The sequence below is a fragment of the Vipera ursinii genome (assembly GCF_947247035.1).
Source record: "Vipera ursinii genome assembly, chromosome: 1".
Classification (NCBI taxonomy): domain Eukaryota; kingdom Metazoa; phylum Chordata; class Lepidosauria; order Squamata; family Viperidae; genus Vipera; species Vipera ursinii.
Window position 1 is genome coordinate 358,411,213 of NC_139512.1, and position 130,417 is coordinate 358,541,629.

The window sequence follows — 130,417 nt, forward strand, 5'->3', positions numbered from 1 at the left end:
TAGATTGCAAGATACCATTGTGGGCAATTCCAAAACACGCAATAGAAAATATACATGCTGGCTTCAAACATGATGTGACTACGTACAAGGAGATCCTAAGCTTGGAAAGAAATGTTTGGTGTTTGAAATCATATAGCCTCTTGCGAGAAGAGAAGGTTGTTCAAAATTGGTTTCAATATACTCAGTTACGGGCCAGGTGGAAAGAAGACCAGAAAAATGGTTTTACAATGACTGATGAAAATTTGATAAAGCAAATCAGAAATCAGGGACCAGCACATATTAAACAGATATATCTTGCGTTGATAGAGATTGACTCAGAAACAGAACTTGTTAAGGATTGTATGATAAAATGGGCCCAAAACATTCAGGAAGTTATTACAATGGACATGTGGGAAAAGATTTGGGTGAGGAATGTAAAATTTACACAAGCTCAAAATTTAAGAGAGAATTTTTACAAAATGTTTTATAGATGGCATTTAGATCCTAAAAAGCTTGCAAGTATGTATCCGAATTATCAGCCTAGATGTTGGAGGTGTGGTGATGAAGACGCAACATATTTTCACATATGGTGGACTTGTAAAAAGGTTAAGGCTTTTTGGATAAAAGTCTGGTGGAATATGCAGAAGATTTTTAAACAGAGGATAAAGTTTTGTCCGCAACTTTTTTTGTTGGGAATAATTACAGATGCTACAGTTGTGGACACTAAGTTGATGTTGAATTTAATTACAGCAGCGAGACTTTTGATAGGCCAGTACTGGAAGAAAGAGGAACTGCCGACTATAGAAGAGTGGACTTTAAAGGTTTCCGACCTGGCTGAGATGGCGAAGATTTCGGCCTATTTGAAAGATCACTCGCAAGAACGCTATATTATGGAATGGAGAAAATGGATTGAGTTTATCCAGAACAAGTATAGGGTTAAGAAGTTTCATGTAGCATTTGAATAAGTCTTCTTTCTTTTCTTCTTTTTCTATTTTTTTTTGTTTTTCTATATATATTTAATATATATATATATGTATCCTATATAAGCTAGAGAGTGATGGATTTTAGAGTTTATGGTTGTTAGTATATGGTTGTTTATGATTGTTTTTTTTATATATACCTTGTATTTAGCTCTGGGAAGTCAGGGGGGGAGGGGGGAGGGGGGAGTGGTAGGGGGGGAGGGAGAAGGGAGGGGGAGGGGGGGTTTTAAAGAAAAAATTGTATGTTAAAACTTTTTAATAAAAAAAAATAAATAAAAATAAAAAATAATTTCTTGGGAAAAAGGGCTAGGGTGACACGATAGCCACACTTGGAATAAGGCATCAAGTTTTGGTCACCACGATGTAAAAAACGTGTTCACACTCTGGTTGCCGGAATTGGGTATGTCTAATTTCATGGGAAAAAGGACTAGGGTGACACAATAGCAGTGTTGCAATATTTAAGGGGGTCCTACAAAGACGAGGGGGCAAACTATTTTCCAGAGCACCAAAGGCAAGATAAGAAACAATGGATGGAAACTAACTAAGGAGAGAAGCAACCTAGAACTAAGGAAAAATTTCCTGACGGTGAAAGCAATCAACCAGAAGGCGTGGGTGCTCCATCACTGGCGGCTTTCAGAAAGACACTGGACAACCATTTCTCTGAAATGATACGGAATCTCCTGCTTGGACAGGGGGTTGGACTAGAAAACCTCCAAGATTCCTTCCAACTCTGTTATTGTGTTATAGACTCTTGGTGATTCTACGGGCCACGTCTCTCCATGTCCTCCAATCTTGCACTACTTCTTTGAGTTGTTCTCTGCTCGGGCCGGTGTCAGCTTTGATGGTGTCCAGTCACCGTGTTCTTTCACGGCCGGGGTTCCTTTTACCACTGACTCTCCAAGGCATAATTGTTTCTCCACTGAATTCCCCCGTGGGACACGGCCACAATCAGTGAGACACGGTTTGGGGGATTTTGCCTTCCAGTGACATGTCTGGTGTCATGTGCTCCAGCACGTGCTTAGTGGTCACCTTTCCTGTCCAAAGGATACGCAGGAGCTGCTCTCATTTAGAGAAGCACGTCTCTTGATCAGCTGAATAACAACGTAAAGCTTGAAGGCAACTTCTGGTTTCCTCTATTTTTTACCAGCAAAAGCTCAGAACCTGCATGTCATTTTTTTGCAGGAATTCCACCCACTCATTGAAATAGTTATGTGGATTATAGGCGAGTCACGATTACAACACAGAATATGAAAGTCTTCACCAAATCTTTCAACCCAGGTACATTATGTTGTGCCTAACCTGACCTAAAGTGACAACACACAACGAAGGAAGATCATGCCAAACCAATATTGCCTCATTCTTCGATAAAGTGACTAAACTGGTAGAGTGTTGTGATTCAGGGTCAGCCTGTGGGTTCGGCAGTTGGGTCGGACGACTCAGAGGAGGAGGGGGGTGTTGAAGACCTTGCTGAGGGGGTTGAAGATCTTGCTGATGAGAGCCCTCAGCCAGGCCCCTCCCACCTGGTCACTACGGAGACCCAGCTGTGTGAGCCTGACAGTGTGGATGAAGATGACCCACAGCTGGCCCTGTGCAAGGACGCCCCACGCAGGAGGCAGTCAATTAGGAGTAAACAGAGGAAAGCAATGGGGCACCTCGGAAGGAGGCAGAGAGAAGCCACGCCCTGAACTCTATATAAGGGGAATGTCTGGGAGGGCTGGTTTGCTGAAGGCAACCACTCGAATGGTTCATGTTTCTTAAAGCTCCTGTTTCTTGGTTCGTGTCTTGTTTGTTTTTGTAGCTATAAATTTGGCAGGCGTAATTCCAGCCTCTTGCCGGTTGTAAAGGGGCTGTCCCTGCCTTTTCTGCAGGGCCGGTAGCAGGCTGGTACAGAACATAGACCAGCAAAATGCAGTCGACATAGTATACTTATATTTCAGTAAGGCATTTGACAAAATGGACCACAACCTACTCCTTGGTAAAGTAGGAAAAGGTGGAATAGACAAAATCACCACCGGATGGATCTGTAGCCAGCTGACAAACCGTACTCAACAAATAGTCCTCAAAGGCACTACATCCACACGGAGAGAAGTAAGCAGTGGGGTACCACAAGGTTCTGACTTAAGCCGAGGAGTCTTCAACATCTCCATCAATGACTTAGATGAGGGAATTGAAGGGGAACTCATCAAGAGCCTTCGTGGAGCAGTGGACTAATGTCTCCTTAAGTAACACCAGCTGCCTGCAGTTAGTGCAGGTTCGCATCCCACCAGGCTCAAGGTTGACTCAGCCTTCCATCCTTCCGAGGTAGGTAAAATGAGGACCCAGATTGTTGGGGGCAATTAAGCTGATTTTGTAATAATGCCACTTGGGGGGGGTGAAAGCCCTAATAAGCAGGCATATACATAGAATGAAGGCTACTGTTAAGCTTGTAAGCCGCCTTGAGTCTTCGGAGAAGGGCGGGATATAAATGGAATTAAAATAAAAAAATTTTTTTGCAGATGACACCAAACTGGCAGGAGTCCTAGTGGACAACCACTTGACCATGAGCAGCAGCAGCCCAAAAGGCCAACACACTGCTAGGCTGCATTAACAGAAGGAGAGGATCAAGATCAGGTGAAGTGTTAACACCGCTTTACAATGGCTTTGAAAGGCCACACTTGGAGTAAGGCATCCAGTTTTGGTCACCACGATGTAAAAAATGTGTTCACACTCTGGTTGCAGGAATTGGGTATGTCTAATTTCATGGGAAAAAGGACTAGGGTGACACGATAGCAGTGTTCCAATATTTAAGGGGGTCCTACAAAGACGAGGGGGCAAACTATTTTCCAGAGCACCAAAGGCAAGATAAGAAACAATGGATGGAAACTAACTAAGGAGAGAAGCAACCTAGAACTAAGGAAAAATTTCCTGACGGTGAGAGCAATCAACCAGTGGATTGACTTACCTTCAGAAGGGGTGGGTGCTCCATCACTGGCGGCTTTCAGAAAGACACTGGACAAACATTTCTCTGAAATGATACGGAATCTCCTGCTTGGACAGGGGGTTGGACTAGAAGACCTCCAAGATCCCTTCCAACTCTGTTATTGTGTTATAGACTCTTCGAGATTCTACGGGCCACGTCTCTCCATGTCCTCCAATCTTGCACTACTTCTTTGAGTTGTTCTCTGCTCGGGCCGGTGTCAGCTTTGATGGTGTCCAGTCACCGTGTTCTTTCACGGCCAGGGTTCCTTTTACCACTGACTCTCCAAGGCATAATTGTTTCTCCACTGAATTCCCCCGTGGGACACGGCCACAATCAGTGAGACACGGTTTGGGGGATTTTGCCTTCCAGTGACATGTCTGGTGTCATGTGCCCCAGCACTTGCTTAGTGGTCACCTTTGCTGTCCAAGGGATACGCAGGAGCCTTATAAGACTGAGAATTTTAATTGTAATTTTATTTAATTGGGTTTTAATTGGAGTTTAATAGGGGTTTTATTTTATTCAAGGACTAAATTTAATTATTTTAATTGTTCTTAACTTTTGTAATGTGTATTGTTATTTTAAATTTCTTGTGAACCGCCCTGAGTCCTACGGGAGAAGGGTGGTATATAAGTCCAATAAACATAAACATAAACATAATAATAAAGTTGGAAGGGAACTAGGAGGTCATCTAGTCCAACCCCCTGCTCAGGCAGGAAACCCTATACCATTTCAGACAGCACAGCTCAGAGGAGTCAGTTTCCTACCTATCTTGCTTTCTTTAAGGTCCAACTTTCACAATCATAGGGAGCTACGGTTTGTATTTGAAATAGCTCACCTGACCAACTACCTCCTTATACAACAAAGGTTTCGACAGACAAAAACGTGGCTGCACTGTGGAAAATAGGGACCAATACGTTCCTTTGCAGGAATTCCACCCACTCATTGAAATAGATGTGTGGATTATAGGCAAGTCAAGATTACAAGACAGGATATGAAAGTCTTCACCAAACCCATCAACACAGATCCATTATGTTCCCTCAGGAGGATGAGAAGAAAAACCTAGCCTGACCTAAAGTGACAGTACGCAACGAGGGCAGGTCATGCCAACCCAATCTTATTTCATTATTTGATAAAGTGACTAAACTAGTAGACCAGGGAAACACAGTCAACATAGTATACTAATATTTCAGTAAGGCATTTGACAAAATGGACCACAACCTACTCCTTGGAATAGAACTAGGAAAAGGTGGAATAGACAAAATCACCACCAGATGGATCTGTCACTGGCTGGCAAACCGTACTCAACGAGTAGTCCTCAAAGGCACTACACCCACACGGAGAGAAGTAAGCAGTGGGGTACCACAAGGTTCTGACTTAAGCCGAGGAGTCTTCAACATCTCCATCAATGACTTAGATGAGGGAATTGAAGGGGAACTCATCAAATTTGCAGATGACACCAAACTGGCAGGGGTCCTAGTGGACAATCAGTTGACCATGAGCAGCAGCAGCCCAAAAGGAGGCTGCATGAACAGAGGGAGAGAATCAAGATCAGGTGAAGTGTTAACACCGCCTTACAATGCCTTGGAAAGGCCACACTTGGAATAAGGCATCCAGTTTTGGTCACCACGATGTAAAAAAGGTGTTCGCACTCTGGAAAGAGTAGAAAGAAGAGCAAGAAAGATGATTAGGGGCCTGGAGGCTAAAAAAAAATAAACGATTGCAGGACTAGATATATTGGGTGTGTCTCTGGTCCAACAAAAGAAGGACTAGACATGATATTCCAATATTTGAGGGGCTGCCTCAAAGGAGAGAAGGGGGTCAATTTATTCTCAAAAGCAGAATAAGGCAGAACATAGAAACTAATCAAGGAGAGAAGAAACCTGGAACTGAGGAGAAATTTCCTGACAGTGAGAAAAACTAACCAGTGGAACTCCTTGCCTCCAGAAGGTGTGGGTGCTCCATCACTGGAGGCTTTTAAGAGGAGATAGGAATGAAAGGATACAGGGTCTCCTGCTTAAGCAGCAGATTGGACTAGAAGACCTCCAGGGTCCCTTCCATCTCCGTTATACTGTTATTCTTACTAGTATTGACCATCTGTACAGACAATGCTGCCCTCAGAGGGGTAGTTATTGACCCCTGCCCTTGCCCGGGAAAGCCCCGTAACACCATCCTATGTCAACAGCCATCTTTTGCATCTTAGGATGAGGCAAGCATCTACGTGCCATTATTTATAAGATGTTTATTGACTGTTAAGCATTATAAAGCTGCCCGTGTTGCAACAGTGACTCTGGGCAAACTGCAAAGCAGAATTTTCAACCCTGGCAACTTTAAGATGTGTGGACCAACTCCCAAATTCCGCAGACAGCCTTTCTTTCTTTCTTTCTTTCTTTCTTTCTTTCTTTCTTTCTTTCTTTCTTTCTTTCTTTCTTTTCTTTCTTTTTTCTTCTTTCTTTCTTTCTTTCTTTCTTTCTTTCTTTCTTTCTTTCTTTCTTTCTTTCTTTCTTTCTTTCTTCCATCCTTCCTTCCTTCCTTCCTTCCTTCCTTCCTTCCTTCCTTCCTTCCTTCCTTCTTCTCATTCTCATCTCCTCCCTCCCTCCCCTCTTTCTTTCTTTCTTTCTTTCTTTCTTTCTTTCTTTCTTTCTTTCTTTCTTTCTTTCTTTCTTTCTTTCTTTCTTTCTTTCTTTCTTTCTTTCTTTCTTTCTTTCTTTCTTTCTTTCTTTCTTTCTTTCTTTCCTCTCTCCCTCCCTCCCTCCCTCCCTCCCTAACGGAAGAGGGGAAGAAGTGGGGGCGAGAGATTGGCAGCGCTGCCCGGGGCCGTGGCTTTCCCACGGGGGAGGAGCGGGAGGCGGGCCAGGGCGGGGACCGTCCCGGTAAAGGCCAAGCGCTCCCGGGCTGCGGGGCAAGGGAGCGGGGCCGGGCGGGCGAGCGGGCCATGGAGGCGGCGGCGGGGCTGGCGGCGGGCGCGGCGGGGCTGCTGGGGCTCTGCGCGCTGCTCTACTACAACTTGGCTTTGGCCACCCGGTGCCGGAACGCGGTCAGCCTGCGGGGCAAGACGGTTCTCCTCACAGGTAGCTCCGGGGGCTGCGTCGCTCCCATCCCAGGCGGGGGGGCGTCGAGGTTGGGGTGGGGGGGTTGACATTAAGGAAAGCGAGAAAGTCCGGCCAAAAAAGCCCCTTTGGAATAAAGCAGGTGAGACCCCAAAGGGGGGAGGGGAACCGGGAGGGTCCGCAGAGACCAGCCGTCCCCGGGGGCTGCCTCGCCCCTTGAGACCCCCCCCTTCCCGAGGCCGAGAGGAGGGGACGGGAAGAGCCGGGCAGTCGCCGGAGGGGCGCAGGGGAGAAAGTCCAGGGGTGGCCAGACTTCGGGAGGGCGAACAGATTAACGGAGTCGGAAGGGACCTTGGAGGTCTTCTAGTCCAACCCCCTGTTCAAGCAGGAGTCTCTTGACTGTCTTCCGTCTTCCTGAAAAGCTCCAGCGATGGAGCAGCCACAACATCTGGAGGCAAGGAGTTCCCCTGGTTAATTGTTCTCACTGTCAGGAAATTCCTCCTTAGTTCTACGGTTGCTTCTTGTCCAGCCTTCCCGCTCTTTGGAGAAGAGGTGGACCCCCCCCCCACTTTCTCTATGGCAGCCCCCCAGTGATTGGAGAGTTCTCTTCTGTCAGTCCACGGCTGCTCTTTGCCTGGCTAGACAGATGTTGTTGCTGGCTGGCAGGGACAGGAGGCAGCTGGAAACTGGATTTTCAGACTCTGCCGGACTCACTTGGTGTGGAGACAGGAGTCCCTTTTCTTAATCTCTGCTTCCGCTCTGCCCCCCCCATCTCCAGCCCCCCCCCCCCCCCCCCGCAGGATGGAGAGAAGCCGGGAGCAATGCAGAGAAGAAAGCAGGAGGCTTTGGGGGCAGTTCAGCCCTGCGGGAGAGACGGGGGAGCTGGGAAGCTTAGCAAGAAGGACTCCAAGACAATGAGATGTTTGAAACAATTCCTGGCGCTAAGAGCGATTGCACCAGAAGCAGGAAAGTCTGGTCTCGTGCTGAAAGCACCAGGACAGAGTTCGGGTCCTGCCTTAGGTGTCAAAGCCGGGCTAGCCGGGGGACCAGAACTCACCGACTCCTGGTGATGGGCCCAAAGTCGCCCATTGTGATCCTTCTTGTACTAAAGAAAATCAAGGTGAGGTTGGACTAGATGACCCACAAAGTCCCTTCCAAGTCTGTTATTCTAGTTCTAAAGCTTTATAAAGCGGTACTAATACTTCATGTGATCGCGATTCTATGCCTCTGTTTATACAGCCCAGGATTGTGTTAGCTTTTTTGGCTGCTGCTGCACACGGCTGGCTCACGGTCAAGTGATCGTCCACCGGGACTCCGAGGTCCCTCTCACAGTGGCTGTTTTTGAGCCCAATCTGTCCTTGTGCCTTTGGTTTTCCCTACCTAGGTGTAAAACCTTGCTTTTCTCCACATGAAATTTCGTTTTGTTGGTAGGGCCCAAACGATTGCCTCTCCCTCTCCTGCGCCATCAAACCTGGCAGCGTAAAAATACCCTAGTTTATACTAAACGTTTGCTTTCAGAGAACAAAAGCAGCCCTCAAAGCATAAAACAGGAGGAAAATTGCCATAACAGTTACAGAAGTGGCTTCCCAAAGCCTCCCTCCTAGGGCTGAGGAGGAAAATGACCAGCCCCAAACCATTCAGTGGAAGTAATCAAAAGTAATCAATCGATTTATTAACCAGTGGAACAACCTGCCTCCAGAAGTTGTGAATGCTCCAGCACTGGATGGTTTTAAGAGGAGACTGGACAGCCACTTGTCTGAAATGGTATAGGGTGTCCTGCCTGAGCAGGGGGTTGGACTAGATGACCTTCAAGGTCCCCCCCAACTCTAATCATCATCACCACCACCACCACCACCACCACTCAGCTGGTCCTTATGGCCAAAAGCAGGATTTGAACTCACAGTTGTCCATTCTTGTAACGTGTGGCTGTAACCATGAAACCAAATCGGTTCTCCATAAAGGTTTCCGTTGACTCCAAGGAAAAGGAAAAGAAATTGAGCAGACACAATAATCAGCAACTAATCACCACTTTTGCAGTAGCAAGGTGTGCCAAGGTCACATACTTTAACAGATGTTAAATAAAACTTCATGGGATTGTTCCTTTGACTAGAATGCCCTCAAATGCATTGGATAAATCCAGGCTAAAATAAAAGGAAAATCACTGAACCATGACACACATACAAAAACAGAATATCAGGGTTGGATGGGACCTTAGAGGTCCTCTAGTCCAACCCCCTCCCTGAAGCAGGAAACTCTTCATTTTAGACAAATGGTTGTCCAGTTTCCTCTTAAAAACCTCCAATAATGACTCACCCACAACTTCTGGAGACAGTCATTCCACTGATTAATTATTCTCACAATCAGGAAATTTGACACCCCTGCATTAATGCATGATTGGCCTTCAAATTGTTTTGCAACTTGTGTGGGTAAAGTGACATCCTGCAGAGCCAGTGTTGGGAGACCTGCGCCATCTTCTGGTCTGACAGGAACATTGCATCCCATTTTTTGAAATGCCTTTCTTTTTTTATTATTATTGCTAAACTGATTTGCCACCATCTCACTACAAAGAGAGACGGTCAACACAGAAATCAGATTGACTATATGCTCTGCAGCCAAAGATGGAGAAGCTCTATACAGTCAGTAAAAACAAGACCAGGAGCTGACTGTGGCTCAGACCATGAGCTTCTCGTTGCAAAGTTTAGGCTTAAACTGAAGAAAGTAGGGAAAAGCACTAGGCCACTCAGGTATGAATTAAATCATATCCCAGTTGAATATACAGTAGAAGTGACAAATAGATTTAAGGAATTAGATCTGATAGACAGAGTGCCTGAAGAACTATGGACAGAGGTTCGCAACATTGTACAACAGGTAGCAACCAAAACCATCCCAAAGGAAAAAAAATGCAAGAAAGCAAAATGGCTGTCTGAGGAAGCTTTGCAAATAGTTGAGGAAAGGAGGGAAGCGAAAGGCAAGGGAGAAAAAGAAAGATATGCCCAATTAAATGCAGAATTCCAAAGAATAGCCAGAAGAGATAAGAATGCCTTCTTAAATGAACAATGCAAAGAAATAGAAGAAAACAATAGAATAGGGAGGACCAGAGATCTTTTCAAGAAAATTGGAGAAATGAAGGGAACGTTTAATACAAAAATGGGCATGATAAAGGACTAAAATGGCAGGGACCTAACAGGGGCAGAAAAGATTAAGAAGAGGTGGCAAAATTACACAGAAGAACTATACAAGAATGAGCTTAACGTCCCTGATAATCACAATGAGGTGGTCACTGACCTCGAGCCAGACATTCTAGAATGTGAAGTGAAGTGGGCCTTAGAAAAGCTGAGCAACAACAAAGCTAGTGGAGGTGACAGTATTCCAGCTGAGCTATTCAAAATCTTAAAAGACGATGCAGTAAAAGTGCTACACTCAATTTGCCAGCAAATTTGGAAAACTCAACAGTGGCCACAGGATTGGAAAAGATCAGTTTACATTCCAATTCCAAAGAAAGGCAGTGCCAAAGAATGTTCAAACTATCACACCATTGCACTATTTTCTCATGCTAGTAAAGTTATGCTTAAAATTCTACAAGCTAGACTCCAGCAGTATGCGGATCGAGAACTACCAGAAGTACAGGCAAGATTTTGAAGAGGCAGAGGAACTAGAAATCAAATTGCTAACATACACTGGATCATGGAGAAAGCTAGAGAGTTCCAGAAAAACATCTACTTCTGCTTCATTGACTATGCTAAAGCATTTGATTGTGTGGATCATAACTGTGGCAAGTCCTTAAAGAGATGGGCATACCAGACCATCTTATTTGTCTCTTGAGAAACCTGTATGCGGGCCAAGAAGCAACAGTGAGAACTGGACACGGAACCACTGATTGGTTCAAAATTGGGAAAGGAGTCCGGCAAGGCTGTATACTGTCGCCTTGCCTATTTAACTTATATGCAGAGCACATCATGAGAAAGGCAGGGCTAGATGAATCAAAAGTTGGAATTAAGATTGCCGGAAGAAACATCAACAACCTAAGATATGCAGATGATACCACTCTAATAGCAGAAAGTGAAGAGGAACTAAAGAGCCTCTTGTTGCGAGTGAAGAAGGAGAGTGCAAAACTTGGGTTGAAACTAAACATCTGGCCCTCTCAATTCCTGGCAAATAGATGGGGAAGAAATGGAGGTAGTGACAGATTTTATTTTCCTGGGCTCCAAGATTACTGCAGATGGGGACTGTAGCCAAGAAATTAAAAGACGCTTGCTCCTTGAGAGGAAAGCCATGGCAAATCTAGACAGCATACTAAAAAGCAGAGAGATCACCCTGTCAACAAAAATCCGTATAGTCAAGGCTATGGTCTTCCCAGTTGCAATGTATGGCAGTGAAAGCTGGACCATAAGAAAGGCTGAGCGCCAAAGAATTGAAGCCTTTGAACTATGGTGCTGGAGAAGACTCCTGTGAGTCCCTTGGACTGCAAGGCGATCAAACCTGTCAGTCCTAGAGGAGATCAACCCTGACTGCTCTTTAGAAGGCCAGATCCTGAAGCTAAAACTCAAATACTTTGGCCATTTATGAGAAGGAAGGACTCACTAGAGAAGAGCCTAATGCTGGGAAAGATTGAGGGCAATAGAAGAAGGGGATGACAGAGAATGAGGTGGCTGGATGGAGTCACTGAAGCAGTAGGCGTGAGCTTAAATGGACTCCAGAAGATGGTAGAGGACAGGAAGGCCTGGAGGAACATTGTCCATAGGGTCGCGATGGGTCGGACACGACTTCGCAACTAACAACAACAACAACACTACAAAGTGGTCCTTTCAGAGACCTACTGGTGTGTGGTGATTGGATTAGTGTGTGTATGGATGAGTGTGCACAGTGTAGTGCCAGGGGCTAAATTAGCCTACACACGTATAGAGCTGCTAGACATCGGGTTTGCAAGGCAATCTGGAATTACCAGCGATTTTCAGCAGTCCCATAACATACTGAACTGCATAGCGAGGCCTCCAGGATCTCCATGGATTGTCTTCGGGCGGGGGAGGAGACGACGTAAGAGAAAGAGAAAGGAGCGAAAGCAAAAATGTGGCTGCAGGGCTGGGATACTGATTCGACTCAGAAAGCAGCCTCATAGACCAGCATTACCGAGTCTTCTTCTGAGCAATGCCAGATCCCTCATCCATAAAACTGACGAATTACAGCTGCAGTTGGCAGCAAGCAGGCTTCTCCATGAATGTTGTGTGATGGTTGTCACGGAGACCTGGCTACATCCAGATGTACCGAATGCAGCAGTGGAGCTGACAAGCCGAGTCATTCACCGCTCTGACAGAGATAAAGGCTCCGGTAAGAGCAAAGGAGGAGGACTCTGTGTGTATATACATTGTGACTGGTGTGCCAACAGCAGATTAGTGTACAAGTATTGCTCCCCAGATGTGGAACTGATGACTGTTATATGTAGGCTTTTTTATCTGCCTAGAGAAATTACTGTGGTAATTATTACAGCTGTTTATATTCCACCTGATGCCAATGGCAGCACAGCACTTTCCAAGCTGTATGACGTCATCACCAGGCAGCAGCAAACTCACCCAGAGGGCGCTCTTGTTGTGGCTGGGGATTTCAGTCAAGCTTGTCTGAAAACGAGGTGAAAAGACCAGATTCTGTAGTCTCTGCTGGCCGGCCTTCTGATTTTCAGCAACTCACCCTATGTGAAGACCAAGTGAGAACTGTATTGAAGGCTGTGAATCCCAGCAAAGCCGCAGGCCAAGATGGAGTGCTTGGGATAGTGGTTAAAAATTGTGCCGACCAATTAGCAGGGGTCCTGACAAGGATTTTTAATATCTCCTTGCAAACGGCATGTGTACCATCATGCTTGAAAGCAGCTACCTTTGTCCCAGTCCCCAAGAAAACTGCAGTTGAGTGCCTGCATGACTACAGACCTGTTGCATTAATGTCTGTAGTCATGAAATGCTTCGAAAAGACTGGTTCTCCAACATCTCATGACATGCCTCCCACTGTTTTTCGATAAACATCAATTTGCCTACAGGGGGAACAGGTCGACAGACGATGCCATAGCTACTGCTTTACACTCTGTACCAAATCATCTTGAGAAACCTGGAAGTTATGTCAGCATGCTTTTTGTTGATTATAGCTCGGCTTTCAACACCATTTTGCTGAGCATTCTCATCAAGAAGCTGACTGACTTGAAATTTTCCCCCTCCATCTGCGATTGGATTCAAGACTTTCTTAGGGACTGGTTACAAACAGTGAGGGTCGGGTCTGCTTTGTCCACCCCCCTTGAATCTTTGCACTGGCTCGCCACAGGGCTGCGTGCTTAGCCCCTACCTGTACTCTTTGTATACATATGACTGCGTATCATCCAACCCATCTACTGCGATAATTAAGTTCGCAGATGATACTACCATGGTGGGTCTTATTACAGGTGGGGATGAGACAACATACAGGGCGGAGGTACAAAAACTATCCATATAGTGTTGTAACAACAACTTGCACCTGAACATCGGCAAGATGAAAGAGATGGTGCTAGACTTCCGGAGGAAAAAGGAGGAACCTGCCCCACTTTACATCGGAGAGGACTGTGTGGAGAGAGTTTCCTCCTTTAAATTTCTGGGAGTCTACCTCTGCGAAGATCTGACCTGGAAAGTTAACACAACCCAGGTGGCCAGAAAGGCCCAACAGAGGCTTCACTTTCTCAGGGTCTTGCGGAAGAAGAGGGTAGAACAACGGCTTATGACCCTCTTTTACCGGTCTACTACAGAGAGCGTCCTCTCATATGGTATTGTGGTTTGGTATGCTGGTCTGACAGCCACCAATAAGAAGACATTACAGAGGGTGGTGAGCACAGCACAAGACATTGTGGGCTATCCCCTGACACCACTGGATGACCTCGCCAGGGCTCACTGCCTTGGAAGAGTGAGGAAAATTCTCAGGGATGACTCACACCCTGGACGGTATCTCTTTACTCTCCTACCATCCGGTAGGAGATATAGGAATATAGCCAGCCGTACCAACAGGCTGAAGAACAGCTTTTATCCGTGGGCTGTTAGGCTTTTGAACGGGAAATAACTTTATAAACTTTATGCATGATTGACTTGCGAGGGCGGTGCGTTGTGTAATTAGCTCACATGGTGTAACAAGATGGAGGGTTTGTGTCACTGTAAGTTGGGGGTGGGGGCACGAAGGGAGGCTCAGCCAATCTCAATGTATACATGGTTGTACTTTGACAATAAAGGTTCATTCATTCATTCATTTTAAAGGGACTCCAGGCATCTCAGTCAGCAATGCTGAACTGTACTTCAACCATCCCATGGATTGTTGGATGTCGGAATTGGGTAAAAACCACACAACAGGAAAAAAAATCAGTGTTCGATTTTCATGTTTGAAATATTAGAACCCTGTGAAAAAAATTTCAGTGCTGCTGTACCTTCAGACGATGACTAAAATAATGGTTGTAAGTCGAGGACTATTTGTATTACCCCTGAATAATTTTAAGCTATTCTTTTTTGTTAATGTAAAACAAATGTAATGTTAAAGAGTTGTGGAAATCACGCCCTGAGCCAGGGTTTCTCAACTTTAAGATGCTTTTAATTCCGGGAGTTGCCAAGGTTGACAAACGCTGGCACACAAATGCTTCCATGTGTGACACACCACAAAAACTGCAGGCACACAAATGCAGGCCCGGCTCCTGGGTCCCCATCAAAGGCTGGGCGATCTCAGCGAATCCTTTCTCTGGCCTTTCCTAGGTGGAAATTCAGGGATCGGGAAGGCCACAGCGGTGGATCTGGCCCGGAGAGGCGCCCGTGTCATTCTGGCCTGCCGCGACAAAGCAAGAGGAGAATCGGCTGTGTGCGACATCAGACGGGTAAGCGCCTGCCGTGCGGGTCTCTCCTTCCTTCCGTTCTTCAGCACTCAGGTCTTTTCCTGATGGTTTTTATTTACTTATTTAGCGCATGGCATCTACCGAGATCATGCAATTCCTTATATGCAGTGCAGATAAAATGCAGTACACTGGCAGATGCAAATGTAAGTTTAAAGTAGGAACAAATATGTGTATATCAAATAAGTGGTCAGTACAATGTTGTTGTTAGTTGCAAAGTCGTGTCCGACCCATCACTACCCCATGGACAATGTGCCTCCAGGCCTTCCTGTCCTCTACCATCTTCTGGAGTCCATTTAAGCTCACGCCTATTGCTTCAGTGACTCCATCCAGCCACCTCTTTCTCTGTCGTCCCCTTCTTCTCTTGCCCTCGATCTTTCCCAGCATGAGGCTCTTCTCCAGTGAGTCCTTCCTTCTCATTAGGTGGCCAAAGGATTTGAGTTTTAGCTTCAGGATCTGGCCTTCTAAAGAGCAGTCAGGGTTGATCTCCTCTAGGACTGACCGGTTTGATCGCCTTGCAGTCCAAGGGACTCGCAGGAGTCTTCTCCAGCACCATAGTTCAAAGGCCTCCATTCTTTGGCGCTCAGCCTTTCTTACGGTCCAACTTTCACTGCCATACATTGCAACTGGGAAGACCATAGCCTTGACTATAGGCACTTTTGTTGACAGAGTGATGTCTCTGCTTTTTAATGTGCTGTCTAGATTTGGCATGGCTTTGCTCCCCAAGAGCAAGCGTCTTTTAATTTCTTGGCTACAGTCCCCATCTGCAGTGATCTTGGAGCCCAGGAAAATAAAATCTGTCACTACCTCCATTTCTTCCCCATCTATTTGCCAGGAATTGAGAGGGCCAGATGCCATGATCTTGGTTTTCTTAATGTTTAGTTTCAACCCAAGTTTTGCACTCTCCTTCTTCACTCGCAACAAGAGGCTCTTTAGTTCCTCTTCACTTTCTGCTATTAGAGTGGTATCATCTGCATATCTTAGGTTGTTGATGTTTCTTCCGGCAATCTTAATTCCAACTTTTGATTCATCTAGCCCTGCCTTTCTCATGATGTGCTCTGCATATAAGTTAAATAGGCAAGGCGACAGTATACAGCCTTGCCGGACTCCTTTCCCAATTTTGAACCAATCAGTGGTTCCGTGTCCAGTTCTCACTGTTGCTTCTTGGCCCGCATACAGGTTTCTCAAGAGACAAATAAGATGGTCTGGTATGCCCATCTCTTTAAGGACTTGCCACAGTTATGATCCACACAATCAAAGGCTTTAGCATAGTCAATGAAGCAGAAGTAGATGTTTTTCTGGAACTCTCTAGCTTTCTCCATGATCCAGTGTATGTTAGCAATTTGATTTCTAGTTCCTCTGCCTCTTCAAAATCTTGCCTGTACTTCTGGTAGTTCTCGATCCGCATACTGCTGGAGTCTAGCTTGTAGAATTTTAAGCATAACTTTACTAGCATGAGAAATTAGTGCAATGGTGTGATAGTTTGAACATTCTTTGGCACTGCCTTTCTTTGGAATTGGAATGTAAACTGATCTTTTCCAATCCTGTGGCCACTGTTGAGTTTTCCAAATTTGCTGGCAAATTGAGTGTAGCACTTTTACTGCATCGTCTTTTAAGATTTTGAATAGCTCAGCTGGAATACTGTCACCTCCACTAGCTTTGTTGTTGCTCAGCTTTTCTAAGGCCCACTTCACTTCACATTCTAGGATGTCTGGCTCGAGGTCAGTGACCACCTCATCGTGGTTATCAGGGACGTTAAACTTGTTCTTGTGTAGTTCTTCTGTGTAATTTTGCCACCTCTTCTTAATCTCTTCTGCCTCTGTTAGGTTCCTGCCATTTTGGTCCTTTATCATGCCCATTTTTGCATGAAACTTTCCCTTCATCTCTCCAATTTTCTTGAAGAGATCTCCAGTCCTCCCTATTCTATTGTTTTCTTCTATTTCTTTGCACTGTTCATTTAAGAAGGCATTCTTATCTCTTCTAGCTATTCTCTGGAATTCAGCATTCAATTGGGCGTATCTTTCTTTTTCTCCCTTGCCTTTCGCTTCCCTCCTGTCCTCAGCTATTTGCAACGCTTCCTCAGATAGCCATTTTGCTTTCTTGCATTTCTTTTTCTTTGGGATGGTTTTAGTTGCTACTTCTTGTACAATGTTGTGAACCTCCGTAAAAAGTTCCTCAGGCACTCTGTCTATCAGATATGATTCCTTAAATCTATTTGTCACCTCTACTGTATATTCAGCAGGGATATGATTTAATTCATACCTGAGTGGCCTAGTGCTTTTCCCTACTTTCTTCAGTTTAAGGCTAAATTTGGCAACGAGAAGCTCATGGTCTGAGCCACAGTCAGCTCCTGGTCTTGTTTTTACTGACTGGTCAGTACAAAAATATAAAATATTAAGTTAGGGTAAAACCATAATAAAATTGGCATAATATGGTGCTATAAAGTCAAAATGGGAGAGCTCTTATACAGGTAGTCCTTGATTTACAATAGTTAATTTAGTGACTGTTCAATGTTTGAAGGCACTTATGACCATTTTTCACACTTAACAACCATTGCAGCATGGTCACATGATCAAAATTCTGATGTTTGGCAACTCACATTTATGACGGTCGCAGTATCCCGGTGTCATGCAATCTTCTTTTGAGACGTTCTGTCAAGCAAAAACAATGAGAAAGCCATTTTACCAATTAGCAACCATGTTACCAATTTAACAACCGCAGTGATTCATTTAACAACTGTGGCAAGAAAGGACATAAAATAGGGCGAAATTCACCTAAAAACTGTGTCACTTAGCGACAGAAATGTTGGACTCAATTGCAGTCATACTTAATAGGTGGACAATACAAAAAATGAGATAAAATATTAAAATAGGGTAAAACCATGTTAAACGTACCATAATATGGCACCATAGAGTCAGAGTGGGAGAGATGTTATTCCGACAGTTCATTTAGTAACTGTTCAAAGGTACAGTGGCGCTGAAAAAAGTGATTTATGACCCTTTTTCACACTTATGACCATTGCATCACACCTGGGGTCATGTGATTAAAATTCAGACACTTGGCAACTGACTCATATTTATGACGGTTGCACCATCCTGGGGTCATGCAATCATCTTTTGCGACCTCTGACAAACAAAGTCAAGGGGGAAGCCAGATTCACTTAACAACTGTGTTATTAATTTAACAACTGTGGTGAGTCACTTAACAACTGTGGCAAGAAATTGACCTAACAACTGTCTCCCTTAGCAACAGAAATGTTGGACTCAATTGTAGGTATAAGTCATGGACTACCTGTATATTTAATAGGTGGACAATACAAAAAATGACTTAAAATATTAAAACAGGGTAAAACCATGTTAAAATCACCATAATATGGTGCCATAGAGTTGCAGTGGGATGTTATAATTCATGATCTAAGGAAGCTAAAATCCTTTAACTGCTTCTGGTGTGAATTAAAGTTTCTTAATGAGCCTTTCTTGGGCTATATGTGTTATTGTTTGTTCCTGTCAAGAAATTGTGCAGTGTGCACAACTGTAACTCTAACTATATAAATATAAATTATAACTATACATATAAATATAAGTACAAATATAAATATACCTGTCAGGAACACAGGAACATTGTGAGGTAAATCTTAACAGCACACAGAGGACACAGAAGAAAAAGGCGGGAAAGAAGGGAACCTCCCCCTCCGCACCCATGGCAACCAATCAGAGGGCAGATTGCCTCATGCAGGAGCCAGCACTCTCCAACCAATCAATTACACTGAATTCGAGATCCCAACTCTTCCGATGAACCCCGGTTGCCCTGCGGACCCTGAGCCATTCCCCACTTGAAGAGCTTTGCCTTCAATTCTGGCCTGGCCTGTCCGGGTTCTGTCTGGGGGGGGGATGTCCATATTTTGGGGGGCAGCTGCATTCCTGAAAGTGCTTTTCTTGGATCTGCGTGATCGATTTGGTTCTGGTTAATAAAACTCATCCATTTTATCTGCCCTTCTTCATTCTAGACTGTAAGACTGTGGTATGTTATTATAGAATAACAGAGCTGGAAGGGACCTCGGAGGTTTTGTAGTCCAACCCCATGGCTAAGCAGGAGACCCCTAACCATTTCAGACAAGTGGTTGTCCAGCCTCTTCTTAAAAGCCTCCAGTGTTGGATCATTCACAACTTCTGGTGGCCAGCTGTTCCACTGGTCAATTGTTCCCACTGTCAGGAAATTCCTCCTTAGTTCCAGGTTGCTTCTCTCCTTGATTAGTTTCCATCCATTGCTTCTTGTCCTGCCCTCAGGTCCTTTGGAGAATAGCTTGACCCCCTCCTCTTCTTTGGGTAAGGCCCTTTGCGGCTACATAACACCCTTTATTAAGCAAATCACCGCACTTGTTTTATGAATCCAGGTTCACCATTGATTTTGCTTGTGGGAATCCTCTTGGGACAATCACAAAGAGGATGCAGCCACTGTGAGAAATAACGCTGGTTGCCAAGCACACGAATTCTGATCACATGGCCCCTGGGGATGCTGCGATGGTCGAAATTGTGAGGATTGGTCGTAAATCACTTTTCTCGGGCAGTATTGTAATTTCAAATGGTTGCAAGTCAAGGACTGCCTGTATTGTTTTATGACACACCACCTGGAGTGATTGTCAGGAGGTGAACAAAGATATTTAGAAGGAGAGTAAACTGGGATCAGCCTTTGAAGCCACACCCGATCCCGATTCTTCTCAGGATTCCTTTTGCTCCTTTTCCAGGAAAGCGGGAACTCGGAGGTGATCCTGATGATCCTGGATCTGGCCAACCTCAACTCCGTGCGAGCTTTTGCACAGACCTTCTTAAAATCGGAGCCCCGTCTGGACATCCTCATCAACAATGCCGGTGGGTGCCGAGCAGACCCCCCCCCGGGGTATCTGGGCGAGGAAGTGGGAATATTGTGGGGGTCTCCAGGATTTCTCTTCCTTCGGGGGTTTGGCCGTAACTTCAGAAGCAGCTCTCTCCTCTTTGTGGTCATTTGCTTTTGGTATCCCACCTTTATTATTATTTTTACAAGTAACTCGAGGCGGTGAACAGATCCAGCATGCCTTCCTCCTCCTATTTTCTTCAAAACAACAACCTTGTGAGGTCGATTGGGCTGAGAGAGAATGATCGACTTTGCTTTCACAGCTAAGGCGGGACTAGAACCCTTAGACTCCTGGTGATTGGCCCAAAGTCTCCCCGCTGTCTTTCATGCCTAAGGCAGGATTTGAATTCATAACCTCCTGCTTTCTAGGTTTAACCACTAGGGCAAACTGGGTGCTTTAGAGATAATCTACAACTTATGACCATTATGGTTGTAAAGTGTGATAGTTATAAAGTGGGTCACCCCTGTGACTACTATGATTTCATGACCTTTGTTGAGCCAGTCGTGAAGCGAACCATTTGTTCACTATGGGGAGTTTTTGCTAAAAAGTGGGTGTAAACTCCGTTCTTCGACAAAAATGTTGTAAATCCTCCATCACACGACAGTGGGCCAGGTTGTAAAGTGAACACCAATTCCCAAGTGCCTATAATGTGATCATGTAACACTGGAGTGGGGGGGAGGGAGCCGTTGCAACTTTGGAACTGGGTTATAAATACATTTTGGGCATCTGTTGTATCTTCGAATGATCACAAAGTGACACGTTGCAAATTGAAGACTACCTGGAATTCGCTTACTTATTTTGGCAGGGGTCTTTAAGGACGGTCAAACCGCTGATGGCTTTGACCTAGGTTTCCAGGTCAACCACCTGGCTCACTTCCTGCTGACCCACCTGCTCCTGGACCGGCTGAAGCGCTGCACCCCCAGCCGGATTATAATTGTGACCTCGATTATGCATTACTTTGGGGAGATTGACTTTCGGACTATCCACCAGTCGGCCAAGAGTCTTTGGCAGGCCGTACAATCGTACTCCAACAGCAAACTAGCCAACATTCTCCACGCACGAGAATTGGCCAACCGGCTGGAAGGAACCAATGTCACCAGCTACGCAGTTCATCCAGGTGAGTGGAAGTCCATCTCCAAGAAGCCCAAGATGGAGCCCCCCAGGTCCGTCTGGGGCTCTGCCAAGCATTTCTCTCCCACTGGGGGCTCCCTCAACCCCCCCCTGCAGACCCATCCCAGGAGTTTCCTCCATTGGGTTCCACTGGGGAGGGAGACGTCTCCCACCCTCCCAGGTACCAGAGCTAATAGAATCCTAAAGTTTTAGAGTGGGACGGGCTTTTGGAGGTCTTCTAGACCAACCCACTGCCTAAAGCAAGGCTGAGGCTTTTCCCTTCCATTTCCACATCCTCTTCACTTTCCCTTCTCTTCCACCCCCTCCTCCCTCCCTGTTTCTCCTCGTCCTTTGCTCTTCCTCCTCCTCCTCCTCCTCCTGCCATTCTCTTTCTGTTCCTCCGCCTCCCTCCCTCTCCTCCTATTCCTTCTCCCCTATGCTTCCTTCTGCTCCTTTGCCTACATTTACCTTTCCTCCTGCTCTTCCTCCTCCTCCTCCTCCCCCCTTCTTCTTCCTCCTCCTCCCTCTCCTCTTCTTCCCCATCCACCTCATTCTCCTCCTCCTCCCTTCTCCTCCTCTTCCTCCTCTCCACAAGCCCCCCTCCCTTCTAGCACTGATGACGTTCCCGGGTTGAGTCATGAAATGTCTGTGTCACGGTTCCGATAGGTGAAACCAATTAAAAGAACTTCAAGGCAAAGATTTCTTCCTTAAAGCACATTTTATTTAGGAAAAAAGTATTGGCACTTACATAGTTGAACCCAAGACTGAAGTTCCCTCCCCCTCATACAATGCAACAAGTTGCAATTCCCACCACAGAAAGGCTGTCATAAATCACATTCACCAATTATTCTAAAACGTGGGCTCTCCTCCCAACTTCTCAACCCACCAAAACTTTATCTAACCTTGACCTTGTGTTCACACACAGCTGCAATTGTTGTGGTAGCATTCCCCTCCTCCCCCCTTCTACATCTAAATGTCTCCAACATCAGGAAAAGCACAGTCAAAGCAAAAGGTAAAATGGTTGCAGTTTCTTAATTGTCACATTGTTGACATCCTGCAAGAAAACAGCCAAACTCAGAGTGGACCAAGGACCTCACACTTCAACTCTGAGCTGCAAATATTTTATCAGAACATTGTTATTTAGCATTATTTATTTGAATTTATTAGTTGCCCCACTGCAATGACTTCATGCCTGCAAAGCACGCATGATCACAAACACACACGCACACACACACACACACACACACATACACACAGAAAGCCGCTGGCATCCTCACCCACTCAGCTTGAGCTCTTGGTCTTCTGAGACATTTCCTATGTTGCCCAAAGGGTGCCAAGCGGCCCATGGTTCCCGGTGGGAAACGGGTACTGTGCGAAGGGATCATTCAGGATCTCCCTCCCTCCCCCCCCCTTGGGTAATCTTCAATCCACTGCCTGTTCTCTCTTCCTTTGGTTTCAGGACTTGTTAAAACCGAAGTTTTACGCTCGTATCCCCGTTGGCTCTTCTGGTGTGTTTGGTTCGTGAAGCTGTTCTGCCGAAATTGTGATTCTGGTGCCCAGACCACCATCTACTGCGCCACCGAGGAGGGCATCGAGCGGCTGAGCGGGCAGTATTTTGTGGACTGCCATCCGAAGGTGCCCAGTCGACAGGCCCGCGATGACCAGCTGGCCAAGAAGCTCTGGGAATTCAGCGAGAGGCTGCTGGGACTGACCAGCTAAATTTGTCCACTTTAAATTTCTCCCCTTAATTTTTTCCTGAGGTGAAGGTAGGAAAACACAGTTACAAAGAATTTAAACCAGTGGGAACAGGTGGAAGCCTGGCACGCAGGGAGTGGGGAGGTGGGATTAGGTTTTAATTAATCAACCCCCCTCCAGTCGGAAGCTCCTCCATTGGGTCCCCAAGACATCAGGCTGAGGGTGGGAGCCAATATCTCCTTGGCGTGAAGTGGTCTGGAGAGCAGGAGCCTGGGCAGACAAGCCCCTTCTCCTGGATCCCACCATCTGGAATTCCTTGGCCAATGGGCCCTGCAGCATTTCTCCTCTGCTGACACAGGTGGTGTGGGCCCATCAGGGTGAGACGGTTCCTCAAGTAGCCTGGACCCAAACCATGTTTTAAACTTTCATTTTCAACTGCACCTAGAAGCTGACTAGCAACCAGGGCAGTCTGCAAAGCAGTGGCATAACACGGGCCACTCTAGCCCCTCCCAAAAGACTACCCACGCTGCTGTACTCTGCCCCACCTCTAGCTTCTGAATGTTCTTCAAGGGTAGCCCCATGTAGAGCACATTGCGGTGAGAAGACTAGGGCTTGAGTACTGAGAATAATAATAATGATAATGATAATGATAATGATAAGGATAAGGATAAGGATAAGGATAAGGATAAGGAGAAGGATAAGGAGAAGGAGAAGAAGAAGAAGAAGAAGAAGAAGAAGAAGAAGAAGAAGAAGAAGAAGAAGAAGAAGAAGAAGAAGAAGAAGAAGAAGAAGAAGAAGAAGAAGAAAGAAGAAGAAGAAGAAGTAGTAGTAGTTGGAAGGGACTTTGGAGGTCATCTAGTCCAACCCCCTGCTCAGGCAGGAAACACTATACCATTTCAGACAAATGGCTGTCCAGTCTCTTCTTAAAAACTTCCAGTGTTGGAGCATTCACAACTTCTGGAGGCAAGGAGTTCCACTGGTTAATTGTTCTCACTGTCAGGAAGTTTCTCCTTAGTTCCAGGTTGCTTCTTTCCTTGACTAGTTTCCATCCGTTGCTTCTTATCCTGCTTTCAGGTCCTTTGGAGAACAGCTTGACTCCCTCTTCTTTGTGGCAGCCCCTGAGATACTGGAACACTGCTATCATGTCACCCTTCGCTCTTCTCTTCATTAAACTACACATACCCAATTCCAGCAACCGTTCCCTATATGTTTTAGCCTCCAGTCCCCCAATTATCTTTGTTGCTCTTCTCTGTACCCTTTCTAGAGTCTTGACATCTTTTTTACATCGTGATGACCAAAACTGGATGCAGTATTCCAGGTGTGGCCTTACCAAAGCATTGTAAAGTGGTATTAGTACTTCACTTGATCTTGATTCTCTCCCTCTGTTAATGCAGCCTAGCACTGTGTTGGCTTTTTTGGCAGCTGCAGCACACGGCTGGCTCATATTGAAGTGATTGTCCACTAGGACTCTGAGATCCCTCTCACAGTTACTGCTATTGAGCAAGGTACCACCTATAGAAAGTCCTGATCCAGGAAAAGCAACTGGCACACAACACGGAACTGTCCAAAGGCTCTCCTAGTCACCACTGTCACCTGCTCCTCAAGTCCAGAACCCCCAAGTTACAGCCTGGATCTGTCTGGAGCAGTGCTACCCCATCCATAACAGAAGATGCTAAAATCCTGGATCTTGGGTCTCCATGCACCCAGAGCCAACTCGGTCTTGCCAGGGTTCAGCCGAAGACTTGTCAGAATTGCCATGTATGCTTCACTAGATGCCAGTCTGCCATAAGTCACGAGGGGGGAGGGAGTTGTGAGAAGACAAAGAAAGCAAATGTGATCTTCATGTCATCCCAAGACATCCCGAGTCCGCAGACCTGGGAACGGAATGCAACACCTATCCTTCTACCCATCCGTTGCAGGGACGGTGTCAATAGTCTGACTTAGGAATCCAACAAAAGGATCCCGCAAGGCAATTAAGAAGCCAAGAGAAGCACCCACCAACGCGTAGAGCACCTCCTCCTTCGACCACCAGAGAAGGTCCATGCCACCACCAGCTGCGTTCCAGAGTCTGTTTCCAGGCTCTCACGGTCCGTGAATGGCTTCTTGGTATTCCATTTCCTCCCTTCGCTTTCTACCCCTCCCCCCATCCCTATGGCAAGTTGATTAGTGATAGAAGCTAGCAGGCATCATAATGATTCAACATTAACAGACTGTTACCAAAACATCTTTGAATATGAGTAACCTAACTCATGTTCTGAATGTCTAACCTCTCTTTTCTCTTCCCCTTCAGGAGTAACTCATTTTCCAAGGGGGGGCAGAATGTCAGAGCTTCCATTCTTTGCTCACACATATGCTTTGCTAGATCCCAGTCTGCCATAAGCCGGGGGGTGGGGGGGGAGGAGCTGTGGGAAGACACTGGGGAAAGCAAAAGTGATCTCTTCATGCTCTCCCTGGCCATGGAATGCAATGCCTATCCATCTAACCAACTGTTGCAGGGACAGTTACCAAGACTTCTTCCTTGAAGTGACTGTGTTGACCCGGAATTAGGGGACAGTATAGGAAATATCAATTGTGAATGTGCAGATGGCCCTACTGTCTTTCAGCTCTTGCAAAGTCCTGGATGCAGGGTCATAAAAGGCCAGCAAGGAAAATACTCAATGTCCCAACCCTCCCAAGAACATACGGTATCTTTAAGGAAACACCCCAAAGGGAACATGTTTGTTACTTTTGCTCTCTTATCTATAGTATGCCAGACTTACTGGGTGAAATCTTTATCCTATGTGTATCAGCTTTGCCTGCTTATGTAACCAGAAAGAATAAATACAAGGATTTCTTGTCTTTAGGGGCTGCTCTCATTTAGAGAAGCACGTCTCTTGATCAGCTGAATAAAAACATAAAGCTTGAAGGCAACTTCTGGTTTCCTGTATTTTTTACCAGCAAAAGCTCAGAACCTGCATATCAACTTGGTTGGGTTCATCAGTTGAAACATGGGCACGGATGATAAGTCGATTTTTCCAAGGGCGTTGTAACTTTGAAAGGTCACTAAAGGGATGGTTGTAAGTCAAGGGCTACCTGCAATCAGAAGCCCACTTTTGGTTACCCCAAACTCTGTCTCTGTCCCTTCCCATATGAAGTGGTCAGTCCCAGCAACATCTCGCTGAATTCCCAGAATATCTCAGCCATCTGGTCATTGCGGGCTTGGGGCCAGGGCACTTTCGGCTGGCAGTCCACAAAATACCACCCACTCAGGCTCTCAATGCTCTCTTCGGTGGCGCAGTAGAGGGTGGTCTGGGCACCAGTGTCGCTGTCTCGGAGGAATGGCTTGACAGGCCAAATCAGCCAGGTGGGAGAGGAGTGAGTCATTTCAGTTTGAACAAATACTAAAAGCAAAGGCTGTGAGAGCAGGGTGGGGATAGAAGGTTGCCTGGATTTTTGGGGGGTGGGGGGAGGTCCCATATTAACCCTTTGCACAGCACCTGTTTCTCCCAGGAATCACGGGCCATTTGGGCAACAGTGATAGTAGTGAGTGGCATTTATGGAGACGAGGAGGAGGAGGAGGAGGAGGACAAAGAGGAGCAAGACACGGGGGAAAGCCTCATCCCTGCCTTAGGCAGGAGGTCGGACTAGAAGACCTCCAAGGGCCCTTCCCACCCTAAGCTTCTTGGATTCCATCAGCTCCTGGACCCAGAAGGGGGGAGACATCTCCCTCCACAAATGAGCCCGATGGAGGAAACTCGCAGGGTGGCTCTACAGAGTGGGTCGAGGGAGCCCCCAGTGGGAGAGAAATGCTTGGCGGAGCCCCAGCCAGACCTGGGGGGGGTCTCCATCTGGGGCTTCTTGGAGCCAGACTTCCACTCACCTGGATCAACCGCGTAGCAGGTGACGTTGGTTCCTTCCAGCCGGTTGGCCAGCTCTCGCGCATGGAGAACGTTGGCTAGTTTGCTGTTGGAGTACGATTTTATGACTTGCCACATCCCCTCCGCCGGCTTGTAGATTTTCCGAAAGTCAATCTTCCCAAAGGAATGCATACTCGAGGCCAAGATTACGACCCGGCTCGGGGCGCAGCGCTTCAGCCGGTCCAGGAGCAGGTGGGTCAGGAGGAAGTGGGCCAGGTGGTTGACCTGGAAGTTCTCATCAAAGCCATCAGTGGTTTGACCAGCCTTAAAGACCCCTGAAAGAAAAATAAGCCAATTACAGGTTGTCTTTGTGAGATGGCCTCACGAGAGATCGATGGATCGTTAAGGTGCTTCCAAGTAAAAGAGGCAGGATGCAGAGATGCAATCATTATGAAGCTTTATTCATCGATAGATTATATAGAAAGAGCTATATGGCATGGAGGCATCCATGCCTGTATGATAGAGAGAGAAAGCATGCAAGAGAGAAAGAAAGAACGAACAAAGAGCAGCCCCTGAGCAGAGGTATTTATGGGGGGTCTCAGCCCCTCCCTAACCATAAAATACTCTCGCCAATGGGGCTGCAGGGGCCGGGGACCCCTGACCCACCAGTGGGAGCAAAGAAGCCTCTTTGCTCCCATCTGATGACCTATTTGGGGAACTGCCATGGCTGGCACTAAAACATCTAACAATTCCCCTTCTTGCCAGCCAATGACAGGGACCAGTAAGTGTATGTGAGGGGGCGAGCAGGTGTCATAGATGTGCATATACGCATTCAGAAGACCAAACACAAACGCTTACACAGAAGGTTGTGCCGGTCAATGGGAACAGGTTTGGTGAACAGATCAGCTATCTGGTCAGTTGTGTTACAATGCTCAACACGTATAAAACCCTCTTTGGCAAGCTGCCTGACATTTTTATAGCGTATGTCTATGTGGCAGGACCTAGAGCCCACAGCATATGCCCCCGAGATTGCAATTGCGGTTGTGTTATCCTCTTGAATTTGGATGGGCAGAGGAGGAGATGCCCAGATGCTCGTTATCAGATCATTGAACCAAATCAAATCATTGGCTGTGTCTGACAGGCTGGCATATTCAGCCTTGGCCGTGGAGCAAGAAACAAATTTTTGCTGCCTAACATGCCAATGGACAGGGCAGCCATTTAGCAATATGAGGAAACCAGAGGTGCTCCGTCTACTTTTGGTGTCGCCAGCCCAGTCTGCATCTGAGTAAGCGGAGAGCTAGGCCGTCTTCCCCTTCTCTGGTTCCAGCACAAGGAGAGCATCAGTCGTGCCCCTGAGGTACCTAAGTACCCTCTTAACAGCAGTCCAGTGGAATTCCTTTGGGTGTTCCACATGCCTGGACAATAGATTCACAGCTAAAGCTATGTCAGGCCTGCTCCAATTGCTGATATATAGCAAGGAGCCAATCACAGATCTGTAAAGCGTATTATCTGTGAACTCAGGACTGTCCTTGTGAGTGTGATTGTAGTAGTCACTTTGCATCGGGCTATGCGTTGGGTTAGATTCTGCCATTTTGCATTTGGCCAATAACTCCTCTATCTTTTCTTTCTGAGATAGAGCGAACCCCCCCTTAGTGGCCAAGATGTGCACACCCAAGTACTTGTCAACCCGCCCCAAAGACTTCAGAGTAAACTTTTCTTCCAGGGCCTTGGCAAATTCATCACACCCTTCCTTGTCAGGCCCTACATATAGTAGGTCGTCCACATAAACTAACACCCGTTCTGTGGTACCCTTGGAGTTGCGTGTGAAAACACATTCATCTGCATGGGATGCAGTGAAACCAACTCATTCTAAACTTTTTCTAAGGCACTCATACCATAGTTTCCCCGACTGCTTGAGGCCATATAACCCTTTGTGGAGCAACCATGTATTTCCCCCTTCTTGCTGGTAGCCAGGAGGGGCCCTCACGTAGATCTGCCGGTCCAAGTTGGCGTGGAGGTAAGCCGTCTGGATGTCGAATTGGAAGACTTCCTCCCCCAGAGTGGATGCAGTCACGAGGGCAGTCTTGACGCTCTCTGCCCGGAGAGTTGGAGAGTAGGTCTCCCCATAGTCCTCCATGTAGCGTTGGGCGAATCCCTGAGCTACCAAACGGGCCTTATACAGGTAGAGGCCATTGGCAAGTGGTTTTGCCTTGTAAACCCACCTTGTGCCAATGACTTTCCTCTCCCTTGGAGGTTGCTGGTGGGTGAAGACCTTGAGTTGTTTCAGGCTCTGCATTTCCTTCTCCATCGCGAGCTGCCATTTCTCCTGTTCTTCGATGGGCAGCTCCTGGATGTCAGAGAAGGATTTTGGGGTGACCACAACGCTGTTGACAGACGCGATGTGCCCAATGTCAATTCTCTTTGGCGGGATCCCTTTGTTGGACCGCTTTGATCTCCTGACCTTCTGCCACTCACCACCCTTTTCTTCCGCGGGTTTCTGAGGTGTCGCTGGGGGACTGGACGGCTCATCCTCCCCATCTGAACCAGGTGGGATGACAACTTCGTCTTGTTCCACACTTTCATCGGTGGCAGGGTATGTGGACGTCTCAGGTGATGTCGTAGTCGGTGTGCCCTTGCTGGGACGGTTGATATACGGGCTGAGATCATTGGAGTGAATCTGGGTCCAATTGGAGTCCTCTTCAAAGGAGGCAGATTGGGAAGTCACAATCCTGCCCCCTTCTTCCAGGAAACGGTAGGCCTTGGAGCCAGGAGCATAGCCCAAGAGCCTCAGTCTCTGGGAGACAGATCTCCCCTTCTTCCGCAGCTGCTTGGGGATGTGGACCCATGCGTAGGACCCAAACACACGTAAATGTCCCAGATTTGGTTTCCTACCGTGAACTAGGAAATATGGGGTCTGGTTCACAACACTGCTCCAGGTGCGGTTTAAGGTGTAATTGGCGTATTTCACCGCCTCTGCCCAGTATGATTCTGCGACCCCAGCGTCCGCAATTAGACTATGCATCATAGTTTGTAGGATTCCATTTCTTTTCTCTGCCACGCCATTTTGAGCTGGAGTGAAAGGTGCGGTAAGAAAATGGCGGATACCCTTACGCCTTACCCAGTCCTGGAATTTTCGGGACATGAACTCAGCCCTGCGGTCGCTCTGCAGTTGTGCAATCTTGGTCTTATACTGGGTCTCTACAAAGTTGTAGAGTGATTTTATGGCGTCAAAGGCTTCGGATTTTTCTGTGAGGATATACACGTGGCCGTACCATGAAAAATCATCAACGGCAGTGAGAAAATACTGACTTTTCCCTAGGGATGGTGTGAAAGGCCCAACCAAATCAACATGTACTAGTTGGTACGGGTATTGGGCCTTACGCAGTGACACCTTAGGGATGGGCGCAGCCTTCCTCTTTGACCTCTTACAGATGGCACAGTCCAGGAACACCTCACAATCTTTGAGCTGGACTCCCTCAGCAAACTCTCCCATCTTTTTAACCACAGGGAAGCTCGCATGACCTAATCTTCGGTGTAAGAGATGGGCACACTTATCGTGGAGCAGCTTCCCCACTGACACCCTCTTGGCATTGGTTGCCTTGAACGGTGCTTCAGGTGACAGCTGAGGTTCAGATTTCTTATCCACACCGCCTTTGGAAATCCCTGGGGCTGGCTGAGGGGGCTTTCTATCATTCCGTGTGCAGGCCCCTTCTGAAGTGGTTGGGTTCTCAGGGGAGAAGTATGGCAAACCATTTATGATGGCAATACTTCCAATGACCCTCTGGTTTCGGGTGACATGACCTCCCCCTTTGCGAAATAAAACTTCCACCCTGTCATCGTCACACAATTTGATAATGCTTAATAGGTTGTTGGCAATGGAGGGAGCATGCAATACCCCTTCAACCTTTCCCAGCCCGGGTACAGAAACAGTGCCCTCCCCAACAACCAAAGCCTTATCTCCATTGGCCACCTTGACAGATGAGTTAATTTTCTTTAACCTTTTAAAACCTTGTTTCATGTTGGTAATGTGAGATGAAGCTTCAGAGTCCAATAACCATAAGTCAGTGGGGCTATCAGCCTTTGTGGTGGGGGTGAGAGTACAAGTAGACAAAATTGCCTTTGGCAGTACTTTTGCCCCTGCCACGCCCCCTTCCTTGTCCCTTGCCCCTTCCTTGATTGGGACCATGCTTGGGGCCTTGTTGATAATAGGGGCAGTCATTCTTGAGGTGCCCCTCAGAGCCACAGATGAAACACTTGAGTAGAGCATTAACCTGCTCTGAGTTGTGGTGTCGTCTGCTGGCTGGGTGGGTGGTGACTCTGGTGTATTCTCCTGCATCTCTTCGTCTCCTATCTTCCTCAATGAGTCTGCCTGCGAGGTAGGACGGAGTCATGGCTTCATTCCTGGCCCCCTCCAGTGAAATAATGAAATTGCTCCAATTTTTTTCCAGGGAAGCCAGAATGACAGCGACCATGTTCTCCTCAGGTACACGGTAGTTTCTGGACATCAGTTCTGCCCTGAGCGATTTTAATTTTCCGAGATGTTCTGCCATGCTGGCCCCAAACCTGAGTCTTGTGTTGTAAAACTCAGTTATGAGTCTGGTGAGGGAACCAATGCTGTTGCTGTTGAATAAATTGTATAATAACCGCCAAACTGCGCCAGCTGTGAGCCCATCTGGAATGCTAGGGAACAAGTTGTCATCCAGTGAGCTCAACAGAGTGGTGTATGCTTGTCTATGACGCCACTCTTCTCAGGATCCCCAAGGGAGAGGTGGGGGGTTCAGAACCATCTCAAGAGTCCCATCCTTTAATAGACATACCTGCACATTTCTGTTCCAACTGTGGTAGTTCTCCCCCCCCAAGTTTCAGTTTTTCAAAATCATGTGGTAGGGGAGACGCAGGTACAAAAGAATTCTTGTTTGTTCTATCTTGGTTTGCAAACATCTGAGAGCTGTCCATTGAGATGAAAGGTAGAGGGATCCCTCTTGTGGTCGTTGGTGGTATTTTCCTCTGATTTTTGGATGGCCCCTGCTCAGGGTTGAATGGCCCAGACTGGGCATGCTCAGAAATCATGTGATTCGGGGGAGGGCGGTGCCCAAGATTGCCAGCCGGCATTTGGGTTTGAAAAAAGGCTGAAGGCTGTAAAAGCTCTGGAGATTCTTCCTGAAGCCCCCCCGGTACTGGATTGCAAGATGGGGCAGGGATGCCCCAGAGATGCTGTGGATTGCCTTGAGAAGCCCATCGCTGGTCCTGAAAACCTTGGGGATGGCTAAAGCCGATGCTGGAGGAGGGGGCCAACCCCCCCGAAGGCCATCTGGTAAGGAGAGCATCTGGGCGGCGGTGAAAGGAAAGTTAGGGGCCCCGGGGAGAGGGTCGGGGGCCTTGGAGGGTAACGAGGGAGGCTGGCTACCCCCGATGTTGGAGCTGCTGTCTTTTTGGCTTCCAGGGCCACAACCAGGACCTGGATGGCTGCTTCAAGCCCTGCTGTAGCAGCCTCGGCTGGACAGGCTTTACTGCCATCATAGGTCTTGAGGCTTTCTGGTGGGGAGGACCCAGGGGTTCGCATGTTGCTACGGCTGGATGCCACCGATTGCTGGGCCTCCAGGCTTAGTTGAGGCCTATCTTTATTACAACATGTGGGTGTTCTGGGGGCCGCCATCTTGTTTCCGGTATCGGGCCATGTGGTCATCCTGGGGGCCGCCATCTTCCTTCCGGTTGCCCCAGGAAGCTGTAGGTCACAGTTTGGCGGGAATTTTCACGCCGAAAGCTCTGGGGTCCCGGGGTCACTCAGGGTGGCGGGCGCCATGTTGGGGGGCCTCGTGGGTGGAGGACTTACCTGGCATCCAGAGTCCCTCTGCGCTGGTGTCCCTCGTGGAGAGGCTTGTGGCGTCTTTTGTACTGCAAGGAATTTTAGGAGCAGCTCCTTGCATTCCTGTGTAGTCATTTGGTCCACGCGGTGCCTGTGTTGGGCCCGGACCACTTCTGCTGCATCTGGACAGTCTTGGGCGGACTGTAAGCCTTCCATGCTTCCCTCTGTGGCGTGCAGTTGTAGGGAGGCTTGTAAAGGTGTTCCTGGCGCTGAGCTTGCGTCAGGGGCTGGAAGCAGGGCTGCTGATCTTGATTGAAGACTTCTGGTCACAATCGGAGATCTCCTGCCATCCGTTTCAGTTTCAAATCTAGGCATCTTACTGCTATCTGCAAGCTTGGAAGCGTTGCCTTAAGCCATCCTCTCTGCTACCAACTTGTGAGATGACCTCACGAGAGATCGATGGATCGTTAAGGTGCTTCCAAGTAAAAGAGGCAGGATGCAGAGATGCAATCATTATGAAGCTTTATTCATCGATAGATTATATAGAAAGAGCTATATGGCATGGAGACATCCATGCCTGTATGATAAAGAATGCAGCTGCACGGGTTGTGATGGGAGCTCCCCGATACTCCCATATTACACCCCTCCTGCGTGAGCTGCATTGGCTACCAGTTGCCCTCCGGGTGAGATTTAAGGTGCTGGTACTTACCTTTAAAGCCCTACATGGCTTAGGTCCGGGATACTTGCAGGACCATCTGCTGCCAGGAACAAATTCCCATCGTCCAGTACGCTCACACAGAGAAGGCCTCCTCAGGGTACCATCAGCTAGGCAATGTCAGCTGGCGACCCCCAGGGGGAGGGCCTTCTCTGTGGGAGCACCAACCCTATGGAATCAGCTCCCCCCTGAGCTTCGGATAGCCCAAAACCTCCAATCCTTTCGCCGCGGCCTCAAAACACACCTGTTCCACCAAGCTGACCTAGACTGACAGGCATTTTAATTAATTTATATTTAGTATTTTTAATTCATTTTTAAATTCTCTAATTTTTTATTGCACTGATGTTCTCAATTTCATTTTATCTTGATTTATGTACTTATTATATGTTTTATTGTTAGCCGCCCTGAGTCCTTTGGGAGATAGGGCGGGATATAAATCCCATCAATAAATAAATAAATAAATAAATAAAGAGAGAAAGCATGCAAGAGAGAAAGAAAGAAAGAACAAAGAGCAGCCCCTGAGCAGAGGTATTTATGGGGGGTCTCAGCCCCTCCCTAACCATAAAATACTCTCGCCAATGGGGCTGCAGGGGCCGGGGACCCCTGACCCACCAGTGGGAGCAAAGAGGCTTCCCATCTGATGACCTATTTGGGGAACTGCCATGGCTGTCACAAAAACATCTAACAGTCTTCGCCTTATAACGGGTAACTTTGTGATCATTCAATTGTCAACGCTGCAAACATGGATGTTTTTGCTCTGACAATATAAGAGGCAGCCTTTTGCTTTAACTGTTTTACTTTGAATCACTGAATTCTCCTTCCCTGAGCACATCATATAATAGACAATTCCCTCTCTTAATTACACATCATGAATCACATTATCCAATTAGTTTAACATACGAAGTTTCACTTCCCTTCTAAAGCGTGCCATCCTTATCTTCTCAAAACATCCAGTTAACATTCCCACCCCCTTCAGGATGTCAATGCTGCAAACATTAGATATTTTTGCTCTGACAGTATAAGAGGCAACCTTTTGCTTTAACTGTTTTGCTTTGAATCACTGAAGGGGGGGCGGAATGTTTATTTATTTATTATTATTTAAATTTATATACCGCCCTATTCCTGTAGGACTCAGGGCGGTTTACAGGGAAAATTAAAATACATAGCATACAAATTAAAATCAGTTAAAACTATGATTAAATTACAGTCCCTGAAGTTAAACTAAAACCCAATTAAATTAAATTAATTAAAACCCCTCAGTCTGGGGCAAACTGCTCGAAGAACCAGGTTTACAAGTCCCGGCGAAATGAGCGAAGGTCGGGGGCAGTCCTGAGTTCCGTGGGAAGGTGGTTCCATAGGGCCGGCGTGCCCACAGAGAACACCCTTCCCCTGGGAATAACCCACCGGCATTCCTTAACTGGCGGTACCCTGAGAAGGCCCTCCCTGTGGGAGCGCACAGGATGATGGGTGTTCTCTTAGATAATCCGGACCCAAGCCATGTTAACTGGATGTTTTGATAAGATAAAGGATGGCGCGCTTCAGAAGGGAAGTGAAACTTCGTATGTTAAACTAATTGGAGAATGTGATACATGACGTATAATTAAAGGAGGAAATTGGTTGTGATATGATGTGCTCAGGGAAGGAGAATTCAGATTCTGGCATCCATACATGAGTCCTGATGCTTCGTTTCATTATTATGGACTTTTTAGAATAAAGAAGCATGGAATGTTCTTTGATCTGTCTCGTTACTCGGAACCATGACATCAAGATTACGATGGATGTAATTACCAAATGGCAATGATGACCCGGTTCCAAAGTTCCAGTGGCTCCCCCTTGTGGCCACATGATCGCCTTCTGGGTGCTTGGCAGCCAGCCTGCCATTCACAACATGTCAAGCAACCATGATTTATGACATTTTTGCCCCCCAAAAACATTTACTTGCAGTTCTCTCTGTCTGTCTGTCTGTCTGTCTGTTTGTCTGTCTGTCTGTCTGTCTGTCTGTCTGTCTGTCTGTCTGTCTGTCTGTCTCTCTCTCTCTCTCTCTCTCTCTCTCTCTCTCTCTCTCCCCCCCCCCCCATGGTTGCTGTTTTAAGGAAAATAGGAGGAGGAGGAAAGTGTGCTGGATCTGTTCGCTGCCTTGAGTTACTTGTAACAAGAATAATAAAGGCAGTATACAAAAAATAAACAACTAAAAATAGGAGAGCGCTGCTTCTGAAGTTACAGCCAAACCCCCGAAGGAAGAGAAATCCTGGAGACCCCCACAATATTCCCACTTTCTTGCCCAGATACCCCGGGGGGGATCTGCTCAGCACCCACCGGCATTGTTGATGAGGATGTCCAAACGGGGCTCCGATTTTAAGAAGGTCTGTGCAAAAGCTCGCACGGAGTTGAGGTTGGCCAGATCCAGGATCATCAGGATCACCTCCGAGTTCCCGCTTTCCTGGAAAAGGAGCAGAAGGAATCCTGAGAAGAATCGGGATCGGGTGCGGCTTCAAAGGCTGATCCCAGTTTACTCATCTTCTACATATGTCTACTCACCTCCTGACAATCAGTCTGGATCAGACATGTCAAATACAAGGCCTGCAGGCTGGATCTGGTGCATTATGGGCCCAGATTTGGCCTGTGAGGCTGCCCTGGAGACAGTAAGTGACCAGCCCCCAGTGTTGTGATTCTGTGCCAGCCGGCGCACCCAGCAGCTGAGTCCGGGGAATCAAAGGAGGATGAGGAGGGGCCTTCCAGTCAGAGGAAGGCTCTGATGAGCTCCAGGACTTACAATCTGCTGAACAGCCTGGGCCCTCCACTCATGCTCAGGCTGAGACCTAGCTGTGCTAGGAAGCTGAGTCAGACTCTAAGGACTCACAGCAGGAAGATATCATAGATGCTCACAAAGGCAGACAGGCAACAACAGCAGGACAGAGGGAGGCAATGGGGCATCTCCAAAGGAAGAGGAGAAGGCATTGAGAAGCCACGCCTGGGGCTGCATAATAAAAAGGGAAGGTGTGGGCGGTGCTGGTTGCTGAAGGCAACCGTTTGCAAACGACTCAAGTTTCATGGGATCATGTTGTGATCGCCTAGCCTGTGAACAATTCTCTGTTTGAATTGTGTTTTGTTTCACTGCTTTTGGACATTTTGCAGGTGTGTGAATACTATTAAAAGGGGTTTGTTTTTCCTGCATTTCCAGCCTACTTGTTGGAAGTGGGGTTTGTCCTTGTGAGTTAACAAGGACTTACAAAGGCTGGGACAGAACACCCACTGGCCTATCCTGGCTGGGCGCCTCCCCGGAACGCATACAATAGGTGGCGAGAGTGCAGGGGCTGATGTCAGGCAACAGCCACACCTGCCAGCCCCTTAGCCGGTGCATTCTGGGGCTCAACATCCTGCTGTGACCACTGGGCCAGCAATCCAAGCAGCATGGGGGGCGGCATCGACAGCAGGTGGAGGCAGAAGCATATGGGGTGGGAAGCACATGGTCCAGCCTGCCAGATGCGCCTGCTCCATCCCACCTTCTGTCTTTGTGACCAAGGGGGTTGGGATGGAGCAGTTCGCTGTGCAAGTGCCCAATACCTCTGGTGGGCCAGATCGCGTGGCTCACCCCTGCGCCTCTGCCTCCGCCCCTCCAAGCCACAGGCGAGGTGGTGGCACTCGCAGCAGGCAGAGGCAGAGGCCACAAAGACAGAAAGTAGGAGGGAGTAGGCATCTCCGATGGGCCGGAGCACATGCCTCCCACTCCCCCTTACTTCTGCCTCCACCTGTTGTGAGTGTCACCTGCTGTGAGTGTCACTGTGAGTGTCACTGTGCCAGCTGCTTGAAGGGCTGAGGCAGCGCAGCACAGATGGGTCCAAGCGCAACCTTTGGGCTGGCCCTCCAAGCAGCAAGTGGAGGAAGAGGCGGGGGGAGGCATGCGATCTGGCCTGCTGGACGTACCAGGCGGCTGCACAGCCACCTGCTCTGGCCCAGCTGCAGCGACTGTGGGCAAGTAAAGACAGATGGTGGTGACACGGTGAGGCAGGCCAGTCAGTCGCCGACACCACCATGCTGTGGCCCCTGCGTGCTTGGCCCCCACCATCCAACTTTATTTTCCAATGAGCACCCTGGGAGCTCAAGGGCCAGGCCACCCAGGGTCTCGGGCAGCCTGCACTGCCATCTGGGGCCCCCCACACTGCCCGAGAGGGTCAGAGAGACTCCTCCAGTGGATCAGGCCCCACCCTGGTCCTGACCCCTTCCTCCGGAGACCCCTGGATCCCCCAGCCGTGTGCACAGCTCAACATTGCTGTGCTCTCGACGCAAGCAATGTTGAGCTGCCCACACCCACCCCAGCCATGCCCAACCAGTCAGCTGCAACAATCCGGGCCACCCCCACCCCCCGCGGTCAACCACAATGATGATGCAGTACTCAGTGAAATCGACTTTGACACCCCTGCTCTGGGTGGTGCATAATTAAACAATCCAGGTGATCCTCGGCTTTCAATGATGCAAAATTACAATGCCACTGAGAAAAGCTATTTGCAACCGCTCCTCACACTTTCGACTAGCAAAGCTTCCCCAGAGGTCATGTAATCAGAATTAAGACACTTGGCAACCAGCATTATTTCCAATGGTGGCTGTCATGGTTCTGATAGATGAGACCAGTAGACATAAGAACTCCGAGGCCATTGCTTTCCTCAAGGAATACATTTAATGGCTACATAGTATCGGCACGAACAAAGGTGAAACCAAGCCTGAAAACCCCCCCAAGGTAACAAAGTAACAAGTTGAACACCCCACCCCTGCAGTATGTCATAAATCACAATCCCCAATTAACTACTTTGGTGGGCTTTCTAATGGAAGCTTCACCCTGCCAAAACTTAGGTAGCTTGACCTTGGTTCCCACAGAACAGTTATTGTTATGTCTAAGCCAGGTGAATACATCTCCCTGTTTCCATTGCTGTGGCAACTGAAAACGAAGTGGAGATGGCTGCAGCCAAGTTCATTGAAAGTTGACAGTGGTGGCATCCCAGGGTCATGTGATTCCTGTTTGTGATAGTCCCAAGAGGATTCCAACAAGGAAAGTCAATGGGGGAAGCTGGATTCACTTAACTGTCATGCGATTCGCTTAATAACTGCAGTGGTTTGTTTAATAACCATGGCAAAAATGGTCGTAAACCTGGGTCCCCTTACTTATTTAGCAAGGGGAATTCTGGCTTCAACTGTGTTTGTAAGTCAAGGACTACCTGTATACAGCCACCAATCTTGTAACTAACTCTGGGCAGCTTTCAATCAAAAGCGCTCAATCCATAAAAGAGAAAAGAATGCTCAAATAGAGGTTGGTGACCATAAGGCAGGGGTCCCAAACCTATGGTCTGCAGACCGGTACCAGGCTGTGCCCTGTTGGCCACCGGGCCCTGGGAATAGCTGGTGAGCCTCCCCCACTCATGGTAGCACCACCATGCAGGCACTAGCAGCCCCATTTGCACATGCGCAGCGACACTAGGACCACCACCAGCATCTCACGGGTGCCAATGGCCTGTTTCCGCATGTGTGCGGGTCCCAGGGGCTCATTTGAGCCTGTGTGCAGGCACCACTGTGGGTGCCACGGGCGCACATGGCCTGTTTGTGTATGTGTATGCATGCTAGTGCCACTGTCATGTGTGCAGCCATTTGCGCATGTGCATGTGGGGCCACACATGTGCCCATTTCCCTGTTGCTCCCTTTCTTTTGGGCCACCAAGCCAGAAAGGTTGCGAAGCTCTGCCTTAAGGCCATCACTGGAGTGGACCTGCAATGAGAGAACAGGACAGTGATGGACCTCTCTGTACGTGCATTGTGAAGACATTACAGGTTGTCCTCGATTTACGACCACAACCGAGCCCAGAATTTCTGTTGCTGAGTGACACAGTTGTTAAGTGAATCTTGCACCATTTAACAATCGTTCTTGTCACAGTTGTTAAGTGAATCCCTGTGGCTAAGTTAGTAATATGGTTGTTAAGTGAATCTGGCTTCCCCATTGACTTTACTTGTCAGAAGGTCACAAAATGGGATCACATGACCCCAGGACACTGCAACTGTCGTAAATACGAGTCAGTTGGCAAGCATCTAAATTTTGATTGCATGAGCATAGAGATATTGCAACGGTTGTAACTGTGAAAAAGAGGCCGTGAGCACCGTGTTGGCCTTTTGGGCTGCTGCTGCTCATGGTCAAGTGATGGTCGACTAGGACTCCAAGGTCCCTCACACAGTTCCTGTTTTTAAGCCAAGTCTCTCCCAATCTGTCTTTGTTGCCTTTGGTTTTTCCTGCCTAAGTGTAAGACTTTCCTTTTCTCCATGTTTAAACTCATTTTGTTGGATAGGGCCCATTGTTCAAGTTGGCCAAGATCTTTTTGGATCCTGAGCTTGTCTTCTGGGGTGTTGGCTACTCCTGCCAGTTTGGTGTCTTCTGCAAATTTGATGAGCTCCCCTTCAATTCCCTGATCTAAGTCATTGATGGAGATGTTGAAGACTCCTGGGCCTAAGTCGGAACCTTGTGGTACCCCACTGCTTACTTCTCTCCATGTGGATGTAGTGCCCTTGACTACTCATTGAGTATGGTTTGTCAGCCAGTTACAGATCCATCCGGTGGTGATTTTGTCTATTCCACCTTTTCCTAGTTTACCAAGGAGTAGGTTGTGGTCCATTTTGTCAAATGCCTTACTGAAATATAAGTATACTATGTTGACTGTGTTTCGCTGGTCTACTAGTTTAGTCACTTTATCAAAGAATGAAATAAGATTGGGTTGGCATGACCTGCCCTCGTTGTGTACTGTCACTTTAGGTCAGGCTAGGTTTTTCTTCTTATCCTCCTGAGGGAACATAATGGATCTGTGTTAATGGGTTTGGCAAAGACTTTTATATCCTGTCTTGTAATCTTGACTCGCCTATAATCCACATATCTATTTCAATGAGTGGGTGGAATTCCTGCAAAGGCCTTAGGGCTTTGGTGTCTGTTTTCCACAGTGCAGCCATGTTTTTGTCTGTCGAAACCTTTGTTGTATAAGGAGGTAGTTGGTCAGGTGAGCTATTTCAAATACAAACCGTAGCTCCCTATGATTGTGAAAGTTGGACCTTAAAGAAAGCAAGATAGGTAGGAAACCGACTCGTCTGAGCTGTGCTGTCTGAAATGGTATAGGGTTTCCTGCCTGAGCAGGGGGTTGGATTAGATGACCTCCTAGGTCCCTTCCAACTTTATTATTATGTTTATGTTTATTTAATTTTTTAATTTTATTAAATTTATATACCGCCCTTTCCCGAAGGACTCAGGGCGGTTTACAGGGTATTTAAAATCAAACAGTACAAAATACAAAAGTTAAAAAACAATTTAAAAAACATTAAATTATCCCTTAACTAAAAACCTCAGTTAAAAATTCTCAGCCTGGGCCGGAGAGCTCAAAGAGCCAGGTCTTCAGGTCCCGACGGAATGAACGAAGGTCAGGGGCGGTCCTAAGCTCCACGGGTTCCAGAGGGCAGGTGCACCCACAGAGAAGGCCCTCCCCCTGGGTGTTATCCGCCGGCAATCTTTTACCGGCGGCACCCTGAGAAGACCCTCCCTGTGTGAGCGCACTGGACGAAGGGAGTTTGATGCTGGCAGGAGATGTTCCCTCACGTATCCCGGACCCAGGCCATTTAGGGCTTTATAGGTCATCACCAGCACCTTGAATCTCACCCGAAGGGCAAACGGAAGCCAATGCAGCTCACGGAGTAGAGGTGTTACATGGGAGTATCGGGAGGCCCCCATCACAACTCGCGCGGCCGCATTCTGCACCAGTTGAAGCCTCCGGGTGGTCCTCAAGGGCAGCCCCATGTAGAGAGCGTTGCAGTAGTCTAAATGGGAGGTCATGAGCGCATGAGTGACTGTGCGTAAGGCATCTCGGTCCAGGTAGGGTCACAACTGGCGCACCAGGCGAACCTGGGCAAAAGCCCCCCTGGTCACGGCTCCTATGTGGTCTTCAAAATTGAGCTGTGAATCCAGGAGGACGCCCAAGTTGCGAACCCTATCAATGGGGGGCAACACCTCACCCCTCATCATTAAAGGTGGAATGAACTGGTTAGTCCGAGATGCCAATATGCACAGCCACTCAGTCTTGGCAGGATTGAGACGAAGCCTGTTTCTCCCCATCCAGACCTGGACTGCCTCCAGGCAACGGGATATCACGGCGAGGGCATCGCTGGGTTGGTTCGGGGTGAAAAGAAAGAGTTGGGTATCATCAGCGTACTGATGATACCCCACCCCGAAACCACGAATGACCTCACCCAGTGGATTCATATAGATGTTGAACAGGAGGGGAGAGAGAACCGACCCCTGAGGAACTCCACAAACGAGAGGCCTCGAGGTCGACCTCTGCCCTCCTGCCAACACTGACTGTGAACAACCCAGGAGATAGGAGGAGAACCACCGTAAAACGGTGCCTCCCACTCCCAGCCCCCTGAGGCGTCACAGTAGGATACCATGGTCGATGGTATCGAAAGCCGCTGAGAGATCTAATAGGACTAGGACAGAGGAGCAACCCCTGTCCCAAGCCCGCCAGAGATCATTCACCAGCGCAACCAATGCCGTCTCCATGCTGTGCCCGGGCCTGAAACCTGATTGGTACGGGTCCAGATAATCTGTTTCCTCCAGGAAAAGAGGGAGTTGATGCGCCACCACGCTCTCGACAACCTTCGCCAGAAAGCGAAGGTTGGAGACTGGACGATAATTATTTAAAACAGCCAGGTCCAGGACACGCTTTTTGAAGAGGGGGTCTCACCACCGCCTCCTTCAAGGTGGCGGGGAAGACACCCTCCTTCAAAGAAGCAGTTATTACTGCCTGTAACCAGCCTCGTGTCCCCTCCCGGGCCGCATAAACCAGCCAGGAGGGGCACGGATCCAACAAACAAGTGGTGGAGCTCAGCCTCCCCATGATCCTGTCCACATCATCAGGGGAAACAGGGTCGAACTCAGTCCAGATAACATGCTCAAGACCGTCCGATTCCTCCACATCAGACTCCGCCCATTCAGAGTCCAAACCGGCCCAGATCTGAGCGATTTTGTCCATCAGATGATGACTAAACTCCTCGGCCCGTCCCTGCAAGGGATCCTCCCTCACCTCCTGGTTAAGAAGGGAGCGGGTCACCCTAAACAGGGCGGCCGGGCAATTATCTGCGGACGTGATGAGGGCAGCTAAGTAATTAGCCCTCGCTGTCCTCATCGCAGCAAGATAAGACCTTATAAAGGTTCTTAACTGCAATCGGTCATATTCGGAACGGCTGGACCTCCAACCGCTCTCTAGACCCCGTCTCCGATGCTTCATCTCCCGGAGCTCCGCAGAGAACCATGGAGCCCAGCGGGATCTGCGCCAGGTCAGAGGTCGCAAGGGTACAACACAGTTGAGTGCCTCAGTGGCTGCCCTTTCCCAGGCATCCACCAAGGCATCAGCTGGGCTGTGAGTGAGGGTGATAGGTATAGACCCAAGCGCCATCTGGAACCGTTCAGGGTCCATTAGGCACCTAGGGCGGAACCATCTAGTTGGTTCCACCGCCCAGCAGCGGGGGGTGGCATAACGGAAGACCAGCTGCAGGAGATGATGATCGGACCATGACAGGGGAGTAACAACAGGTAAACCCCCTCCCAAATCATCCAACCACTGTTCAGACAGGAACACCAGGTCGAGAGTGTGACCCCCCACACGGGTCGGGCCTTGAATTACCTGGGTCAGGTCCATGGCCATCATGGAGGCCATGAACTCCTGGGCTAGCTCCGATGACCCTCCCAGGGAAGGCAGGTTGAAGTCTCCCAGCACTATAAGCCTGGGGAACTCCACCGCCAACCCTGAGAGGGTGTCGAGCAGCTCAGGCAGAGCTGTTGCCACACAGCTGGGTGCCAGGTATGTAAGCAACAAGCTCATCTGAACCCGAGAACCACATCTTAGGAGGAGGGACTCACTCCCGCCAATCTGGACAATGGTGGTCTCCCACGGACATAACGTCTCCCTGATAACCACCACCACCCCACCGCCCCTACTCTGAGCCTGTGGCTGGTGTAGTACACGGAAACCTGGGGGGCATAACTCAATCAGAGGGACCCCTCCCTCCGAGCCCAACCAGGTTTCCGTAATGCATGCCAGATCCGCGCATTCCTCCTCGATCAAATCTCGAACGAGGGGAGCCTTATTAACAACGGATCTGGCATTAAGGTAAGCCAGCCTGAGATCAGGGGCCTGATCATCCTCACCCCCTGGCAAAAGGGTGCTAACCGGAGGGTCGGAGCGCGTCACCGCTCGCAAGCAGCGGGGGCGCGATCCCGGATGTCGATACGGCCCTCCGTGCATACACCTACTGCCATTCCCTATCGTCGTGGGGATTTGAAGCCCCACCCCAACACATCCAGAACCAGCCACCTCTAACCCAAGCCCCCACCCGCCGGGACCCCAAACCGGCCCGGACTGAGTGCCAGTTAGTAATCCCCTCCCCTCCCTCACCCTCCCTAACCTTTTAAAATAACCGGCTAAAAAGTAGATCAGAGGCCTCTTGATACGTCTCCGCTCGAGGCCCCTATTTAAGCCCAGCCACCTCTCGGGGTCCCAATAGTTGGGCCCGTCATTAAGGGGAATGCAGGAAAGGGCGGCAGGTCGAATCCAGGAGGAAGAAACCCCCTTGAGGGCATACAGGTCAGCTCCAGAATAATGTAAGAAGACCATACAATAGTCACAAGTGTCCGCATAGGGCTGATGTTAATAATGGTTAATAATGGGTGGATCGATGGTATTAAAACACAAAATCCGGTAGATGTAACACAGTCCATTAGTCCAGATCACCTCTCACCTGAGGTGGAACTCAAGAAAGGAAACCCCAGCCGTCCTCTCACTACGGCTGAGGAATCCAGTCTATAATGGATAGGGTAAAGGATCCCGGGGTAAACCTACCCCAACTGGTCTCTCACACCAGTGGGGCGGTTGATGATCAATCCAAGAACATCCTCCCACTACGGTCCAGTCCCAGGTCCAGTCTGGAATATTAATGGGAAGCACTAATCGCCAACCGGGCATTGAAGCGTAGTCCTGGCCGATCTTCAGGCCATAGTAGTGCCTGCCAGCCAGCATAAGGAGCAAATCCAACAAATCTAGCAAATCCATGGCAGTAGGATGAAACCACGGCCAGTTTCCAGGCCGGAAAACTACCACCACCATTCAAGGAGAGGGAGGGCTCCACGTCGCCAAAAACAGCGACAGCCAGCTGATCTAAATCCCAACTCCAAACCAAGTCTCCGGATCGCTCAATCATCGCCGCTGCTCCTCCAACAGGCAAGGGATGTCCACGGCAAGATAACGAAAGAGCCTGCAAGCAAGCCCTGGCCGATTTCCAAACAAGGGAGCCATCACTGCAACTCGGGAGGAGAGGGAGGGCTCCGCGCCGCCGAGGGCAGCGCCCGCCAAACTGACACGAGCCTCAGCTCCAAACCGAGTCTTCAGGTCACCCGATCGTCGCCGTCGCTCCTCCAACAAGCAGGGAGTGCTCACGGCGAAAGAGCAACAGGAAAGCCGCAGGAACCGGAGAAAGCCCTCAGCAAACTCGACGAGTCCCAGATGACAGGCCCGACCACAGCAAACAAACAAGCAGACAAACTCCGAGCCGGTAGGCAGACGCCACTATTCAAGGGGGGAGGGAGAGTCCAGCGCCACCAAAAGCGGCACCTATCTCCATATCCAACTCCCCCAAAGCTGTCCACCGCCTCATGCCTCGGTTGGGTCTCCCTACCAACCCATATAAAGCCCGCTGCGGAGCGCAGGAGACTCAGACCGCAGCCGCCGCCATCTTGGGCAAAAAAAAATCTTTATAATGTTTATTGGACTTATATACCGCCCTTCTCCCATAGGACTCAGGGCGGTTCACAAGGAATTTAAAATAACAATACGCATTACAAAAGTTAAGAACAATTAAAATAATTAAATTTAGTCCTTGAATAAAATAAAGCCCCTATTAAACTCCAATTAAAACCCAATTAAATAAAATTACAATTAAAATTCTCAGTCTTATAAGGCTCCTGCGCATCCCTTGGACAGCAAAGGTGACTACTAAGCACGTGCTGGAGCACATGACACCAGACATGTCACTGGAAGGCAAAATCCCCCAAACCGTGTCTCACTGATTGTGGCCGTGTCACATGGGGGAAATCAGTGGAGAAACAATTATGCCTTGGAGAGTCAGTGGTAAAAGGAAGCTAGGCCGTGAAAGAACACGGTGACTGGACACCATCAAAGCTGACACCAGCCCGAGCAGAGAACAACTCAAAGAAGTAGTGCAAGATTGGAGGACGTGGAGAGACGTGGCCCGTAGAATCACCAACACAATAACAGAGTTGGAAGGGATCTTGGAGGTCTTCTAGTCCAACCCCCTGTCCAAGCAGGAGATTCCGTATCATTTCAGAGAAATGGTTGTCCAGTGTCTTTCTGAAAGCCGCCAGTGATGGAGCACCCACCTCTTCTGAAGGTAAGCCAATCCACTGGTTGATTGCTCTCGCCATCAGGAAATTTTTCCTTAGTTCTAGGTTGCTTCTCTCCTTAGTTTCCATCCATTGTTTCTTATCTTGCCTTTGGTGCTCTGGAAAATAGTTTACCCTCTCATCTTTGTAAAAAGGTAAAGGTTCCCCCGCACATGCGTGCTAGTCGTTTCTGACTCTAGGGGCCAGTGCTCATCTCTGTTTCAAAGCTGAAGTGCCAGTGCTTGTCTGAGGATGTCTCCGCGGTCATATGGCCGGCATGACTAGACGCCAAAGGCACACGGAACGCTGTTACCTTCCCACTGTAGTGGTCCCTATTTTTTTACTTGCATTTTTACGTGCTTTCGAACTGCTAGGTTGGCAGAAGCTAGGACGAGTAACAAGCGCTCACTCTGCTACGCGGCACTCGGGATTTGACCCACCAAACTGCCGACCTTCTGATCGACAAGCTCAGTGTCCTAACCCACTGAGCCACCGCGCCCCTACATTATCAATATATAAAACATCTTATAAATAATGGTATATAGATGCTTGCCTCATCCTAAGATGCAAAAGATGGCTGTTGACTTAGGATGGTGTTCCGGGTCTTCCCGGACAAGGGTTGGGATCAATAACCCCACTCTGAGGGCAGCATTGTCTGTACAGATGGTAATAATAGTAAGAATAACAGTATAATAGAGTTGGAAGGGACCCTGGAGGTCTTCTAGTCCAATCTGCTGCTTAAGCAGGAGACCCTGTATCATTTCTGTGAGGTGTTCTCACAATGAATCGTTAAAGGTGCTTCCAAGCAAAGGCATCACGCAGAGATGCAATCATATTAGCTTTATTCATGATAGATCAAAAAGAAAGAAATACTTGGCATGAAAGCATTCATGCCTGCATGTGAGAGAGAAATAAAATAAAAGAAAACAAGCTAGCATTACATGGCTAAACTAGAGGTTAGGAGTAGAGATAGAACTAAGAACTGGAGAATAGAAACTAGAAGTAGAGACTAGAACAAAGAGCAGCCCCTCGTGCAGAGGTATTTATGGGGGGTCTTGGTCCCTCCCTGACCATAAAACTCTCTCACCAATGGGGCTGTCGGGGTCTGAGACCCCTGGCTCATCAGTGGAAGCAAAGAAGCCTCTTTGCCTCCATCTGATGACCCTTTTGGGAAACTGCCATGGCTGGCACAAAACATCTAACAATTCCCCTTCTTGCCAGCCAATGACAGGGACCAGTGAATGTATGTAAGGGGCGAGCAGGTGTCATTGACATGTATAAAAACATTCAGAAGGCCAAACACAAACGCTTACACAGAAGGTTGTGCCGGTCAATGGGAACAGGCTTGGTAAACAGATCAGCTATCTGGTCAGCTGTATTACAGTGCTCAACATGTATAAAACCCTCTTTCGCAAGCTGCCTGACATTTTTATAGCGTATGTCTATATGGCGAGATCTGGAGCCTACTGCATAAGCCTCCGAGATTGCAATTGCGGCAGTGTTGTCCTCTAGAATTTGGATGGGCAGAGGGGGAGATGCCCAGATGCTTGTTATCAGCTCATTGAACCAAGTCAAATCATTGGCCATGTCTGACAGGCTGGCATATTCAGCCTCGGCCGTGGAGCAAGAAATAAATTTTTGCTGCCTAACATGCCAATGTATTGGGCAGTCATTTAGCAATATGAGGAAACAGGAAATGCTCCGTCTATTTTTAGTGTCGCCAGCCCAGTCTGCGTCTGAGTAAGCGGAGAGCTGGGCCGTCTTCCCCTTCTCTGGTTCTAGCATAAGGAGGGCATCAGCTGTGCCCTTAAGGTATCTAAGCACCCTTTTAACAGCAGTCCAGTGGAATTCCTTTGGGTGTTCCACGTGCCTGGACAATAGATTCACAGCTAAAGCTATGTCAGGTCTGCTCCAATTGCTGATGTATAGCAAGGAGCCAATCACAGATCTGTAAAGCGTGTTATCTGTGAACTCAGGACCGTCCTTATGGGTGTGGTTGTAAAAGTCGCTTTGCATTGGGCTATGCGTAGGATTAGATTCTGTCATTTTGCATTTGGCCAGTAATTCCTCTATCTTTTCTTTTTGAGATAGAGCGAACCCCCCTTTAGTGGCCAAAATATGCACACCCAAGTACTTGTCAATCCGCCCCAAAGACTTCAGAGTAAATTTTTCTTCCAGGGCCTTGGCAAATTCATCACACCCTTTCTTGTTAGGCCCTACATATAATAGGTCGTCCACATACAAGGGTACCTCTATGGATATGGTTTGGGATGCTAGCAAGGCCTATATGAGAGGGGTGTTGATACATATGAATAATAGACATAGACGTGTAGTGGAGAATAGAAGGAAAGAACTGGAGAATGAAATAAAGGAAAAAGAAAAGGCCTTGATTTTGAACCCAGAGGATGTGAAGATCAAGGAGGCTATTAGATTGTTAAGAGGACAATTTGATAAATTAATGGCTGATCAAGTGGCGACCAATCTGCGGTTTGCTAGGCATAATACTTTTTGCAATGCCAATAAACCAGGCAGATGGTTAGCTTATAGACTGAGGAAAAAACAAAGGGCATCTAATATAGATAAGATTGAGTATAAAGGAAGGGTCGTGTTTCAACAGAATCTTATTAAGGATGCTTTTGTGGATTTTTATTCGAAATTATATACTAAAGAGGACATTAATGCAAAAGATATTGATATGTACTTGGAGAATGCTAGCATCCCGGTTCTTACGCAAGTACAAAAAGAGGGGATTAATCAGCTGATTACAGAAGAAGAAATTTTTACAGCTATTAAGGAACTGAAGGTGGATAAAGCACCAGGCACTGATGGCTTGACTGCGGCCTATTATAAAAACTTACAATTAGAGATGATAAAACCGTTAAAGGAACTGTTCCAGACAATCCAGAGGGGGGGAAAGGTGCCCCCGTCTTGGAGAACAGCTTTTATCTCTTTGATTGCGAAGGAAGACCAGGATGCTACTTTAGTTAAAAATTATAGACCGATATCGCTTTTAAATACAGATTATAAGATATTTGCTAAGGTTTTGGCTAATAGATTGATGAGGGTTCTACAACAGGTGGTTCATGGGGATCAAACGGGGTTTATTAGTGGTAGACAAATGAAAAATAACGTGAGACATATAGTTAATGTGTTAGAGTTTTTGGAAAGGCACAACCAGATCTCTGCAGCGCTAATCTTTTTAGATGCTGAAAAGGCTTTTGATCAATTGAATTGGCAATTTTTGTTGAAAGTTTTAGACAAAATGGATTTTGGGGAAAAATTTCTACAACCGATTAGGGCATTATATCAAAAACAAACTGCCCGAATTATAGTTAACAATAGTCTGACAACAGCATGTAATATTGAGAAGGGCACAAGGCAAGGGTGTCCGCTATCGCCCTTGTTATTTGTGTTAACATTAGAGATATTATTGGTTAAGATTCGGAATTCGGATAAAATTAAGGGGATACAAGTCGGAGATCAGGACTATAGATTGAGAGCATTTGCAGATGATCTGGTTGTTACAGTGACCCAGCCAGAGAACTCTGTTGTGGACCTGATGGAGATAATAACACAATATGGGAAGGTTTCTGGATTTAAAGTAAACATACAGAAAACTAAAATTTTGGCTAGAAATATGACAGTTTCACAGAAGGCTCTCTTAGAAGGATTAACTGGATTCGAGATTGTTAAAAGGGTTAAATATTTGGGGGTGACTTTGTCGCCCTCTAATACAAAGCTATATAAAAATAATTATGAAAAACTATGGGGGAAAATTCAAAAAGAATTGGAGAGTTGGGAAAAATTGCAATTGTCTTTGTTGGGACGGATTGCAGCAGTGAAAATGAATGTCCTGCCCAAATTTTTATTCTTATTTCAAATGATACCGATTCTTAAGAAAGATTCTAATTTGGAGGAATGGCAGCGTGGTATCAATAAATTTGTCTGGGCAGGGAAAAAGCCACGAGTTAAACTTAAGATTATGCAGGATACTCGTGAGAGAGGTGGCCTTAAATTGCCTAATCTTAAATTATATTATGAAGCTGCTGTATTAGTAGGAATAAGCGATTGGATTAATTTGACGCAACCAAGGTTATTAAATCTTGAGGGCCATGATTTGTTGTTTGGCTGGCATGCATATTTGTTGTATGATAAGAAGGTAGATTCTGTGTTTAGGATGCATATTTTAAGACAGGCACTGCTGAGAGTTTGGAAGAAGTACAGATACAAGTTAAGCAGCAAGATACCATTGTGGGCAATTCCAAAACACGCAATAGAAAATATACATGCTGGTTTCAAACACGATCAGACTACTTACAAGGAAATTTTAAGTTTGGAAAGGAATGTTTGGTGCCTGAAATCATATAATTTCTTGCGAGAAGAGAAGGTTGTTCAAACTTGGTTTCAATATATTCAGTTACGGGCCAGGTGGAAAGAAGACCAGAAAAATGGATTTGTAATGACTGATGAAAATTTGATAAAGCAAATTAGAAATCAGGGACCAGCACATATTAAACGGATATATCTTGCATTGATAGAGATCGATTCAGAAACAGAGCTTGTTAAGGATTGTATGATAAAATGGGCCCAAAACATTCAGGAAGTTATTACAATGGACACCTGGGAAAAGATTTGGGTGAGGAATGTAAAATTTACACAAGCTCAAAATTTAAGAGAGAATTTTTACAAAATGTTTTATAGATGGCATTTAGATCCTAAAAAGCTTGCAAGTATGTATCCGAATTATCAGCCTAAATGTTGGAGATGCGGTGATGAAGATGCAACATATTTTCACATATGGTGGACTTGTAAAAAGGTTAAGGCTTTTTGGATAAAAGTCTGGTGGAATATGCAGAAGGTTTTTAAACGGAGGATAAAGTTTTGCCCACAATTTTTTTTGTTGGGAATAATTGTCGACGCTACAGTTGTGGACTCCAAGTTGATGTTGAACTTAGTTACGGCAGCAAGACTTTTGATAGGTCAATATTGGAAGAAAGAGGAACTGCCGACTATACAAGAGTGGATTTTAAAGGTTTCCGACCTGGCAGAGATGGCGAAGATTTCGGCCTATTTGAAAGATCATTTGCAAGAACATTATATTATGGAATGGAGAAAATGGATTGAGTTTATCCAGAACAAGTATAGGGTTAAGAAGTTTTACGTAGCATTCAAATAAGTCTTCCTTCGCTTTGTTTTTTTCTTTTCTCTATTTTAGTTTCTTATATATATTTAATATTGCTAAGGCTTGTTTTATCCTATACAAGCTAGAGGGTAATGGATTTTAGAACTTGTAATTGCTAGTATATGGTTGTTTATGATTGCTTTTTTATATATATATACCTTGTATTTAGCTCTGGGAAGTCGGGGGGGAGGGGGGGAGGTGGGGAGGTAGGGGGGCCAGGAGGGAGGGGGGGAGGGGGGGAGGTAGGGGGGAGGTAGGGGGGGGAGGAGGGTGGGGGAAGGGGGGGTTTTTTAAAGGAAAACTGTATTGTAAAACTTTTCAATAAAAAAAAATAGGTCGTCCACATAAACTAACACCCGTTCTGTGGTGCCCTTGGAATTGCGTGTGAAAATACATTGATCTGCATGAGATGTGGTGAAACCAACTTGTTCTAAACTCTTTCTAAGACAGTCATACCATAATTTCCCTGACTGCTTGAGTCCATATAACCCTTTGTGGAGCAACCATGTATTTCCCCCTTCTTGCTGGTAGCCAGGTGGGGCCCTCACGTAGATCTGCCAGTCCAAGTTGGCGTGGAGGTAAGCCGTCTGGATGTCGAATTGGAAGACTTCCTCCCCCAGAGCGGCTGCAGTCACGAGGGCGGCCTTGACGCTCTCTGCCCGGACGGTTGGAGAGTAAGTCTCCGAGTAGTCTTCCATATAACGCTGAGCGAAGCCCTGGGCTACCAAACGGGCCTTATACAGGTAGAGGCCATTGGCAAGTGGTTTGGCTTTGTAAACCCACCTTGTGCCAATGACTTTCCTCTCCTTTGGAGGTTGCTGGGGGGTGAAGACCTTAAGTTGTTTTAAGCTCTGCATTTCCTTCTCCATCGCGAGCTGCCATTTCTCTTGCTCTTCGATGGGCAGCTCCTGGATGTCAGAGAAGGATTTTGGGGTGACCACAACGCTGTTGACAGACGCGATGTGGCCAATGTCAATTCTCTTTGGCGGGACCCCTTTGTTGGACCGCTTTGACCTCCTTACCTTCTGCCACTCACCGCTCTTTTCTTCCGCGCGTTTCTGAGGTGTCGCAGGGGGTGAAGACGGCGTGTCTTCCTCCATGGGACTGGACGCATCTTCGTCTTGTTCCTCACTTTCGTCGGTGGCAGGGTACGAGGTCGCCTCTGGTGATGTCGCGGTCGGTGTGTCTTTGCTGGGTCGGTTGGCATATGGGCTCAGATCATTTGAGTGGATCTGGGTCCAATTGGAATCCTCTTAGAAAGAGGCAGATTGGGAAGTCACAGGCCTGCCCCCTTCTCCCAGGAAACGATAGGCCTTGGAGCCAGGAGCATAGCCCAAGAACCTTGGTCTCTGAGAAACAGATTTCCCCTTCTTCCGCAGCTGCTTGGGGATGTGTACCCATGCATAGGAACCAAACATGCGCAAATGTCCCAGGTTTTGTTTCCTACCGTGAACCAGGAAATATGGGGTCTGGTTCACAACACTGCTCCAGGTGCGGTTTAAGGTGTAATTGGCGTAATGGACCACCTCTCCCCAGTATGATTCTGCGACACCCGCGTCTGCAATCAGACTACGCATCATGGTTTGCAGGATTCCATTCCTTTTCTCAGCTACACCATTCTGCGAAGGGGTGAACGGTGCAGTTAGAAAATGGCAGATGCCCTTATGCCTTACCCAGTCCTGGAACTTCTGAGACATGAACTCAGCCCCGCGATCGCTCTGCAATTGTGCGATCTTGGTCTTGTACTGGGTCTCTATGAAGTTGTACAGTGACTTTATGGCGTCAAAGGCTTCAGATTTTTCTGCGAGAGTATACACGTGACCGTAACGTGAAAAATCATCAACGGCAGTGAGAAAATACCTTTTCTTTCCTAAGGATGGTGTAAAAGGCCCAACCAAATCAACATGCACTAGTTGGTATGGGTACTGAGCCTTACGGGATGACACCTTTGGTATAGGGGCAGCCTTCCTCTTTGTTTTCTTGCAAATGGCACAGTCCAGAAACACGTCACAGTCCTTGAGCTGGACTCCCTCAGCAAACTCTCCCATCTTTTTAACTACAGGGAAGCTTGCATGTCCTAGCCTTCTGTGCATGAGGTGGACGCACTTATTGTGAATTGGCTTCCCCATTGAGACCCTCTTGGCTCTGGTTGCTTTGGGTGGTGCTGTAGGTGCCTGCTGAGATTCAGGCTCCTTGCCCACACTGCCCTTGGAAAGTCTTGGGGCAGGCTGTGGTGGCTTGGGAGAAAAATATGGTAAGCCATTTATTATGGTAATATTTCCAATGACCCTCTGGTCCCGGGTGACATGACCTCCCCCCTTGCGAAATAAAACTTCCACTTTGTCATCGTCACACAATTTGGTAATGCTTAAAAGGTTGTTGGCTATGGAAGGAGCAGTAGCGTAGCGTGGGGGTGCAGGGGGGGGCCGGCCGCACCGGGCGCAACATCTGGGGGGGCGCGCTCGGCGACGAATTCCTAATTTGCATTTAGAGGTGCAGATTGGCACACACAACTTTCCTTTTCAATCTGGATCCTAGTTTTTGGTCTTGGGGCTTTGCATGAAGGGTGACGGTCCTTTGCTGTTCCCGCTTGGAGCACTTTAGCATTGCTCGGCGGCGCCCCAGTCGCCCCCTCCCCGCAGCACTTCAGTGGAGGAGTTAAGCGCAGAGTTTTTGCGCCTAGAGAGGAGAAAGGGGGGCTGGGAATCCAGCTTCCTGCCCCTCCATCTCCCCTTCCTGGTCTCTCGACGCCTCTTACGCCAGGGCTGCGGAGGTTCCCCTGGTGGGGGAGGGGCGCCAGGTGGGCAAGGAGGCTCCGAGAGGGGGAGGGCAATCAGGAGGGGGAATCCCTGGGGGGGAAGGGGAGGAGGGATTCCTGTGGCGGGGGAGGGGCGCCAGGTGGGCAAGGACGCCGTGAGAGGGGGAGGGAATAGGAGGGGCGGGAAGGGGAGGAGGGATTCCTGGGAGAGCCAGGTGGGTTTCCCCCAATTGCGCCCCCTCCCCTTCCGAGTCTCCGCCTTTCCTCGCGAGTTTTTCTGCTCCGTGGGAAGCGCTGCGCCTTCGCTTCTCCTCCTCCTGGGTTGCGGCTTCCACGAACGGCTCTCCGATCCCCTTCAGATCCTTCCCCCAAGACCGCCTCCTGCCCCGCAGCCCCACCTCTTGGCGCAGCCCAGCTCCCCGCCTGGGAGATCCTGGTGTTTCCTAGAAGGTTGGGCACCCCCGTTCCCATGTTCGGAGGAAATAAAATAATTTTAGGTCAAGTGACAGGTCTGGGAGCTCTAATTGCCTCCACTTCTCTGAGATCGTTCTCAAAACAACTCAAATGCAACTGATTGATGTTGAAAGGACAGTGGGAGATCCAGGGAAGAAAGGAGGAATTTGTTTTATGACTTTTACAAGCAAAATGTTAGAACTGGATTTCCCACTTCTGTACCCACATGGCTTTTCAGTACCGTATTCTCTTGGAGGAAAAAATAAACCCAGGAGTTTCTCTTGTTGACTATCAGAGTGGGGCAGTTGACAGATACAGAAATGAGCAGGCACTGTGTAACTTACTGTAAATAAGAAGCTGTTTGAGGCTTTATAGAAGTAAAATAGAATATAGATTATTAACAAAGTGCTTTGACATTTTAACTTTGCTGTTGGTTCACCTGTTAACTACTTTGCCTCTCTATCTACCAAGTAGATTAAGGTCAAATTGGTTGTAAATAGAAGTAGAACTTCATAAATTTTGGGCCTACTTCGTAAGGGAAGGAAGGTAATATTGCTCCAATATATTTATGAATATTCAAGTGGAGGGGAATAATATATGTAAATCTGGTTTTGTCTTATTGATGCACATATTTTCCTTCTATTTGAATGTTCTGTATATCCTCCGCTGCGCCGCCCGCCTCCTGGCACAGCCTCGGGTCCCGGCGCTTCTGCCGCACGTGAGGGAGGGGATGCCGGACCTTCCCCCTTTTCCCGGGGGAGGCGTGGGTGGGGGGGTGCGGCGGACGCCCAGGATGCGGGGCTCCCTGCGGCAGACTCGAGTGCTAAAATCCACGGGTTAGGGGGCGCAAATTACTTGCCTTGCCCCGGGTGCTGACCACCCACGCTACGCCACTGGGAAGGAGCATGCAAAACACCTTCCACCTTTCCAAGGCCAGGTACAGAAACAAACCCCTCACCAACAACTTAAGCAGTATCTCCATTTGCCACTTTGACAGATGAGTTAATTTTCTTTAACCTTTTAAAACCTTGACTCATGTTAGTAATGTGAGAAGAAGCTCCAGAGTCCAGTATCCATAAGTCAGTGGAGCTATCAGCCTTTGTTCTGGGGGTGAGGGAACAAGTAGGCAGAAAATTTCCTTTGCCCCTGCCATGCCCCCTTCCTTGCCCCTTGCCCCTTACTTGATTGGGACCACGTTTAGGGGCTTGATGTTGATGGGGGCAGTCTTTCTTGAGGTGCTCCTCAGAGCCACAGATGAAACCCTTTTCAGTTCCTTTATCATTTAAAGGGAAAGGTATCCCTCTAGTGGTCGAGGAGGGAATCCTTTCTTGACTATTTATTAACTCCAGATGGGCGTGCCCGGGAACCATGTGATCCGGGGGAGGGCGTTGTTCAGGATTTCTCCCTTCTTCCCATGAGGCATTGGGGGGGCGGAGCCCAGATTTGCAAGCTCGGAGTTGCCGCAATGGATTCTCCCGAGAATTAAAGGCACATGGATTTTCATCATTGCCTGGCTGGTCCTGAAGACCTGAAGAGAAGGTGGGAGGCCACGGGGGTTGATTGTTGGGAGGCTGCAGGCTGGATTCCCCCCGGCAGTTGGGCCCTGGGGAGAGGATGGGAGGCCTTGGGGGAGGTGTGGGCACCCCCAACGCTGGGACCGCTGTCTTTCTGGCCTCTAAGGCAGTGGCCAGGGCTTGCATGGCTGTCTGGAGAGCCGTTGTAACAGTTTTGGTTGGAAAGACATCATTGTCATCATAGCACTTTAGGCTTTGTGGTGGGGAGAAGTCAGGTTGCATGCTGCTGTGGCCGGAAGCCAGGGATTGCATGTCATTTCTGCTGTATGCCAGGGACTGCTGGCTATTTTGGTTGGATGCCAGGGACTGCTTGCTTTCCAGACTTAAAAAAATCAAGTCTTTGTTAGATTTAGTGGGGGCCGCCATCTTGTTTCCTGTGCCAGACCACGTGGGCGGAGCCATCTTGTTTCCGCTTGCCCCAGGAAGCTGTAGCTCACGGCTGGGCGGGGGGGTTCGCGCCAAAGGCCCTGGGGTCCCGGGGTCACTAAGGATGGCGGGCACCATATTTGGAGGCCTCGTGGTCTCTAGACTCACCAGGGTTTCTGAGGCTTCCTGCGGGGTTTCCTGGGCTGCCTTCCCCCTCCCTTGCATTGCAAAGATCTCTTTAAGCAGCTCTTCACGTTCCTGTGCAGTCAGCTTACTCACGCGGCGTTTGGTTTCAGCCAGGTCCGTCTCTGCAGCATCTGAGCAGTCTTGGACAGTCTGCAAACCTTATATGCTCTCCTCTGTGGCGTTCAGTTGTAGAGAGGCATGTGAAGGAGTCCTAGACGCTCTGCTGGATCCTCTGACGGGATGAAGGCCATCCGCGCTTTCATCTGCAGCTGAGGTTGCTTCAGGGACTGAAGTCTTGGATGTAGGCAGGGAGGCTGTCTTTGATCGATGACTCCTAGTCACGATGGGAGAAATCCTGCCATCTGTTATAAATGGATTTGAGCCTGGTCTCCCAGACATCTTGTTGGAGAGATCCTGGCTGGCTTGGAAGCTTTCCTTCAAACCATCCTCTGCTACCAACTTGTGAGGTGTTCTCACAATGAATCGTTAAAGGTGCTTCCAAGCAAAGGCATCACGCAGAGATGCAATCATATTAGCTTTATTCATGATAGATCAAAAAGAAAGAAATACTTGGCATGAAAGCATTCATGCCTGCATGTGAGAGAGAAATAAAATAAAAGAAAACAAGCTAGCATTACATGGCTAAACTAGAGGTTAGGAGTAGAGGTAGAACTAAGAACTGGAGAATAGAAACTAGAAGTAGAGACTAGAACAAAGAGCAGCCCCTCGTGCAGAGGTATTTATGGGGGGTCTTGGTCCCTCCCTGACCATAAAACTCTCTCACCAATGGGGCTGTCGGGGTCTGAGACCCCTGGCTCATCAGTGGAAGCAAAGAAGCCTCTTTGCCTCCATCTGATGACCCTTTTGGGAAACTGCCATGGCTGGCACAAAACATCTAACAATTTCATTCCTATCTCTTCTTAAAAGCCTCAAGTGATGCATTTACAGCTTCTGGAGGCAAGGAGTTCCACTGGTTAATTTTTCTCACTGTCAGGAAATTTTTCCTTAGTTCCAGGCTGCTTCTCTCCTTGATTAGTCTCCATCTGTTGCTTCTTGTTCTGTCTTCAGGCTCTTTTTGAAAATAAAGTGACCCCCTCCTCTTCTTTGAGGCAGCCCCTGAAATATTGGAAGACTACTATCCTGTCTAGTCCTTCCTTTGTTAGACTAGACATACCCAATTCCTGCAATCGTTCTTCATTTTTAGCCTTCTTTTTTACATGATGGTGACCAGAATTGGATACCTTATTCCAATTGTGGCCTTACCAAGGTGTTGTAAAGCAGTGTTAACACTTCATGTTGTTGACCCGGAATAAGGGGACATTATAGGAAATATCCATTGTGAATGTGCAGATGGCCCTACTGTCTTTGGGCTCTTGCAAAGTTCTGGATGCAGGGTCATGAAAGGCCAGCAAGGAAAATACTCAATGTCCTAACCCTCCCAACAACATACAGTATCTTTAGGGAAACACCCCAAAGGGAACATGTTTGTTATTTCTGCTCTCTTATCCAGGGCTTTTTTTCTTAAAAAAAAAAAAGGTGCCAGAACTCTCAACTTGGCAGGTGCAGGAGGAGGAGGGTGGGGGGGCAGCACTGCTGCAGTCAAGGGTGCGAGGGGTGTTGGCAGCTGGCTGCCCCCCCCCGGGGCTGGAGCCAGCGTGGCTGGTGCTGTGGGAACAGCGGGGCCCACTCTATATGGCGGGGCCGTGAGGGGCGTGCGGCAGAGGCGATGCAGGCCAGACAATGCAGGGCAGCCAGTGAGGCGCACAGGGCGAGGTGACGGTGGCGCAGGTCCAGCACCGGGTAGGCCACTAGCCTGGATGACAAGGGTGAGCACAAGGAAGGAGTGTGCATAGACTCCACAGAACCCACCTCTCACTCCTTGTCCTCTCTTACTTACCTAGTTTGGATGGTGTAGTTGGGCAGCAGGGAAGGATGCAAAGTTCCTGCCAACTCTCCTTCGCTGCAGACAACTTGCCAGTGCAACGTTTGCCGGCCAGGTCTTTTCGTGTGCTCAGCAACAATTCCTATTGGCTTTTGAAAGCCAATAGGCTTTCAAAATCCAATAGAGGGAGTAGCATAGCTTGTGCAAAAGCTTTTGTGTGTGTGTGCAAAAAAAGGTGCCGGAACGCCATTCTGGGCATTCTATGAGGAAAAAAAGGCCTGCTTTTATGTTTTAATCTTCTGATTTTAAATATATATATATATATTTCTATTGTAAGTTGCCCCAAACCTCACAATGTGGATTGCATACAAATATTATATAATCGGTAAATAAAGGTAGAACATATGTTAAATATACATCAAATGATCCCCTTCATGGATTACTGCCTTGTCGTGGCGAAGGGGCTTGCGTAATTCAATGAAGCTATGAGCTATGCCGTGCAGGGCCACCCAAGACGGACAGGTCATAGCTGAGAGTTCTGACAAAACGTGATCCACTGGAGAAGGAAATGGCAACCCACTCCAGTATCTTTGCCATGAAAACCCTATGGACAGTACCAAAAGGCAAAACGATATGACGCTGGAAGATGAGCCCCTCAGGTCGGAAGGCGTCCAATATGCTACTGGGGAAGAGCAGAGGGCTAGTACTAGTAGCGCCAGAAAGAATGAAGCGACTGGGCCAAAGCTGAAAGGACGCTCAGCTGTGGATATGTCTGGTGGTGAAAGGAAAGTCCGATGCTGTAAAGAGTTTTTCTCCATAGGAACCTGGAATGTAAGATCCATGAATCAAGGAAAGCTGGACGTGGTCAAACAAGAGATGACAAGACTGAACATCGACATCTTAGGTATCAGCGAACTAAAATGGACAGGAATGGGTGAATTTAATTCAGATGACCATCAGGTATACTACTGCGGGCAAGAATCCCTCAGAAGAAATGGAGTAGCCTTCATAGTCAATAAAAGAGTAGGAAAATCAATACTGGGATACAATCCTCAAAATGACAGAATGATCTCAGTTCGAATCCAAGGCAAACCATTCAATATCACAGTCATCCAGGTCTATGCCCCAACCACCAGTGCTGAAGAGGATGAAATTGACCGGTTCTATGAAGCCCTACAGCACCTTATAGAAGTAACACCAAAAAATGATGTCCTTATCATCATGGGGGATTGGAATGCTAAAGTAGGAAGCCAAAAGATAACTGGAATAACAGGCAAGTTTGGCCTTGGAGTACAAAATGAAGCAGGGCACAGGCTGATAGAATTTTGTCAAGAGAATACGATGGTCATAGCAAACACTCTTTTCCAACAACCCAAGAGACGGCTCTACACATGGACATCACCAGACGGTCAACACAGAAATCAGATTGACTATATGCTCTGCAGCCAAAGATGGAGAAGCTCTATACAGTCGGTAAAAACAAGACCAGGAGCTGACTGTGGCTCAGACCATGAGCTTCTCCTTGCAAAGTTTAGGCTTAAACTGAAGAAAGTAGGGAAAAGCACTAGGCCACTCAGGTATGAATTAAATCATATCCCTGTTGAATATACAGTAGAGGTGACAAATAGATTTAAGGAATTAGATCTGATAGACAGAGTGCCTGAAGAACTATGGACAGAGGTTCGCGACATTGTACAACAGGTAGCAACCAAAACCATCCCAAAGAAAAAGAAATGCAAGAAAGCAAAATGGCTGTCTGAGGAAGCTTTGCAAATAGCTGAGGAAAGGAGGGAAGCGAAAGGCAAGGGAGAAAAACATAGATATGCCCAATTGAATGCAGAATTCCAGAGAATAGCTAGAAGAGATAAGAATGCCTTCTTAAATGAACAGTGCAAAGAAATAGAAGAAAACAATAGAATAGGGAGGACCAGAGATCTTTTCAAGAAAATTGGAGAGATGAAGGGAACGTTTCATGCAAAAATGGGCATGATAAAGGACCAAAATGGCAGGGACCTAACAGAGGCAGAAGAGATTAAGAAGAGGTGGCAAAATTACACAGAAGAACTATACAAGAATGAGCTTAATGTCCCAGATAATCACAATGAGGTGGTCACTGACCTCGAGCCAGACATCCTAGAATGTGAGGTGAAGTGGGCCTTAGAAAAGCTGAGCAACAACAAAGCTAGTGGAGGTGACAGTATTCCAGCTGAGCTATTCAAAATCTTAAAAGACAGTGCAGTAAAAGTGCTACACTCAATTTGCCAGCAAATTTGGAAAACTCAACAGTGGCCACAGGATTGGAAAAGATCAGTTTACATTCCAATTCCAAAGAAAGGCAGTGCCAAAGAATGTTCAAACTATCGCACCATTGCACTCATTTCTCACGCTAGTAAAGTCATGCTTAAAATCCTACAAGCTAGACTTCAGCAGTATGTGGATCAAGAACTACCAGAAATACAGGCAGGATTTCGAAGAGGCAGAGGAACTAGAGATCAAATTGCCAACATACGCTGGATCATGGAGAAAGCTAGGGAGTTCCAGAAAAACATCTACTTCTGCTTCATTGACTATGCTAAAGCCTTTGATTGTGTGGATCATAACAAACTGTGGCAAGTTCTTAAAGAGATGGGAGTACCAGACCATCTTATTTGTCTCTTGAGAAACCTATATGCGGGTCAAGAAGCAACAGTGAGAACTGGACACGGAACCACTGATTGGTTCAAAATTGGGAAAGGAGTCCGGCAAGGCTGTATACTGTCGCCCTGCCTATTTAACTTATATGCAGAGCACATCATGAGAAAGGCAGGGCTAGATGAATCAAAAGTTGGAATTAAGATTGCCGGAAGAAATATCAACAACCTAAGATACGCAGATGATACCAGTCTAATGGCAGAAAGTGAAGAAGAACTAAAGAGCCTCTTGTTGCGGGTGAAGAAGGAGAGTGCAAAACTTGGGTTGAAACTTAACATTAAGAAAACCAAGATCATGGCATCTGGCCCTCTCAATTCTTGGCAAATAGATGGGGAAGAAATGGAGGTAGTGACAGATTTTATTTTCCTGGGCTCCAAGATCACTGCAGATGGGGACTGTAGCCAAGAAATTAAAAGACGCTTGCTCCTGGGGAGGAAAGCCATGGCAAATCTAGACAGCACACTAAAAAGCAGAGACATCACCCTGTCAACAAAAGTGCGTATAGTCAAGGCTATGGTCTTCCCAGTTGCAATGTATGGCAGTGAAAGTTGGACCATAAGAAAGGCTGAGCGCCAAAGAATTGAGGCCTTTGAACTATGGTGCTGGAGAAGACTCCTGCGAGTCCCTTGGACTGCAAGGCGATCAAACCGGTCAGTCCTAGAGGAGATCAATCTTAACTGCTCTTTAGAAGGCCAGATCCTGAAGCTAAAACTCAAATACTTTGGCCACCTAATGAGAAGGAAGGACTCACTGGAGAAGAGCCTAATGCTGGGAAAGATCGAGGGCAATAGAAGAAGGGGACGACAGAGAATGAGGTGGCTGGATGGAGTCACTGAAGCAGTAGGTGTGAGCTTAAATGGACTCCAGAAGATGGTAGAAGACAGGAAGGCCTGGAGGAATGTTGTCCATAGGGTCGCGATGGGTCGGACACGACTTCGCAGCTAACAACAACACATCAAATGATAATATACTTCCCTACAAAGTCAATTCTTGCTCAATGACAGACCAAGGAGTTAACTCGGAAAGGAAAGAGGAAAATCTAGAAGAGATCTGTGCAACTTGTAGAAGGGAAAGGCCCACACTGAAAAATTAAAAATCTTTGTGGTCTGCAAAAGAATGCTGGTGGGCTAATCAATGATTTGGTGACTAGAGGAGCATCTACAGTGTTGGAGTTAGTGGTCATGGTAAGCTACGGAGGCACTAGTCAACATGACTTTCAGGGCAGTGGTGGTGATTTTATTATTATTATTATTTTTAAAAGTCTGTGCTCTGTCAAAGGGTGCTTGGTAGGCTGCATGTACAGGCCTGGTCTAGAATTTATAAGTAACCTTGTAAATAATTTTAATGTCCTCCTCTAGTGCAGGGTAGGCAACCTTGCCTCTTTTATGACTCAAGGACTTCAACTTGCCTTGGTGGAGCAGTGGGCTAATGCCTCCTTAAGTAACACCAGCTGCCTGCCATGAGTGCAGGTTCGAGTCCCACCAGGCTCAAGGTTGACTCAGCCTTCCATCCTTCTGAGGTAGGTAAAATGAGGACCCAGATTGTTGGGGGCAATTAAGCTGACTTTGTAATAATGCCGCTTGGGGGAGGTGTGAAAGCCCTAATAAGCAGGCATATACATAGAATGAAGGCTACTGCTAAGCTTGTAAGCCGCCCTGAGTCTTCGGAGAAGGGCGGGATATAAATGGAATTAAAATAAAAATAAAAATAAAACTCCTAGAATTCCTGAGCCAGCATGGCTCAGCTTGGAAACCTCTCTCTTTCCCCTCAGCGTGGCTGGCTCAGGATTTCTGGGAGTTGAAGTCCACGAGTCATAAAAAAGAGCCAAGATTGCAATAGGCTTTCCAAAGCCAATAGAGGCAGCTTTTTTTAAAAAAGGTGCTGGAACGCCGTTCTGAGCATTCTATGAGAAAAAAAGCCCTGCTCTTATCTACAGTATGCCAGACTTACTGGGTGAAATCTGTATCGTATGCGTGTCAGCTTTGCTGGATGGCTTGCTTATGTAACCAGAAAGAATAAATACAAGGATTTCTTGTCTTTCGGAGCTGCTCTCATTTAGAGGAGCCCGTCTTTTTTTTCAGCTGAATAAAAACGTAAAGCTTGAAGGCAACTTCTGGTTTCCTGTATTTTTTACCAGCAAAACCTCAGAACCTGCATATCATTTTTGGCGAGCCAGGCAGGAGAGGCGCTTGGTTGGTCCTAGGGAGGCTCAGGAAAGGGGAAGCATGCTCCGCAATTTCCTGGAGGTGCCCCCCTTCTTGACTCTTCATTGTGGTTTTAATAGGAACCAGGATTTTTCTTCTTTTTGGTTGCCTTTTACTTGGTTCCTGCATACTCAGGAGGGCTGAAGATAAGGTAGAGCACACAGATATACATTACTTTGTTGCACCAGCTTGCTTGGGAGAGTGTGTGTATGTGTAAACACGTGTCTGTTTCCTTGAATTATTTCCCACCATTGACCAGAGCTGGGCGGAAGGGTTTACGCCAGCCGCACCTAGGCCCCCCTTTTTTGGGGTGCTGGGGGCACCTAGAAAGCAAGGGGCATTAATCTTGTACTCTCGAGCTCCAACGGGTTGTGAGTGGTGTGTGGTTTGAGGTTTGTGGTTGCTCCTTTTATATATATATACATTTCCCGCTGTTGACCAGGCCTAGGCATGATACTGATCTTAGCTGAAGGTCAGTGGATCTCTTGTGGCCCAACAGGCTGTGCAAGTGGTGTGAGTGACTTGAACACATGGGCTCAGCCCAGAAAGACCAGTTAGAATGAGTAAAAGGAAAGTTAGAATGAATAAAAGGAAGGGATGTGTTCTCAGCCCCCTTGACTGTGTCATAAGGAACTTTGGTAAGCTTAAAATTTGTTGGGATACGAAATTGAAACTCTGACAATGCCCTCTGTCACCAGGACATACCCACTGTTTGGCCCACAGGGGAATACATGAATTTGGGAGTTTTTGAAACCATGGAGATTGTGCTTAAAGAGGCATGGATCATGCTCAGCATGCTTCATATGCTCTTTTGTTTTTCTGGGCCTTACGTGTGAATAAGCAGGTGCTTAGAGACTGTGGACCGTGGTGACCTTCCACGGCACCGCCTTTTCCTGCTTTAGCTTCTGCTCCTCCACCCCATGAGGGGATCTACTCCTTCACAGGGCAGGTAGCTGTTAGGAGGGGGGACACTGATGTGGTCCTCTTTCATACTTCCTTCTCCACATCTGATCTTTCTGCATGGGAGGACCGATTGGGTTCTTACACTGACACCCCACAAAAATATTCTGAATTGGTTCTGTCCACGAACTGGGCAGACCTCCAAGCCATGCTCGATGTCTTCTTAACAACAGAGGAGGGGCATCAGGTAGGCAATGCTACTAAAGGAAGGAGGGTCCTTGGTCTGCAACTTAAAGGTTTCCAAGATATTATTGTCACTGCATTGCAGATTGCCCTCCCTAAACAGGAAATGTGGGCATAATTTATGATGTTCGTCAGTTGCCAGCTGGAAGTCCCAGTGACTTCCTGGAGCGCTCCAGATGTTGAGTGTGAATTACAGAAGGTGGAGGGGACTTCAGGTGATGATAGACAAATTGTTGGAAGGAGCGTATGAAGCCTACATGACATGGCCAGAAGTGACAACCAGGGGGCTGAGGAGGGTGAAAAAAGCACAGCATTGTTTTTCTGATTTAAGCTCTGTAACAGGTGCCCTAGTGCGCGGCTTTTCAACCTTTCCCCCCATTGTACTGCTTTTCGGATACAATATCAGTTACAATATTTGAGAATACACCCCAAACCTCTTCTGCATCATGTCAGTTGTAGGACAAATAACATGGGCAAGAAAAAAGAGAATGTGCATTTCATTGATGTAGAACAAAGAGACAGTGAGTAACTTGGACTCAAGAGGAAAAAATAGCTTCAGGATAAAGAAGAATGAAAACGGTTGACACTAAGCCAAGCAAGCTGCCAGAAAGTGGATTTTATTCAAGAAGCCGGACAGAGAACTGATTTGGCAATGACTTCTGGACTAGCTGGTCAGAATCAACTACATGCGTGGTACACTTTATACCAGACATGTCAAACACAAGGCCCGGGGGCCGGATCCGGCCCGCGAAGTGGTTTCATGCGGCCCGCGAAGCCATCCTGGAAACAGTGAGGGAACGGCCCCCGCTGCCTTGGCCCCGACCCAGAGACCCTCAGATCTGTCCCACTCCTGCCCAGGCCCCCCCATAAGCACCCTTGATGCCAACGATGTAGAGCTGGCCACGCCCACCCAGTAGGCCATGCCCTCCCTGGCCATACCCACCCGGCACCTTGAGGGCAACCGCAATGCTGATGCGGCCCTCCATGAAATTGAGTTTGACACCCTTGCTTTATACTCTTCCCTGTTTCATGTTTTGATGAGATTTGTGAGGGGTTTGTTCTTCTTAATTTCCTAGCTTGACTTCCCCCCCCCCTTCCGTAGGATTGATTCCTCCTATCACCCAGGATGGGAATAACTTGTTGATGCAGTTTTTGTCGTCTTTGTTTGTGTCTTGTCATGAGCCCTGGTGTGTTTGGGGTTAACGCTGTTGTTGGTTTTTATGTAAGCTTTCTGTTGATTTGTTCCTGGTTCGTATTTCTTGGCTGTCTGCCCGAGGCTGTTAACTGCCCTGGGCGGGGGAGGAAGAGAGAGGGGAGAGAGAAAAAAAAATCTTCCCTGGTGCTTTTTATTTTTCGGCTTGACTTTCCTGAGACAAGGGTGAAGGGATTCGCAGTGGCCTTTCGTACTGTAATAGTTGGTTTCTGGGGCTACGTTCTCTTTATAAGATGTCGTTTATTGACTTATAGGAGTTTTAAAGCTGCCCGTGTTAAGCAAGAGGATGGTTAAGTGAATTTTGTCACTAAATGAATGGTTGCAAGTCGAGGACTACTTGTGATCAGAAGCCTGCTTTCGTTTACCCCAAACTCCACCACCGTCTCTTTTCGTCTTAAGAAGATGGACCACTTTATTTGGCCAAGCGTGATGAGACACAGCAGGAAAACGTGTCCCTGGTGCAGAAGAAGCTCTCAGCGTACGTGCAAAACAACAGAGTGATAATAATCATAATGCCACCAATAAGAAGGATAATAGTACAGTTGTACAACATGGGTAAGTACACACAAACCTTAGACAGTATTGTGAGGATTAGCTGTTCAACAGAGTGAGGGCAGGAGGGAAAAGACTCTCCCTGTGTCTGGTTGTTTTGGCACGCAACATCCTCTGGCGTCATCCGGAGGGGAGGATTTGCAACAGTTTGTGTCCAGGATGTGACAGGTGTGTAGAGATTTACTCAGCCCTCCTTCTGACCCGCTCAATACGCAGGTCTTCAACGGAAGGCACGGTGATTGCAACCTTTTTTTTCTGCATTCCTAAGTATCCGTCCCGTTTGGTCGCTGTACCAAAGCAGACAACTATTGAAGTACGAATGATGGACCCCATTATTCCTCTGTAGAACCCCAGAAGTTGTGGGTGCTCCAACACTGGAGGATTTTAAGAAGAGATTGGACAGCCTTTCGTCTGATATGGTGCAGGCCAGGGTCTCCTGCTTGAGCAGGGGGTTGGACTAGATGACCTCCGAGGCCCCTTCCAGCTCTGTCATTCTGCTACCTGTAACCAGGGCGGCTTACTGCTAAGCTTGTAAGCCGCCCTGAGTCTTTGGAGAAGGGCAGAATATAAATAGAATTAAAATTAAAAAAATAAAAATAAAACCAGAGCTCCTAGGGCAGTCTGAACTTCCTGAGCTGACATGGAAAAACATTCTTTGTGCTGCCTTTTTAGTGGAGGCTCTAATGTCAGGTGCCCATTTCAGGTCCTGGGAGTTCCTAGAACCCCGAAGCTTGAAGGTATCGGCTGTTGATCCCGCCTTGTCTAACGTTGCCAGAGGTGGTGGAACAGGAAGGCTCTGCCTAAAATCTACCATCATCTCTTCGGTTTTCAGCGGGTTCTAGTCCATATTGTTCTGGCTGCACCAAAGGGCCCGTTCCTCAACCTCCTGTCTGTATGCAGACTCATCACCGTCTCGAATGAGACCCCCGACTCTTTTTTATATAATATTTTATTAGTTTTCCAACATTTACAATAATATCTTTAAGAAGCAACGTGGTATCCGAGTTACAATATTTCCATCTCAGACAAGTACATATTATTACAGATCTCCACGTTATTATAACCAATACTTCCTCTCTCTTTTTTTCTTCGATATATACTATTTCTTATCTAGATTAACATATTTCTTATTGCTATTCATCAAATATTTAACTGTTGCGATGAGCGACCGGTCAGGGTTCTGGCTTCAACTCTTAGAGCCCCGTGACAGGGGTGAGAATTTGGAGGGACCCTCGCAAGGGTGGGCACCTTGAATAAGGGAGGATCTTTGCCCTTTACCACCGACCCAGTATGCCGGAAGTTCCGACGGTCACACTTGGGAACTGCGATGATTAGGCAGAGTTAGAGACAGAGTAAGACAAACTGAGGCACCAATACAAGAAGGTGAGGGAGCATGGAGTGCTCGGGGTGGATGGTGTGCCCCCCCTCCCAGCTCCACAAACCCTCCTTTTTTTATTAGGCTGTTTCATTTGGGAGGGGTGAAGTACACATGAGGAATTAACATAAAGGAAAAACATAACTCATTGCATACATCTGCTAATGAACATATGTGAGGTCAAAGGAAACAATAAAGCATAGTTTATGCTAACAGAGAACTGATAATGAAGAGGGTAAAGGTCATTACAGGAAACAATAAAGCATAGCTTATTATATTACAGAGAATACAAGGGTCGTCATAACTTGAAACATAACTTGAAACATAAACAATTATAAAAGACAAGTCTTTGTTATAAATGAAGCAAGGAGCAAAGGTTTATCACAGGAAGGCAGAGGCCCTATCTTGAAGCAAGGACAACTTCAGGAGACAGGAAAACTATATACTGGGCAATTTAAATGAAACAAGTCTTTGTTGTATACACATGTGAATCAGAGACAGGAATGTGGTTGTAAATAAGAAAAGAGTTTTATCACCAGAGGCAGAGATGGAATGTAGGAATGTGGCCTTACAATTGCAGATTTGGAGAAAAGGCAGAAGTGTTAAACTGAGTGCAGGAATGTAACTTTGCAAATGGGGGGGGGAAGGCAGAAGTGTTAAACTCTTTTAATATGGGAATCAAAAAAGGTCTTTTGCAGGCAGAGGAAAGCAGATTTTACACTTGCAGAAATATTATCACTGGAGACAGGAAGGGAGAACCTTGTAATTTTTAATATAGGAATAAAAAAGGTCTTTTGTAGGTCTGGGTTCTCTACAACTCCTCTTTTTCTGTTTTTTAAAGCCAATTACTGAGAAGGCCCCTCAAAATCCAAAACTTTCTCTTCTAGGATACTTACGCTGGAAAAAGAGAAATCCTCCGACAACTCCTGTGCCGGCGCCAGTATTCCTTTCAAAGAGTGCTGGTGTGAGGGTGCATCAGTCTCTGGGTCAGAAGTGAATTCTAAAAGAGGGTGTTTGTATTCACTGTCAATAGTGTGTTTCATCAACAGAATGTCATCGCTAATGCTGCTCAGCCTTCGTTGTAGAAAATTTAAAAGTTTACCCATAACACATGGGCCAATTGCACATGCAAGTAATAGTAAAATTAAAGGACCAGCTATAGCTGAGAGAAGGGTGGTCAGCCAGGGAGAAAAGTTAAACATTCCTTGATACCAAGTATGATGCTGGGAGCGTTCCCTTTCTCTGTCTTTCAATCGTTTGTTTAATTCTGCCATGGAGTCAAGCACAATCAAAGAAATACTGTTAGTAATACTTCTGATAAAAATAGGCAAGACACAAGGTAAAATAATACATCCTAATACAATCATACTAATAAAAGCTACAATAGCGTGTAAACCAGGTACTTTGGGAAACCAGGAGCCAAGTAATTCCTGAAAGTTGAAACCATTTCAAGTTTGGACAGGAACATGAGCTACAGAGTTCACATAGATGATGATGGTAGACTCGTTGTTAACAACAGGTTGTTCCTTCTGGGTCCATGCGATGGGCAAAAACAGTGTGAAAAGAGTCATTTTTGACTGGAACCAATGTCAAAGGTGTAAAGAACAGGATGGGATAGCTGGTGAACTGGAGTTGACGTCTGGGGTTAGCTTTCAGATGGAATTGTGTTTTAGTGGCATCAGTCAGTGGTGTAAGAACAAAGCTGAAAAAAGTCACAAACCATGCTGTCATCTTTAATGGGTTCTGCAGTTGTGTTTGTGGAGGCATGATATGGACGAACGTGGTGACCTGGGATCCACAGCACTTTGTCTGGCAGTTGAGCAACTGCGTAGCCTCTTCCCCAAGTGAGAAGGTCTGCAGGGCCTTTCCAAGTTAGGTCTGGAAGTTGACGATACCAAACCTGTGGTTTAGGGAGATCTGAAGAAGAAGAAGAAGAAAAATGCTGCTCTGCAGCTGTGGTTAAGGGATAGCCAGTCAAGTTGGAAAAGTTTAGAGTGTAGAGGCAAAGATTAAGAGTGTCTTGCACTGCTGGGAGGTTGGAGTTTCGTTTTCCCCTGTTCTGATTTTTATAGTGATCTAAAGCATGTTTCAAGGTTTGGTTAACCCATTCCACCAAGGCTTGGCCTTGGCTATAATATGGAATTCCAAATTTGTGTGTGATTTGCCAATGATGACAAAATTTTGCCATGGCTTGACTGCTGTAGGTAGGGCCATTATCTGTTTTGAGTTCTTTTGGACATCCCAGCACTGCAAAGGTCCGAATACAATGATTAATTACATGTTTAGTGGCTTCACCCCTTAGGGGGGTGGCCATGATGAATCCTGAAAAGGTATCAATTGAAACATGCAAATAAACTGCTTCTGCAAAGCTTTGGAATTTTGATGAAAATATGAATGACTTTCCCAGGGGGTGAGGGGTTGCAAGGAACAGGCTGAAGGTCCGGAGGCAGCCTGATCTGCAACATTGTTTCCCACTTGCAAAAAACCTGGAAAAGGCTGATGACTACGAATGTGAGCAATAAAAATAGGATGTTGGTGTTCAAAAAGCAAATTTTGCAAGGTTAAAAAAAAGTTGTAACAAATCTGGTTGAATGAAGGGAGATAAATAAGATCCATAAATCACTTGAATTGTGTGATAAACATAGGTTGAAAGGAAAAAAATTTGACAAGCAAAAATTGAAGCAGCCAGTTCAGCTTTTTGAGCTGACCGCTGGGGTGTTGTTTGCTTGGTTAGTGCGAACAATTTGCATTGCAAACGATAATAGGGCGGTGGGTGGCAAGAAACCTTGCCATGCCAATCAGCTAAGGAAAATTGCAATTCACTTGAGGTTTGAAAAAATGAGTCCCAAATTTGCAAAGACATAGGCACAAAAAGAGTGTCTATCTCCAGCCCAATCAAGGCTTTCGTTCGGTGACAAATTTTAAAAATCAATTGAGCTAATTGTGCTTCTCTGATTAAAACAGAAACTTTGGGCGTATGGGATAAATGAATCCACTCCAAAATTTTCAATTGGTTAGCACGTTGAACAATAACAGCAGTAAATAGTCCAGGCGTGTTTAAAATAATTGCAGCAAAAGGAACAGACTCACATCATGCAACATCCACCTTTCTCTTTCTTCTACTTCTCATGTTTCTCCCTATCCATATTTCTATAGTACATTCTTGTTCCTTCAGCATTCTAAGGCTTGTGTTAAGGCATACAATTCATGCATGCAGTTCACAAATCTGTGCAAACCAACTTAAAAACCACTTTTCTGTTTCTCCCTTCTATTATCTATTCATTCACTGCCCTTCTGCCATTCTGGCCTAACTTCTGACTTTTCTGCTTCCAGCTTCTATCAACTTTTGCATGAGCCAACTGTTTCTCTTAGCTATTAATCAATCCTCTACATTAATCATATTTGGAGTCAGTGTATCTTTATTAACAATCTCAGAGCCTGTTGTAAGGCATAAAATAGTGCAGATTAAGGGAGGAAAATTCTCCCAGATATCACCTTCTATCAATGTGTACTGCACACAGACACAAAAACATCAAAAACAAGAAAACAAAAACAAAAAACAACTCCACAAAAAGATCAGAGTAATTTCTTTTAGGTGAAGTTTAACTAAAACTCAAAGAATTCCAAAAACTTCTCCAGCAAAGAATCTCTCCTCTTTCGAGTAAAAAAAAATTGCAAGCTGAAACTGCAAGAGTGGGCATCAAGCTTCACATCCACCCCCCCCTTTCTCAGACTGGAATTCTAAGCAGAGAAAAAAAAATGGTTAAAAGAACCAGCCACCCCCCCTTCTTCTGGCTGTCTCTCCCTTTCTCACTCTTAAAGTAACACAGCAGGGTTGGGGGGGGGGGTTAAAAGAAACTTTACAAAAATCTCACCACCAAAAAAAATAAATAAAAATAGTTTGCTCTCCTATACATGCATTTACTCTCACACATCATCCATGGCTTTTACAACAATAAAATCTGCAGTTTACTGTTCCTTTCACACACACTCACATTTACATGTCAGCAAATTAACTCATTCACTTCTATTCTGACTGCTTGCATAAACAATTTCACATACAAAAATTTCATTTCATACTTTCTCCAGACAAACCATACATTATTAAATAAGGCCTTTTTGTTTGGTGTTATCAGAGAGGATTTTGACCCTCTTCCAAGTCTTGGAAATAACACAGAACAACACAGACAGACATATATACACAGATACTATTAAAACAACATTTATTTAGACATATGGCTTGTCCTACGAGAGGTGAGAAAAATCATGTGTTGATTCCAACCGAACATGGTTTCTATAGGGCCCTTTAACCATCTCCCATTTTTCTCACCATTCCAAGTCCAAGCTTAATGTTCCAAATGTCCATATATATACATATATATATATACATACACATAAAACAAAACAAAACACACATATCAATTTGGGGTTTTAGGCCAAAACAATAATCCAAAGAGCTAGATTAAAAGAAAAAGATAGAAAAAAAACTTGATTTTATTTCTTTGATTTTTCTTTTTACAACAACAACTACTTCCTATTCTTTGATTTGATAGACCAGAATGGTCAATTTAGTTTGGCTGGGAGCCTGCAATGGGAAGCTAGATCCCAGAAAACTCCAGGCAGTTGAAATCAACAGGCATGCCCCTGGATTTTACTGAGAACAGCTCGCCCCAAGAGGCTCTTTCAAGCCCCACATAAGCCAATTTTAACAGGAGTTCATTTCGGGCATATTCATTGTCTATTTGCCTTGTTATTTCTTCCTGCAGTCTATCCACAAAGTCTGAATAAGCCTGATTGGGACCTTGATAAACCTTTGCAAAACCTTCCTGTATCAAATTAAAAGCCTCCCTTGGGCTTTGAGCCTGTTGGTCATTAGTAATGAATTGTCCCGTGCCAAATAATTGATCCCTATTTACTCCTTGAGGTAATACAGCAAGAATTTTTTCTCTATTTCTTTTTTATTTATATTCAGATTCCCAAACAAGATATTGTGATAGAGTCAAAATCATGTTAGCTTACCTATACTTATTAAAAATCCTTACACATAGTTGATGAAGTCATGATGCAAGGGTGGATTGGTTAACCTCTGGCTGCTGGTGGCGGCAAAAAATTAACAGGATAACAAGATGACAAATCTTCCTCATAAGGAGGGGGAGGTGGAGAAACTGAAAAGGCTTAATGAAAAAGAGAATCATTAAGAGGAAAAAAAATGTCCAAGGCATGAGCTGTAAGCATAAAGGAACAAAAGGTGCCTCTTGAGTGAGGAGAGAGATTTGGAGAAGGAGGAGGAGGGAAGGGGGAGGGGGGGTTTTGAAATAGCAACAAGCTCAGAGGCTTTTTCCTCTTTGCCGAGAGCAGAAAGAGAGACAGGCACAGCAGGGCAAAAATAAAAGGCAGAAGGAAGATTCTCTGGAGGCAGAGCAGAGGGGGGGACATGCACAGCAATAGGAGGAAGTTTCTCTGATTTTTCATAGGGTGGGGGTGGCACGGATGAAGGCAGAAGATCAGAAGAGTGATCAAGAGGTTTAGAGATAGAAGATGTTAGATCTAAAGGAGATGGCAAGAGTTTTAATGCTGCCATCACTGCTTGCCATGCAGACAGAATGTCAGCAGGCGCCCTGGGATGATTGTGAAGATATTTACGTAGCTTTTCCCAGGTTATAACAGACAAAGTGCCTGATTCTGGATAAGCCAGACAATTTTTGTTAATATATTGTAAAAGTTTTGTTAAAAGTCTCCTTCCTACAAGATGGACCATGGTGCCATTGTGTTTTTGAACAAAATTAGCCTTCTGCATTATATTAAAAAGTTCGTCCCTATGACCTGACAAAACTTTGAAAGGTGATGAGCCCGTTTACTCACGATTTGAAGCCTTCTCCGAGGTGCGTGAGAACAGGAATGCAGGTAGCACACCCCTAGACAGGAGTCGTACTATGGAGTTGAAGCTGAGCGATCCAACGGACGAGCCCCCAGTTGTTCCGATGAGCGACCGGTCAGGGTTCTGGCTTCAACTCTTAGAGCCCCGTGACAGGGGTGAGAATTTGGAGGGACCCTCGCAAGGGTGGGCACCTTGAATAAGGGAGGATCTTTGCCCTTTACCACCGACCCAGTATGCCGGAAGTTCCGACGGTCACACTTGGGAACTGCGATGATTAGGCAGAGTTAGAGACAGAGTAAGACAAACTGAGGCACCAATACAAGAAGGTGAGGGAGCATGGAGTGCTCGGGGTGGATGGTGTGCCCCCCCTCCCAGCTCCACAAACCCTCCTTTTTTTATTAGGCTGTTTCATTTGGGAGGGGTGAAGTACACATGAGGAATTAACATAAAGGAAAAACATAACTCATTGCATACATCTGCTAATGAACATATGTGAGGTCAAAGGAAACAATAAAGCATAGTTTATGCTAACAGAGAACTGATAATGAAGAGGGTAAAGGTCATTACAGGAAACAATAAAGCATAGCTTATTATATTACAGAGAATACAAGGGTTGTCATAACTTGAAACATAACTTGAAACATAAACAATTATAAAAGACAAGTCTTTGTTATAAATGAAGCAAGGAGCAAAGGTTTATCACAGGAAGGCAGAGGCCCTATCTTGAAGCAAGGACAACTTCAGGAGACAGGAAAACTATATACTGGGCAATTTAAATGAAACAAGTCTTTGTTGTATACACATGTGAATCAGAGACAGGAATGTGGTTGTAAATAAGAAAAGAGTTTTATCACCAGAGGCAGAGATGGAATGTAGGAATGTGGCCTTACAATTGCAGATTTGGAGAAAAGGCAGAAGTGTTAAACTGAGTGCAGGAATGTAACTTTGCAAATGGGGGGGGGAAGGCAGAAGTGTTAAACTCTTTTAATATGGGAATCAAAAAAGGTCTTTTGCAGGCAGAGGAAAGCAGATTTTACACTTGCAGAAATATTATCACTGGAGACAGGAAGGGAGAACCTTGTAATTTTTAATATAGGAATAAAAAAGGTCTTTTGTAGGTCTGGGTTCTCTACATTTAACAGTTTATTTTATTCTACTTTTTGAATATATATCCATCAATCTTTTAGTATATTTCATATTTTAACATTCCATCTTAAAAACATCGAACACCTTATCTATTTTTTTCTAGCTTAATTTTACATTGGTATTAAAATTAAAACGTTTGAGGTTTCTCAATTTCATATCACTAAAAAATCTCTTTTTCCTTGATACAATTCTCTTCAATATCTAGTAGTGTAATCCAGTTCTCATTTATCTTATTTCCATATCTATAACAATTATAGAATATTTAAAATAGTAGTCATTAAAATACATATCACAAGGAGGAGGAAAAAAAGAAAAAAAAAGAAAAAAGAGAAAAACAGAAAAAAGGAAAGAAAAAAGAAAAAGAAAAGAGGAGGGCAATAAGATATTCTTATTTCTCATTTATAGTTTCCACATATTAAAAATTAACCAAAATTTGTTCCATTTTAACATTCAAAACATCCTTCATGTCTCTGCATCCAAACGTATTAGTTATAGTCTATCATTTTTAGCATGTATACATCTTAACCCATATCCTTTAGAAAAACTCAATATTTCAATGTTAATATTCATACATTTGTATTTTATTTTTTATTTTTATTTATTTATTTATTTTATTAGTTAATCAATATTTTTATCTACTCATCAAAACATTCTTGTAGTCCCAGTACCATCCTGTCTATTTTAATATTATCTATTTGACCTCCTAAAAATGTTCATATTTCTTCAATTATATTCTTGCTTTCTTCCTTGCCATGCCATTTTACGCTTCTTTGCCTCAGGGTCATCAAAGTATTCTTGTATTACTATTTGAAATTGAAGTGGACCTCCAGACTCCACCATTGAAGAATTAAAGAATCTTCCAACAGCACCAAATCTTACTATTTTCACCTCTTGGTACAATTGTGCTGGTTCAAATAAACTTCCTTCCATATTTTCTCCATCACCATCTTCAAAAACCTGTATTTGTTGACTATTTGATTCTTCTGTCAGTGTATTTGATTGGTCAATTTCTTCTATTAAGTTCTGTCCCAGTAAAATATTAGTTGTAGTCAGTTTGGAGTTTGTTTCATCGAGATACTTTCTAATTCTTTCCCAAAAGCTCTTATTTCATCGCCAGCTGTAGAAAGGAGCTGAAAAGTTTGGTAAGATATTTCCCACAGAGCAAGAGTTTGTTTTTGAAACTTTTCCACTGTAAGCTTTCACATCTGATGTTCAAGGTTACTCTTTATCTTATTTTCTTAAATATTTTCTTGGTGTTTTTTTTAAAGAGAAAGTCAGAATTGCAATTTCAAATTTAGCCACTGGGTGTCCCCCAAGTACTTTAAGAGTTCTTTTCTTTTGTTATTTCTTTCTTAAATGTTCTTTGTTTCAAAAAAAAACACCCCTGAATTTGTTCGCCACCTTCCGAAGGGAGGGTTAAATTCCCCCTCCCTCTTCAGAGGGGGAAAAGTACTTAGCAGTTTAATTAGGTGAAAAGAAGATGATTAAGGTACAAGAGAGGAATCTTACCCTCGTCTCTTCCACGCTGCTTTAATGTTGCCTGATGGTAGCTTTGACTTTGGCTGTCTGCAGCCTAGGACAGGGGTCAGCAACCTGAAACAGTGAAAGAGCCACTCGGAACCGGTTCCCTCACAAAAGGAAAAACTGGGAGCCGCAAAAAATGTGTGCGCATGTGCGTACATGCGCGCATGCGCAGAACAGGGTTTGACTGAAGAGTGGAGCCAAGGTGAGAGTTGCACCTACCCTGCATATTTGAATTGATTGGTTGAACTTTTTTAGTCCCACTTTTTTTTTTTGGACTGCACATGGCAGAGGACTGGGAGCCGCAGGAGACAGCTGAAAGAGCTGCATGCGGCTCCGGAGCCATGGGTTGCAGACCTGTGGCCTAGGAGCTGGCCATATTCCTGTGGTCAGTCTTTCGTCCACTGGTACAAAGGGAACGCAGGCACTAACGGGGGGGTTGCTGCTCCCCCGCGTTTCTGTAAAAGCCCCTTCTGTCTGGACACCCCTCCAGGGCGACTCTTCGGTCCTTTTAGGACCCCCCCAGTGATGCGAATCTGGACGTGGAAGACGGGAGCCATCCTCCAGGCGTCCATTTACAGCTGTCGGCAAACCGGAAGTCCGAGACCCCTGACTCTTGTCTCATCTGCAAACTTCAGTGCAAGCAGTGCCTGACTTACTTCATTTAGTGACTGTTCAGAATTACGACAGCCCAGAAAAAAGTGACTCGTAACCTTTTTCCACACTTACAACCATTGCAGCATCCCATGGTCACGTGATCCAAATTCAGACACTTGGCAACTGACTTGCTTTTATGACCGTTCCTGTTTCCCAAGGTCATGTGATCCCTTTGATGACCTTCTGGCAAGCAAAGCCAAGGCTTAACAAGCTTGTTACTAACTTATCAACCGCAGCGATTCACTTAACAACTGAGGCAAGGAAGCTTGCAAAATGGGGCAAACCTCACTTAACAAATGTCTCAATTAACAACAGAGGTTTTGAGCTCAACCGTGGTCATAAGTCGAGGACAACCTGCTCTTTATCAGAGGGATCCTTCGAGTTGCAGTCATTTCCATGGAGACAGAGAAGTGCCATGGAGAAAGCACACAGCCCGGGGGGGGGGGGGCTGTGCCAATTGCCCAGGTGCTTTGCTGTTATTCTGTGCGTGCTTTTCCTACGTTCACCTCAGGAAAAATTAAGGGGGGAAATTTAAAGTGGACAAATTTAGCTGGTCAGTCCCAGCAGCCTCTCGCTGAATTCCCAGAGCTTCTTGGCCAGCTGGTCATTGCGGGCCTGTCGACTGGGCACCTTCGGCTGGCAGTCCACAAAATACTGCCCGCTCAGCTGCTCAATGCCCTCCTCGGTGGCGCAGTAGATGGTGGTCTGGGCACCAGAATCACAATTTCGGCTGAACAGCTTCATGAACCAAACCCACCAGAAGAGCCAACGGGGATACGAGCAAAAAACTTCGGTTTTAACAAGTCCTGAAATCAAAGGAAGAGAGAACAGGTAGTGGATGGAAGATTACCCAAGGGGGGCGGAGGGAGGGAGATCCTGAATGATCCCTTTGCACAGTACCCGTTTCCCACCGGGAACCATGGGCCGCTTGGCACCCTTTGGGCAACATAGGAAATGTCTCAGAAGACCAAGAGCTCAAGCTGAGTGGGTGAGGATGCCAGTGGGGTTTCTTTCTCTTTCTCTCTCTCTCTCTCTCTCTCTCTCTCTCTCTCTCTCTCTCTCCGTGTGTGTGCTCCTTTGCATGCATGAAGTCATTGCAGTGGGGCAACTACTACATTCTAATAATAATAAATAACAATGTTCTGATAAAATATTTGTAGCTCAGAGTTGAAGTCTGAGGTCCTTGGTCCACTGTGAGTTTGGCTGTTTTCTTGCAGGATGTCAACGTTGTGACAATTAAGAAACTGCAACCATTTTACCTTTTGCTTTGACTGTGTTTTTCCTGATGCTTCAGATATTTAGATGTAGAAGGGGGGAGGAGGGGAATGCTACCACAACAATTGCAGCTGTGTGTGAACACAAGGTGAAGGTTAGATAAAGTTTTGGGTTGAGAAGTTGGGAGGAGAGCCCGCTTTTAGAATAATTGGTGAATGTGATTTATGACAGCCTTTCTGTGGTGGGAATTGCAACTTGTTACATTGTATCAGGGGGAGGGAACTTCAGTCTTGGGTTCAACTATGTAAGTGCCAATACTTTTTTCCTGAATAAAATGTGCTTTGAGGAAGAAATCTTTGCCCGGAAGTTCTTTTAATTGGTTTCACCTATCGGAACCGTGACACAGACATTTCATGACTCAACCCGGGATCGTCATCAGTGCTAGAAGGGAGGGGGGCTTGTGGAGAGGAGGAGGAGGAGGAGGTGAATGGGGAAGAAGAGGAGAGGAAGGAGGAGGAAGAGGAAGGGGGAGGAGCAAGAGGAGGAAGAGCAGGAGGAAAGGTAAATGTAGGCAAAGAAGCAGGAGAAAGCAAAGGGGAGAAGGAATAGGAGGAGAGGGAGGGAGGCGGAGGAACAGAAAGAGAATGAAAGGAGGAGAAAGAGGAGGAAGAGCAAAGGACGAGGAGGAAGAGGGAGGGAGGAGGGGGAAGGAAGAGGAGGGAAAGTGAAGAGGATGTGGAAATGGAAGGGGAAAGCCTCAGCCTTGCTTTAGGCAGTGGGTTGGTCTAGAAGACCTCCAAAACCCCGTCCCACTCTAAGATTTTAGGATTCTATTAGCTCTGGGACCCGGGAGGGTGGGAGACGTCTCCCTCCCCAGTGGAACCCAATGGAGGAAACTCCCGGGGTGGTTCTGCAAAGGGGGGGTTTGTGGGAGCCCCCGGGGGAGAGAAATGCTTGGCAGAGCCCCAGCAGGATATTCGGGGGTTCCATCTTGCGCTTCTTGGAGATGGACTTCCACTCACCTGGATGAACTGCATAGCAAGTGACGTTGGTTCCTTCCAGCTGGTTGGCCAACTCTCGCGTGTGGAGAATGTTGGCTAGTTTGCTGTTGAAGTACGATTTTAGAGCCTGCCACAGACTCTCGGCCGGCTTGTGGATGGTCCGAAAGTCAATCTTCCCAGCACAGTGCATACTCGAGGTCACAATTATAATCCGGCTGGGCGTGCAGCACTTCAGCCGATCCAGGAGCAGGTGGGTCAGCAGGAAGTGGGCCAGGTGGTTGACCTGGAAAGCCAGGTCAAAGCCATCAGCGGTTTGACCGTCCTTAAAGATCCCTGCCAAAAAAAGTAAGCAAATTCCAGATAGTCTTCAGTTTACAATGTTACTTTGTGATCATTCAAAATGTATTTACAACCCAGTTCCAAAGTTGCAACAGCTCCTTCCTGCCCCCACCTCAGTGTTACATGAGGAGGAAGGCATGCTGGATCTGTTCACCGCCTCGAGTTACTTGTAAAAATAATAATAAAGGCGGGATACCAAAAGCAAATAACCACAAAGAGGAGAGAGCTGCTTCTGAAGTTATGGCCAAACCCCCAAAGGAAGAGAAATCCTGGAGACCCCCACAATATTCCCTCACCCAGATACCCCAGGGGGGGGTCTGCTCGGCACCCACCGGCATTGTTGATGAGGATGTCCAGACGGGGCTCCGATTTTAAGAAGGTCTGTGCAAAAGCTCGCACAGAGTTGAGGTTGGCCAGATCCAGGATCATCAGGATCACCTCCGAGTTCCCGCTTTCCTGGAACAGGAGCAGAAGGAATCCTGAGAAGAATCGGGATCGGGTGCGGCTTCAAAGGCTGATCCCAGTTTACTCGCCTTCTACGTATCTCTGTTCACCTCCTGACAATCACTCCAGGTGTTGTGTAATAAAACAATACAGGCAGTCCTCGACTTGCAACCATTCGAAATTACAATAATGCCCGAGAAAAGTGATTTACGACCAATCCTCACAATTTCAACCATCGCAGCATCCCCAGGGGCCATGTGATCAGAATTCGTGTGCTTGGCAACCAGCGTTATTTCTCACAGTGGCTGCATCCTCTTTGTGATTGTCCCAAGAGGATTCCCACAAGCAAAATCAATGGAGAACTGGATTCATAAAACAAGTGCGGTGATTTGCTTAATAAAGGGTGTTATGTAGCCGCAAAGGGCCTTACCCAAAGAAGAGGAGGGGGTCAAGCTATTCTCCAAAGGACCTGAGGGCAGGACAAGAAGCAATGGATGGAAACTAATCAAGGAGAGAAGCAACCTGGAACTAAGGAGGAATTTCCTGACAGTGGGAACAATTGACCAGTGGAACAGCTGGCCACCAGAAATTGTGAATGATCCAACACTGGAGGCTTTTAAGAAGAGGCTGGACAACCACTTGTCTGAAATGGTTTGGGGTCTCCTGCTTAGCCAGGGGGTTGGACTACAAAACCTCCGAGGTCCCTTCCAGCTCTGTTATTCTATAATAACATACCACAGTCTTACAGTCAAGAATGAAGAAGGGCAGATAAAATGGATGAGTTTTATTAACCAGAACCAAATCGATCACGCAGATCCAACAAAAGCACTTTTAGGAATGCAGCTGCCCCCCAAAATATGGAGCCCCCCCAGACAGAACCCAGACAGGACTGGCCAGAATTGAAGGCAAAGCTCTTCAAGTGGGGAATGGCTGGGGGTCCGCAGGGCGATTGGGGTTCATTGGAAGAGTTGGGATCTCGAATTCAGTGTAGTTGATTGGTTGGAGAGTGCTGGCTCCTGCATGAGGCAATCTGCCCTCTGATTGATTGCCATGGGTGCGGAGGGGGAGGTTCCCTTCTTTCCCGCCTTTTTCTTCTGTGTCGTCTGTGTGCTGTTAAGATTTACCTCACAATGTTCCTGTGTTCCTGACAGGTATATTTATATTTATATTTGTACTTATATTTATATGTATAGTTATAATTTAAATTTATATAGTTAGAGTTACAGTTGTGCGCACTGCACAATTCCTTGACAGGAACAAACAATAACACATATAGCCCAAGAAAGTCCATTAAGAAATTTCAATTCACACCAGAAGCAGTTAAAGGATTTTAGCTTCCTTAGATCATGAATTATAACATCCCACTGCAACTCTATGGCACCATATTATGGTGATTTTAACATGGTTTTACCCTGTTTTAATATTATAACTCATTTTTTGTATTGTCCACCTATTAAATATACAGGTAGTCCATGACTTATACCTACAATTGAGTCCAACATTTCTGTTGCTAAGGGAGACAGTTGTTAGGTCAATTTTTGCCACAGTTGTTAAGTGAATCACCACAGTTGTTAAATTAATAAGACGGTTATTAAGGGAATCTGGCTTTTCCCTGAACTTTGTCAGAGGTCACAAAAGATGATTGCATGACCCCAGGACCGTGCAACCATCGTAAATATGAGTCAGTTGCCAAGTGTCTGAATTTTAATCACATGACCCCAGGTGTGATGCAATGGTCATAAGTGTGAAAAAGGGTCACAAGTCACTTTTTTCAGCGCCGTTGTACCTTTGAACAGTTACTAAATGAACTGTCGGAATAACATCTTTCCCACTCTGACTCTATGGTGCCATATTACAGTAAGTTTAACATGGTTTTACCCTATTTTAATATTTTATCTCATTTTTTGTATTGTCCACCTATTAAGTATGACTGCAATTGAGTCCAACATTTCTGTCGCTAAGTGACACAGTTTTTAAGTGAATTTTGCTCTATTTTATGTCCTTTCTTGCCACAGTTGTTAAATGAATCACTGCGGTTGTTAAATTGGTAACATGGTTGCTAATTGGTAAAATGGCTTTCTCATTGTTTTTGCTTGACAGAACGTCTCAAAAGGGGATTGCATGACACCGGGATACTGCGACCGTCATAAATGTGAGTTGCCAAGCATCAGAATTTTGATCATGTGACCATGCTGCAATGGTTGTTAAGTGTGAAAAATGGTCATAAGTGCCTTCAAACATTGAACAGTCACTAAATTAACTATTGTAAATCAAGGACTACCTGTATAACAGCTCTCCCATTTTGAATTTATAGCGCCATATTATGGCAATTTTATTATGATTTTACCCTAATTTAATATTTTATATTTATTGTACTGACCAGTCAGTAAAAACAAGACCAGGAGCTGACTGTGGCTCAGACCATGAGCTTCTCGTTGCCAAATTTAGCCTTAAACTGAAGAAAGTATGGAAAAGCACTAGGCCACTCAGGTATGCACTAAATCATATCCCTGACGAATATACAGTAGAGGTGACAAATAGATTTAAGGAATCATATCTGACAGACAGAGTGCCTGAGGAACTTTGGACGGAGGTTCGCAACATTGTACAAGAAGTAGCAACTAAAAACATCCCAAAGGAAAAGAAATGCAAGAAAGCAAAATGGCTATCTGAGGAAGTGTTGCAAATAGCTGAGGACAGGAGGGAAGCGAAAGGCAAGGGAGAAAAAGAAAGATACGCCCAATTGAATGCTGAATTCCAGAGAATAGCCAGAAGAGATAAGAATGCCTTCTTAAATGAACAGTGCAAAGAAATAGAAGAAAACAATAGAATAGGGAGGACCAGAGATCTTTTCAAGAAAATTGGAGAGATGAAGGGAAAGTTTCATGCAAAAATGGGCATGATAAAGGACCAAAATGGCAGGGACCTAACAAATAAGACCATCTTATTTGTCTCTTGAGAAACCTATACGTGGGCCAAGAAGCAACAGTGAGAACTGGACACAGAACCGCTGATTGGTTCAAAATTGGGAAATGAGTCCGGCAAGGCCGTATACTGTCGCCCTGCCTATTTAACTTATATGCAGAGCACATCATGAGAAAGGCAGGGCTAGATGAATCAAAAGTTGGAATTAAGATTGCCGGAAGAAACATCAACAACCTAAGATATGCAGACGATACCACTCTAATGGCAGAAAGTGAAGAGGAACTGAAGAGCCTCTTATTGCGGGTGAAGAAGGAGAGTGCAAAAGTTGGGTTGAAACTAAACATTAAGAAAACCAAGATCACGGCATCTGGCCCTCTCAATTCCTGGCAAATAGATGGGGAAGAAATGGAAGTAGTGACAGATTTTATTTTCCTGGGCTCCAAGATCACTGCAGATGGGGACTGCAGCCAAGAAATTAAAAGACGCTTGCTCCTGGGGAGGAAAGCCATGGCAAATCTAGACAGCACACTAAAAAGCAGAGACGTCACCCTGTCAAAAAAAGTGCGTATAGTCAAGGCTATGGTCTTCCCAGCTGCAATGTATGGCAGTGAAAGCTGGACCATAAGAAAGGCTGAGCGCCAAAGAATTGAGGCCTTTGAACTCTGGTGCTGGAGAAGACTCCTGCGAGTCCCTTGGACTGCAAGGCGATCAAACCGGTCAGTCCTAGAGGAGATCAACCCTGACTGCTCTTTAGAAGGCCAGATCCTGAAGCTGAAACTCAAATCCTTTGGCCACCTAATGAGAAGGAAGGACTCACTGGAGAAGAACCTAATGTTGGGAAAGATCGAGGGCAAGAGAAGAAGGGGACGACAGAGAAGGAGGTGGCTGGATGGAGTCACTGAAGCAGGAGGTGTGAGCTTAAATGGACTCCAGAAGATGGTAGAGGACAGGAAGGCCTGGAGGCACATTGTCCATGGGGTAGTGATGGGTCGGACACGACTTTGCAACTAACAACAACATTGTACTGACCACTTATTTGATATACACATATTTGTTCCTACTTTAAACTTACATTTGCATCTGCCAGTGTACTGCATTTTATCTGCACTGCATATAAGGAATTGCATGATCTCGGTAGATGCCATGCGCTAAATAAGTAAATAAAAACCATCAGGAAAAGACCTGAGTGCTGAAGAACGGAAGGAAGGAGAGACCCGCACGGCAGGCGCTTACCCGTCTGATGTCGCACACAGCCGATTCTCCTCTTGCTTTGTCGCGGCAGGCCAGAATGACACGGGCGCCTCTCCGGGCCAGATCCACCGCTGTGGCCTTCCCGATCCCAGTATTTCCACCTAGGAAAGGGCAGGGAAAGGATTCACAGAGATCGCCCAGCCTTTGATGGGGACCCAGGAGCCGGGCCTGCATTTGTGTGCCTGCAGTTTTTGTGGTGTGTCACACATGGAAGCATTTGTGTGGCAGCGTTTGTCAACCTTGGCAACTTTAAGACAGGTGGACTTCAACTCCCGGAATTAAAAGCATCTTAAAGTTGAGAAACCCTGGCTCAGGGCGTGATTTTCACAACTCTTTCAGAGCAGTCTTACATCAACAAAAAAGAATAGCTTAAAATTATTCAGGGGTAATACAAATAGTCCTCGACTTACAACCATTATTTTAGTCATCGTCTGAAGGTACAGCAGCACTGAAATTTTTTTCACAGGGTTCTAATATTTCAAACATGAAAATTGAACAATGATTTTTTCCTGTTGTGTGGTTTTTACCCAATTGAATTGTTTCAATCATCTTGGCGTCCTTCTGCAGGAACGCTGAACGGGCCGTCCTACTTGCTAACCTTCCCAGCTCCCCCGTCTCTCCTGCAGGGCTGAACTGCCCCCAAAGCCTCCTGCTTTCTTCTCTGCATTGCTCCCGGCTTCTCTCCATCTTGCTGGGGGGGGGGGACTGGATCTTGGGGGGGGGGGGCAGAGCGGAAGCAGAGATTAAGAAAAGGGACTCCTGTCTCCACACCAAGTGAGTTCGGCAGAGTCTGAAAATCCGGTTTCCAGCCGCCTCCTATCCCAGCCAGCCGGCAACAACATCTGTCTAGCCAGGCAAAGAGCAGCCGTGGACTGACAGGAGAGAACTCTCCAATCACTGGGGGGCTGCCATAGAGAAAGGGGGGGTCCACCTGTTCTCCAAAGAGCCGGAAGGCCGGACAAGAAGCAACGGATGGAAACTCGTCAAGGAGAGGAGCAACCTTAGAACTAAGGAGGAATTTCCTGACAGTGAGAACAATTAACCAGGGGAACTCCTTGCCTCCAGATGTTCTGGCTGCTCCATCGCTGGAGCTTTTCAGGAAGACAGAAGACAGTCAAGAGACTCCTGCTTGAGCAGGGGGTTGGAGTAGAAGACCTCCAAGGTCCCTTCCGGCTCCGTTAATCTGTTCGGCCTCCCGAAGTCTGGCCACCCCTGGACTTTCTCCCCTGCGCCCCTCCGGCGACTGCCCGGCTCTTCCCGTCCCCTCCTCTCGGCCTCGGGAAGGGGGGGGGGTCTCAAGGGGCGAGGCAGCCCCCGGGGACGGCTGGTCTCTGCGGACCCTCCCGGTTCCCCTCCCCCCTTTGGGGTCTCACCTGCTTTATTCCAAAGGGGCTTTTTTGGCCGGACTTTCTCGCTTTCCTTAATGTCAACCCCCCCACCCCAACCTCGACGCCCCCCCGCCTGGGATGGGAGCGCAGCAGCCCCCGGAGCTACCTGTGATGAGAACCGTCTTGCCCCGCAGGCTGACCGCGTTCCGGCACCGGGTGGCCAAAGCCAAGTTGTAGTAGAGCAGCGCGCAGAGCCCCAGCAGCCCCGCCGCGCCCGCCGCCAGCCCCGCCGCCGCCTCCATGGCCCGCTCGCCCGCCCGGCCCCGCTCCCTTGCCCCGCAGCCCGGGAGCGCTTGGCCTTTACCGGGACGGTCCCCGCCCTGGCCCGCCTCCCGCTCCTCCCCCGTGGGAAAGCCACGGCCCCGGGCAGCGCTGCCAATCTCTCGCCCCCACTTCTTCCCCTCTTCCGTTAGGGAGGGAGGGAGGGAGGAAAGAAAGAAAGAGGGGAGGGAGGGAGGACATGAGAATGAGAAGAAGGAAGGAAGGAAGGAAGGAAGGAAGGAAGGAAGGAAGGAAGGAAGGAAGGAAGGAAGGAAGGAAGGAAGGAAGGAAGGATGGAAGAAAGAAAGAAAGAAAGAAAGAAAGAAAGAAAGAAAGAAAGAAAGAAAGAAAGAAAGAAAGAAAGAAAGAAAGAAAGAAAGAAGAAAAAAGAAAGAAAAGAAAGAAAGAAAGAAAGAAAGAAGAAAAAAGAAAGAAAGAAAGAAAGAAAGAAAGAAAGAAAGAAAGAAAGAAAGAAAGAAAGAAAGAAAGAAAGAAAGAAAGAAAGAAAGAAAGAAAGAAAGAAAGGCTGTCTGGGGAATTTGGGAGTTGGTCCACACATCTTAAAGTTGCCAGGGTTGAAAATTCTGCTTTACAGTTTGCCCAGAGTCACTGTTGCAACACGGGCAGCTTTATAATGCTTAACAGTCAATAAACATCTTATAAATAATGGCACGTAGATGCTTGCCTCATCCTAAGATGCAAAAGATGGCTGTTGACATAGGATGGTGTTACGGGGCTTTCCCGGGCAAGGGCAGGGGTCAATAACCACCCCTCTGAGGGCAGCATTGTCTGTACAGATGGTCAATACTAGTAAGAATAACAGTATAACGGAGATGGAAGGGACCCTGGAGGTCTTCTAGTCCAATCTGCTGCTTAAGCAGGAGACCCTGTATCCTTTCATTCCTATCTCCTCTTAAAAGCCTCCAGTGATGGAGCACCCACACCTTCTGGAGGCAAGGAGTTCCACTGGTTAGTTTTTCTCACTGTCAGGAAATTTCTCCTCAGTTCCAGGTTGCTTCTCTCCTTGATTAGTTTCTATCCGTTGCTTCTTGTCCTGCCTTATTCTCCTTTTGAGAATAAATTGACCCCCTTCTCTTCTTTGAGGCAGCCCCTCAAATATTGGAATATCATGTCTAGTCCTTCTTTTGTTAGACTAGAGACACACCCAATATATCTAGTCCTGCAATCGTTTATTTATTTTTTAGCCTCCAGCCCCCTAATCATCTTTCTTGCTCTTCTTTCTACTCTTTCCAGAGTGCGAACACCTTTTTTACATCGTGGTGACCAAAACTGGATGCCTTATTCCAAGTGTGGCCTTTCCAAGGCATTGTAAGGCGGTGTTGACACTTCAGCTGATCTTGATTCTTTCCCTCTGTTCATGCAGCCTAGCACCGTGTTGGCCTTTTGGGCTGCTGCTGCTCATGGTCAAGTGATGGTCCACTAGGACTCCAAGGTCCCTCGCACAGTTCCTGTTTTTAAGCCAAGTCTCACCCAATCTGTATTTCTGCCTTTGGTTTTTCCTGCCTAAGTGTAAGACTTTCCTTTTCTCCATGTTTAAACTCATTTTGTTGGATAGGGCCCATTGTTCAAGTTGACCTCTGATAATTAAGCAATGAATCTGCAAACACCTAGAGGCAAACAAAGTCATAATGAAAAGTCAATGTAGGTTTGTGGAAACCAGATCATGGCAGACAAAACGGGTTGCTAGAAGACCTACAAGGTCCCTTCCAACTCTGTTATTCTGTTCTGTTCTGTTTTTCTAGTGCAACCCCCTGCTCAGAGAGGAGGAAGGAAGGGAGGGTGGCAGAGAAAGAAGGAGGGAGGGAGGGAGGAGCTGAGAATGTGAAGGAGAGAGGGAGGGAGGGAGGGAGGGAGGGAGGGAGGGAGGGAGAGGGAGGGAAGGGAGAGAGGGAGGGAGGAAAGGATCCTCAGAGGGAGATCTAAGGAGGAATTTCCTGCTAGGGAGAACACTTAACCAGTGGAAAGGCTTCCCTCCAGAAGTTGTTGGTGCTCCAGAAGTTGTGGACGATCCCTTGACCGTGAGCCAGCCGTGTGCAGCAGCAGCCAAAAAAGCTAACACAATCCTGGGCTGTATAAACAGAGGCATAGAATCACGATCACATGAAGTATTAGTACCCCTTTATAAAGCTTTAGAACTAGAATAACAGACTTGGAAGGGACTTTGTGGGTCATCTAGTCCAATCATGCAATATTGGAATTCAACATTCTGGAGGCACAAGCAATAGAACACAGCCAAACTAGAGCTTGGACTTTAAAAGAGCTAATTTCAATAAACTTAGAGAGACCATGGGAAGAATTCCATGGATGAGAATCCTAAAGGGGAAAACAACTCAAGAAGCTTGGGAAATTTTGAAAAGTGACATAATAAAGGCCCAGTCTAGTACAATGCCAACAAAGAAGAAAAATAACAGCTCTCAAAAGAAACCAGCATGGCTGCATAAAGAACTCTCTGATAAATTGAAAGATAAAAAGGACAAGTATAAGAATTGGAAAAAGGGGCACATAACTAAGTCAGAATATCAGCAAATAGCCCATGCCTGCAAAGATGAAGTGAGGCAAGCTAAGGCTCAAAATGAACTTTGAGCCTTGGTGGAGCAGTGGGCTAATGCCTCCTTAAGTAACACCAGCTGCCTGCAATTAGTGCAGGTTCGAGTCCCACCAGGCTCAAGGTTGACTCAGCCTTCCATCCTTCCGAGGTAGGTAAAATGAGGACCCAGATTGTTGGGGGCAATAAGCTGACTTTGTAATAATGCCGCTTGGGGTGGGGGTGAAAGCCCTAATAAGCAGGCATATACATAGAATGAAGGCTACTGCTAAGCTTGTAAGCCGCCCTGAGTCTTCGGAGAAGGGCGGGATATAAATGGAATTAAATAAATAAATAAATAAACTAAGGCTTGCGACCAAAGTCAAAAATAACAAAAAATGCTTCTTTCAACATATAAAAAACAAGAAAAAAATTAAGGAAATGATTGGTCCATTAGTGGGGGAAAGTGGCAAGAAGGTGACAAGCAATAGGGAGAAAGCAGAACTATTTAACTCGTTTTTTGCATCTGTCTTTACACAAAGGGAAAAAACAGTCCAACCTACCCAAACCAGGGCCATAAAAAACAGAATAGAAACGCAAGTTAAGATAGGCAAAAAAATGGTAAGTGAGCACCTGTCCAGCCTAGACGAGTTCAAATCACCAGGACCAGATGGATTACACCCCAAGGTTCTGAAGGAACTGGCACACGTGATCTCAAAACCACTGAACTATATTTTTCAAAGATCCTGGAGCACTGGGGAACTACCAGAGGACTGGAAGAGAGCTGATGTAGTTCCCATCTTCAAAAAAGGGGGAAAAAAATAGATCCAGGAAACTACAGACCTATCAGCCTGACCTCAATACCTGGGAAGATTCTGGAAAAGATAATCAAACAACAAATCAGCGAACACCTTAATGCAAACAAAGTCATCACTAAAAGTCAACATGGGTTTGTCAAAAACAGATCATGCCAGACAAATCTTATTACATTCTTTGACCAAGTGACAAAATTAGTGGACCAGAGGAATGCTGTAGATATAATTTACTTGGACTTCAGTAAGGCATTTGATAAAGTAGATCACAACAAACTACTTGATAAGATAGAAAAATGTGGGTTAGATAGCATCACCACCAGATGGATTCGTAGCTGGCTGACAGGCCGTACTCAGTGTGTGGTCCTCAATGGAACCGCATCTACATGGAAGGAAGTGTGTAGTGGGGTGCCCCAGGGCTCTGTTCTGGGCCCAGTGCTCTTCAACATCTTCATCAACGATTTGGATGAGGGGATAGATGGAGAACTCATCAAATTTGCAGACGACACCAAGCTGGCAGGAATAGCCAATACTCCAGAAGATAGGCTTAAGATACAGAAGGATCTGGACAGACTCGAACACTGGGCACTATCTAACAAAATGAAATTCAATGGTGAAAAAAGTAAGGTTCTACATTTAGGCAGGAAAAATCAAATCCACAGGTATAGTATAGGTGGTACCTTGCTCAATAGTAGTAACTGTGAGAGGGATCTCGGAGTCCTAGTAGACAATCACTTCAATATGAGCCAGCAGTGTGCTGCAGCTGCCAAAAAAGCCAACACAGTGCTAGGCTGCATTAACAGAGGGATAGAATCAAGATCAAGTGAAGTACTAATACCACTTTACAATGCTTTGGTAAGGCCACACCTGGAATACTGCATCCAGTTTTGGTCACCACGATGTAAAAAAGATGTTGAGACTCTAGAAAGGGTACAGAGAAGAGCAACAAAGATGATTAGGGGGCTGGAGTCTAAAACATACCAGGAACGGTTGCTGGAATTGGGTATGTGTAATTTAACGAAGAGAAGGGTGAGGGGTGACATGATAGCAGTGTTCCAATATCTGAGGGGCTACCACAAAGAAGAGGGAGTCAAGCTATTCTCCAAAGCACCTGAAAGCAGGACAAGAAGCAACGGATGGAAACTAGTCAAGGAGAGAAGCAACCTAGAACTAAGGAGAAACTTCCTGACAGTGAGGACAATTAACCAGTGGAACAACCTGCCTCCAGAGGCGGTGAATGCTCCAACACTGGAAGTTTTTAAGAAGAGACTGGACAGCCATTTGCCTGAAATGTTATAAGGTTTCCTGCCTGAGCAGGGTGTTGGACTAGATGACCTCCAAGGTCCCTTCCAACTTATTGTTATTGTTATTATTACCTCACCTTGATTTTCTTTAGTACAAGAAGGATCACAATGGGCGACTTTGGGCCCATCCCCAGGAGACGGTGAGTTCTGGTCCCCCGCCTAGCCCGGCTTTGACACCTAAGGCAGGACTGGAACTCTGTCCTGGGGCTTTCAGCAGGAGACCAGACTTTCCTGCTTCTGGTGCAGTCGCTCTCAGCGTCAGGAATTGTTTCAATCATCTTGGCGTCCTTCTGCAGGAACGCTGAACGGGCCGTCCTACTTGCTAAGCTTCCCAGCTGCCCCGTCTCTCCTGCAGGGCTGAACTGCCCCCAAAGCCTCCTGCTTTCTTCTCTGCATCGCTCCCGGCTTCTCTCCATCCTGCTGGGGGGGGCTGGATCTTGGGGGGGTTTGCAGAGCGGAAGCAGAGATTAAGAAAAGGGACTCTTGTCTCCACACCAAGTGAGTCCGGCAGAGCCTGAGCATCCAGTTTTGGTCACCACGATGTAAAAAAGGTGTTTGCACTCTGGAAAGAGCAGAAAGAAGAGGAAGAAAGATGATTAGGGGGCTGGAGGCTAAAACATATAGGGAACAGTTGCTGGAATTGGGTATGTGTAGTTTAACGAAGAGAAGAGTGAGGGGTTAGGGTTAGGGTCCTGTCAGTCCACTGTCAGTCCACTGCTGCTCTTTGCCTGGCTAGACAGATGGTGTTGCTGGCTGGCTGGGACAGGAGGCGGCTGGAAACCGGATTTTCAGTCCCCACCCCCATCCTGACCCAGTGCTACACCCCCCCCCTGTCCTCTCGGCCTTAGCAGCTGGGCCCAGAGCCAAGGGACTGGCTGCAGCAGAAGGCCAAGTGGGTGGGTCATTCCCATCTCCCTCCCTCCCTCGCATTTCCTTCCTTCCTCCCGCTCCTCGTTCTCCTTGGTTCCTCCCTCTCTCCCTCCCATTTCCTTCCTTCCTCCCTTCTCTCCTTCTCCTTGTTCCTTTCTCCCTCCCTCCCATTTCCTTCCTTCCTCCCTCCCCTCCTTCTCCTTGGTTCCTCCCTCTCTCCCTGCCATTTCCTTCCTTCCTCCCTTCTCTCCTTCTCCTTGTTCCTTCCTCCCTCCCTCCCATTTCCTTCCTTCCTCCCTCCCCTCCTTCTCCTTGGTTCCTCCCTCTCTCCCTGCCATTTCCTTCCTTCCTCCCTTCTCTCCTTCTCCTTGGTTCCTCCCTCCCTCCCATTTCCTCCCTCCCTCTCTCCCTCCCATTTCCTTCCCGACTTCCTCCTCCCATCTCCTCCCTCCTTTCCTCCCTCATTCCCATTTCCTTCCTTCCTCCCTTCCTAACCCAAGACGGGAGGGGAGAGGGCGGATTTCCCACGGGGGAGGAGCGGGAGGCGGGCCAGGGCGGGGACCGTCCCGGTAAAGGCCAAGCGCTCCCGGGCTGCGGGGCAAGGGAGCGGGGCCGGGCGGGCGAGCGGGCCATGGAGGCGGCGGCGGGGCTGGCGGCGGGGCTGGCGGCGGGCGCGGCGGGGCTGCTGGGGCTCTGCGCGCTGCTCTACTACAACTTGGCTTTGGCCACCCGGTGCCGGAACGCGGTCAGCCTGCGGGGCAAGACGGTTCTCCTCACAGGTAGCTCCGGGGGCTGCTGCGCTCCCATCCCAGGCGGGGGGGGGGGGCGTCGAGGTTGGGGGGGGGGGGGCGCTGACATTAAGGAAAGCGAGAAAGTCCGGCCAAAAAAGCCCCTTTGGAATAAAGCAGGTGAGACCCCAAAGGGGGGAGGGGAACCGGGAGGGTCCGCAGAGACCAGCCGTCCCCGGGGGCTGCCTCGCCCCTTGAGACCCCCCCCCCTTCCCGAGGCCGAGAGGAGGGGACGGGGAGAGCCGGGCAGTCGCCGGAGGGGCGCAGGGGGGAAAGTCCAGAGGTGGCCAGACTTCGGGAGGGCGAACAGATTAACAGAGCCGGAAGGGACCTTGGAGGTCTTCTAGTCCAACCCCCTGCTCAAGCAGGAGTCTCTTGACTGTCTTCTGTCTTCCTGAAAAGCTCCAGCGATGGAGCAGCCACAACATCTGGAGGCAAGGAGTTCCCCTGGTTAATTGTTCTCACTGTCAGGAAATTCCTTCTTAGTTCTAAGGTTGCTCCTCTCCTTGACGAGTTTCCATCCGTTGCTTCTTGTCCGGCCTTCTGGCTCTTTGGAGAACAGGTGGACCCCCCCTTACTCTATGGCAGCCCCCCAATGATTGGAGAGTTCTCTCCTGTCAGTCCACGGCTGCTCTTTGCCTGGCTAGACAGATGTTGTTGCTGGCTGGCTGGGACAAGAGGCAGCTGGAAACCGGATTTTCAGGCTCTGCCGGACTCGCTTGGTGTGGAGACAAGAGTCCCTTTTCTTAATCTCTGCTTCCGCTCTGCCCCCCCCCAAGATCCAGCCCCCCCCCCAGCAGGATGGAGAGAAGCCGGGAGCAATGCAGAGAAGAAAGCAGGAGGCTTTGGGGGCAGTTCAGCCCTGCAGGAGAGACGGGGGAGCTGGGAAGGTTAGCAAGTAGGACGGCCCGTTCAGCGTTCCTGCAGAAGGACGCCAAGATGATTGAAACAATTCCTGACGCTGAGAGCGATTGCACCAGAAGCAGGAAAGTCTGGTCTCCTGCTGAAAGCCCCAGGACAGAGTTCGAGTCCTCCCTTAGGTGTCAAAGCCGGGCTAGGCGGGGGACCAGAACTCACCGTCTCCTGGGGATGGGCCCAAAGTCGCCCATTGTGATCCCCGACTATAGAAGAATGGACTTTAAAAGTCTCCAACCTGGCGGAAATGGCAAAGATTTCAGCGTACCTGAAAGACCAGTCGCAACAGAGATACATTGTGGAGTGGAGAAGATGGATTGATTATATCCAGAATAAATATGGGACTAAAAAGTTTCATTTAGCATTTGAATAAGTATCGATGTGATATTTAAATTGCTTGTAGTTATTTTATAAGAGCTAAAGTGTGATAGATTTAATATCTTATTGTTGTTTGCATAAGGTAGACTATGATTGCTTGTATTTTTATACCCTGTATTGAGCTCTGGGAAGTTGGGGGGAGGGGGAGGGGAGGGAGGTCTTGGGGAGGGTTGGGGAGAGGGGAGGGGGTTGGGAGGGGTTTTGTCTTTTTAAAAAATGTATTGTAAAACTTTTCAATTTAAAAAAAAAAGAGACGGGGGAGCTGGGAAGCTTAGCAAGTAGGACGGCCCGTTCAGCGTTCCTGCGGAAGGACGCCAAGACAATGAGATGATTGAAACAATTCCTGGCGCTGAGAGCGATTGCACCTAGAGTCGGAAACGACTAGCACACATGTGCGGGGGAACCTTTACCTTTATCTATTTAAGTCTTTTTCCTCATACAAGCCATCCCAACACTTTTACATTTCTCATATCTTAAAAGAAAAACAAAAAAGAGAAGAAAAAAAAGAAATAATAGACTACTTGAAAAACACGTCCTTCTTAAGCTAAAATACATTTATGTCTGTTCCAGAATGTGAATACCTTTTTCCTTTTCCTTGTTGGCTGGCACACTGGGAGAGAAGCTACCGCAGCTTGGTTTTCTCCAAAGTTTATCATCTCAAATCCACATCTTTATGCATTCCTTGCACTGGCCGCCCATCCCTCCTCATTCCCCATTGGCTGAGGTACTCTGAGGTTACATTTTCTCTGACCGCCTTCTACATATTTCCTGCTACCCTCCTCGAATACATTAAACCATACATTGCGTGTGCATTATAATTAGGAGATTATATATACAGGGAGCGCCAGCTAATATCGAATAGTCTGTTGAGCATAGTGTGTTAGCTTGTTTTCAGGTTCTGGGTTATTTTATGGTTTCTTAGAACAATAGGTTTTTCCCCGTTCTTCAGGTTTAGTTTTGCCTTTCCTGTTGTCCAATTTTTTTAGTTTCCCCTTTCCTGTTACCTGCACCACATGACACCAGCAAAGGCTGGCTGATCTCAGCGAATCCTTTCTCTGCCCTTTCCTAGGTGGAAATACTGGGATCGGGAAGGCCACAGCGGTGGATCTGGCCCGGAGAGGCGCCCGTGTCATTCTGGCCTGCCGCGACAAAGCAAGAGGAGAATCGGCTGTGTGCGACATCAGACGGGTAAGCGCCTGCCGTGTGGGTCTCTCCTTCCTTCTGTTCTTCAGCACTGTTCTGAACCAGCCACTACCGGCCTTGTAATAAAGCAAACCCCTGTTCAAGCAGTAGAGACTGGAGAGCGTCTGAGGTTGCAAAGCGTTTGCCAAGTTTTATTCACAAGCAAAACAACAGAACAAGAAACACAGGAACTTGAATCCTCAAGCGGAAGGGTTGCTTTCAGCAACCAGCCCCTCCCCAAACACTCCTTTTATTTAGAGTTCAGGGCGTGGTCTCCCTGTGCCTCCTCCCGAGGAGTCCCACAGCCTTTCTTTGTTTGTTCCTGCTCGACTGCCTCCTGCGTCGGGCGTCCTTGAACAGGGCCAGCTGTGGGTCATCATCCTCCGCACTATCGGGCTCACGCAGCTGAGAAGAGGTCCCCGGCTGAGGGCTCTGCAAAGCCTCCAAGCCATCATCAGCCGGTTCGTCTCCCTCCTCCCCCTCATCTGAGTCATCCGATACATCTGAACCGGCTGCCGTACCCACAGGCTGGCCCTGAGTCACAACACTATCCCGCACCGCAGGGCCCTTCCCCCGGGGCTGCCGATCCGGATGCGGTCGGGATGGGAATTGTTCGTGAAACGCAGTCACCAACGCAGGGGCATGAACGGCGGTCGCGTCTTCCCATGTGAAGTCCTCCGGCCCGTACCCTTTCCACTCGATCAGGTACTGGAAGCGACCTTTCAGCCAGCGGGAATCCCGGATGCTGGCGACCTCGTACTCGGGGGTGCTGCCTCCATCACGAGGTCCTGATGGGGGAGGTTCCGCTTGGCGAAGTGGACAAGCCGGTTGTTCGGGGACCAACAAGGACCGATGGAAGACGGGATGCACGCGCAGGGAACGTGGCAGAGTTAAACGATAGGCGACCGGATTGATGACGGCCTCGACTGGGAACGGTCCAAGGTAACGGTGGTCCAGCTTCCTCACCGGCCGAGTGGATGGTAGGTTCCTGGTGGACAGCCAGACCCGATCCCCCACCGATAGTGGAGGCGTATCCCTTCTCGACCGATCGGCGAACCTCTTGTAGTCGGCCTTGGCCTTCTCCAGCTGCCGTCGCACCAACCGATGGATCGCCTGTAACTCCGCCATGAATTCGTTCGCTGCCGGCTCCGGTGAGTCCACGGGAGAAAGGGGGAAAAACCGGGGGTGATAACCCACGTTGGCCAAGAACGGTGTCATCTGCGTGGAGGTGTGCTGCGAGTTGTTAAAAGCAAACTCGGCTATGGCCAAATAGTCCACCCAATTGTCCTGCTGCAGGTTAACGTAGCAGCGCAGATACTGCTCTAAGATGCCGATGACCTTCTCGGTACCCCCGTCGGTCTGAGGATGATGCGCGGACGAGAGGCAAACCTTAATGTCCAACGCCCGCATCAACTCCTGCCAGAAGCGGGCTGTAAACTGGGCCCCCCTATCGGAGACGACTCTATCGGGAAGGCCGTGCAGCCGGAACACCTGTTGGATGAACATGCGACTAGTGGCGCGAGCTGACGGTAAGCCGCGACAGGGGATGAAGTGCGCCATCTTGGTCAACATGTCCACCACCACAAACACTGTCGTGAAGCCGGAGGATGGGGGTAGATCCGTCAGAAAGTCCATGGACACAGCCCCCCAGGGTCTCTTGGGTGTTGGCAACGGCTGCAGTAAACCAGGCGGGGCCCCTGTCGCTGACTTGGCCTGCCTGCATGGGATGCAGGAGGTGACATAAGACTGGACGTCGTGTCGGACTCGGGGCCACCAGAAGGTACGGGAGACCAGGTTCAGAGTCTTGAACAGGCCAAAATGCCCCGCAGCCGGGTTATCATGACACTGGCTGAGGACGAGTCCCCTGAGTGGCCCTCCCGGAACATAGAGCCGGTCACGATAATACAGGAGTCCATCCGTGACCGACCAAGGCGAATCTGGCCCCACCTCTTCCTTCCGCTGAGCCACCCACGCCTCCTGCTGCTGCGCCTCCCGGATCCGAGCCCGTATATCCACCGGCTCCCGCACCGCAGCAAAAGACTCGACGGGGATCACGGTCCTGGGCGGAAGCTTGTCTTCCACTCGGGTGTACTCGGGCTTCCTGGACAGAGCATCCGCTCTCTGGTTGTGCACGCTTGGTATGTACCGCACCCGGAAGTCAAACCTCGCAAAGAAGAGGGACCACAGGATCTGGCATTGGTTCAAATTCCGAGCGGTCTGCAGGCTTTCCAGATTCTTGTGGTCCGTCCGGACCTCAATTTGATGCCGCGCCCCCTCCAGATGATGCCTCCAAGCCTCGAACGCCGCCTTGATGGCCAGCAGCTCCTTCTCCCAGATGGTATAGTTGCGCTCCGAGGGATTCAATTTCCGAGAGTGATACGCGCAAGGGAAAAGGGTACTGCTGGGCGTCGCTGCCTGGAGTAACACGGCCCCAATGGCAATGTCGGAGGCGTCCGCCTCCACGACAAACGGCCGTTGCGGGTCAGGATGCTTCAAGATGGGCTCCTTCATGAAGGCGTCCTTCAAAGCTTGGAACGCCTGTTGTTCGGGGGCGTTCCACTGGAACCGAGTCTTCTTCTGCAGGAGCCGGGTGAGGGGGGCTGTCAAGGCAGCAAAGCCAGGGATGAATGTCCGATAGTAGTTGGCAAATCCAAGAAGTCGCTGAACGTCCTTCACGCGACGCGGGGGTTGCCAACTCTGCAACGACTCAACTTTACTCGGCTCCATGGCGATGCCCTCAGGAGAAATGCGGTGACCCAGGAAATCGATGGTCACCTGGTAGAACTGGCACTTCTCCAACTTGGCAAACAGCCGATGTTTCCGGAGGCGCTGCAGGACCTGACGGAGATGCTGATGATGCGCTTCACGCGACGGGGAGTAAATCAGGATGTCGTCCAGGTAAATCACGACAAACTGGTCCAACAGATCCCAAAAGATGTCGTTCATAAAATGCTGAAACACAGCGGGGGCGTTGGTCAGGCCAAACGGCATCACCGTGTACTCGAAATGTCCATAGCGAGTACCAAACGCCGTCTTCCACTCATCACCCGGCCGAACCCTGACGAGGTTGTAAGCTCCACGCAGGTCCAGTTTCGTGAAGATCTTAGCCTCCCGGAGTCGGTCCAAGAGCTCGGGGATGAGGGGCAGCGGGTAGCGGTTACGCACCGTGATGGCGTTGAGTTTCCGGTAGTCACAGCAAAGCCGTAACTCGCCCGACTTCTTTTTGACGAAGAGCACAGGCGCAGACACTGGCGAGGACGAGGGCCGGATGAAACCACGAGCCAAATTCTTTGTCAGGAAGTCCCGCAATGCAGCCAACTCGGGCTCCGACATGGAGTACAAACGCCCCACTGGGAGAGGCGCATCAGGGACTAGATCAATGGAGCAGTCGTAGGGCCTGTGCGGGGGTAATTGGTCCGCCTCTGACTCACTGAACACGTCAGCAAAGTCGGACAGTTCGGGAGGCAAGGAAACCCCTGGGGAACCCTCCACCTGGCCGGCACAGATATGGCGGGTGTGGTCCACGCACTGCAAACTTGGGAAGGTAACCAAGTTCTGAGACCAATAGATCTGTGGATCATGCGCCCGGAGCCACGCCAGTCCCAAGACCACGGGGAAGTGCAGATCCGAAGTGATGTAGAACTGGATGGCCTCCACATGGGAACTGATGGCCATGCACACTGGTTGCGTGGCGGCCGTAATAGGCCCGGACAGGAGCACTCGACCATCAATAGTCTCCACTAGCATGGGCGGATCCACCGGACACTGGGGAACAGCCCATTTGGCCACGAAAGCCGAGTCCATAAAGTTAGTGGTAGCCCCAGAGTCAATTAAGGCATGGACCGGAATCCCCTCTGGCTTGCCAGGAAGGATCAGACGTGCCTCCAGAATCAAATGCCGTGGAGGTTCACAGGCACCGTCGGAATGGCGTCGCTCGGCGTGGTCGTTGTGGGTCGCCCGATCTATCACACCGTCTAGATCGGGCTCGGGCCGTTTCCCGACAGCAAAGCAGGGGACTTTCTCGGGGCAGGCTTGGTCACTGATGCCCGCTGACGCTTCTTTGGGCAAGAAGCAGCCAAATGTCCAGGGTCCCCACAGTAAAAACACAACCCCCCCGATCGTCGTCTGTCCATTTCCGTCACCGATAGACGGGACCTGGCGGCACCCAACTCCATTGGCTCCTCCCTCTGGACTGGGGGCTCACGCTCAACAGAAGCGGCAGGGGTCTGTGGGGTGGCACGGCGACTCTTTTGCTGCTGCAGCCGGGCATCGATCCGCAGACAAAGATGGATCAGCCCATTCAGGTCTGAGGGAATGTCCACGCGGGCCAGCTCATCCAACATCTCCTCCGACAAGCCATCCTGGAAGGCATCCACGAGCGCAGCCTCATTCCAGGCGGAATCCTGGCTAAGCAGCCGGAAATCGCTGATATAGGCCTGCAGGGGGCGCTGACCCTGCCTCAAAGCTTTCAGGCGTCGGGTGGCGGTCTGCGCCTTAATTGGGTCCTCGTACATGAGGCGCATATGGTCACAAAACCCCCCAAAGTTATCCAACAAAGGGCTAGGCTGTGCCAGCAGAGGCGTGCCCCAACGAGCTGCATCCCCCGACAGAAGGCTCAACACGAATCCCACCTTATCTCGGTCAGTGGGGAAATCAGCTGCTCTCACGCTGATAAAAAGCTGGCATTGTCCCAGGAAGGCAGGAAACAGTTCTGGATTGCCAGCAAATTTATCCGGCATAGCTATCTGACATTTCCTCCTGGGTGGGGGTGCAGCATGTACCTGAGCTTGCAGTTGAGCCACCTGAGCTGCCAGCAAAGTGAGTTGCTGGGTGAGCTGAGCATTCTCGGCAAGAAGCTGCTCCATCGTAGTAGTAAGGGGTGGGAGGCTGAAAGCAAACTGTTCTGAACCAGCCACTACCGGCCTTGTAATAAAGCAAACCCCTGTTCAAGCAGTAGAGACTGGAGAGCGTCTGAGGTTGCAAAGCGTTTGCCAAGTTTTATTCACAAGCAAAACAACAGAACAAGAAACACAGGAACTTGAATCCTCAAGCGGAAGGGTTGCTTTCAGCAACCAGCCCCTCCCCAAACACTCCTTTTATTTAGAGTTCAGGGCGTGGTCTCCCTGTGCCTCCTCCCGAGGAGTCCCACAGCCTTTCTTTGTTTGTTCCTGCTCGACTGCCTCCTGCGTCGGGCGTCCTTGAACAGGGCCAGCTGTGGGTCATCATCCTCCGCACTATCGGGCTCACACAGCTGAGAAGAGGTCCCCGGCTGAGGGCTCTGCAAAGCCTCCAAGCCATCATCAGCCGGTTCGTCTCCCTCCTCCCCCTCATCTGAGTCATCCGATACATCTGAACCGGCTGCCGTACCCACAGGCTGGCCCTGAGTCACAACAAGCACTCAGGGCTTTTCCTGATGGTTTTTATTTACTTATTTAGCGCATGGCATCTACCGAGATCATGCAATTCCTTATATGCAATGCAGATAAAATGCAGCATACAGGCAGATACAAATGTAAGTTTAAAGTAGGAATAAATATGTGTATATCAAATAAGTGGTCAGTACAATGTTGTTGTTAGTTGCGAAGTCGTGTCCGACCCATTGCGACCCTATGGACAATGTTCCTCCAGGCCTTCCTGTCCTCTACCATCTTCTGGAGTCCATCTAGGCTCACGCCTACTGCTTCAGTGACTCCATCCAGCCACCTCATTCTCTGTCGTCCCCTTCTTCTCTTGCCCTCAATCTTTCCCAGCATGGGGCTCTTCTCCAGTGAGTCCTTCCATCTCATTAGGTGGCCAAAGGATTTGAGTTTCAGCTTCAGGATCTGGCCTTCTAAAGAGCAGTCGGGGTTGATCTCCTCTAGGACTGACTGGTTTGATCATTTTGCAGTCCAAGGGAGTCACAGGAGTCTTCTCCAGCACCATAGTTCAAAGGCCTCCATTCTTTGGCACTCAGCCTTTCTTATGGTCCAACTTTCACTGCCATACATTGCAACTGGGAAGACCATAGCTACTGAGATCATGCAGTTCCTTATATGCAGTGCAGATAAAATGCACTATACATGCAGATGCAAATGTAAGTTTAAATAAAGTATGAACAAATATGTGTATATCAAGTATGTGGACAGTACAATAAATATAAAATATTAAGTTAGGGTAAAACCACAAAATCGCCATAATATGGCACTACAGACTCAGATGTTATACAGGTAGTCCTTGATTTACAATAGTTAGTTTAGTGATTATTCAAAGTCTGAAGGCACTTATGACCATTTTTCACACTTAAAGACCATTGCAGTATGGTCATAGGATCAAAATTCGGATGCTTGGCAACTGAATCACATTTATGACGGTCGCAGTGACCCGGTGTCATGCAATCTACTTTTTGAGATGTTCTGACAAGCAAAAACAATAGGGAAGCCATATTAGCAAACCAATTAGTTACCAATTTAACAATTTAGCATGATTGGCCTTCAAATTGTTTTCTAACTTGTGTTGGTAAAGCGACACCCTGCAGAGCCAGTGTTGGGAGACCTGCGCCATCCTGGGGTCATGCAATCTGACAAAGTCCAGGGGGAATCCAGATTCACTTAACAACCATGTAATTTATTTAACAACGGTGGTGATTCACTTAACAACTGTGGCAAGAAATTAACTTAACAACTGTTAAATATTAAGTTAGGGTAAAACCATGATAAAATCACCATAATATGGTGCCATAGAGTTGCAGTGGGATGTTATAATTCGTTATCTAAGGAAGCTAAAACCCTTTAACTGCTTCTGGTGTGAATTGAAATTTCTTAATGAGACTTTCTTGGGCTATATGTTTTATTGTTTGTTCCTGTCAAGGAATTGTGCAGCAGCTGTCCAGATGAAATTTAATTTACCTCAGGATATTCCTCTGGTTCTGTAAATATATATATATTTACAGCAGTCTTTGTCATCATCCAGAGAGAAAGAACACAAGATAGTCAGGAATACAGGGATATCACGGATATTCTGGATGATGACAAAGACTGCTGTAAGTGTGTGTGTGTGTGCGTATTTATGTATATATAAATAGCTTTTATCCATGGGCTGTTAGGCTTCTAAATGGGACATAATCTTATGCAGAATTGACTTGGGAGGCCGGTGTGTGGTGTAGTTGGTTCACATAGTGTGGTGGGATGGAGGGTTTGTTGTCACTGTGTGTTGGGGGGAGGGAGCACGGGGGGAGGCTCAGCTAATCTCAATGTACACATGTTGTACTTTGACAATAAAGGTTTATTATTATTATAGTCTTTGAAATCATCCAGAAAAAAAGAACACAAGCTAGTCAGGAGCACAGGAATATCCTGAGGTAAATTAAACTTCATCTAGACAGCTGATGCACAATTTCTTGACAGGAACAAACAATAACACATATAGCCCTAGAAAGTCTCCTTAGGAAATTCACACCAGAAGCAGTTAAAGGATTTTAGTTTCCTTAGATATCAAATTATAACACCCCACTGCAACTCTATGGCCCCATATTATGGTGACTTTATCATGGTTTTACCCTAACTTAATATTTTATCATTTACATAACTGTAACTGTAACTGTAACTCAAACTATATAAATATAAATTATAACTATACTTATAAATGCTCCGCCCCAAGGTCCCAGGAGTGAGGATATGCAGCCTCCTGAGCTCCGGCTGGTGTACCTGAATGCCAGGTCTGTCGCTAATAAAGCTCCTCTCGTCCGCGACTTGGTTGAGGGTGAGCAGGCGGACCTGGCTTGCATCACGGAGACTTGGTTGGGCCCAGAGGGCGGGATTCCTCTGGTTGATCTTTGCCCACCAGGTTTCGGGGGCTACACCGGCCTCGGGCTCAGGGTAGGGGTGGGGGTGTGGCTGTTGTTATGAGGGAGACCTTGTGTCCGCGGGAGGCCACCATCCCCCAGATAGTCGGGTGTGAGTCTCTCTTTCTGAGATGCGGCCCTGGTGCGCAGTTGGGCTTGCTGCTGGTGTACCTTTCGCCTAGTCACGCAGCAGCAGCCCTGCCTGAGCTTCTCGATGTCCTCTCTGGGTTGGTGATTGAGTTCCCGAAACTTATAGTTTTGGGGGACTTCAATCTACCATCACTGGGAGGATCATCTGAGTTGGCTCGGGAGTTCATGGCTTCCATGACGGCCATGGACCTGACGCAAGTAATTTCTGGACCGACTCATGAGGGAGGCCACACCCTTGACCTAGTTTTCTTATCTGGACGGTGGTTAGATGATCTTGGTGGGGGCTCTCCAATTGCTATGCCCCTGTCATGGACCGATCATCATCTCCTGCGGCTGGTCTTCCGTTTTGCCACCCCCCACCGTGGGTGCGTGGAACCAATTAAATGGTACCACCCCAGACGCTTAATGGATCCCGAGAGATTCCAGGTGGCGCTGGGGTCCCCACCTGCCTCCTTTGCTCACAGCTCGGCAGATGCCTTAGTGGAAGCCTGGGAAAGGACAGCCACTGAGGCTCTTGACCGAGTTGTACCCTTGCGGCCCCTGACCCGGTGCAGATCCCGTCGAGCTCCATGGTTCTCCGCGGAGCTCCGGGAGATGAAGCATCGGAGACGGGGCCTAGAGAGCGGTTGGAGATCCAGCCGATCCGAATCCAACCGATTGCAACTAAGAGCCTACATTAGGTCTTATCTCGCTGCGATAAGGGAGGCGAGGTCTAACCACTTCGCTACCCTTATCGCGTCTGCAGATAATCGCCCGGCCGCCCTGTTTAGGGTGACTCGCTCCCTCCTGAATCAGGAGGTGAGGGAGGAACCCTTGCAGGGTCGTGCCGAGGAGTTTAACCAACATCTGTCGGACAAAATCGCTCGGATTCGGACCGGTCTGGACTCTGACTGGGCAGAGGAGTCTGACGATCAGGACACGGGCGGTCTTGTCGATATTACCTGGGAGGAGTTTGATTCTGTGACTCCGGAGAAAGTGGACAGGATTATGGGGAGGCTGAGCTCCACCACATGTTTATTGGACCCGTGCCCTTCCTGGCTGGTTTATGCAGCCCGGGAGAGGACGTGCAGCTGGTTCCAGGCAGTTATATCGGCTTCTTTGAGTGAGGGTAGCTTCCCTGCCGTCTTGAAAGAGGTGGTGGTGAGGCCTCTCCTCAAGAAGGAGAGGCCTTGGACCCAGCTGTATTGAACAACTTTCGTCCGGTCTCCAACCTTCGCTTCCTTGCGAAGGTTGTTGAGAGTGTGGTGGCGCATCAGCTCCCTCTGGTCCTGGATGAAGCGGATCATCTAGACCCGTACCAATTGGGTTTCAGGCCTGGGTACAGCACGGAGACGGCATTGGTCGCGCTGGTGAATGATCTCTGGAGGGCTCGGGACAGGGGACATTCCTCTGTTCTAGTCCTATTAGACCTCTCAGCGGCTTTTGATACCATCGACCATGGTATCTTGCTGCGGCGTCTCAGGGGATTGGGAGTGGGAGGCACGGTTTTACAGTGGTTCTCCTCCTATCTCCAGGGACGTTCGCAGTCGGTGTTGACAGGAGGGCAGAGGTTGACCGCGAGGTCTCTCGTTTGTGGAGTTCCTCAGGGGTCGGTCCTCTCGCCTCTCCTGTTCAACATCTATATGAAACCGCTGGGTGAGATCATTCGTGGTTTGGAGTTGGGTATCATCAGTATGCTGATGATACCCAGCTTTTTCTTTTGACCCCAAACCACCCCAGTGATGCCCTCAACGTGATGTCCCGTTGCCTGGAGGCGGTCCGGGTCTGGATGGGGAGGAACAGACCTCAACGCAACCCCGACAAGACTGAGTGGCTTTGCATACCTTCATCCCGGGTCTATTCGGATATTCCATCTCTTTCTATGGGGGGTGAATCACTACCCCCTTTAGATAGGGCTCGCAACTTGGGAGTCCTCCTAGATTCACGGCTCACCTTGGAAGACCACATGGTGGCTGTGACTAGGGGGGCTTTCGCCCAGGTTCGCCTGGTGCACCAGTTGCGGCCCTATCTAAGCCGGGATGATTTATGCACGGTCACTCATGCGCTTGTGACCTCTCGTCTAGACTACTGCAACGCTCTCTACATGGGGCTGCCCTTGATGACCACCCGGAGGCTCCAACTGGCACAGAATGCAGCCGCGAGAGTTGTGTTGGGAATCTCCCGATACTCCCATGTTACACCTCTGCTCCGTGAGCTGCATTGGTTGCCAGTTGTCTTCCGGGTGAGATTCAAGGTACTAGTAATGGTGTTTAAAGTCCTACATGGCAGGGGTCCGGAGTACCTCAGGGGACACCTGCTGCCGGCATCAACCTCCCTGCGCCCTGTGTGTTCCCATAGAGAGGGTCTCCTCAGGGTGCCACCGATCAGAGAATGTCGATTGGTGGCCCCCAGGGGGAGATCCTTCTCTGTGGGCGCTCCGGAACTATGGAATCAGTTACCGGTAGAGCTCCGGATGGCGCCCGATCTTCGCTCCTTTCGCCGCGATCTGAAGACGTTTTTGTTTGCACAAGCCGGCCTGGCCTGATGGGGGATTGGTAGGGTTTTTATTCTTGTATTTTTATTGATGTATTTTTTTGGGTTTTTATAAATGTAGTATATTATTGTTTTAACGGGCAACTATTTAATCTCCTTTTAATATTTGTAACTTTGTTTTTTATTCTTGCCCTGTGAACCGCCCTGAGTCCTTCGGGAGAAGGGCGGTATAGAAATATTAATAAAATAAAATAAATAAACAAATAAATAAATAAATATAAGAATAAATACAAATATAAATATACCTGTCAGGAACACAGGAACATTGTGAGGTAAATCTTAACAGCACACAGAGGACACAGAAGAAAAAGGCGGGAAAGAAGGGAACCTCCCCCTCCGCACCCATGGCAACCAATCAGAGTGCAGATTGCCTCATGCAGGAGCCAGCACTCTCCAACCAATCAACTACGATGAATTTGAGATCCCAACTCTTCTGATGCACCCCGGTCACCCTGCAGACCCCCGAGCCATTCCCCACTTGAAGAGCTTTGCCTTCAATTCTGGCATGGCCCGTCCAGGTTCTGTCCGGGAGGCTCCATATTTTGGGGGCAGCTGCATTCCTGAAAGTGCTTTTCTTGGATCTGCATGATCCGTTTGGTTCCGTTTATTAAAACTCATTCATTTTAACTGCCCTTCTTCATTCTAGACCGTAAGACTGTGATATATTATTATAGAATAACAGAGTTGGAAGGGACCTCGGAGGTCTTGTAGTCCAACCCCCTGACCAAGCAGGAGACCCCGAACCATTTCAGACAAGTGGTTGTCCAGTCTCTTCTTAAAAGCCTCCAGTGTTGGAGCATTCACAACTTCTGGTGGCCAGCTGTTCCACTGGTTAATTGTTCTCACTGTCAGGAAATTTCTCCTTAGTTTCCATTCGTTGCTTCTTGTCCTGTCCTCAGGTCCTTTGGAGAATAGCTTGACCCCCTCCTCTTCTTTGGGGCGGCCCCTTAATTAAACAAATTAAACTGCACTTGTTTTATGAATCCAGGATCCCCATTGATTTTGCTTGTGGGAACCCTCTTGGGACAATTACAAACAGTAACCACACGATCCCAAGACACCGCCACCATGAGAAATAATGCTGGTCACGAAGCACATGAATTCTGATCACATGGCCCCTGGGGATGCTGCGATTGTGAGGATCGGTCGTAAATCACTTTTCTCGGGCAGTATTGTAATTTCGAATGGTTGCAAGTCGAGGACTGCCTGTATTGTTTTATTGCACACCACCTGGAGTGATTGTCAGGAGGCGAGCAGACATGGGTAGCAGGCGAGTAAACTGGGATCAGCCTTTGAAGCCGCACCCGATCCCGATTCTTCTCAGGATTCCTTCTGCTCCTTTTCCAGGAAAGCGGGAACTCGGAGGTGATCCTGATGATCCTGGATCTGGCCAACCTCAACTCCGTGCGAGCTTTTGCACAGACCTTCTTAAAATCGGAGCCCCGTCTGGACATCCTCATCAACAATGCCGGTGGGTGCCGAGCAGACCCCCCCCGGGGTATCTGGGTGAGGGAATATTGTGGGGGTCTCCAGTATTTCTCTTCCTTTGGGGGTTTGGCCATAACTTCAGAAGCAGCTCTCTCCTCTTTGTGGTTATTTGCTTTTGGTATCCCGCCTTTATTATTATTTTTACAAGTAAGTTGAGGTGGCGAACAGATCCAGCACGCCTTCCTCCTCCTATTTTTCTCAAAACAACAACCCTGTGAAGTCGATTGGGCTGAGAGAGAATGATCCAATTTGCTTTCACGGCTAAAGTGGGACTAGAATCCTCAGACTCCTGGTGATTGGCCCAAAGTCTCCCAGTTGTCTTTCTTGCCTAAGGCAGGATTTGAATTCATAGCCTCCTGCTTTCTAGGTTTAACCACTAGAACAAATTGGGTGCTTTAGAGATAGCCTACAACTTATGACCATTATGGTTGTAATCTGTAGTTATAAAGTTATAAATCTGTAGTTATAAAGTTATATAATCTGTAGTTATAAAGTTATAAAGTGGGTCACCCCTGTGACTACTATGATTTCATGACCTTTGTTAAGCCAGTCGTGAAGTGAACCATTTGTTCACTATGGGGTGTTTTTGCTGAAAAGTGGGTGTAAACTCTGTTTTTTGACAAAAATGTTGTAAATCCTCCATCACATGACGGTGGGCCAGGTTGTAAAGTGAACACCAATTCCCAAGCGCTTATAATGTGATCATGTAACACTAGGGGGGGGGAAGCCGTTGCAACTTTTGAACTGGGTTGTAAATACATTTTGGGCATCTGTTGTAACTTCGAATGATCACGAAGTGACACGTTGCAAATTGAAGACTACCTGGAATTCGCTTACTTATTTTGGCAGGGGTCTTTAAGGACGGTCAAACCGCTGATGGCTTTGACCTGGGTTTCCAGGTCAACCATCTGGCCCACTTCCTGCTGACCCACCTGCTCCTGGATCGGCTGAAACGCTGCACCCCGAGCCGGATTATAATTGTGACCTCAAATATGCATTACTTTGGGGAGATTGACTTTCGGACTATCCACAAGCCGGCCGAGAGTCTTTGGCAGGCCGTACAATCGTACTCCAACAACAAACTAGCCAACATTCTCCACTCACGAGAATTGGCCAACCGGCTGGAAGGAACCAACGTCACCAGCTACGCAGTTCATCCAGGTGAGTAGAGGTCCCTTCCTCTCCTCCTATTCCTTCTCCCCTTTGCTTCCTTTTGCTCCTTTGCCTACATTTACCTTTCCTCCTGCTCTTCCTCCTCCTCCTCCTCCTCCTCCTCCTCCCTTCCTCCTCCTTCCTCTCCTCTTGTTCCCCATCCACCTCATTCTCCTCCTCCTCCTCCTCCTCCCTTCTCCTCCTCCTCCTCCTCCTCTCCACAAGCCCCCCTCCCTTCTAGCACTGATGACGTTCCCGGGTTGAGTCATGAAATGTCTGTGTCACGGTTCCGATAGGTGAAACCAATTAAAAGAACTTCAAGGCAAAGATTTCTTCCTTAAAGCGCATTTTATTCAGGAAAAAAGTATTGGCACTTACATAGTTGAACCCAAGACTGAAGTTCCCTCCCCCTGATACAATGCAACAAGTTGCAATTCCCACGCAGAAAGGCTGTCATAAATCACATTCACCAATTATTCTAAAACGTGGGCTCTCCTCCCAACTTTTCAACCCGCCAAAACTTTATCTAACCTTGACTTTGTGTTCACACACAGCTGCAATTGTTGTGGTAGCATTCCCCTCCTCCCCCCTTCTACATCTAAATGTCTCAAACATCAGGAAAAGCACAGTTAAAGCAAAAGGTAAAATGGTTGCAGTTTCTTAATTGTCACATTGTTGACATCCTGCAAGAAAACAGCCAAACTCAGAGTGGACCAAGGACCTCACATTTCAACTCTGAGCTACAAATAGTCTATCAGAACATTGTTATTTAACATTATTTATTTGAATTTATTAGTTGCCCCACTGCAATGACTTCATGCATGCAAAGGAGCACGCATGCTCACAAACACACATGCACACAGAAACACACACACACACACACACACACACAGAGAGAGAGAGAGAGAGAGAGAGAGAGAGAGAGGAGAGAGAGAAAGCCGCTGGCATCCTCACCCACTCAGCGTGAGCTCTTAAACTTCTGAGACATTTCCTATGTTGCCCAAAGGGTGCCAAGCGGCCCATGGTTCCCGGTGGGAAACGGGTACTGTGCGAAGGGATCATTCAGGATCTCCCTCCCTCTCCCCCCTTGGGTAATCTTCCATCTGCAGCCTGTTCTCTCTTCCTTTTATTTCAGGAACTGTTAAAACTGAAATTTTTCGCTTCTGTCCCCGTTGGCTCTTCTGGTGTGTTTGGTTCAGGAAGCCGTTCTGCCGAAATTGTGATTCTGGTGCCCAGACCACCATCTACTGTGCCACCGAGAAGGATATCGAGCGGCTGAGCGGGCAGTATTTTGTGGACTGCCAGCCGAAGGTGCCCAGTCGACAGGCCCGCGATGACCAGCTGGCCAAGAAGCTCTGGGAATTCAGCGAGAGGCTGCTGGGACTGACCAGCTAAATTTGTCCACTTTAAATTTCTCCCCTTAATTTTTTCTGAGGTGAAGGTAGGAAAACACACGGAAAAGCACGCACAAAATCACAGCAAAGCACCTGGACAATTAGCACAGCCCCCCCCCCCCCCATGGCACTGTGTGCTTTCTCCATGGCGCTTCTCTGTCTCCGTGGAAATGACTGCAACTCGAAGGATCCCTCTGTTAAAGAGCAGGTTGACCTCGACGTATAGTTATAGTTATAGTTTATTTGATTTATATACCGCCCTTCTCCTTGGTAGGGACTCAAGGCGGTTCACAGGGCATATATAAAAAGAAAGACAATACAAAGACAATACAAAAATTAAAAAAGGATTAAACCCGTATGACCACGGTTGAGCCCAAAAGCTCTGTTGTTAAGTGAGACATTTGTTATGTGAGTCTTGTCCCATTTTACAACCTCCCTTGCCTCTATTGTTAAGTGAATCATTGCGGTTCAGCCACATCCATTACTTTAAGTGTCCATTGTTCTATTGTAGGTAAATCTTCTTTCTTCCAATGTTTCGCCACCAAAAGTCTAGCTGCCGTTATTAAATGTAACATTAATTCGGTTTCTGTAACAGTACAGCCCGAAATAATCCCCAGTAAAAATAACTGCAGAGTAAATCTTATCTTTTTCTTAAAAACTTTCTGAAGAATCCACCATATTTTTATCCAAAAGGTTTTAACATTTTTACATGTCCACCATTTATGAAAATAAGTAGCCTCATCACTATTACATCTCCAACACTTAGGTGGTTGGTTTGGATAAATACATGCTAACTTTTTAGGGTCTAAATGCCATCTATAAAGCATCTTATAAAAATTCTCTCTTAAGTTTTGCGCTTGTGTGAATTTTACATTTCTAATCCAATTTTTCCCCCCAAGTATCCATCATTATGGGTTCTTGAATATTCTGAGCCCATTTTATCATACAATCTTTAACTAACTCCGATTCTGAATCTATCTCTATTAGTGCATTATATAGCCTTTTTATATGCAAGTGACTTTGATCTCTAATTTGCTTTATCAGATTTTCATCAACTTTTATTATACCAATTTTCTGATCTTCTTTCCATCTGGCTTGTAGTTGTGTATACTGAAACCAAGTCTGTACTATCTTTTCTTCTTTTAATACATTTATTTTTTTATTTTTTTTTATTTTTATTACATTTATATCCCGCCCTTCTCCGAAGACTCAGGGCGGCTTACAAGCTTAGCAGTAGCCTTCATTCTATGTATATGCCTGCTTGTTAGGGTTTTCACACACACCCCAAGCGGCATTATTACAAAGTCAGCTTATTGCCCCCAACAATCTGGGTCCTCATTTTACCTACCTCGGAAGGATGGAAGGCTGAGTCAACCTTGAGGTTTAGAGGTTTCAGTTTCAAAATATTCCCTTCAATCCTGAGACGTTCTTTATAAGTAATCACATCTTGTTTCTGCTCCACATTTATATTTCCTATTGCATGTCTAGGTATTGCCCATATAGGTATTCTATTATTTAATATATGTTGATACTTTTTCCACACTCGAAACAAAGCATTCCTTAAAATATGAGTCTTAAAAACATTATCCACCTTTTTGTCATAAAACAGATACGCGTGCCATCCATACAATAAATCATACCCCTCAATATTCAATATTCTTTCATCCGTTAAATTAAACCAGTCACTAATTGTTGATAGAACAACTGCATCATAATATAATCTCAAATTGGGCATCTTCAGACCCCCTCTCTCACGTGCATCTTGCATTATTTTAAGCTTTACTCTCGGTATTTTCGCTGCCCAAATAAATTTATTAACACCTTTTTGCCACTCATTTAAATTTGCATCTTTCTTAAGTATTGGTATCATTTGAAACAAAAATAAAAATTTTGGTAAGACATTCATCTTTATAGCTGTAAAAATTACAACTGTAATTTTTTCCAACTATCAATCTCCTTTTCTACATTTTGCCATAACAGTTCATAATTATTTTTATATAATTTCACATTCAAAGCTGTGATATATACCCCCAAATATTTAACCTTTTTTACTATTTTAAATCCTGTTAATTTCTCTAACACTTCTCTTTGTTTTATAGTCATATTTTTGTTAGCATTTTAGTTTTTTGCTTATTAACTTTAAATCCAGAAACCTGCCCGTATTGCATTATCTCATCCAATAGTTCTAAAACCGATTGAGTAGGTTGACTTAAAGTAACAACCAAGTCATCTGCAAATGCCCTCAATCTATAATCTTGATGCCTAATTTTAATTCCCTTTATCTTATTTGATTCACGTATTTTAATCAGTAATATTTCCAATGTTAAAAGAAATAATAATGGTGATAAAGGGCATCCCGGCCTTGTTCCTTTTTCAATTTTACAAATTTCTGTTAAATTACCATTAACAATTATTTGTGCCGTTTATTTTTGATATATTGCTTTAATAGCCTGTAAAAAATAATCCCCAAATTCCATCTTTTCTATTACTTTCAATAAAAATTGCCAATTCAGTTGATCAAAAGCCTTCTCTGCATCTAGAAATATCAATGCAGCAGGGACTTGGTTGTTTCTTTCCAAATATTCCAATAAATTAACAATTTGTCTTACATTGTACTTCATTTGTCTACCAGTTATAAACCCCAAATGATCATTATGTATCACTTGTTGCATTATATACTGTATATTACTCTATTTGCCAATATTTTAGCAAATATCTTATAATCAGTATTTAAAAGAGATATTGGTCTATAATTCTTTGGTTGACTAAGATCTTGAACTTCCTTTGGAATCAATGTTATAAAAGTTGTTCTCCATGATGGGGGCACTACTCCCCCAATTTGAATTGTTCTAAATAAATCCTTTAAAGGCTCCACCATTTCTAACTGTAAATTTTTATAGTAACTAGCTGTCAATCCATCTGTCCCTGGTGATTTACCCAGTTTCAACTGTTTAATTGCTAAGGCAATCTCTTCTGAAGTTATTAACTGATTCATTCCATCCCGCTGCTCTTGAGTAACCTTAGGAATATTCACCTCTTGTAAATGTTTATCTATATCTATACTTTGAATTGTATCAGTAGCATATAATTTAGAGTAAAATTCTGAAAATATCTTTCTGATAATATCTTGTTGATAAACCTTTTTACCTTTATAATCTATTTTCCCTATAATCCGAGACTTTTCTTTTTTCCTTATCAAATAAGCTAGCCATCTACCTGGCTTGTTAGCATTATAAAAAGTATTATGTTTAGTGTATCGTATATTGGTTGCCACCTGGTCTGCCATCAACATATTAAACTGCCCTTTCAATAGGTTGTTTCTTTCACTTTCTTATCAGCTGGGTTCAAGATAAGTAACCTCTCCTTCATCTTTATTTCCTCTTCTAACTCCTTTCGCTTTTGTTCCTTTTTGCGTCTATACTTATTATTCAAATATATTAATACTCCTCTCATATAAGCCTTACTTGTGTCACTGCGTGTTTTTTTAGTTTTGCCAGCTTCGCTCATTTTTAATTGTACATCTCTTTCTGCTCTGCACCTTATCTTATCTTGTAACCATAGTGACTCCAGCTATGTCCAGCCAATGTTTTGGTTTTAAACTGTTTTGTGCGCAGACCTAAAAAAAGTTTCAGTTTCAGTTTTACCTTTCTCCTTCTGCCTGATGAAAGAATGTGGTCAGTCTAGGTCTTTTGTTTTCTCATTAAAAGTTTTACTATAGAATATGTCTTGGTTTTCTTTTCTTTGATATTGACCATGCAAATGAACCACGGTCCATCCACCTCTGGTCGGACTATTAATTGTTCCGCAACATTTGGTCCCCGAGGATGGTTTATTTTTGTTTTCAAGATTTATTGATAGGCAATTAGCTAGGCAGTTAGTCCAGCACTGAGGAGGCTGTGATTCATTGCTGACAATATGCCCAGGAAAAGCAGAAAGAAAAAGGCCGGTTATCCCTCTGCTGAGGAGGAGGCAGCCGTTCCACAGAGAGATCTTCCTTCAAGTTTACAGACTCCGTTGGCATCGGCTACACATCTTGGAGAAGCAGCCTCTGAGCCAAGGTCAGTTTCACCATTTTCTGTTTTTACAGACTCTCAAGCTGATGCCCCAGTTGTAACCTCTGCTCATGGGGATCAGGCTGATTATGAGAGATTTGGTACTAGACCTATGGCTTCACTAGGGAAGGAGGTGAGCTATTATTCTCCAGGCACTGAGCAAACTGTGCATGAGAAGACTTTGCAAAGTTATTATGAACAAATTGAAATTTTAGAGAAGGATCTGCTAAAGGCAAAGTTGTGTGCAGCATCGTATGAAAAGCATGGGAGAGCCTCTGCTGGCATTCAGTTTTCAGAATCGGCCATTTTGCCTCCCTCTTCACAAGCAAAGCCACACCCACAAGGGATCGCCATTTTGCCTTCTCCCTCAAAGACAGAGGCACGCCCACAGTGGAATCTTGTGTCAGACGAATGGGAGCCTGACTATTTTCTGTTTCAAAGAATGCAGAATGCAGTTTCACAGATATCCCTTCAGCAGGCATCGCTTCAAGCTGCCACACCTCCTCATTCATTGAGAGCTTCAGCTAGAATGCCTATTAATACTGCTACTATTAAAGTTCCTGTCTCAGATGGAGCAAAGCAGCCTTTACCCCAAGTGCAGCCTCCACTGGTTTCTCAAATACAAAGGCCAGTGCTGACTGCAGGCCAACTTAATGTAGCAGCTCAAGCACCAGCAACTTCTGCTGGCCAGGGTGGCATTGCAGCTCAAGTACAGCCACCCCCAGCACCAGTACCTGTAGCAGCTTCAATGCAACTGCCGCAGGCCCTGGCACAGGCGCCACAGGTGCCCCCTGCTGGTTATGTCCAGATGGCACAGCCTGCACAACCAGCGCCTCCTGCAGGCCAAGTCCCAATTGCACAACCTGCACAGCCAGTACCCCAATTGCATGTTCCTCAACAGGCACCCTCTATTGTACCACTGGCTGGTGATTCAAAACTGAAGCGGTCAGGACAGAATTACAGGGCATGGGTCAGTGAAGTTGGACTTTTGCTTCGTAGAGAAGGTACCCATGTGATGGTGTTTAATCCTCCTGCCCAGCCATGGCCTCCTGACATATGGGACTTGAATAATAGAGCATGCACAACGTTATTGATGTCTATGGACACTGAATTGCAGCTCACATTTTCACAAGATGCAACTGCCCAACAAATTTGGACTCAATTAGAGGCATGTTACCGGCCTACGTCCATTGAGTCTACATGTTTGCTTTTGTCTGAGTTCCATGGTTCTAGATTAAAACCTGGTGAGCATATCGGAGAACACTTAACTAAAATGAAAGGAATAAGAAAAGAACTGGGTGAAAAAGGCTATCCTGTTGATGACTTTCAAATGATCAGCATTATCATTAACTCTTTGAATTATGACTGGAAAGATGCTATTTCTAAGATTAATCAAGTGCCTATTGCTCAACGCACAGTGGAACATGTATGCAGAATTTTAACCGAAGAAGAGGCACTTATGCAAGCCACGCCACATTTAAGGGAACCACCTGCATCGAAGGCTCCAGTGAGGCGTCCCTTCCGTGGAAGAGCCTACGTTCCAAGGATGCCAAGATGCTACATCTGCAATCGTGTGGGACATGCCACCCGGGATTGTTCCCAACGGTTTCCAGCGCCCGCCATGTACCAGCCCAGAGGAACAGATTCCAGAGGAGGCAGAGGTAGAGGCGGACGACAAGGTCGTGGTCGTGGTCCCAGGCATGATCCTCAAGCTCCACTTGCCACATTGGTTGTAACCAACGATCCACAGCCTCAACCAGAGTATGACAGACGCCTACTTTGGACTTTGGCAGCGGAGCAGCGTTACATGTTACCTACAGAAAAGAGCTTTACACAGAGATGCACGAGCCTGAACCTGAACTTCGTGAACTGTACTCTTTTTCAAATCATCCTGTTCAGGTCATGGGAAAAGGAACTGTCTACATTGAAGAGCTCGGTGCATTCATTCCCGATGTTTACTATGTTCCGTCTGCCAGTAGTAATTTGCTTAGTCAGAGTCACTTGTCTATGGTGTCAAAATTCCAGGTACACCATCTCGAAAAAGCAAGTTATGTAGTTAAAGATGGAGATATTGTTGCTGAAACCATGTTGATTGGTGGTGTTTATTACTTAAAACCAAAGTCTAAGCCGCAAGAGCAGGCAAGTATACAAGCTCCAAAAAGGGGGAGCACAGGCCCAGTGAGAGATGTCCCAGAGAGAGATCCTGCTGCTACTTCAAAGGCTCCTAAAGCCAATAAAAGGACAAATAAGACACAGGTTGCTCGTAGCAAGCGTGAGGTTCCTAATAAAAATGCTAATGTTGAGAATTCACTAACAGGTAAACCTTTGCATTCCAGGTGTATCCATAAGTGGCACAGAAGATTGGGTCATGTCAGTTTCCGTGTTCTGAAGAAGATGCCAGAGTTCGCAAGAGGTTTGGATCTTAAGGGGTGTAAGGTGTTCTTGGACTGTGCTGTCTGCAAGAAAGCCAAATCTAAAGCAGCAGCAATTCCAAAACGCGCTACACGCCTGTCAACACGCATTTTTGATTTGGTACACACTGACATAGTGGGCCCTTTTGCACCAACAATTGGTGGTAAAAGATATTTCTTGACAATTGTTGATAATTATTCTAGATATGGATATGTATTTCCTATGAGAGAAAAATCTGAGACCTTTCAGATCTTTAAAGACTTTGCCAATCTTGTCTATACCCAATTCGAAGTCAGCATTACCAGAATTCAGAGTGATCGTGGTGCTGAATTCATGTCTCAGCGTTTCCAGGACTGGATGCGTAAGAGTGGGATACTACACCAGACCTCAGCTCCTTACACTCCAGCTCAGAATGGAGTGGCAGAACGCAGAAATGGAGTTCTGCAAACCATGATGCGTTGCCTCCTTGAAGATGCTAACCTCAGTCTTCCATACTGGGGTGAAGCTATCAAATATGCTAACCATATCATCAACCGCACTTGGAGTAGTGTGATAAATCAGACCCCTTATTTCATGTTATATGGACACAAGCCTGACCTCTCACGTCTCCATATTTTTGGTTCCTATGCTATGGTTAATATTCCTTTAGCCCAAAGAAAGAAAGGGGGTCCTGCAGCAAAAAGGATGAGATTTATGGGCATTGATGATAATTCAAAATGGAGCAAATACATTGACTCTCATCATGTCGTAGTCATTTCACAATCTGCTGTTTTTGAGGAAGATGCTGACTGGTCCAGGATTCATTCTAACGATCCTGGAGTTTATTTTCCTAGAGATGATGCTGCTGATGCCACGCAGCCTGATGATCAAGATGCACAGGCGAATGTTCCTTCCACGAGTTCTACTCAACCCATTGTTCCGTCTTCGCAAGCCACCGATGCTGCCGCTGGCGATGAAGACGAGGACGAAACGGAAGAAGAATGGACAGTTGTTCCGAGACGTTCCAAGAGGACAACAAAGGGAATTCCTCCAAAACGGTATTCGTGGCAAGTAACCAAAGCACCTTTACCTTTGATCTGTAATGTTACACTTCCTCCTGAGACATTCACACAAATCAAACATCTTCCTGAATCAGAGCAAGATAAATGGTTTGAGGCAATGCAGGCTGAAATGGACAGCCTAAAGAAACTTCAGGTGTTTACGCCTGCAAGCCCTCCAGCAAACAAGAAAGTTATTGGCACTCGGTGGGTCTACAGAATTAAAAAGAAGCCGAATGGTGAGTCGTTGTAGAAGGCCAGACTTGTAGCCCAGGGTTTCGCTCAACGTTATCCTGAGGACTATACAAATACTTATTCACCCACAGTGCGGACGGAGAGTGTGAAAATCGCCTTAGCCACTGCATCTATCCTTGGCCTAGAAGTTTTCCAGTTTGATGTTGAAACAGCTTATCTACACGCTGATCTTGATGAAGAAATTTATGTCAAAGGTCCTCCAGGTTTCCGACAGCAAGAAGGGGATACTTGGTTTCTATACAAAAGTCTTTATGGTCTGAAACAGTCTGGTTTAATGTGGTACTTATGTCTTTCTGACAAACTAAATTCAATGGGCTTTATTAAGTCCGAAACAGATGAATGCGTGTTTACAAAAAGATCTGATAATAGGTATGAGATAATTCTTGTTTATGTTGATGATATTGTTTATATTGGTCCAAATAAGCAGATGAGTGAATGTTTTGCTAAAGCTTTACAACAGTTTTTCACATTGAGGTCTTTAGGACATATTAACACTTATTTAGGTGTTCAAGTTACCAAAACTCAGAAGGGGTTCAGTCTTACACAGGAAGATAAGATTGAACAACTATTGCATCATTGCAACATGAAGGATGCTAAACCTGTGAGTATACCCATGCAAACTGATTTTCACAACTTGACACATGAACCGAGTCCTGAGTTCGAGGATCAAACACTTTATCGCTCAGTCATTGGGTCGCTGCTATATATTAGTAGTTGGACTAGACCTGACATTGCACTTAGTGTTAATCTCCTATCACGACACGTAGGCAAGGCAAAACAGTTTCATTGGACATGTGTTAAGAAATTATTGAGATTTCTAAAACACACCAAAGACATGAAGTTGTTGTTAGAATCCACACATACTGACTATGCAGAGTTATGTTGTTATGCAGATTCAGATTGGGCAAGTGATAAGAAATCACGTAAAAGCACTTCAGGTTATATGATGTTTTTGAATGGATGTCCTGTTTACTGGCATGTGCGTAAACAGAATTTTGTTTCTTGTTCTTCTACAGAAGCTGAGTATGCTTGTGTTTCAGATGCATGTAATTCTCTAACGTGGTTTGATGCCTTAGTCACAGATATCTGGACACCTCCGATTCGACCAATCACTGTGATGGAGGACAACGAATCTGTGGTCTATATATCTGAGAATCGCTTTACAGGTTCCAGGTCTAGACACATTGACATCCGTTACCAAAATATAAGACAAGCAGTTAAACAAGGTTTTGTCAAATTGCAGTATGTGTCTACACATGACCAAATTGCTGATATGCTGAACAAACCACTTCCTACAGCCCAACATGAGTACCTGCGCAAGAAGATGTGCCTTATCTGATTTTTTGCTTCGCTGACAAAAGAAGGGGATGTCACTGCGTGTTTTTTTAGTTTTGCCAGCTTCGCTCATTTTTAATTGTACATCTCTTTCTGCTCTGCACCTTATCTTATCTTGTAACCATAGTGACTCCAGCTATGTCCAGCCAATGTTTTGGTTTTAAACTGTTTTGTGCGCAGGCCTAAAAAAAGTTTCAGTTTCAGTTTTACCTTTCTCCTTCTGCCTGATGAAAGAATGTGGTCAGTCTAGGTCTTTTGTTTTCTCATTAAAAGTTTTACTATAGAATATGTCTTGGTTTTCTTTTCTTTGATATTGACCATGCAAATGAACCACGGTCCATCCACCTCTGGTCGGACTATTAATTGTTCCACAACAACTTGCATCCCAAACCATTTCAATTGATGTACCCTTATGCATATTCATTACAAAAAATTCTCTCATTTGTTTTCTACATTCATTCACAATTTCCTCATACTGTATCTAAACAAATTTTCATTTAATCTCCAAGGTCTTCTATCCCTTTTCTCTTGAACCGAAGAGATGATGGCCTTCCTGTTCCGCCACCTCTGGCAACGTTAGACAACGCGGGATCAACATCCAAGACCTTCAGGCTTCGGGGTTCTTGCTTAACACGGGCAGCTTTAAAACTCCTATAAGTCAATAAACGACATCTTATAAAGAGAACGTAGCCCCAGAAACCAACTATTACAGTACGAAAGGCCACTGCGAATCCCTTCACCCTTGTCTCAGGAAAGTCAAGCCGAAAAATAAAAAGCACCAGGGAAGATTTTTTCTCTCTCTCCCCTCTCTCTTCCTCCCCCGCCCAGGGCAGTTAACAGCCTCGGGCAGACAGCCAAGAAATACGAACCAGGAACAAATCAACAGAAAGCTTACATAAAAACCAACAACAGCGTTAACCCCAAACACACCAGGGCTCATGACAAGACAGAAACAAAGACGACAAAAACTGCATCAACAAGTTATTCCCATCCTGGGTGATAGGAGGAATCAATCCTACTGAAGGGGGGGGGAATCAAGCTAGGAAATTAAGAAGAACAAACCCCTCACAAATCTCATCAAAACATGAAACGGAAGAGTATAAAGCAAGGGTGTCAAACTCAATTTCATGGAGGGCCGCATCAGCATTGCGGTTGCCCTCAAGGTGCCGGGTGGGTATGGCCAGGGTGGGCGTGGCCTACTGGGTGGGCGTGGCTAGAGTGCGTATGGCCTACTGGGTGGGCGTGGCCAGCTCTACATCGTTGGCATCAAGGGTGCCTATGGGGGCCTGGGCAGGAGTGGGACAGATCTGAGGGTCTCTGGGCCAGGGCCAAGGCAGTGGGGGCCGTTCCCTCACTCTTTCCAGGATGGCTTCGCGGGCCGCATGAAACCACTTCGCGGGCCGGATCCAGCCCCCGGGCCTTGTGTTTGACCCGGGCCTTGTGTTTGACTACCATGCATGTTGTGTTTGACTACCACGCATGTAGTTGATTCTGACCAGCTAGTCCAGAAGTCATTGCCAAATCAGTTCTCTGTCCGGCTTGAATAAAATCCACTTTCTGGCAGCTTGCTTCGCTTAGTGTCAACCGTTTTTATTCTTCCTTATCCTGAAGCTATTTTTTTCCTCTTGAGTCCAAGTTACTCACTGTCTCTTTGTTCTACATCAATGAAATGCACATTCTCTTTTTTCTTGCCCATGTTATTTGTCCTACAACTGACATGATGCAGAAGAGGTTTGGGGTGTATTCTCAAATATTGTAACTGATATTGTATCCGAAAAGCAGTACAATGGGGGGAAAGGTTGAAAAGCCGCGTACTAGGGCACCTGTTACAGAGCTTAAATCAGAAAAACAATGCTGTGCTTTTTTCACCCTCCTCAGCCCCCTGGTTGTCACTTCTGGCCATGTCATGAAGGCTTCATATGCTCCTTCCAACAATTTGTCTATCATTTATTTATTTATTTATTTATTTATTTATTTATTTATTTATTTATTTTATTGCATTTATATACCGCCCTTTCCCTGAGGACTCAGGGCGGTTTACAGGGAGTTAAAAATCAACCATACAAAAGTTAAAACCCAATTTAAAAATATTAAATCAACCCTGTACTATTAAAAACTCCAATTAAAATGAATGTCTCCTCAGCCTGGGCCCAAGAGCTCAAAGAGCCAGGTCTTCAGGCCCCGGCGGAATGATCGGAGGTCGGGAGCAGTCCACAGCTCCACCGGCAGCTGGTTCCAGAGGGCAGGCGCCCCCACTGAGAAGGCCCTATCCCTGGGTGTCACCCGCCGGCAATCTCTTACCGGCGGGACCCTGAGCAGACCCTCCCTGTGGGAGCGCACTGGGCGAAGGGCGTTTGATGCCGGCAGCAGGTGTTCCCTCAAATACCCCGGACCCAGGCCATGTAGGGCTTTATAGGTGATAACCAGCACCTTGAATTTCACACGGAGGGCAACCGGAAGCCAATGCAGCTCGCGGAGTAGAGGTGTTACATGGGAGTATCGGGAGACCCCCATTACAACTCGCGCGGCCGCATTCTGCACCAGTTGAAGCCTCCGAGTGGTCTTCAAGGGCAGCCCCATGTAGAGAGCGTTACAGTAGTCCAAACGGGAGGTCACAAGTGCATGAGTAACTGTGCGTAGGGCGTCTCGGTCCAGATAGGGACACAACTGGCGCACCAGGCGAACCTGTGCAAAAGCCCCCCTGGTCATGGCTCCTATGTGATCTTCAAAATTGAGCCGTGAATCCAGGAGGACGCCCAAGTTGCGAGCCATATCAACGGGGGGTAACACCTCACCCCCCATCGTTAGAGGTGGAATAACTTGGTTAACCCGAGATGCCGATATGCACAGCCACTCAGTCTTGGCGGGATTGAGACAAAGCCTGTTTCTCCCCATCCAGACCCGAACCGCCTCCAGGCACCGGGACATCACGGAGAGGGCATCACTGGGTTGGTTCGGGGTGGAAAGAAAAAGTTGGGTATCATCAGCGTACTGGTGATACCCCACCCCGAAGCCACGAATGATCTCGCCCAGCGGCTTCATATAGATGTTGAACAAGAGAGGCAAGAGAACCGACCCCTGAGGGACTCCACAAATGAGAGGCCTCGGGGCGGATCTCTGCCCTCCCGTCAACACCGACTGCGAGCGGCCCTGGAGGTAGGAGGAGAACCACCATAGAACGGTGCCTCCCACTCCCAACCCCCTGAGACACCGCAGCAGGATACCATGGTCGATGGTATCGAAAGCCGCTGAGAGATCTAATAGGACCAGGACAGAGGAGCAACCCCTGTCCCTTGCCCTCCAGAGATCATTCACCAGCGCGACCAATGCCGTCTCCATGCTGTGTCCGGGCCTGAAACCCGATTGGTACGGGTCCAGATAATCAGTTTCCTCCACGAACAGAGGGAGCTGATGCGCCACCACACTCTCAACAACCTTCGCCAAAAAGCAAAGGTTGGAGACTGGACGGTAGTTGTCTAAAGCAGCCGGGTCCAAGGCAGGCTTCTTGAGAAGGGGTCTCACCACCGCCTCCTTCAAGGCGGCAGGAAAGACACCCTCCTTCAAAGAAGCAGTTATTACTGCATGGAACCAGCCTCGTGTTCCCTCCCGAGCCGCATAAGCTAGCCAGGAGGGGCACGGATCCAACAAACAGGTGGTGGTGCTCAGTCTCCCCATGATCCTGTCCACATCATCAGGGGAAACAGGGTCGAACTCAGTCCAGATAACGTGCTCAAGACCGCCTGATTCCTCCACATCAGACTCTGCCCAGTCAGAGTCCAGGCCGGTCCGGATCCGAGCGATTTTGTCCGCCAGATGATGACTAAACTCCTTGGCTCGTCCCTGCAAGGGATCCTCTCTCACCTCCTGGTTAAGGAGGGAGCGAGTCACCCTAAACATGGCGGCCGGGCGATTATCTGCGGACGCGATAAGGGCGGCAAAGTAGTTAGACTTCGCCGTCCTTATTGCCGCAAGATAAGACCTTATAAAGGTTCTTAGCTGCAATCGGTCGGATTCAGATCGGCAGGATCTCCAACCACTCTCTAGACCTCGTCTCCGACGCTTCATCTCCTGGAGCTCCACAGAGAACCATGGGGCCCAACGGGATCTGCGCCGGGTCAGAGGTTGCGTGGGTACAACGCAGTCAAGTGCCCTGGTGGCAGCCGTTTCCCAGGCCTCCACCAGAGCATCGACTGGGCTGTGGGTAAGGGTGATAGGTATAGGCCCAAGCGCCCTCTGGAACTGATCCGGGTCCATTAGGCACCTGGGGCGGAACCACCTGGTCAGTTCCGCCGCCCAGCGGCGGGGGGTGGCATGACGGAAAGGAGGTGGTGATCTGACCATGACAGAGGGGTGATGGACGGGGAGCCCCCTCCCAGATCATCCAACCACTGTCCAGACAGGAATACCAGGTCGAGAGTATGATCCCCCACATGAGTTGGGCCCTCAATAACCTGGGTCAGGCCCATGGCTGTCATGGAAGCCATGAACTCCCGAGCTAACTCCGACGACCCTCCCAGTGACAGCAGGTTTAGTTTAGTTTAGTTTAGTTTTATTAAATTTTTATACCGCCCTTCTCCCTAGGGACTCAGGGCGGTGAACAGGGCAGATAATAAAAGTACAAAACTACAAAAGTTAAAATAGAATTAAATTAATGCCCAAGATAAAACAGTAAAATATACAAATATTTAAAAACCCAAATTAACTCCCCATCAGGCCAGGCCAGCTTGTTCAAACAGGTGGGTCTTTAACCCGCGCCGGAAGGAGCGGAGATCCGGTGCCATCCGGAGCTCCACTGGCAGTTCATTCCATAAGGCCGGGGCGCCCACAGAGAAGGCCCTCCCCCTGGGGGCCACCAGCCGGCATTCTCTGACTGGAGGCACCCTGAGGAGGCCCTCTCTGTGGGAACGCACAGGGCGGAGGGGGGTTGACGCCGGCAGCAGGTGGTCCCCGAGGTATTCCGGACCCATGCCATGTAGGGACTTAAAAACCATCACTAAGACCTTGAACCTCACCCGGAAGACAACTGGTAACCAATGTAGCTCGCGGAGCAAAGGTGTAACATGGGAGTACCGGGAAACTCCCAAGACAACTCTCGCGGCCGCATTCTGTACCAGTTGGAGCTTCCGAGTGGTCTTCAAGGGAAGCCCCATGTAGAGAGCATTACAGTAGTCAAGGCGAGAGGTCACGAGCGCATGAGTGACCGTACACAGGGCATCCCGGTCCAGATAGGGCCGCAACTGGCGCACCAGGCGAACCTGGGCGAAAGCCCCCCTAGTCACAGCTGCTACATGATCTTCCAAGGTAAGTCGCGAATCTAGGAGGACTCCCAAGTTGCGAGCCCTATCCACGGGAGGTAACAGCTCACCCCCCATAGAAAGGGATGGAACAATTTGAATGTCCCGGGATGCCGGAATGTACAGCCACTCAGTCTTGTCCGGGTTGAGTTGAAGTCTGTTCCTCCCCATCCAGACCCGAACCGCCTCCAGGCAACGGGACATCACAGCGAGGGCATCACTGGGGTGGTTTGGGGTAGAAATAAAAAGTTGGGTATCATCAGCATATTGATGATACCCAACTCCAAAACCACGAATGATCTCACCCAGCGGTTTCATGTAGATGTTGAACAGGAGAGGCGAGAGAACCGACCCCTGAGGAACTCCACAAACGAGAGACCTAGGGGCCGATCTCTGCCCCCCTGCCAACACCGACTGCGAACGTCCCAGGAGATAGGAGGAGAACCACCGAAGAACTGTGCCTCCCACTCCCAATCCCCTGAGACGCCGCAGCAGGATACCATGGTCGATGGTATCGAAAGCCGCTGAGAGGTCTAATAGGACTAGGACAGAGGAACATCCCCTATCCCGAGCCCTCCAGAGATCATTCACCAGAGCGACCAATGCCGTCTCCATGCTGTACCCGGGCCTGAAACCCGATTGGTACGGGTCCAGATAATCCGCTTCATCCAGGACCAGAGGGAGCTGATGCGCCACCACACTCTCAACAACCTTCGCAAGAAAGCGAAGGTTGGAGACTGGACGAAAGTTGTTCAACACAGCTGGGTCCAAGGCAGGCTTCTTGAGGAGGGGTCTCACCACCGCCTCCTTCAAGACTGTGGGGAAATTACCCTCACTCAAAGAAGCAGATATCACCGCCTGGAACCAGCCTCGTGTCCTCTCCCTAGCTGCATAAACCAGCCAGGAAGGGCACGGGTCCAATAAACATGTGGTGGAGCTCAGCCTCCCCATAATCCTGTCCACTTCATCAGGGGTCACAGAATCAAACTCCTCCCAGATAACATTGACAAGACCGCCCGTGTCCTGATCGTCAGACTCTGCCCAGCTGGAGTCCAAACCGGTCCGAATCCGAGCGATTTTGTCCGACAGATGCTGACCAAACTCCTCGGCACGACCCTGTAAGGGATCCCCCCTCACCTCCTGATTAAGAAGTGAGCGAGTCACCCTAAACAGGGCGGCCGGGCGATTATCTGCGGACGCGATGAGGGTGGAGAAGTAATTACACCTCGCCACCCTCATCGCAGAGAGATAAGACCTAATATAGGTTCTTAACCGCAATCGGTCGGATTCAGATCGGCTGGACCTCCAGCAGCTCTCTAGGCCCCGTTTCCGACGCTTCATCTCCCGGAGCTCCGCGGAGAACCATGGAGCTCGTTGGGATCTGCGCCGGGTCAGGGGCCGCAAGGGTACAACTCGGTCCAGTGCCTCAGTGGCTGCCCTTTCCCAGGCTTCCACTAAGGCATCCGCCGAGTTGTGAGCGACGGAAGCAGGTGGGGATCCCAGCACTGCCTGGAACCCATCAGGGTCCATTAAGCACCTGGGGCGGTACCATCTAATTGGTTCCGTATCCCCACGGCGGGGGGTGGTAAAACGGAAGACCAGCCGCAGGAGGTGATGATCCGTCCATGACAGGGGCATGATAAATGGAGAGCCCCCACCAAGATCATCCAGCCATCGTCCAGATAAAAAAACTAGGTCCAGGGTGTGGCCTCCCTCATGAGTTGGTTCAGAAATTACCTGCGTCAGGTCCATGGCCGTCATGGAAGCCATGAACTCCCGAGCCAACTCAGATGACCCTCCCAGGGATGGTAGATTGAAGTCACCCAAAACTAAAAGTTTGGGGAACTCAATCACCAAACCGGAGAGGACATCGAGTAGCTCAGGCAGGGCTGCCGCTGTGTGACTAGGCGAAACGTACACCAGCAGCAAGCCCAACTGCGCCCCCGAACCAAACCTCAAAAAGAGAGACTCACACCCGACTATCTGAGGGACGGTGGTCTCCCGCGGACATAAGGTCTCCCTGATAACTACCGCCACTCCCCTGCCCCTACCATGAGCCCGGGGCCGGTGTAACGCTCGGAAACCTGGTGGGCAAAGATCAACCAAAGGGACCCCACCCTCTGGGCCCAACCAGGTTTCGGTAATACAAGCCAGGTCCGCATGCTCACCCTCCACCAAATCCCGCACAAGGGGAGCCTTATTAACCACGGACCTGGCATTCAGGTACACCAGCCGGAGCTCAGGAGGCTGCGCATCCTCGCTCCCGGCACCTCGGGGAAGAAACAGAGGGTCGGAGCGCCTCACCGCTTGTAAACAGCGGGGACGGCCCTCCCGGTAACGATACGGCCCTCTGTCCATACGCCTGCTGCCATACCCCAATGTCGTGGGAATCGGCAATCCCACGACCCGCTCCTGAGCCCCAGATGTAACCACATCCCGCTCCCCCCGAACGCAGTCAGACCCAGGCCTGGCCTGCACCGTGGTTGTATGGCCACCCCCCATAGTCAAACAACCATTGCCCCCCTCCCTAACCCCCTAAAAAATTTAACTAAAAAAGTAACCAGGGGCCTCCTATTAAATTTGGATCGAGAGCCCCTGACCTTACCCGGCCATCTCTCAGGGTCCCAATAATTGGGCCCCTCATCGAGACTGGGAATGGCGAAAAAGGCGGGACGCACCCAGGAGAGGGGGGCACCCCTGAGGGCGAGCAAGTCCGTGCTGGAGTATCTATACATAAGTTCAACAAGTCCAGATAAGGCAGTCCCATAATGGAAAAGTCCAGTAGGAGGTTCTAAAGGAAGGAAGTGAAACATTCAGGCCATCAACCAACCTACTGCCACCCGGTTGGATGCTCCCGGGGGCAGACCCCAACCCGTCCTCCCACGACCGGTCGAGAGTCTGAACCAGGGGGATGGTCAAGAATGTACACCCTGGGTGGGGCATAACCCATAGAGCTCCCACCTCTATGGGAGTGCCGATGTGAAAACAGGCCGCTCTCCCACTGCGGCCTGCACCCAGGTCCGTCCCAGTCCAAAGGGGAATAGAGAGGCAGATGGAGAGTTAGTAATTGGCAGTCCACCGGAGCTGCTACGGCCCTCGCAGACCAGATGGAAAAGCACCGACCACCGCCATATCACTGCCGATGGAACGGGCCAGCAAGCCCCGAAAACGCCGTCGTCGCCATCACCGTCGAAGGCCGGAACAAGGCAAACGAAGCAGCAACACCACCGTCGTCGCCGCGGTCGTCCTCTCCACTGCCAAAGGCAGCCCGAGGACGCCGTCACCGTCGCCACCTCCGCCGCCGGCAGCGGCTCGAAAAACAATACCAGGGACATCTCTGCCACCAAGCTGACCAGCGGTCGTCCCCTCCACCGTCGAAACGGCCCGAAGACGCCGCAGCCGCCGAAAGCGGCCCGAGGCAGGTCCAACAGAGAGCTCCCCGCCGCCGCCGCCGCTAACATCGCCGCCAACACAGAAGGGCCAAAATAGAGGCGCCGATCAGCTGAAGCTCCGAGGCCACCGCCGACCAGCTGGAACTCCGAGGCCGCCGCTGACATCGCCGCCAACACAGAAGCGCCAAAATGGAGGCGCCGATCAGCTGGAACTCCGAGGCCGCCGCCGATCAGCTGGAACCTCAGAGACGCCGAAAACCGCCGAGAGCCGGCCAGAAGCAACAGCGTTACTGCCCGAAGCAGCAGGTTGAAGTCACCCAGGACTATAAGCCTGGGGAACTCCACCGCCAACCCTGAGAGGGTGTCGAGCAGCTCAGGCAGGGCTGTTGCCACACAGCTGGGCACCAGGTATGTAAGCAACAAACCCAACTGAACCCGAGAACCACATCTCAAGAGGAGGGATTCACTCCCGGCCATCTGGACAATGGTGGCCTCCCGGGGACACAAAGTCTCCCGAATAACCACTGCCACCCCACCACCCCTGTCCTGAGCCCGTGGCTGGTGCAGCACCCGGAAACCTGGCGGGCATAACTCGGTGAGAGGCACCCCTCCCTCCGAACCCAACCAAGTTTCCGTGATGCACGCTAGATCCGCACCTTCCTCCTCGATCAGATCATGGATGAGTGGAGCTTTGTTAACTACGGATCTAGCGTTAAAATAGACCAATCTGAGCTCAGGGGCCTGATCACCCTCATACCCGGGTAAGAGGGTGCTAACCGGAGGGTCGGAGCGCGCCACCGCTTGGAGATAGCGAGGGCGCGATCCCAGGTGTTGATATGGCCCTCCGCGCAAACACCTGCTGCCATTTCCTATCGCCGTGGGGATTTGAAGCCCCACCCCCACATTCCCAGAACCAGCAGCCACCTCCCCCGACCCCGTCCCGTCAGGACCTCTAACAGGTCCAGAATGAGTGCCGGTTAAAGATTCCCTCCCTACCCCCCCTCCCTCCCCCTCCCTAACCTTTTAAAATAACCGGCTAAAAATTTTATCAGGGGCCTCTTAGCACGTCTCCACTCGAGGCCCCTAGTTAAGCCCAGCCACCTCTCGGAGCCCCAGCAATTGGGTCCGTCATCAAGGGAAATGTTAGAAAAGAAGGCTGGTCATATCCAGGAGGGAGAAACCCCTCTGAGGGTGCACAAGTCTGATCCAGAGTATTGTACTCGAGCCATGAGATGGAACTGTCCATATGAGCCATTGTTCACAAATGGGGTCAGAAGTTATTAAGATGATAAGATGTTAGTTCAGATGTAAAAAAACATTAAGTCCGGAACGTGTCTTCATCCAGCAGTCTGCCAGTCCGGCTCTGCTCTCACCTGAGCCGGTCCAGACGAGAGCCCATGACTGTCCTCTCACCTAGCCATGAAATCCAGCCTGGGATGGATAAGGGCAGCGTTGCTGGGGAAGCAAAAGTCCACCTTGCTAGTCTCTCACACCAGCAGGGGATTGATAGCCAGTCCAGAGCCGCCCTCTCACCACGGCCTGTCCTAGACTCCTTCCGGAACATCATAGGGAGGTCACGGGAACAGGAGAAAAAATGTCCCAAATCCTGTTCCAGCATCCAGTCCATCTTAGAAAGTAGCAAGCAGATCATCCAGCACACTAAATCCATTTCTAGGGCTGCAGGGAGCTCAGTTATAAATGTGAAATGCTCAGATTCAAGCAGCCAAATCTCCATCGTCCTCTGAGAAAAAGGAGACAGAAAAGTCTCCCCCATAGCCTCCACGCCGAGACGGGAATCCACAGCCATTTTATAAACGGAAAGGCCAGGAGCAACAGACAGGAACAGAGAGATCCACATGGCTGCAGACGGCGCCCTCCAACCGAGTTCAGGCGCCTGATGATCCATCCAGGGGTCCGCAGCAGGATCCTAGGCTGCCGAAGTCATCTCAGTCTGAGAAAGCTTCCCCAACGCCCGAGGAAGGGAGAACGAGCAATCAGTTCTAGCCAGCACAGCGCCCGACAGCTGATCCAGAGCACCAGCTGATCGGTGGCAGACTACAGGCCGCCCGGCCGCTGCCACTGCCGCTTCTACTTCTCTGGGGGGGGAAAGGCTCCACACCGCGAAACGGTGCTAGCCTGTTGTTCCTACACCCCCCCTCCGAATATGCCCTTCGGCTGGGCTTTCGTGAGCCTCACCAGTCCCCCATTGTGTAGGCTCACTGCAGAGCTCAACGAACGCCGCCCGTGGTCGCCGCCATCTTGGGCAAAAAATCGCCTGAAGTCCCCTCCACCTTCTGTAATTCACACTCAACAACCTGATGCCCCTCCTCTGTTGTTAAAAAGACATCCAGCATGGCTTGGAGGTCTGCCCAGTTCGTGGACAGAACCAATTCAGAATATTTGTGCGGGGTGTCAGTGTAAGAACCCAATCGGTCCTCCCATGCAGAAAGATCAGATGTGGAGAAGGGAGTATGAAACAGGACCTCATCAGTGTCCCCCCTCCTAACAGCTACCTGCCCTGTGAAGGAGTAGATCCCCTCATGGGGTGGAGGAGCAGAAGCTAAAGCAGGAAAAGGCGGTGCCGTGGAAGGTCACCACGGCCCACAGTCTCTAAGCACCTGCTTATTCACATGTAAGGCCCAGAAAAACAAAAGAGCATATGAAGCATGCTGAGCATGATCCATGCCTCTTTAAGCACAATCTCCATGGTTTCAAAAACTCCCAAATTTATGGATTCCCCTGTGGGCCAAACAGTGGGTATGTCCTGGTGACAGAGGGCATTGTCAGAGTTTCAATTTCGTATCCCAACAGGTTTTAAGCTTACCAAAGTTCCTTATGACACAGTCAAGGGGGCTGAGAACACATCCCTTCCTTTTATTCATTCTAACTGTCCTTTTATTCATTCTAACTGGTCTTTCTGGGCTGAGCCCATGTGTTCAAGTCACTCACACCACTTGCACAGCCTGTTGGGCCACAAGAGATCCACTGACCTTCAGCTAAGATCAGTATCATGCCTAGGCCTGGTCAACAGCGGGAAATATATATATATATATATATATATATATATATATATATATATATATATATATATATATATATATATATATATATATATATATATATATATATATATATATATATATATATATATATATATATATATATATATATATATATATATATATATATATAAAAGGAGCAACCAGTAACCTCAAACCACACACCACTCACAACCCGTTGGAGCACGAGAGTACAAGATTAATGCCCCTTGCTTTCTAGGTGCCCCCAGCACCCCAAAAAATGGGGTCCTAGGTGCGGCTGGCATAAACCCTTCCGCCCAGCTCTGGTCAATGGTGGGAAATAATTCAAGGAAACAGACACGTGTTTACACATACACACACTCTCCCAAGCAAGCTGGTGCAACAAAGTAATGTATATCTGTGTGCTCTACCTTATCTTCAGCCCTCCTGAGTATGCAGGAACCAAGTAAAAGGCAACCAAAAAGAAGAAAAATCCTGGTTCCTATTAAAACCACAATGAAGAGTCAAGAAGGGGGGCACCTCCAGGAAATTGCGGAGCACGCTTCCCCTTTCCTGAGCCTCCCTAGGACCAACCAAGTACCTCTCCTGCCTGGCTCGCCAAAAATGATATGCAGGTTCTGAGGTTTTGCTGGTAAAAAATACAGGAAACCAGAAGTTGCCTTCAAGCTTTACGTTTTTATTCAGCTGAACAAAAAGACGGGCTCCTCTAAATGAGAGCAGCCCCGAAAGACAAGAAATCCTTGTATTTATTCTTTCTGGTTACATAAGCAAGCCATCCAGCAAAGCTGACACGCATACGATACAGATTTCACCCAGTAAATCTGGCATACTGTAGATAAGAGCAGGGCCTTTTTTCTCATAGAACGCTCAGAACGGCGTTCCAGCACCTTTTAAAAAAAAGCTGCCTCTATTGGCTTTGGAAAGCCTATTGCAATCTTGGCTCTTTTTTATGACTCGTGGACTTCAACTCCCAGAAATCCTGAGCCAGCCACGCTGAGGGGAAAGAGAGAGGTTTCCAAGCTGAGCCATGCTGGCTCAGGAATTCTGGGAGTTGAAGAACTTGAGTCATAAAAGAGCCAAGTTTGCCTACTGTGCACTAGACGACATTAAAATTATTTACAAGGTTACTTTTTTAGGAACTAAACTTTTAGAAACTAAAACAGCTAATTCAAAAAAAGCCAACAGAAAAGAACCTCACATTTTTCATCTGCTTCTGTCTTTTGGAAGGTAAAATTAGATAACAAAATAATCTGTTTCCTATGTTAACATCTCTTCAATGAAATCAATAAATCAATAAGGAAAGAAA

At 47.5% G+C, this 130,417-nt stretch overlaps 4 protein-coding genes across 9 annotated transcripts; 2 read left to right on the forward strand and 2 right to left on the reverse strand.

Annotated features, from left to right (window-relative positions):
• Positions 1-5,392: 5,392 nt before the first annotated feature.
• Positions 5,393-23,359, forward strand: LOC310650916 (dehydrogenase/reductase SDR family member 13-like). Its single transcript, XM_083379762.1, has 5 exons — positions 5,393-6,986; positions 14,708-14,826; positions 19,586-19,709; positions 20,538-20,849; positions 22,302-23,359. Exons 1-5 carry the CDS (start codon positions 6,251-6,253, stop codon positions 22,559-22,561), a joined length of 1,551 nt encoding a protein of 516 aa, XP_083235888.1. The 5' UTR covers positions 5,393-6,250; the 3' UTR covers positions 22,562-23,359.
• A 2,078-nt stretch (positions 23,360-25,437) lies between these two features.
• LOC310650972 (dehydrogenase/reductase SDR family member 13-like) lies at positions 25,438-36,045 on the reverse strand. The gene is made up of 3 exons (XM_083379876.1): positions 35,211-36,045; positions 26,397-26,708; positions 25,438-25,917 (listed from the first exon to the last, which is right to left on the reverse strand). Exons 1-3 carry the CDS (start codon positions 35,305-35,307, stop codon positions 25,634-25,636), a joined length of 693 nt encoding a protein of 230 aa, XP_083236002.1. The 5' UTR covers positions 35,308-36,045; the 3' UTR covers positions 25,438-25,633.
• LOC310650965 (dehydrogenase/reductase SDR family member 13-like) lies at positions 26,586-112,005 on the forward strand. 6 transcript variants are annotated; one of them, XM_083379866.1, is made up of 8 exons: positions 26,586-26,780; positions 65,266-65,566; positions 67,826-67,924; positions 81,240-81,291; positions 93,646-93,764; positions 105,607-105,730; positions 106,597-106,908; positions 108,035-112,005. In XM_083379866.1, exons 4-8 carry the CDS (start codon positions 81,261-81,263, stop codon positions 108,292-108,294), a joined length of 846 nt encoding a protein of 281 aa, XP_083235992.1. In that variant the 5' UTR covers positions 26,586-26,780; positions 65,266-65,566; positions 67,826-67,924; positions 81,240-81,260; the 3' UTR covers positions 108,295-112,005. The 6 variants fall into 6 exon arrangements, with proteins under 6 accessions (XP_083235992.1, XP_083235989.1, XP_083235990.1 ...); XM_083379864.1 differs by lacking the exon at positions 26,586-26,780 and adding an exon at positions 44,864-45,367; XM_083379865.1 differs by lacking the exon at positions 26,586-26,780 and having other exon boundaries at positions 64,819-65,566.
• LOC310650960 (dehydrogenase/reductase SDR family member 13-like) lies at positions 73,504-86,102 on the reverse strand. The gene is made up of 5 exons (XM_083379856.1): positions 84,810-86,102; positions 83,298-83,416; positions 79,028-79,151; positions 78,378-78,689; positions 73,504-76,946 (listed from the first exon to the last, which is right to left on the reverse strand). Exons 1-5 carry the CDS (start codon positions 84,943-84,945, stop codon positions 76,687-76,689), a joined length of 951 nt encoding a protein of 316 aa, XP_083235982.1. The 5' UTR covers positions 84,946-86,102; the 3' UTR covers positions 73,504-76,686.
• Positions 112,006-130,417: the final 18,412 nt, after the last annotated feature.

What these genes read in the sequence shown, in the direction of transcription:
- LOC310650916 (XM_083379762.1), top strand. Translation starts at nt 6,251, where the DNA reads ATGTGTGGACCAACTCCCAAATTCCGCAGACAGCCTTTCTTTCTTTCT. An exon ending in CAAGACGGTTCTCCTCACAG is followed by an intron (nt 6,987 to 14,707) that starts GTAGCTCCGGGG and finishes GGCCTTTCCTAG; the next exon opens with GTGGAAATTCAGGGATCGGG. An exon ending in CATCCTCATCAACAATGCCG is followed by an intron (nt 19,710 to 20,537) that starts GTGGGTGCCGAG and finishes TTATTTTGGCAG; the next exon opens with GGGTCTTTAAGGACGGTCAA.
- LOC310650972 (XM_083379876.1), bottom strand. Translation starts at nt 35,307, where the DNA reads ATGATCCTGGATCTGGCCAACCTCAACTCCGTGCGAGCTTTTGCACAG. An exon ending in CATCCTCATCAACAATGCCG is followed by an intron (nt 26,709 to 35,210) that starts GTGGGTGCTGAG and finishes TTTTTCTTTCAG; the next exon opens with GGGTCTTTAAGGCTGGTCAA. An exon ending in CTGCTACGCGGTTGATCCAG is followed by an intron (nt 25,918 to 26,396) that starts GTGAGTGGAAGT and finishes CTTTGCTTTTAG; the next exon opens with TATTTGTTCAAACTGAAATG.
- LOC310650965 (XM_083379862.1), top strand. Translation starts at nt 80,943, where the DNA reads ATGAACTGTCGGAATAACATCTTTCCCACTCTGACTCTATGGTGCCAT. An exon ending in ATACTGCGACCGTCATAAAT is followed by an intron (nt 81,292 to 93,645) that starts GTGAGTTGCCAA and finishes GCCCTTTCCTAG; the next exon opens with GTGGAAATACTGGGATCGGG. An exon ending in CATCCTCATCAACAATGCCG is followed by an intron (nt 105,731 to 106,596) that starts GTGGGTGCCGAG and finishes TTATTTTGGCAG; the next exon opens with GGGTCTTTAAGGACGGTCAA.
- LOC310650960 (XM_083379856.1), bottom strand. Translation starts at nt 84,945, where the DNA reads ATGGAGGCGGCGGCGGGGCTGGCGGCGGGCGCGGCGGGGCTGCTGGGG. An exon ending in CAAGACGGTTCTCATCACAG is followed by an intron (nt 83,417 to 84,809) that starts GTAGCTCCGGGG and finishes GCCCTTTCCTAG; the next exon opens with GTGGAAATACTGGGATCGGG. An exon ending in CTGTGTGCGACATCAGACGG is followed by an intron (nt 79,152 to 83,297) that starts GTAAGCGCCTGC and finishes CTCCTGTTCCAG; the next exon opens with GAAAGCGGGAACTCGGAGGT.